Below are 144,179 nucleotides of genomic sequence, written 5' to 3'. Positions count from 1 at the left end.
GTGTGTGTGTACACACATGTCTGTATAAACTCACATATTTTGGACCAGATTGTACTGATGTACAGTATGTTCTTACAGAAAGCCATAACGAATATATTTGAAAAATAAAGAAGTTAGACGGATGACTCCATCGTGATTTAAAAGATGAAATAGAGAAGATTAAAGAAATCCAAATTCAAGAGTTTTGTCAGTAGTGTTTCCTCAGGAGCTCACATTCAATTACTGGTCAGTTTCTGCCCATTCTCCATTCTGAATGTCTTTTAAATTAGGTCCCTTTATTTGTGCCCTACTGCTTTTCCCTACTCCTAGCCACCTCCTATTCTAAGCCACATAATAGTTTGAAATGAACTATCATGATATCTACCTCATTGGTCGTCTTCTATTCTTGCATCTTCCAATTCATTCTCCAACTAGCTTTAAAAATATAAATATGATAAAGTCTCTCTCTCTTTCTCTCTCTCTCTCTCTCTCTCTCTCACACACACACACGCACTCTAACACCTTGACCAACTTCTCATCACCTTTAGAATAAAGTTCCAAATACATAACCCAACATAAAAATCCCTGGCTTCTGCCCCCTACTTGGGTTCGTTTATCTCCAGCTCCTCCCTACTCTTTCAACTTTATCAATACAGTGCATGATCCAATTCATCAAATGTTCCATGATTTGCCCTCCTCTAAGCTTTTTTGTTTCTTTTAACTCTGTCGATCTTTGTCTTTTAACTTGTGTATTTAGATCTTTTCATTTTTAGGCCAATATTAGTATGCAGGATTTGAGTCTGCCATTTTGCTATTTGTTTTTGGTTAATTGTCTCTGTTTCTCATTTGTCTGTTTTTGCTTTCTGGCCTTTCTGTGGGTTACTCAAACAATTTTTTAGGATTATGTCTTGACTTATTTATAGAATTTTTGAATGTATCACTTTGTATAGGTTTATTAATGTGTTTTCTAGTTATTATAATATGGGTAATTATCACAGTCTGCCAATAGGCTGATATTTCACCACCGTGAGTCTCCTTTAGGATGTTTTACTCTCTCAATCTTTAAAATATTATCCTGCTAAGTATATCCTCTAGATAGATTGAGCACCACATCCAATGGTGGTGTAATTTTTGCTTCAACCATCAAATATGATTTAAGAAATTTATAAGAGGAAGGATGGTCAATTCTATTTATATGTATTTTTACTCATCCTGAGGCCTTTCCTTTCTTGAGTTCCAACCTTCTTCTCTTAACATTTCCTTTCTGTTTGGAGACTTTCCTTTCACCATTCTTTAAGAATATGCTTGTTAGCAAATAATTCTCTTAGTTTACCTTCATTTGAGAAATTTTTTATTTCCTTTTTTATTCCTGAATAATTTTAGCACTTGGAAAACATTGTGTCACTTCCTACTGGTCTCCATGGTTTCATACAGGAAATCTGCTGTCATTTGAATTGGTGTTCCCCTGGACATAACGCATAATTTCTCTCTGGCTGCTTTGAAAATGTTTCTTTGATTTTAGTTTTCAGAAGTTTAATTATGATATATGTTGGAATGGATTTTTTTGTGTTTAGCCTATTTTGGGTTTTTTCAGATTCTTGAATCTGTAGGTTTCTTTTGCCAGATTTGGGAAAGGTGCAGCCATTATTTATTTGAATCATTTTTTAGTCCTTTTCTCTCTCTCCTCTTCTAATGACACTCTAATAATATGAATGTTAAGCTCATTTGTTGTTGTCCCACAGGTCCCTGGAACTCTCTTTACTTGTTTTTCCAGTTTATTTTCTCTCTGTTTTTCAGATTGTTTGAATTCTATTGATCTGTCCTTAAATTCAATGATTCTATCCTTGATCACCTCTATTCTACTATATAGCCCATTCAGGAAATTTTTAGTTTCTTTCATTGTATTTTTTCCATTCTATCATTTCCATCTTGTTCTTTTTCTTAATTTCAGCATCTTATTCAATATACTGAAAGACATTGGACTATACACTTTAAATTTTTGAACGGTATGGTTTGTGAATTATACTTAATAACACTGTTAAAAAGTAATATGCGTTCCACTGTTCTTGGATAGAACATTGTATTCTCTATTTTTCATTTATTTCAAGAGATTTTGTAAGTACATTTTGAAACATTTTTCTGATGTCTACTTTGAAATATTTGTCAGATAATTCCAACATCAGATCCATGTTGATATTTGCCTCTGTTGATGATTTTTTTCTCATTCAAACTGTAATTACCCTGGTTCTTGGTATAAGTCCTTGACATGTTGGATAACATATTATGAGACTCTGGATGCTATTTAATCTTTTTTATCAGGCATCCCTCCCGTCAGTTTGTGACACGAGGGCCAGGTGGATGTTTATGTTCAACTTCCCACTGGCATGCACCCGTCGAGAGTGGAGTGTTGACCCACACTTGTTCATATTAGACTGGTGGGTGGAAGTTTAGCTTTCCCTCTTCTCCACTCATACCTCCAGTTCACACCATTCACACTGCCTCGTTGCCTCTAAGTGAGAGTGTATGCTTAGATCTCCACTGGGCTGACAACAGGGAGAAGGAAAGCAGAGCGCTGATCATCACTTTGTGGCTGCAGGGTTGGGGAAGTGGTGCAGCTCCCTTCTGGGTCCAGATGATGCCAAGGGAGGAGAGGGAATGTGACCGGCCTCCCCTTCCAGCACTTCAGTCTGCCTTATTAACGATGGGTAGGGGTGGAGGCTCAGCTCCCCATTGAACCCCACTGAGACTTGAGGGGGTAGTTTAAGTGGATTGATGATCAGCCCTGCCTCACATCACCTCTTTAAGTCTTGGTGCTGCTAAGTGAAGGTCGAGGCAGTTTGCTACTGAACTACAACAATACAGACTACCCTGGCAGGGGACTCAGAGCACTGTCAACTTCCACTAGGCGGGGAACGGAAGATCAGCTCCTACTCACCCTCACCCACTGAGTATTGGCAAAGATATTGAGAAATTGGAATCCTCCTACATTGCTGGTGTCAATGTAAATGGTGCATTCACTTAGGAAAACAGGCTGGAAGTTTCTAAAAATGTAAAAAACAGAGTTACCATATGATCCCTCAATTCTACTCCTAGGTATATGCTCAATAGAAATTATATGTCCATACAAAACTTGTACATACACGTTTATAGCTACATTATTTGCAATAGGCAAAAACTGAGCACAAGTCAAATGTCCTTTGACAGATGAACAGGTAAATAAAATGTACTACATTCATATAATAGAATGCTAGCTAACAATAAAAAATAATAAAGTTCAAGTACATGATACAACATGGATGAGCTTGCAAACGTTATCTTAAGTGAAAGAATGTAGTAACAAAAGACTGTATATTGTTTTATTCCATTTATGCGAAACGTTCAGAATTGGCAAAACTAAAGTTTCTTGGGTCTGGGGTTGGTGTGAAGAGAGATAGGAGTGACTACGCACTGGATCAGTGCTGTTATTGTTGTTGTTTTATTTTTCGGATTGACAAAAATATTCTAAAATTAGAAGATGGTGGTGGTTGCACAATGCTGTGAATATACTAAAAACCATTAGAATATACATTTTAAATTGGTGAACTGTATGGTTTGTGAATTATACTTACCAGTATAATTCACAGTAATGTGTGTTCAACTGCTCTTGGTTAGAACATTTTAATTATTTTAGTTAGATTCAATCAGCTATTGGTTTTGTTTAGTTTTTCTATAGCCTTGATATTTTTCTGTCTACTACATTTTTTATTACTAAAATAAGAGGGTTTAAATCTCCAACCCTAATTTTAGATTCTTCTTTTTCCCTTTTCAATTCTGTCTGTTATTGTTTCATGTATTTGAAGCTCTTTCCTTAGGTATATACGCATTTGGGATTATTATGTCTTCATTGTGTCTTGACCATTAGATCATTATGTAATGTCCTTTATTGTCCCCAGTAATCTTTTTTGCTCTAAAGTCTACTTTATCTGAAATTAGTATAGCCACTATAGATTTCTTTTTTAAGTGTTTACATGGCATGTGTTTTTCCATATTTTAAATTTTAACCTATTATGATATAACAGTGAATTTCTGGAAGATATCATGTAAATGTCATGCTTTTTTTTAATTCACGTTACCAATCTTTACCTGCAATTGGTTTGTTTAACCATTTATATTTAATGTAAACACTGATGTGTTAGGATTTAAACTTGCCGTTTTATTGTTTTCTGTTTCTTTCCTCTGCTTTTTTTTCCATCCTCTTTCCTGCCTTTCTCTGGTGAATTTCACATTTTTTAGTATTCTGTTTTAGTTTGTTTAAAGTGTTTTTGAATCTCTCTCTCTCTCTCTCTCTCTATATATATATATATATGTGTGTGTGTGTGTGTGTTTGTGTGTGTGTGTGTGTGTGTCTATATATCTATATATCCATCCATCATCTATCTATTAGCTGTTGCTCTAAGGATTAGTAGACTGACTAGTATCACAGTCTACTAGTATCAACGTTTTACCACTTTGAATGATGTATAGATACCTTACCACCATTTAGATCCTTTTACTTAGCCATCTTTATGATACAGTTATCTTAAATACCACCTTTATTACATATTACATTTAAGTAATATTTGGTGCTTATTGTGTGCAGATAATTTTTACCCAAATATTCTTAGATCTACTCCATGAAATAGTTATTAACACTGCTGTGATATTTTTATAGATGATTATTAATACTATTTTCATGATTTCTATAGATGCAGAAACTCAGGTTTAGAGATTAAATGTTTTACCTATAGTTACACAGTTGAGTGGCTTAGTCAAGATGTCATTCAGGTTTTATAAGGGCTTCAAGTATAGAATCTTAGTTATGAATTATTGCCCCTTTCAATATGAAACGATGCAAAGATGCTACCAAATCTGGGAAGTTAGGTAGAAGAAATGCTACTGGGGCAGGAGGCAGGAGGCTTGGGTTCCAGCTTGAGTCGGCTGCAGATAGCTCTGAATTTGGACAAGCCTTTGCAACAATCTGGAGCTCATTCCTTACCTGCAAAAGCAAATGTTTACATTCAACAATCTCTAAGATATTTAGCAGCTCAGGTTCTATGAACAAAATATTAGACAATACATTTGGTTATGACTACTTTAGTTTTAATATTAGATAGAGACATTTGTGTCACTGACAAAATCTAGTTCTTTATCTTAGTTCAGGTCTGAGTGTCAGCAGTGGGTTCCAGGAAATGTTAGCCCAAAAAGATGCTGTAAACAGGTTTGGAAGTCCTGTAATTGGTGTGGTTGGGAAGGCAACACCTTTCATCCCCCTTTAGAGAGTCAAAATGTGCCTTAACCCACAGCATCTTGGAAATAATAATTCACTTTAATTTACATCAATCCAGCATTTTCCAAACAGGAGTCCATTCTCACAATATACCCTTTTAACTTACTTTGGGAAAACTTGGGTTAGATTTCTCCAGCTTGAATTCAGTGGCCTAAATCTATGACTTCACAAACTGCTCACCTTGTAAGATTCTGTGAAGATAGACATAAAAGGAACTATTGTAAGATGGCTATTTTATTCTACTTTATTCACTTAAGAGTAAAGAGGCCATAATTTGTATAATGGATGATCATCAATTAGGGACTTTTTCTGAGCTCTTCATCAGAACATGCTTCATTTTGTTTTGAGTAATGAGAACCTACTCTGTGCTCCTACTGTGTGCAGGGCCATATGCTAATAAAAGAGTGAGAGAAAAAAACAATACACACATAAATTAATTAAATAATTACAGCCAAATTGGCCTTCTTTCCATCTCAAGACCAGAGCTTTAGTCAGCTATGTTCCAGGAACTAATTAGGAGCTTTCACATTTACAAAGGATGATGTATTCATTCAAACTATTGTCTGCAGCTCTGAGTCATTGATGTGGTTCATAAGGACACTAATATCCAGGACAATGCTCATCTCTTCAAGTTTCTGCTCATTTGTAAAAAAAAAAAAAAGTCTCATTTCTAGTGACCTCAATTTCACATTTTAAAATACTTGGAAATGATATATAAAGTATAAAGAAGCAGTTTTAAGAATTTCTTCAATTTCCTATGAATAGAGCTATGTGTATGATGTGGCTGACACAGAGAGACTCTTCATTCTGTCAGTATCAGTGGCAATGTGCCTCTGTGTGCCTTTGAGCTTGCCACTGTCTGAGGCAGTATTTGAAGGATTCTGATACCAGGGAAACATCTGTGCTTAACGGCAAAGTCCATGTCAGAGGACTTGCTCAGCCTGTTACGATGCATGGTACCACCAACATAGCATGTCTTTCTGGTTGGAACATTTAAATTATTTTAGTTAGATTTAAATATTTAAATCCTGTCTATTGTTCTAAGCCTTGTTCAGATATCTCCTCCTCTCTAATGCATCCCAGATCACTTCAGATGGTGTGACTCATATTCCTTATCCCTCATGTCTGCATCACTTTCTTTCCACATTGTGGTCTGCTTTTTTTGAGCATATCTTCTCTCCCCTCCAAGACTGTGAGGCCACCATGACTTGGCCCCACAGTGAAGACACATGAGGCCGCTCAACATGGCCCCATATGCAGTGGGCAGTGCTAGAACTCTGCATATAATTGTGGCACCTTGGACAGTGCTGGCACCTTGGACAGAGGTTATGGCTCTCCTCCGGGGCATTTCCAGGGGAGAGACCCTTGATCTGAATCATGGCTGGGAATGTGCCAGATTGCTAGTGATGGCAAAGGCGCTGTAGGGAGACAGAGAGGGACAAAGGACAGGTGGTGATAAACAAGGTGGAGAATTTCGCAGAAGTCAAACCATACAGAAAGTTCCTGTAGCCCATGGCCAAGTGCATGACAAATATTTATTAAGCAGTTAATATGGACCATTCTAAGCTTTGTGGATATAACAGGGAAGAGTCAAGTCCCTGCTCTTGTGAACTTATATTCTTGTTGTTAACATAAACAATTAAAATAAACAATACAAAAGCATTTTCAGAAATGAGTGCTATAAAGTACAGAAAACAGGGTAAGGTGATAGAGAGTGAAGGGAGATTAGAGGCTGCTTTAGATTAAATAGTGAGGGGAAGTCTTACAGAACTGAAATCTGAACACCAAGCCAAACACTAAGACAAAGATCTCTGGGGAGAGCATTCTGAAGAGAGAGGACAGTGAGGGCAAAGGCCAAAGAGAGGATGGGACTGGCAGATGAGTCAACAACTGCAGGGTGGCTGGAGCAGAGTAAGCAGAGGGAAGGAGAGAGAGGAGAGCAGGAGACACAGATAGGAAACTGCTGGGAGATTTTAAGTAGGGGAAGGCAATTCTGCACTCACAACTTCACCGTGGCTGTGGAAGGAGACAGGGTTATACACAGGAGAGGCAGAAAGATTGAAGGACACATTAGGAGGAGAGAGATAATAGTGGCTTTGAATAAGGTGGTGATGGAAACATAGAGAATGAATTTGACAACTTCTTACCAACTTCAGCCAGATAACCTAGTCCCAGCCCCCACTGCCTCTCACTAGGATAGTTGAGTTAGTCTCTTAACTGGTCTCTTGTCTCATCTCTTTGCCATCTCTTACCCATACACGATCCACAGGAATATTTCCTTTTTAAGCTTTTATTAGCATATAATACAAATACAGAAAAGTGCACATACAACAAGCACAGAGCTTGAATATTTACAAATGGAACGCTCCTTATAACCAGCATCCAGATGAAGAATTAGTCCTGCCCAGCCATCCTTAAGCTGCCTCCTGCTCCCCACCAGTCCCCATCTGCTCTCAAAGTCAACCTCTGTCCTGACTTCCAACAGCATAGAAGGGTTTTGCCCACGTTTCCCCTTTGTATACATGGCATACAGTGCACGTCCTTTTATGCCTTACCTTTTTCCTTCTGCAATGTATTTGTGAGATTCATGCATGTTGTTGTCTGTGAAATCCTTTTGAAAACATAAATCATACCATGTCACTCTTCTGTCCCAAACCCTCTGACACTTTTCTATCGTGTTAACAATAAAACTCTTGCATTGGTGCACCAGTGCCTGCCTGTTCTGGCTCCCGTTCCGCTCCCGCCTCACACTGCTTCTTCTTCTACCACTTGTCCCTTGCTGCTGTCCCCCGAACTCTCCAAGATGTCCCCAAATCAGAAAGCCATTGTCTGAGGTTGGCATTATGATGCCCAGTTTGTAAGCGTGACTGATCTTAGGTCACAGAACTCAGTAAGTGAAGACCCGATATGCAATCCTGAATCTACTCCTTGGTATCCAGCGCTCTTCCCCTCTCTGTATAGTCTGATGTTCAACACTCTGCTAAGCATACCTCCTGCTCTCCCCACTGTGTCTCCCTCCATGGGACCTAGGGGCACAACCACCCTTTCTCTACTGTCACCCTTTCTCTCAATCACTCTTTACCTCTACAGCCGTACTTTGCTTATATTACTTCCTCCCTCTGGAATGTTCACTCACTCTGAACCCAGCCATACTACCTCACTCGTCTCAAACCACTATAATTTAGTTTTTAAAAATTCTGTCCATTGGCCATGGCTCAGCTGAATGAAGGTAGTTTCCTTCATACGGAATCAACAAATTTGGATTTTACCCCATCTCAGCTACTTTCTGTCTACTATTTGAGATGAAAATCATCATGCAACTAGTAATAACTAACATTTATTGCTGAGTGGTTAAGAATTTGAATTCCAGAGTCAGATCACCTGAATTTGAAGACCAGCTTTTGCGATATGCTCACAGTGTTTTTGTGAAGATTAAATGAGTTAGCACTAAATTAGAGCATGTAAAAGAATGCCACAGGCCGGCCCCGTGGCCTAATGGTTAAGTTTGGCATGCTCCGCTTTGGCTGCCCAGGTTTGGTTCCTGGGTATGGACCTATAATATTCATCACCAGCCATGCTGTGACGGTGACCCACATACAAAATAGAGGAACATTAGCAGGGATTTAGCTCAGGGTGAATCTTCCTCAACAAAAAGAGGAAGATTGGCAACAGATGTTGGCTCAGGGTGAATCTTCCTCAGGGGGAAAAAAAAAGAAAGAATGCTAGGCCCAGCAGTGCTCAGTGCATATCATCTGTTATTATTGTGATCTGCCACCTCCTCCAGGAAGCCTCCAGACACTCCCCAAGGCACATTTTCCCTGGGGCTCTGGAAACACTTGAAAGCTCACCTGACAGGCTAAATGAGCTTCTCCTTCTCTTTCAGTTAGCTGTGGACATGTTCACCTCTCCATGAGAGATTTTACTTCTTGAAGTCGGGGAGAGGGGATGTTGGTCTTTATATCCTCTGTGTCTAGCAGAGATGAAGTGTTTAGTTTGTTGGATTTTCTAGTCTGGAAAAAGAAAAGGAAAGTCCACAGATGTCCACGAGATGGAGCTGTGAGTCCACAATCACACTGAACAGGGATTCTTAGGAAAGGAAGGACTAACCCCACACAAACCGGCATTGAGTCCATCTCTTTCGGGGCTGGGGCAACTGATCCTTGGAATTCACCCAGAACATATACAAGCCATTTCTCATGCAACATGTGTTTTATCAAACTTTCTTTTCAGATATTAGAAGAAAATTCATAAAGGGCCAGGTGAGAAACACTATTTAATTGAACACCGGCTGTATGATGTTCCGTGCATTTATGTAATTTCATTTCACGGTTTACTGAATGAATAAATCCTTACAATCACTTTGCAAAGTATGCACTATTATCTCTGTTTTATAATGAGTAGACTGAGGATTCCAGAGGTTGTGTTCCTGGCTAAGGCTCGCTTGCAACACTCTCTTATGTTGCCAACTCAAGATCCAAATGTTGCTCCTTCCAAATTTCAAGCCTGTGTTCTTTTTAATTCCAGTGCCCTACCTTTTCATAGAATGATGGCGTGACCTTAGACAAGTAACTCATCCATACATGGGCGGGATTGCCCTCTCCATAGAAAGGGGCTCTGTTCCTATGAGTGGTGGGAAATGGAACGGCACATCATGGATTGGCCACCCATGAATCCGTCTATAGCTTCTGCAAATGGTCATCACATACAACTTTTATTGTGTAGATTGCTGTGTTTAAATTATTAGCTTCTGCTATTAATAATCTCCTGTGCTATGTATGGGAGTGTGCCTGCCTTCTGCCTCTGTAATGGATTTTCCAGTTTTTACTGCAGGCTGGTAACTTACAGATAGGAAAGGTTCAGGAGATTGTGTCCCTAGTCTCTTTTCTCCCTAATTTACTAGAAGACTCCAAGCAAATCACTCACCTTCTCAGAGTTTCAGTTTGTTGACTTCTGAGATGAGTTAGGTTAGTGAGAAAGCCTCTCGTTTTCTGGATGTGGCCATGCTTTGATTTTTCTTAAAATCAAAATCGACCAAAATTTCAGGACATCATATGGCAAAGATCAGTGTAAGAGTTTCATGCTCCCCTTATTACAGGTCGCCCGAAGTGTCCAAACAGCTTTCATTCATTGAAAAACATTTCTCTGTTCCCACTGGCACTAAACTCGGCAGTGGAGGTAGAGAGGTGGGAGTAGGGTCTCAGCTCCATGCTGCTTAACCAGATAGCCCCACTCTGTTTTCAACTTTCTGCCCAAAGATGAGTATCTTAACACAGTGAAATGGTTCTTAGCCCAAGCTTGGTGATCAGAGGTGGATGAGGACCACGGACTTGCTCTTGCTTAATAGCCCAGATACTGCGCATTCAATCAAGCTACCCTATTATTCCAGCACTGAGAAGGGTCTTTGACTCTTTTCATTACCCTTGTATTAGTTTTCTATTTTCTGCTGTAACAAATGACTACAAACTTAATATTTTAAAATGACACAAATATCTTATCCAATAGCAGTTTACGTTAGACGTCTGACATGGGTCTCACTGTGACATGTGTCAGCAGGACTGTACTCCTTCCTGGAGGCTCTGGGGGAGGACACATTTCTTCACCTTTGAGGGGTTCTAGAGGCCACCTGCATTCCTTCACTCATGTCCCCTTTCTCCATCTTCAAAGCCATAAACGTTGCATCTCTATGATCATTACTTTGTGCTCACATCTCCCTCTGACCACATCCAGGAAATGTTCTCAGCTTTTAAGAAGCATTGTGACTCTATCAGGCCCATCTGGAGAATCCAGGATAATCTCTCCATCTCAAGGTCCTTAGCTTTAATCATATCTGCAAAGTCCCTATTGTCATGTAAGGTGACATAGTCACAGGTTCCGGGGATTAGGAAGTGAACATCTCTGGGGTTCCATAATTCTACCTACCATATCATCCCAGGGTGGAAATTGTGTGTTCATGGAAAAGTTCGTCTTCTACTTCCTTTTGCCTCGTTTGGAATCAAAGGAACAAATTTCTTCCTAAACTATATAAATATATGTACTTCAAACAAATGAACTAACTAAAGAATTAGAGTAATACTTATTTTTCTTAGTCCAGATATGCAGATATTTTATGGGAAATGTCGTTGTGAATTTTTGCTTAAGAATAGCAATCTTCATCTATTAATATCCTCTCTTCCCATAAAAAGGAGAAAAAAAAATCACATGACAGAAGTCAGGACCTTTGGACACATTTGGAGAAAAGTTATCAAAATGGTTAGATATTTTCTCAGATGGCTTCTGCTTTCCAAATAGTACCTCTCTGCTCCTAGGTCCTCAGGGAAACTGTATATAGATAATGGTAATAAAGGTCCTAGTTAAAAATAAGGTTCTAACTGAGACATTTGGACAGTCCCTGGATGCACAGACTCTCATACATTTTTCTAGGTGAGGATTTATTGGGAAATTTGTGTCTTCTATTAAAAAAGAGAGAGAGAGAGAGAACAAAAACTTTGTGTATTATTTCTGCATCCATTCAACAAATAGTTGTGGATTGTCTTCTTGAGACAGACAATGTGTTAGGAATTAGCAGTATAGAGGAGAAGACTAATATATTTTCTATTTTTTAAGGGCTTACAGTCTGGCATGGAAGAAAAAAAATGGAGAGTAATATGCACCCCAAAAGAGAGGTTCAATTAGGTTGTTGATAAGGGAAGTGCAGGGAGCCATGGAGAAACATGGTTATAAGAGGCATGGGCAGGTAGCACGGTGTGGCCGAAAGGGCACTGGGGTGTACGGTGGGCTGAGATCCGGTTCAGAATCCACCATAATTCTGCTGAGCTGATTAATCATTTTAAATAACTTTAGTTCAAAATAAGTGCAGTTTGGTCCCCTCCCCCTTCTGGAGCACCTCATCTGTTCATGAGGGGTTTAGACAATGTGACTTTGAAGTCTCCTTACAGCCCTAAAAGTGGTGGTTCTCAAGTATGGACAAAAGAAGGCTCTGTGATATGGTTGATGGCCCCAGGGAGTGGCCTCAGCTCTCTCTTTGGGACAAACATCTTTTATGCCTATGATGGCAAGCTCTGCTTCAGTCTACCTATTGGAGATGACGAAGTCAGTTCCTGTGAAAAGTATGTGATTCATTTTCTCTTCTGTACCTCACAGAGTCGTACCATAATTCTTTCTGAGTTTTATGACTAAAGAAAAAAAAAAAAAAGGAAAGAAAGAAAGAGCAACTGTGTTCCCTCCTCCTCATTCACCATCCTTAACCTGGAAATGGAGCCTCTGAAGCAGCAGTCTAAAAATAAGTTTTCGAGGAAACGGATATCACAGAAAAATAGACTTGGATAAATAAAGTACTCTTGAGAGAATTGCTGGTGATATATTTTATCTAGAAAAAAATTATCATTCTTTCCATGAAAACCTATAAAAAGACCATAAACCAGACTATCAGCATCCAGCAACGTTCCTCAAGGAGGTATTGAAGGTATTGAGACCATACGACAGAAATTGTTCCAGAGGTTAGACTTGTTGAAATGGATGAGGCGTGGTGTCTGCCCTCACAGAGTCTACAATCGGGCTAGAAAAGTAGACAGAGATATAAAAAGGGCAGGCATATAACTACTATGATGCAATAATAAAGGAATATGACAAGTGCCCTTTGAACCAAAGAATTCAGTGATGGTCTTACTGCAGGGATGAGGGGAGGTTTTGCTAATGTTTGAAATGAGTTTTGAAGGACAAGTAGGAGGACTTCACGTGGAGTGGAAGGAGAAGGGCGATCCAGACACTAAGAACAGCACAGGAAGGTGGGAGAAATGTGAGAAAGCAAGGCATGTTTGGGTTTGGGCAATGGCGAGCTCTGTGTGGCCAGACTGTAGGATTGGGTGGAGTTTTGGAACTGTGTGATGTACTCAGGGTACAAGTAAGTACAAAGCATTACCACAGTCCTAAATCTCAAGCTGCAGACATGGAACTTGAGACACAAACACATTTAACTACTGATTCAAAGAGGCAGAGTGAGGTATTTCAGAGACAGGAGGGCTGAAGTAGTCAAAGAAAGTTATTCTCATTTCTTTAATCTAAAACTATTTGTGCGGCGCCCTGTTCCAGGAGCTCAGGATATGTGAGCAAATGGGGGAGACAACATCCTTGCTGTGATGGAGCTTACATTCAGTAGAGAAATAAAGATATTAAATAAGCTAAAATAAATAAATAAAAAGAAAAAATAGATATAAAATAATGAATGTTGGCCAGAAAATTAAAATAGGGTAATGAGATAGACAGTAGCTGGTGGCTATTTTAGACAAGAGGCCAGGGAGCCCTCACGGAGAAGGTAACCTTTCAGCTCACCTCTGGTTAACAACTAGGAGCTGGATACACAAAGATCAGAGTAGGAGTCCCCAGAAGAGAAATGGTTACTACAAATAATTGACATAGGTCCAGTGAGAGTTTTAGGTGTCTAAGCTCACACAATAAACCCAGTGTGTCTGGGGCATAGCAGAGGGCGAGTGATTTGAGATGAGGTCTAAGATGTAGAATAGGGGAGCTTGGTCAGTTAGTACCTCTAACTACAACGGAAAGGCTCTGAAGGGTTGTAAGGAAGAAGATTGGGTAAACACATGTACTTGTTGAAATCACTCTGGCTGCTACATGGAAATTGGATTGTCAACAAGTAGAAGTGGAAACAGGGAGGGGGCTATCAAGATAGTCAAGAAAAGAGAATGATGATGTGAACTAGACTGTACAAGTGACAACAAAGAGAAACCAATAGATATAGGACAAGCTATGGGCAAGTAATGAAACACTATGGACTTGCTGGTAGAACTAACATGAAGAATATGAGGAAAAACGAAGACTCAAGGATAACCCTTAGAGCAGTTGTCTTGAGCAGTAAGATGGATGGCAAAGTTTGCCAAGATGGGGAAGACTGCAAGAGGAGCATGTCTTCAAGAAGAAAAGAATTCGAGTTTTGTCTTGTCCATATTTTGTGTGCTCAGCATCTTTGATATTTAGGAGGATTTTTATGTAAAAGTCTATAATTCTGGATGTTTATGACTATAGATATAAAACTGTGAGTCTGTATCAATTACAAATTGCCATTGGCTGCTAGTAACAAAGATGAAAATAACAACTTAAACAAAAGGGAAGCTTATTGTTTTCTCACATTAAAAAATACCCAAGGGTAGAAGGTCTGGAGCCAGTTTAGTGATTCAATGTCATCAAGGACTCAAGTTCTTTCTTTCTTCTCCACAAATCTTATTAAGTAGTTTCAACCACTAAACTGGCTTCATGTTCAAAGATGCTTTCTGGAGATCCAGCCCTCTGACCTGTGTTTCAGAAATGAAGTATGCTGGGGAACAAGCGCACAAAGCGATAAAGGGGATTTTACCGGAAGCTCAACATGATGACTTCTACTTTTTTTTTTTCCTATAGGCCATGCCCATCTGCAAAGTAGGCTCAAAAACAGTTTAAAATTTGTGTATGCTGAGGGCCCCTGATTACAATGGTCCGACTTACGATTTTCCAACTTTACGATAGTGTGAAAGCGATACACATTCAGTACAAACCGCACTTCGAACTTTGAATTGTGATCTTCTCCCAGACTAGCGATGTGTGGTACGATACTCTGTCATGATTCTGGGCAGCAGCAGCAGCAGCCGCAGCTGCCGGTCAGCCAGCGATCACCAGGGTGAACAACTGATACGTGTACAACCATTCTGTAGCCCTCCAACCAATCTGTTGTTCCCTTTCAGTCCAGTATTCAATAAATTACATGACATATTTAACACTTTCTTATAAAATAGGCTTTGTGCTATGTTTTGCCCAACTGTAGGCTAATGTAAGTGTTCTAAGCAGGTTTAAGGTAGGCTAGGCTAAACTCTGATGTTCAGTATGTTAGGTGTATTAAATGCATTTTCTATTACGATATTTTCAATTTATGATTGGTTTATCAGGACATAACCCCAGAGTAAATCAAGGAAGATCCATATTGCCACTTTGAATAAAGTCAAATTTTGTTGTAAATAAAAGGGGGGATTGGCTACTTAGCAGATAATCAGTCATTTCTACACACAGACACCGGCCAATGGATGACACCTAAAGCCAAAGGAGTAGATGAAATAACCTCAAGACAGTTAGTAGGTGAAGAGCACCAGGGGAGCTAGGCTGAGCCTTGTGCCCACCACCATGTTGGTGTTGAAAGGAGGGGATGGCACTGATGGTGGAATGCAAGTTGAATGTGACAGGATCCCTGGTCACATGGAGATTATCATCTGAACATGGAGAAATAAACTATCTGCATACAGTGCAGGGATGCACTGACAGTTGACACCATGACAGGGAAAATATATTTAAGGAGGATATGAGGATTTGGAGGAATCCTACCTCAGCTTCACTGTAGACTTCCTGAGCCAGAACAGTTTTTAGAGATAAAGACACAGCCATGGAAACTAGAAGTTAATGATACTTTTTAAGGACCTGCCTTATTAACCATTTATGGATTTTAAATATTAGGAGAAGAAAGGAGGCATTTAATAAATATCTATTATACATCCAGCAATTTTATATACATAATTTCATGTAGTATTTGTAACAATGACAGTATCTTCATTTTCCCACATATAGAAACTGAGGCTCTGGGAAGGGAAATCACATCCTCAAGGTCACACAACAATTCAGTGGTAGATCTGAGATCTAATCCAGGTATGCCTTGCCCAGAATTGGCATTCTTTCAGTGGTCTCATTTTAATTGCAGAACAAGGTTTCTCAACGTCAGCACTGTTGATATTTGGGGCTGGATGATTCTTTGTTGTGCAATGTAGGATGTTTTGTGGCATCTTTGGCCTCTTCCGACCAGATCCTTCAAAGAAAGTGTCTCCAGACATCATCAAATGTCCCCTGCAGGACAAAATTGCTCCTGGTTGAAAGATGAGAACACTATTCTAGTGTGAACTTCAATCTCTCTCTCTCATTTTGTATACACACACGCACACACACGCACTTTCTGGCAGAACAAATCTTTCGGTCTGATAGTTCCCCAGACACTCATTATCTTCCCCCTATACCTTCTTCTCTTGCATAATAGATTTTGTACAATACTATTATCCACCCATCACCAAAACAGAAACTTGGGAGTCATCATAGACTCCCCCTTCTGTTTTTCTCTCCACAATAGATCACTCTTCTGCTTCTGAAACATCTCTTCGATTGGTCCTCTTCTCTAAAGTCCCGTTATCACCACTCCAATCCAGGCCTCATTCGTATCTTCCCTGTACCTTGACAGCAGCTCAATCCCTAACAAGGTCTCCTTGTTCCTATTATCTCTTCCCTTCTGTCCATCCTCCACACTGCCAACTTGTCAAACTTTTTAAAATGCAAATATAATGCCAGGAACCTGACCTTTTTACCCAAACCTTCTAGCATAGCAGAGGCTCTTCAAACCTAATCCCAGGTTGCATTTCCAGCCTCACCATGTACAGTTTCCATGCCCGGGCCTTAATAGACCCTGGCCATTTCCTGACCAAACCTCCCTTTTCAGGGCATTAGAAATTTATTCAGGGTGATTTTTCTACTTTTAATACCATTTATTTCAACTTTGCATGTCAAAATTCTAAGAAATCTACAAGGTTCAGCTTAAATCATAACTTGTCTTTGAAAATTGTCTCAATACCTTCTCGAAACCTTCTACTTCTCTGGAGAATTCTGTTCACATTTCATTGAACATCCATTTATGATTATATTTATGCCATATTAAATGCTCAGTAATTATTTAATTGATTCAAATAGTTTAATAGTTACGATTTAAATGGGATATCTCATAGACATGCACTAGTTGCTTAAATGGCATTCCTGGTGGCAAAATAAAACTAATGTACTACCAATAAGGTTTAATTGATAGAAACAAATATAGGAATTGCTAAATGAGAATAGTGTTAACAGTGATATCTTTGAACAGTCTGATGCTGTGGTAAGATCATGGGTCCCAGCATCAAACACATTTGGGTTTCACTTCCAACACTCAGTGCTTATGTGATCTTGGGCAAGTCACCTCATCTCTAATAAGTGAAATAGGAAATATAATGCCCACCTACAAATGTCAAATCAGGGTATATGTATATATATATATATATATACACACACACATATATGTGTATTCATACATGTATGTATATATACACATGAATCTATTTATATGTAACCTTTCTATCCATCTATGAAAATTTATCTATATGAAATATCTATATCTGCCTCTATCTCTCTCTCTCTCTCTCTCTCTCTCCATCCATCCATCCATCCACCTGTGGAGCTATATGTCTGTCTACAAAAGTGTCTCATACACAATAAGTAATTAATAATGGTTAGTTCCCACATCTCTTCCTCTTTTATAAGTAATGTCCCCTCCTGAACTTGAGGACTGCCCAGAGGTCTGGGGTTAGGGCTGTGTTTGTGTCTGTGTGTGTTCGTGTGCATATGTATTTAATGAAGTACAGATATTTTTATGCAGATAAAATATAAATTTCTCTTCCAGTTGGCTTTTGTGCTGCACCCACCCCCTACCTGCTCTACTGAATGCTGTCTCCAGCACATGTGCAGATGGGTGTCTTCCTATATTCTCTGCCTCTTCTTCCACACCTACTTCAGTCTCACCTGGGTTTGTCAGGTCTTCTTGTGGGGTACTTGAGGATTATTTACAAGATGTGAGAGGGAATAAGGACAACCAACAAGAGATGGTGAGGCAACCTGGAGTAAACAGAAATAGGGAGGTTTTACCACTGTAATTCTGAAGAAGCTCAGAAAAGGACAGCAATTGGAGTCTAGAAAGAACTGGAGGAAATGGTCACAGGCAGGAGCTGTAACTTTGTTAGACGAATGCAGCCTCTGCCATCCTACAGTCTGCTAGAGTGGGCGAGGAGAGGTCATGCAACTTCTGCTCTCTGATTTCTCGCCTGTGCCTCCTATTGGCCTCAACCAACTGGAAAACAGAGGGCAAAGGAGCCTATTTAGGCTCTTGATAAAGACCAGCTTCCTAGGGAACAGAGCAGGGTGGAGAAAGAGTGAAACTGGAGGGACAAAGAGAGAATGTACAACACACACCCAACACACTTCTTACCCTGTAATCATTGAAGCTTCTGATAGCCCTTCAAACACTTCATTTCCTTTCAAACCAAAAGACTTCCATGTGCTGTCCCATTGCCTGCGCCATCTCCCTGACTGCATTTCATCCCCTTTTCTTTTTCTACTTCAAAAGTTCCTAAGCACAGTTCCAGGGACTAATGACCATCTGTGATAGGGTTCCCACTAGTCCACAGTGAAATGAGGAATACAGGGACAAATAGAGATAACTGTCCTTTTGAAAATTATTACTTCTTCGACTGACATTGTATGATTCTCATCTTATTATTAATTATTATTATTATTGTGCATTCAGAGGGGTGAAAATTTTTATTTTCTTTTAAGAAATGCTTTTATTCATTGACGGTATTTTCCTGTTCTTTAAATGTCCTCACATGGCCAATTTGAAAAAAAAAATGCAATAAAAAAGTCACATGTTGCTACTGCTTGAAAATGTATTCACCCATGAAATTACATATTTAGCAATTATTATTTTTATATCTGCAGTTGGGGTTCCTTAGAAGCAGACCCTGAGACAAGTGTTTGAGTGTGTGTAGTGTATTTGGAAGGTGATCCCAGAAGCACTTTTATAAGAGTTGGGGAGTGATGCAGGCATGGGAAGGCAGTCAATAAACAGCGTGTGAAGGGAGGAGTTGCCACTCAGGGTAAAAGGGCCTAACTTCATGGGAGAATTCTGAGAACAAGTGTAGGGCACATACTTTAGGATTATCCACCTGAGTGGCAAGAAAAGAGAGGTGATTATATCCCAACTCCTGCATGATTAATTTCATGTAGTCACTCAGGGAATCCTCTTAACCAGATCCCCCTTCCAAGCTCTGATTTAATTGTTCGTCTTTGTTCCTCCTAATAATATCCAAGCTCTTTGAGGACACAGATATGATATTCTTCATTTTTCATCCTCAATATTTATCCTAAAACCCTGTAAATAAAAAAAACTCATCAAAAGTTAACTGAGTTCCTGTGTATAGTGATATAGGAGGAAAAGGGAAGAACTAGCTACTTTTTAATGTTTGTTTAATGAAAAACATGATGATAGATTTGAGATTCTTGGTGAGATGCCTTGAGAATAAGCCCATGCTCTGTCATGGCAACTTGTTCCAGAATATGAATCAGTTAAGATTGATTTGAGTCAGTGTATATCACTGTCACTCTGGATTAAAGGTGCCAAGATGCCTATCTCACATTCTGTTTCCCAGAAACAGACCTGAGTTAGTGTGTGTTATTAGCCATCATGAATCAAGCTGACTCTGTGATTAAATATAGAAGCATAGTCTAGAGTTGCACAGTCCAAGATGGTAGCCACTAGCTATATGTAGCTATTTAAGCTTAAATTTTAATTAGTTAAAATAAAATAGGAATTTCCATTTCTCAGTCTCGCCAGTCACATTTCAAGGGCTCAATAGCCATGAAGAGCTAGTGGTTACCTATTGGGCTGTTCAGATATAGAGCATTTCCATCATCACACTGTTCCATTGGACAGAGCTGGTCTAGAGGATTGGTCATGAGGGATGTGTTTGTGTGTGTGTGTGTGCATGCACCCCATTCAAGGAATCAGCATATAGAATTGTGGAGGAGTGCAAGGGATCCACTGTGTTATAGGAATGCCCTGTAGTTTTATGTGGCTTGTATGTAGGCAAGAGGATGGTGGTGAGGTTGAGAAGGAAGGCTGAGCCCTGGTTATGGGGGATCTATAAGTCATGAGACTGACCATCTTGTTGACAATGGGAAGCCACTGACCTGTTTTTAAGCATTGGGATTTGAGTATAGAGTGAGGGAGTAGAATGCGTGAGAAATAGGAACAGTTTATAGTAAATATCAGCCAAGAGTGAACCAATGTAGGGTAAAGGAGAAGGGGTATTGATTTTGGTGAACAGATGTCAGGTTAAGTCTTAAACGTGTTGAGAAAGACATGTCCATAGCATATCCACATGGAGATGTCCAGATCTTAAATCATATTCAGGCTTTAATGGAACAAAGTCAATGATGACCGTAAACTCAGGACCTGACTGATCCAGAGCTCAGAGTGTGGATGACAGCTCTCCTCTGTTTCACATCCCTTCACTTGCACTGGATGAATAAAGCTATTCAGTTGCTGAAGTCACAGGGGGAAAATTCACCATTCTCAAACTGGCACTCGGGTCCCTGGATATATGCCCCCAAGTTCACCATGTAGAGACTGTGTTTTTAATTCTAAAATCACACTCGGAGAGAGGCTGTCCTTCAATTTAATTTGACTCAATCAATATTTACCAAAAGTCAGCCAGGTTAATGCAGTTAATATAGTAGGTTCCACGGAGAAGAATACTGAAAATGAAAGGTTGTGCTTTTTGGCTTTCAACAGATTATAATCTAATTGGAGCGAAAAGCTGGAGATAAAGCAGAGAATATATCTTTCAGTAGAAGACATTGACTGTCTATGAAACAAAGGTAAAAGAACACCATCTTTTATTTCACGGATTTAAAGGGTCCTAGCGAATTTCTATAAAGTGGTTCTGAGTTTACTATGGGTTTCCATTATAAAATGACAGCTATGTACCATCTGGGGAGCAGATTCTTGCTGGACTGAGTCAAAAACTTTCAGGAAGATGGAAATTGAGAGACTGTTGTCTCTTTGTCCTTCTGAGGACAGCTGTCTTCTCTAACATTTCCTCCCAATGCCTCTTCCAGGGTATCCCTCGGACTCTGATGTATTTCACCATGTGCTGTGTTCATCTGCGGGCTGCAGAAGTTTGTGATGTAGTCACTGAGAGGCAGGACCTGAGCAGAGCTCTGAAAAATGAATATTTTTCATGGACATGGAGCCAACTTAGCATCCCTTTTTTCAGAGAGCTAGTGATTTCAAGTCAAAGCTGACTGATTTCCACGTCCAAGGTCCTATGATGATTTGTTTGCTTGTTTTCTTTATGTTTTACCTGAAGAGGGAAGGAGCTCTGAAATTTCCCTCTGAGTGTGCATTCTCATCTAGAACACCAAAAGTCAAGTTATGAATGCTACACCAAGTGAGATAGGCAGATCCTGTATTAGAGGTTACCCGTATCTGAATTAGGTGTGGACAAAGCTGAGATTTCAGGGGCATGAGGGATGGAGACCCCCATGTCCCAAAAGGTCAGATTTGCCCCTCCTTCTACTGATGAGGAATAATCTTCCACAACAAGTGAAGCATAGGACAATTCTATTTATTTCTGCTGTAAGTCATTCCCCAAGGGAGAACAGTGGTGTGGTGGAAGGCAGCCCCTCTACCCACATCAAGATAAAGAAGGTAGAACTGTCAGGGAAAGAACAGCTTTGTAGCAGAGGGTAGAATTCTTCCACATCAAATGTCAGAACTACATGTTTCTGATGATGACCTGTGATAGTCCACAGACACCATAAATGGGGTAGTTCTATGCGTTGACCAGGATGACTGTGCTTTTGTTTTTGTTTTGTTTTTTGAACCAACTGTAAATAGAGATTACTTCTTTGAATTGAGAAAGCACTCATTGAGTCCTTGGGCCTGAGGAGGAAACCTGCAGAGAACCTGTACCTCCTAACCATCGATAGGATTGAGACTTGGATCTTTTTAAAAAAATAAAAATTAAAGGAAATATGATATTATTATAACTACATCAGAAGCTGGTGAAGATAACCAAACTGGTTACAATTATAATTTTGTTTGATTCAAACCATGTTAAAGGTGTAAGATCCATTGATTCTAAGAATAAAATGAAGGTGTATCTCTCCCAGGGTCAGCATAACACGATGGTTGCAGGTCATCATAGAGCCCCCTCACCAACAAGAAGGACAACTGACAGTGATAGAGTCAGAGCTGCCTTTCTCCCCTCACTTTCAGATCCTAGTTTTATTCTTAGCTTGTGTTCTCGTTGATTCGTTTAACACATTCTGGACTCTAACTGATATTGCCTGCAAAGCAAAGAAAACCTATAGGAAGGATAAGGTGTTCAAGAACAGCATGCTTAACCCCTCTTCATCTTACCAACATTATCCTAGAAAAATCAGAATCACATTGTACTTGGAAAATTCAGATGAACTATTCAGTTAGGTCAGATGTTGGTGCTCAGTGGAATGCTAAACTGAAAAGGACATGTCAATCACCACTTTATGTTTGGAGAAGAAAACTCTCAAGTGTAGAAAAGTAGATTTATTACTTCCCCCAAGAGTGATCAGTTAAAATCACTCTCAGAATGGGATTAGAGCGAACTGATCATGATGCTATGTGAAATAATTTATAAAATGTGTTCTTTTTAAAATTGTATTAAATCACAAGCATTTGAGAATCTTTTAAAAGTGTTTCTTAATGGAAAAGGGGATTTTATTGGCAACACGCTAAAATATTTGACATTTGCAAACACACTTACTTGGATTCACTTGGGCAAACAGGTTCATTTGTACTGAGGTATCTCCAGGTATCCAGTTTTGCAGTCCAAGTTTCTATTTTCTAATTTGTCTGACTCCAAATTATGTTATGGTATTTTTGCTTTTTTCTAAATTAAGCACACATTCAGGTTGAAAAAATAATAATTATTTTTTGGAGGCAGAGAATGACATGAAATACAGACAAATAAAACCACCAGATAGCGATTGTTTTAGGTGCCTCTTATGCTCATTGGTGGGAGAGGATTCCCACCCATGCCAGGGTTATGGAGATGGCTAAACACAGGATACCTGACACTGGACAGATGAGATGGACAGCAGTTCATTAATCACATCTACTCACAGCTCAGGGGAAGAGGACATCTTATGCCATGCAGGGCACAGCACATGCCACAAAGATTACATTTGAGAACAGAGCAAGCAACCAGGGGCTATGCGAGGCAGGCTTTGTAGTATCAAGAGGGTGAGGTGTCCCCTTCTTCCCACGGGAGGATGTGGTTGAATTGTTTGAATAATTCCATGGGCTGGCAGGGAACTTAAACCTGCTACTCAAATGTAAGCAGGAGCTGTGCCTGATCCCTTTGATATGGAGGGTGATTTGGCTAGGAGACTTTATCCACGAGAGCAGAGTGGGAAGCAGAATTTGCAATTAGGCCATTTGAGTCTCTCCCAGTTTCACAGATGTCAAGGCAGTACATAATATTGAGCCTTACACAACAACAGTAGAGATTTTGGATATTTATGCTCTCTCTACTGTTGACATTTTTCTCCCATTGACACGTGGCAGCTACTTTTTCAAAACATTCAAAACCTATTTCTTTGTATCTATTTCTGATCCCAATTTTATTTCTCATAAGACCTTCCACAAAGTAGCTTTCATTAAATATTTTGAAGGATCATCCACCTTATCTCTCACAAAATCAGCGAGTCTATAGCTATGGTCTCCTGTCTGGTTCTGTGCAAGCACATGGTGGGTAAACTGCGTGTGGACTGGTCATCCCATCTACCTCCTGTAGAAAGCTCTCAAATCCTACAAGACAGTGGCATTATTATTGACATTATTAATGATATCTATTGTCTCTAACCCTACCATGAAAGGGAAATATTGTATCAATTTATCAGGTGATGAAACGGAATCCCAAAGAGGTTAATTAACCCGCCCAAGGCCACATTGCTGGTGGGAGTCGAATGTAGGACATTTCACATTACACTCATAATTGTTAATATAGACTGTAGTTTATTAATTGTTTACACCCTATTTCCCTCACTTGTAGCAGGTTTCCTGGTGACAGAGACCATATCATAATTCTCTTTGTATCTATTACAATGGCTTCATCATTAGGACAAAATAAATATCTGATGAAAAAAATTACATTTGTTATAGTAAGAACTAAAAGGGAGGTGTTTAAGGAGAAATGAAGAAAAACTGAGTGACTGAATTATAGAATGGTGAAACAGAGGGGACTCTGAGGATCTGAGTGGGTTCCTTTGGGCTGGTTAGACATCTTACCTGTCCTATACTTCTTCTTCTTTTTTTTTTTTTTTTTTGTGAGGAGATCAGCCCTGTGCTAACATCTGCCAATCCTCCTCTTTTTTTGCTGAAGAAGACTGACCCTGGGCTAACATCCGTGCCCATCTTCCTCCACTTTATATGGGATGCTTCCACAGCATGGCCTGCCAAGCAGTGCATCGGTGCATGCCCGGATCCAAACCAGTGAACCCCGGGCCGCGGCAGCAGAGTGCGTGCACTTACCTGCTTGCACCACCGGGCCGGCACCTGTCCTATACTTCTTCTATATAAGTTGGAGGTTCAGTGATGTCCAATAATTCAGTCTCTCTCCATCCCATAAGTCTTGACTAGTTGTGTACTGACTCAATGAGTCAGAGCAAAACAGAAAGAGAGTCAAATTTATTAATGATAAGTCTGTATTGGAGCTTGCAATGAAACCTCCTACAACCTTCAGCGAGCCTAGATCTTGGAACACACCTGTGGAGATACTTGGGACCATAGACACTCAGCCACTGCAAGGCAGGCTGCCACCTGCTTCACACCTCAGCCACCAGAAGAATAGAGAGCAATAGAAGCAAAATGCAGGACTGTACTGTCTTTCCAAGGCAGGGGAACTGTGGAGCAGGGACCACTTCAGAGGCCTGATGCCAACGATCTGACTAACTCCTCACAGCTGCTCTCTAAGGAAATGACTATTCTTATCTGCATTTTACATTCCACTGGTCACATGTGAATTTAGTGCCCAAACTAAGGGAGGGTTGGAGCCCTTGCCTTACTGCAACATCTTAAATAAGGAGCCTGCTGAGAACATTGGGCATCGCCTGTGATGACATAAAGAATACAGCACTTAGCTGATAATGCTCCTGTTTAGACTATAGAATCTGATATCAGGGTCGAGCATCTTCTCCCACCTTCCCTTACTCCCACTTCCCAAGGCCATGGGCACGTGGAGATGCCAAATGTTAGGTTGTCAAAGGATCAGCCACTGGAAGACATTTGTCAGATACATCTCCCTTCTGACAATTTAATTGGGGCAAATTCTGGAAATTTCAGAAAGACTATTGAAGAGGTTTTAAATGTCTCGTAGAAGAGCATATAATAGCTTTCCCAAATGGCAAGGAAATGAGCAAAAAGGTGGTCTTTCTACAGATGACATATTGGGAACTCCTTCCTCCCCACCCCACCCTTTGTATTTTAGCATAAATGACAGACTTAAGCTTCAAAATTAGACATTAAAACACAGCGTGCTCTAGAGATGATGAGTCCCAAATTCTCTCACTAGCAGAAACTTTCCACACTAGTTTTTAACTGCTTACACTGTTTCATATTTGAGGCCCACAGTTTATTCCATTGTTGAAAGTTGCATTATGTCCACAGTAACAGACTTTCTTGGTTGTGTCAAGGAAGAAAAGTGATACATGGAGTTTCCCTTTTAGACCAGAGAGCAGAGGAATACGTATGAGCTGGAGTTATGAAATATCTTTCTGCATCTGGAACTTCCCCAAGGAAAAGACAAATCAATTTCCCCTACCCATGCCCAGGAAAAAAAGCAAGAGTCATTTTAAGCTCTCCCCAATTAAGAATGTCATTCTTCTGGAGGATAAAACATTTTCTGATTCTTCTGCTTAGAATGAAATGTAAATTTCAGAACTTCTAGGGATAGAAATTGATCAAAGTGTTTCATTCTCTGGAAAATGCAATGTCCATCAGAGAGAATGCTTACCTACCCCCCCCCCACCTTGCCAACACCCGTCCTAAGTGACAGCCCTCTGCCAAAACTTGGACTCTGCAGTCATATAAACAGCCCTGAGTTCCAGACACTGTCGGCTTCCTCAGAGACTGGTGTGTGAGAGCGAGTTGTACCCCAGGTTTGATGTCAAGTTTCCACAGGTTCCAGTAGGTGCACATTTCAACAAGCAAGAGGGCAGTTCTGACTCCTTTAATTCCTTTCATGAGACAGAAATCGTGATCTGTGCAAATTTTCCACTTAGATCTATCTTGTGTCATATTTGTCAACGATCTGCATCTCATCTACCTGTGGGACACGCATGTCCAAAAGTGCAAACAGGAAAATTTCATTATTTACAAAAAAATGTGCATGGTTTTTGGGCGGAGTCGACTGATAGCTTTAGCAGGGCATTTAGAGATGATGTGCACTCTATATTTATGCAAGGGACATAGGGGCTGTGCCCACCTAACTGAGGCACAATGGGTCCATCATTACGTCCCATCTATTTTGATGAAAAATGAAAAATGTCATCATCTGACTCTACCAAGTTGCATTGAGGGATTTTCCAACGGTGCTCATAATAATAGGGGATTGTTTTTAAAATGAATATTGCCATGTAACGACTTAAATTATTTACCTCTCTTCTGAGAGATGGACACATTATCTACAAATTTCAGTAGATTCTCGTTTCTAAGATAGTGATTATCCTCATCTGTTCCACACTGGGCTGGGGGCCAGTACAAAGACCAAGGGAAATTCAATTCCTCCACTGAATACAAAATCTTTTGCCAGTTGTTATCATCATTTATCAGTTTCTATTTTGCAATATGCTCAGGAACCTCTGAGGACACCTATATATTAAAGAGTTGTTTTTAAAAAGTCTTCAGTTCTTGTTCCCATTTTAAGCATGAAATTAGGATTGATTGATACAGCCAGGAGGTAGGCAGGGGATTATGAAGGGAGCCAATGTGTTGTTGGAGGACAGGAAATAGTCTGCAAAAGCAGCTTGTTGTCATTTTGAGCATTTGGTTCTTGATTCCCATTTTTCCAGCATAGAACTTTAAGCTCTGTGAGTTGGTGGGCTCTTGAGGACAGATGGAAAGAGAAGAGCTAGGTGAATACTAGGGACCCTGACTCCAGGCACAGTATCTGGCCAGTATAGACCAGAGATGCAATAGAGAAGTATCGGTTTCTTGAGGGATTTACTCACAAGATTCTCAATTGCAGGGACTGACTTCTTTCCTTGAAATCTACATTCTAGGTGGTAAAGACAGGGCTGCAGAAGGAGTTGTAACTAACTCTAGTGAAAAGTGACCATGTCCAGGTGCCATCTAGAAATTTTACAGTTTCCATTGCTGTTGAGTCTCTAATAGCGGTTGAATGAGCAACCCTCCCTCCTTTTCTCCAGGAAGGTGCACCTGGTCTCTTCAGTGCTCATTTCTTCAGTGGATAGCATGCTCTCTATCTTATTCATGAAGAAACTGAGGGCATAAAAGTTGGGCATCTTGATCACAACGGTGCAGCAGGTATTGGAGAGGCCAGAATGGAAGACTGATATCTGAGTCCAAAGCCTGTGCTCTTTTACCACATCCACCATTCTGATCTTGTTAAATGGATTCTGGCCTTTGTTTTTAACATGGATCAAACGGTCTGACAAGATGTATGCATATGAGTTGGGGTAATGATGCCATGACTGTACCCACATACACATACATGTGACAGAAGCGAGGCTCTCAGTGGTGTGAACACCTAGTTATCACCTTGCCACATGCGAGGATGCGTTTGTTCCCATAGTGAGAGAGATTGTGTCAGAGTTACATGGACTGCACACTGGGCCTTTCTTCACAGGTACTACAGACACCTTGAACTCTCAGAAGTGTGGATTGTTTTTTTCTTTTTTTAAATGTGAGATGACATTACACCTGTTACAAAAGGGAAAGTAATGTACAAATGACTATGTTTCCCCCAGAGGCTGTGTTTTAGCCAAGGGGTTTATCCAGTAGGAAGCTTAGAGATCAACTTGTTGGGTGACATTTGTGAAAGTCATCTAACCACTCTTGCCTGGGGTCTTGGATCTGTAAAGATGGACTTGCTGCACGTGGTGACTAGCATTGCAGGCTGCCTTCTGTAATTTTAAATACTGAGAGGTGTGTTTGCAGAAGAGTTTTTAGAGTAGAAGCTAATTGCTTTGCTAGCCCCTCTCTGGAACGATTCATAAGAAAGTAGCCACATTGATTGTGTCAAAAGGAAGAAACTTGTATACTCAGTGGGAAAGATTTACTTTCCACTCTGTCATTCTTTTTCCAGTATTGAAGTTGGTTTCTGTGTGTATGTATCACTATCTATTGTAAATGAATAATATATATAAATATTAAACTCATATACTGTAAGTTGTTTTGAGAAAAGTCGGCAAATGTGCGTGAAAGTGGCTACTAAAGTGCTTGGTACACAGTAAGTGCTCAAAATATGTTAATGACGTTTTTCTAAGGCAGCCTGTGGAATTCCCACATATAAGGTCAGCCTACACACTTAGAGATCTAGACTTAAACGAGGAGGCTAACTGCTGGGATTTTGTTTTTTATTTTATTTTTATTTTTTTATTTTTTTATTTTTTTTCCTCTGATTACTAATGATTGAAATCTTTTTAATATATTTATTGGCTATTTGCATTTCCATAGCAGATTTCTCATTTGTATTCTTTTTTTTTACTTTTTTAATATAACAGAGTTTATTTTATTTTATTTCTTTTATTTTTCTTTGAATTTATATTTATTTATTTATTTTTTAATTTTTTGTTTATTGCAGTAACATTGGTTTTTAACACTGTATAAATTTCAGGTGTACATCATTATACTTCTATTTCTGTATAGATTACATCATGTTCACCACCAAAATACTAATTACAACCCATCACCACACACATGTACCGAATTATCCCTTTCATCCTCCTCCCTCCCCCCTTCCCCTCTGGTAACCACCAATCCAATCTCTGTCTCTATGTGTTTGTTTATTGTTGTTATTATCTACCACTTAATGAAGGAAATCATATGGTATTTGACCTTCTCCCTCTGACTTATTTCACTTTGCATAATACCCTCAATATCCATCCATGTTGTCACAAATGCCTGGATTTCATCGTTTCTTATGGCTGAGTAGTATTCCATTGTGTATATATACCATATCTTCTTTATACATTCGTCCCTTGATGGGCACTTACGTTGCTTCCAAGTCTTGGCTATTGTGAATAACGCTGCAATGAACACAGGGGTGCATGTACCTTTGCAAATTGGTGTTTTCAAGTTCTTTGGATAAATACCCAGCAGTGGAATAGCTGCATCACATGGTAGTTCTATCCTTGATTTTTTGAGGAATCTCCATACTGTTTTCCATAGTGGCTGCACCAGTTTGCACTCCCACCAGCAGTGTATGAGAGTTCCCTTCTCTCCACATCCTCTCCAACACATGTTGTTTCCTGTCTTGTTAATTATAGCCATTCTGACGGGTGTGAGGTGATATCTCATTGTAGTTTTGATTTGCATTTCCCTGATTGTTAGGGATTTTGAACATCTTTTCATGTGTCTGTTGGCCATCTGTATATCTTCTTTGGAGAAATGTCTGTTCAGTTCTTTTGCCCGTTTTTTAATTGGGTTGACAGTTTTTTTCTTGTTGAGATGCATGTGTTCTTTATATATTTTGGAGATTAAGCTCTTATCAGATGTATGGTTTGCAAATATCTTCTCCCAATTGTTAGGTTGCCTTTTCGTTTTGTTGATGGTTTCCTTTGCTGTGCAGAAGCTTTTTAGTTTGATGTAGTCCCATTTGTTTATTTTTTCTATTGTTTCTCTTGCCCAGTCAACATGGTGCTTGAAAATATATTGCTAAGACTGATGTCTAAGAGCGTACTGCCTATGTTTTCTTCTAGAAATTTCATAGTTTCAGGTCTTACATTCAAGTCTTTAATCCATTTGGAGTTAATTTTTGTGTATGGTGTAAGGTAAGGGTCTACTTTCACTTTTTTGCATGTGGTTATCCAGTTTTCCCAACACGATTTGTTGAAGAGACTTTCTTTTCCCCATTGTATGTTCTTGGCTCCTTTGTCAAAGATTAGCTGTCCATAGATGTGTGGGTTTATTTCTGGGATTTTGATTCTATTCCATTGATCTGTGTGTCTGTTTTTGTGCCAGTACCATGCTATTTGGTTACTATAGCTTTGTAGTATATTTTTAAATCAGGGAGTGTGATACCTCCAGCTTTGTTCTTTTTTCTCAGGATTCCTTTTGCTATTCGGGGTCTTTTGTTGTTCCATATAAATTTTAGGATTCTTTGCTCTATTTCTGTGAAAAATGTTGTTGGAACTTTGATAGGGATTGCATTGGATCTATAGATTGCTTTAGGAAGTATGGACATCTTAACTATGTTAATTCTTCCAATCCAAGAGCATGGAATATCTTTCCATTTCTTTGTGTCTTCTTCAATTTCTTTCAGCAATGCTTTATAGTTTTTGTTGTACAGATATTTCACCTCTTTGGTTAAGTTTATTCCTAGGTATTTTATTTTTTTTGTTGCAATTGTAAATGGGATTGTATTCTTAATTTCTCTTTCTGCTACTTCGTTGTTAGTGTATAGAAATGCAACTGATTTTTGTATGTATTTTTGATTTTGTATCCTGCAACTTTACCATAGTCATTTATTACTTCTAAAAGTTTTCTGGTGGATTCTTTAGGGTTTTCTGTATATAAAATCATGTCATCTGCAAATAGTGACAGTTTCACTTCTTCCTTTCCCGTTTGGATCCCTTTTATATCTTTCTCTTGCCTGATTGCTTTGGCTAGGTCTTCTAGTACTATGTTAAATAGGAGTGGTGACAGTGGGCATCCTTGTCTGGTTCCTGTTCTTAGAGGGATAGCTTTCAGTTTTTCACCATTGAGGATGATATTAGCTGTGAGTTTCTCATATATGGTCTTTATTATGTTGAGGTACTTTCCTTCTATACCCATTTTATTCAGAGTTTTTATCATAAATGGATGCTGTATCTTGTCAAATGCTTTCTCTGCATCTATTGAGATGATCATGTGATTTTTATTCTTCATTTTATTAACGTGGTGTATTATGTTGATTGATTTGCGAATGTTAAACTATCCCTGCATACCTGGAATAAATCCCACTTGAGCATGGTGTATAATCTTTTTAATGTATTGTTGTATGCGATTTGCTAGTATTTTGTTGAGGATTTTTGCATCGATGTTCATCAGTGATATTGGCCTGTAATTTTCTTTTTTTTGTGTTGTCCTTGTCTGGTTTTGGTATCAGGGTAATGTCAGCTTCATAGAATGAGTTAGGGAGCTTCCCCACCCTCCTCAATTTTTTGGAAGAGTTTGAGAATGATAGGTGTTAAGTCTTCTTTGAATGTTTGGTAGAATTCACCAGGGAAGCCGTCTGGTCCTGGACTTTTATTTTTGGGGAAGTTTTTGATTACTGTTTCGATCTCCTTGCTAGTGATTGGTCTATTCAAATCCTCTACTTCTACTTGATCCAGTTTTGGAAGGTTGTATGATTCTAAGAATTTATCCATTTCTTCCAGATTGTCGAATTGGTTGGCATATAGCTTTTCATAGTATTCTCTTATAATCTTTTGTATTACTGAGGTGTCTGTTGTAATTTCTCCTCTTTCATTTCTGATTTTACTTATTTGTGCCTTCTCTCTTTTTTTCTTGGTGAGTCTAGCTAAAGGTTTGTCAATTTTGTTGATCTTTTCGAAGAACCAGCTCTTGGTTTTATTAATTTTTTCTATTTTTTTTTTTTGGTCTCTATTTCATTTATTTCTGCTCTGATTTTTATTATTTCCCTTCTTCTACTTATTTTGGCCTTTGTTTGTTCTTTTTTTTCCAGTTCCTTTAGGTGCATTGTTAGATTGTTTATTTGAGATTTTTCTTGTTTGTTGAGATAGGCCTGTATTGCTGTAAACTTCCCTCTTAGAACCACTTTTGCTGTAGCCCATAAATTCTGGCATGTCGTATTTTCATTTTCATTTGTCTCCAGGTATTTTTTGATTTGTTCTCTGATTTCTTCATTGACCCAGTCATTGTTCAGTAGCATTTTGTTTAATCTCCACGTATTTGTGGCTTTTCTGATTTTCTTCCTACAGTTTATTTCTAGTTTCATACCTTTGTGTCAGAAAAGATGCTTGGGATTATTTCAATCTTCTTAAATTTATGGAGACTTGTTTTGTGGCCTAATATGTGATCAATCCTGGAGAATGTTCCATGTGCATTTGAAAAGAACATGTATTCTTCGGTTTTTGGATAGAATGCTCTGTATATATCTACAAGGTCCATCTGTTCTAGTGTGTCCTTTAAGGCCAGTGTTTCTTATTGATCTTCCGTTTGGATGATCTATCCATTGGTGTAAGTGGAGTGTTAAAGTCCCCTACTATTACTGTGTTACTGTCTATTTCTGTTTTCATGTCTGTTAATAATTGCTTTATATATTTAGGTGCACCTACATTGGGTGCGTAGATATTTACAAGTGTTATATCTTCTTGTTGGATTGTTCTCTTGATCATTATGTAATGTCCTTCTTTGTCTCTTTTTACAGTTTCTGTTTTAAAGTCTATTTTGTCTGATATGAGTACTGCTACCCCAGCTTTCTTTCCATTGCCATTTGCGTGGAGTATCTTTTTCCATCTCTTCATTTTCAGTTTGTGAGTGTCTTTAGGTCTGAAGTGTGTCTCTTGTATGCAGCATATATATAGGTCTTGTTTTTTTATCCAATCAGCCACCCTATGCCTTTTAATTGGAGCATTTAGTCCATTGATGTTTAAAGTAGCTATTGATAAGTATGTACTTACTGCCATTTTTTAACTTTTTTTTTTTTCTCAGTGTTTTAGTAGTCCTTCTCTGTTCCTTTCTTCTTCTACACAGAATTGATGGTCACTTTAGTTTGACCTCTGTCTGAAAGCTGTACTCTTAACTCCCCTCCTCTCTCCTTTTATGTTTTTGATATAATATCTAACCTCTTTTTTGTGCGTTTGTATCCATTACATTCTCATCATGGAAATAGATATTTTTTCCTATTTGTGGTCTTCTCTTTTCCCCTTAAATCAGTCCCTTTAACATTTCTTGTAGCACTGGTTTCTTGTTAACAAACTCCTTTAATTATTGCTTGTCTGAGAAATTTTTTATCTCTCCTTCCATTTTGAATGATAACCTTGCTGGGTAGAGTATTCTTGTCTGTAAGTTTTCTCCTTTTAGCACTTTAAATATATTGTGCCACTCTCTTCTAGCCTGTAAGGTTTCTGCTGAGAAGTCAGCTGATAGCCTTATGGGGTTTCCTTTGTATGTAACTTGACATTCTCTTGCGGCTTTTAGGATTCTCTCTTTATCTTTAAATCTGGACATTTTGATTATGATGTGTCTTGTTGTGGGCCTCTTTGGGTTTATCTTGTTTGGGGCTCTCTCTGCTTCCTGTACCTGGATGTCTGTTTCCTTCCTTAGGTTAGGGAAGTTTTCATCTATTATTTCTTGAAATAGATTCTCTGCCCCCTTGTCTTGCTCTTCTCCTTCCGGGACACCTATAACACGGATGTTAGTGCACTTGATGTTGTCCCAGAGGTCCCTTAGACTGTCCTCACTCTTTTTAATTCTTTTCTCTTTTACCTGTTCACCTTGGGTAATTTCTTCTAGTCTTTCGTCCAGCTCACAAATCCGTTCTTCTGTATCCTCTACTCTGCTTTTGAGTCCCTCTAATTAATTTTTCATTTCCAGTATTGTATTCTTCATTTCTGATTGGTTCTTTTTTATATCTTCCATTTCTTTGTTGACATTCTCACTGAGTTCATCTATTCTTCTTCCCAGATCAATGAGCATCCTTAACACTCTTAGTTTGAACTCTCTGTCGGATAGGTTGCTCATTTCTGTTTCACTTAGTTCCTTTTCTGGGGTTTTGTCCTCTTCCCTTACTTGGAATGTATTCTTTTGCCTCCTCATTTTGCCTCTTTCCCTGTGCTTGTGTCTACGTATTAGGTAGGTCAGCTATGTCTCCTGCCCTTGGATAGGTGACCTTATGTAAGTGATGGCTTAGGAGGCCTGCAGTGTGCTCCCCTCAGTTCTCAATGTTCCAGGGGTGAGCTACATGTGTCCTTCTGTTGTGGGGTGTTTGCTCTCCCTGTAGGCACCCAGGGAGGCTGAGTTATGCTGCTGGCCAGCTGTTGTAATGCTCAGCTGCTTGTAGTTGTTGTGGGCCCTTCAGTCTCTTTATCAGGTGTGGGGAGCCCCAGCACAGTTGTCTGTACGTTCTAATACCATATTTGTGTTGCAGTATTTCTTTTAAGTGAGTAGGCCCCCAGTGTGGCAGGTTGTTAGGCTCAGGGCCTTACAATTCCTATAAGCCTCTAGCGTATTAGGTCTATTGTCAGCTCTCTGAGGATTGCAGCTGGGTGGGGCTGGCCTCAGGCACAGGAGCACCTAATTGTTTCAGGCTTTGGAAGGTGGGGCAAACTCCCTATGTGGGTCTTTGAGAAGCACAAGTCTTCTGCAGCTGACAAGCCCTGCCGCCCACAGATCCATACACACAGTCAACACACTCCTGCCCCGTGTGCGCGCCCCAACCTCCCAAAGTGGACCCAGTCTTTTAACGGCATGAGCCCCACACACTCCTCTACCGCCCCACACTCTCCACCGGCTCCTTGTGCACGCCCTGCCCCCCTCAAGTCGGCTCTGTTGTCAGGCTGCAGAGAATCCAGTCACCAATCTATGCAGGCCCACAGGTTGCCTGAGGGCTTGTTGTTCGGTGGGGCCAGTCTCTAGGGTGGTATGCCTGCCCTGGCTGAGCTGGATTAAATTGGTGCTCTAGTGGGTGGGACAGACCCTGGGCTAGCAGGCCTCAGGGAGATCTCCAATGGCGTCTGTGTCAGCACGCCCACACCAGGCCACAACAATGGCTGCCGCCTATGTCCCAGTCCCTGGAGAGGTCTCACCTCTCACTGAGATGCACTCAGGGTCTATTAGGTGAGTCTCTTTTCACCACAACACTGTTCACCTTTCTTTCTGGTGATTTTAGGATGCTTTCTGAAATGGGTGAGTTTGTGCGTGGGCCCTTTAAGAGCCGGTTTTAGTTTCTTTGTGAACCAGCTTTTCTGAGGGTACTCCCCAATGCTTTAGTAGCAGGCAAAGTCAGATATTCTGCCACTCGTCTCGATTGTGCTTGGTCCACAAAATCCCCACAGTGGGAGCGCTCCCCGGCTCAGGGCCCCGCGCCCCCAGGGAGGCTCCGTACCTGTGGGCTGCTCCCGGGCGGCCGTGAGGTGCTGTGGCTTGTGGAGGTGGCATTTTTCCTCACCCGAAGGGAGTCTCTGCCTCTTCTACCTCAATTAGGGTTGTCTGTTGTTGCAGTAGTTCCTCTTATCCAGTTTTCAGTTCTGTCTCAGGGGTTATTTTCCACGAGTAGTTGTGAATTGGCTGTGTCTACGGGAGGAGGTGAGTTCAGAGTCTGCTTACGCCGCCATCTTGACTTCCCTCTGGGATTTTGTTAATACGGCATTTTATAAACTACTCTGCCCATATTGATGCAATTCTTTGGTTGCCAACCACACTTGGATACATCCCCCTACACTCTAGTTGGCTGGTGCAGACTTCCTCTGTGTATGTTATCTATTGCCATAGTAATGCTGTACAACAAACAGCTTCAGATCCTCAGGGCATACAACAATAAGCATTTCTTGCTCATGTGTCTAGGATCAGCTGGGTTTGGCTAGGTGGCTCTGCTGATTTTGACTGGGCTTACATACAGGAGCAGGGTTGGTTGGCTGTCCTCCTAGCTCAGCTGCCCTTGGCTGAGGCAACTGACCTGACTCACCTCTGCCCCTCTTATCACTCATCGTCCATCAGGTTACTCTCAGCGTGTCCTCATGACAATGACGGTGGCCCCAAAATGGCCAAGCCCAGTTGTTCAGGCATCTTTCATGACTCTACCTATATCACATCTACTAAAATCCCTTTGGCCGAAGGTAACCACATGGTTAAACCCAGGGGCCAGGAATTATACTCTGCAAAGATTTGCCCAGATCAGATATTTCAAAGGATGCGCCAGATTCCACGGGGCATACTCGCATGAGGCCTTTATTTAAAGGCAAAGGATATGGTGCAGTGAGAGAAAGAGAATGCCGTCAAGCATCAAGAGTTGAGTCAGAGAGTCATCTCTGCACATTCAATGGGTTTAGGGTGACACCTCCATTCTGCAAGCCCCTAGGTTATGCCAGTGGTGCTGGGAAAAGGAGCTGTGAGCTGCAGGCTAATTGATGGATCACTGGAATAGAATTGTCAGTTCCAAAGGTACCTGAGGCACATGCTAAGAACCCAAATCAGGGCAATGTGAAAAGATCATGAAAATCACTAGTGCCTCATTACTGTATGGATGACAATTTTCTTCACTATTTGGGAACACAGGCTTCTTTAAGAAATGTGTGAAAGCTTTGAACTTCTTTCCCCCATAAAAATGTATGTATTCACACAAGCACATAATTTTGAATACAATTTTTTAAATTTCTGATGTCTCTATGCCAATCTATAGACTCCCTGCAGGATCCGCATATCTCAGATTAAGCAGTGCTAATGGGGACTGTAGTTTAGAAAACTGAGAGATGGAGGCGTCATTGACTGGGATAGGCAATATGGAAGTCAATTTCAGGCAATTTTCTTCAGGTTATAACCAAAACACATGGCTTACTCCCTTTTTCTTCAGATGCTGCTAGCCACACTGGAAGACCTTGGAAAAATCATTTATAACATCAGATGGTTCAAACCATAGGTTTATTTATTTTTTCTCACCAAGCAGCAGAATTTCTTTTATCCATGCACAAATTTACCCCTTCTTTTCTCTCCTTCTGTATCTCTTACAAGAGAAAGAATGGGCTTTGTTCTCATTTTCCATCTGATTTTTAAGAAAAAAAAAAATTCCTTTCTCACCTCACAGTGAGAGCTCCAAATTAATTATTATTACCAGCCCAACCCTTGAGCATCTGTGCTGAATTACAACTTCCATTGTACCAGCCTTGCACCTCTCCTGCCATGCTCACATCTTATTAAAATCACTCAATTTCCCTTTGTTCATCCCACACACTGTCATGAAGTGCGTTCCATCCTTGGTGGTCTGCAGCAGTCCACAGAAATAGAGCAAGAACTTTAGTGTCTGGCTAAGGCACAAAGAGTTCTGTTGCTCCTTGTCATGGCCAATAAGACAGTGACTATTTTCAGTAAAGAAAGACAGTCAGCAAACTTAATGATGAGATACAGGAAATTAGTTAAATTGCTTATAAAATGGACTTTATTCTATAATGTCTGAAGATAAAGCTACTGGCTTTATTTGCCTTATAATGTCTAAATCATCCTTGGTGACAATGCTCCACCCTAATGCTCTGCCTCTCAACTAGCCTGCTATAGCTATTGGCTTTTTATCCACTAAGGCAGTCAGCTATTAGCAGACATTTGGTCCTGTCCAAAACATCTGGAAGACATTTAGTCCACCCCAAAAGGTCTTTGACATTTAGTCCTGTCCAAAACATCCATGCCAAAAGGTCCTTCATATCTGGTCATCTTTGGTCCTGTCCAAAACATCCATGGAAGCATTTGGTCCATGCCAAAAAGTCTTTGATATTTGGTCCTGTCCAAAACCACTTGGCATGGACCAAATATGCTTATGGATATTTTGGACGGGACAAAATGTCCTGCAAGGCAGTCACTACCCCAATGATGTCCTTGATATTTGTCCCAGAGGTCCCTGTTCCCAATTCTTCTCTTCTAAGCCTTTTTGGTTCCTTTCTGATTTTTGACTTTTTGTCCCAGTCATGACCCTGCTCCTGCTTTTAGGTCTTACTGTTCACGTGCATTATATAGCCCCTGCTTAAACATTGATGTCCTCATTGAGGAATTAGATAAATTGAGTCAGACTCATCTTAGATGACCACAATATATGGGAAGTTGAACCCAGGTCATGCCAAATTTTACTAACTTTCTACAGAGAATGTGCATTTGATTCAAACAGATATGGGCTGAATCTCAGCTTAGCCACCTGTTTACCATTTGCATTTAGACAAGTCACTTAACCTCTCTGGGCTCAGTTTTCTCATTTATAAATGGCACTTGTTAGCTCTCTGACCTTGAGCAAATTATTTAACTTCTGCAAGCATCAGTTTCTTCATGTGTAAAATGGAGATACTAACAGTATCAGATGTGCCCATTTTATAGATTTGATGTGAAGATTAAATAAATTATTACCTGCAGAGCACTTAGCATTCTGGCCAGAACAATAAATGCTCAATTCAAGTAGCTATGATTACTGTTAAGCACAGCCTTGAGGTACTTTCATTTATTCCTCAATGCTGACTGGAGTTCAGGAGGTAACTAACATTTAAACAGAGCTTTAAGAAATGGCTCAAGGATTTCAAAAAGGAGACAAATGAATGTAGAGTGTTCCAAGGACCTAGAAAATTTACTCTGTGGAGGGTAATTTGATCTGTGATCAAGTTGCCAATTCGGGCTTGTGAGGCTCTGGGATGTGGAGGCTCTGGGTGTGTCCCAGCGCTCATTCACATTCTACATCATCTTAAGTCTCACTTGCAGCAAAACATCCATTCCTAGATACATAGATCCCCAGAAATCAAGATCTGAGAAAGGAGCTGAAGCCTCCCTTTTGCTTTCCAGAATTAACTTGCTCGATTTGATAGTTAATTGGATTTGGGGAGTGCAGGGAAAGGGGTGGATGCAAGAAGGATCTGTAAGATTCTGGTTTGAGCTACTTAGATATCCGGTGGTTACATTTAGTGAGAAGAAAGCACCAGAGGAGAAAAATTCAAGGAGGAGAGATAAAACCTGGGCCCAGGGAGAAGGGCTGCCCATGGGGATGGCCAGAGATAAACTGTTCCTTCTCAAAAAGATAGAAAGAGGGAACAGATCAGATTCAAGTTGGTTTGTTGGGTTTATGTCAGGAACTTAATGCAGTATCTATATGAGGCCTTCTATTAATCTTATGAAGATAAAGATAAGGGAATATGCCTATGGTGAAGAGTGTGTGTATTAGTGGAGGGTGGGTGAAGAAAGATGATAAAATGTTTGAGAATAGAAAACGTTTGTCCTGATTAGTGAGTTTGGAGGCTAGATCAGGGTGTGATCATGGAGCCAGCTGAAGCACAGTGCAGGGGTCAGTGGAACTCAAGACCTGAAAAAGCAGTGCTCCACCTGGATGACGAAACTACCTGAGATGATGGGAAAGTCAGGACCAGCAAGTCTGATCCGGGTACCGCATCTCCAGTGGATCAGAGGGAGAGTCCCAGACTGCTGTGCTCTCCTCCTCTGGAGGGCACACCACCCTGTCTTAGAGTGGCAGCCCTCTTTGGTGGTGCCTGCTGGATAAAGCCGGCCCATGTCCACCCTGTTCCCAGGAGAGGCATTCCCTGCTGCTGTCTGCCCGCCAGGCTGCCTGGCCATCCCTAACTCTGCTGTCCTGTTTGAAGTGTCGTTAAAGTATGTCCTCGCAGTTTGTCTCTTGATGTTCTTGCTTCAAGTTGCTTCATTTAAATTGACCCTTTCAAAAGAAGGTGGGGACAGGACTTCAGAGCAGTGGCTTTGGTGGCATCTGGGTTCCAGAGATCAAAGAGAGGAACTGGCAGCCTGAGCGTTGGGATGAGCTTGCAAGAGTGTGCAGGTTGGCTCCAATGGAGAGACTCGCCCTCCACAGTGAGGGAAGCACGGGGGCAGTGGCAGTAGCCCTGAAGGAGGCCTCAGAAGAGATTTGGGTTCTCATCCTGGCTTTATGTCTAGGTGACCTTGGGGTGAAAATAACATCATTTCACAGCTTTAAACTTCAGTTTCACCACAGTAAGCCACATTGCTTCTAGGATCCCTTCGGTTTTAGAGTTCCTCCTTTTGAGGCATGTGCTATAATGAAAAGAACATCCATGTTAGAATCTGGGTCCACATTTCATCACCACCATTAATAGCTTTGCGATTTTTAGCAAGTTCCTCAACATTGATACAATGTCTCTTCACCTGTAAAATGAGGATAATATGTACTTCACAGTTATTCTGATGATTAAATGAGTCAACGTGGGGAGATCAAGTAATTCTAAGATCCACAGAAATTGCTAGATCAGCATTAATTGCCTTCTTGCGTGCTGCTTATGGCTCTAGGTGATGGATTAAGCAGGATTATGAACATTTCATTACATGAGTCTTCTTATTTATTCATGACCTAACCGCATGTGTACATAGAGAAGGGGGTTATTAACAAGATATAAATTAATAAAACTACCAGAAAGCTTCAGTCACTCTATCCTCAAATATTTCCATCAACTCTCTACACAAATGATTGAAATTCCACCATTAGAATCGGAGTTCTCAGGTCTGCAGGAATCCTCTTAAATGAAAATGTCCTAGAGTAAGGAACCTATTGAACTAGACTGCCATTCACTACTTCTGGAGATGATTTAGTAAAGGAAATAGAAATGACAAACATGGGTCCTCATCTCAGGGGTGATGTGGATGTTGAGTGGAACCAGCCCTTGACCAAAAGAGCCTCAGGTAGGTTCCTGATTCTAGAGCTGATGAGTTGGGTGACTGGGTATTCTGTACATCTTGGAGTTGGATTATAAAACATGAAAAGGCCTCTTCAATTCAGACTTTCTATGCCATAATGGATTCTGTATCTCTTCAGGGAAACTGTCAGTCAACACTAAGAGAAGAAGGAGGAAGAGGACTGTAGAATGAGAGGGTGTAAGCAGGGTATGGAAAAGAGCAGGCCCCAAACAGCATCATAGAATATCTCAGAGACAGTCAGACATGCAAGCTGACTCTCTCACACAAGAGAGAAAGTCAGACTATTATCATCAAATAAAGTAGAGGGCTTTATAGCAGAAGAAGAGAGGAGGGAAGGACAGTGCAGGCAGTCTGGGAACAGAGAGTTAGTTTTCTTTCCTTGAATACACTGATTCACTGGAAATGAATGAGAGGACAGTGTCTACACTCTGCCAGGGTATATGTTGAGAAGGTCATCAGGAACACTACTTGTGGATGACCGTGGATCCTCTGAGAGCCTTGGGAGTTGATCCGTGTGAAATCACACAGGGGAGGCTGACTCTGTGCAATGCCTAAAGGCGTTTGTCCGCCGGCCCTCCCATCTTAGTTAATCCAGGATTTAATCTGCATTTCTGCATCACTATTTCTCAAGAATAATGTGATCTATCAGAAGGAATCACGAACACACCCTCTGGAACATAAGTTTTCATGCAGAATGAGAAGAAAAGAAAAGAAGGGGCAAAGGGACCCCATCCCCTGACCATGACTGGTGACCTCCCTTCCCCGGGCCTCAGTCTTAGATGTCCTTCATTCTTCCTGGGCAGCAAGAAGGCTACGTTTCAGTTTGGTTCAAACTTGGCACCATGGATATCTAAACAGTGATGGATTTGCTGAGAGGAGAAGAAGTTAAAAAATTCCAGATATACGTGCTTTGGCTGGGCCCATTCCATGCAAAAGATAAGGGAAACATCAGTGTATAAGAAGTTTCTATAAGCAAATTAATTGTAGCCAAAATAATCTTGGATTACCTAGACCTCCATTTTCTATAGCTAATAATGACAGCTGACCCAAAGGGACAATAGTAAAGACAAAAAACTGGATACTACACATACATTTCAGGTCCCTCCTGATAATCAGGAATATCTGTCTTCAAATCCTTTCCCCACTGTTGGCCATGAATACTTGTCAAATAACCTTTATCTTTTGGTCCCTCGGGTAACCCATTTAGGAAATGGAAATAATACTAACTCAGAAGGATATCATAATCAAAAATTAAACAATCTATTTGAACAACTGGCAGCACCATTTGCTTTGGGTTCCACTTTTTTCCTTCTCTTTCTGGTAAATAATCATAGTGATGGTCATAAACATAATCATTATTTACTTTACTAATTAATCTTGTGCTGGCCAAAAGTTACTAACTATTCATTCAAAAAAGCTGGAAAAGAGCGTCATGGCAGAGTGAGCTTTCCCGTAAACTCTTCCCCTGATAAGATACAACAAAAGGAACAATCACAGACGAAGAATGTGATTTCCTAGACAGCGAAAAGCAAGAACGGAAAGATCCACACTGCCGCACATATGAGAAAGGAATGTGCTGGGCCCCTGGAAGAAGTGGGGAGAGGTAAGGAGAACTCCTCTGCCTCCCCATCAGGTCAGCGATCCCGGTTCTGGTGGCTCCCAGAGAGGGGTGGGGCGGCCCTCTGCAGGGAAACCATAGCTCTTCAGGATCTCTCAGCCAGTGGGAAACTCCCACATAGAGGACTCAGAACTGCTACAGGGGTACTATCAACATCTGAGCACCCTAGGAAAGTGGATAATGAGATGTGAGTGAGAAGCCCCCACGCCAGGGACCCAATGGGCAAAAGAGAGAGTTCCTCCCCCCTCCACATGCCAGACACTGCAGCTCAGCTGACCAGACCAGACCAAGCGACCGGCGGATCACAGCGAACAGCAGCAGCAGAGTGCAGGGGGCTCAGGTTACACAGCCTTTAACCCCCACACGGTGGCGGCGGGTGGAAATTGCAACCAGATATTCCCAAGACGAGGAAAAATAAAGCCAATACAGGAACCACAATGAAAATATACATGAAATTACCAGACCAGAAGGAAAATGACAAGCACCCAGAAACCAACCCTGAAGACAGAAATCCATAACCTAAATAACAGAGATTTCAAAATAGCTATCATAAAAAAACTCAATGAAATACGATATTACACAGACAAACAATTCAATGAGATTAGGAGTTTCTTCACAAAAGAGATTGAAATCATAAAGGAAAACCAATCAGTGCTGTTGGAGATGAAGAACACAACAGAGGAGATAAAGGAGAATCAGGAATTTTTAAAAAACAGAGCTGACAATATGGAGGAAAGAATTAGAATTGTAGAGGATAGGAATACAGATATGCTCCAGATGGAAGAGGAGAGAGAAGTAAGACTAAAAAGAAATGAAGAAAGTCTCCGAGAAATATCTGACGCTATAGGGAAATGTAAAATAAGAAATACAGGTGTTCCTGAGGGAGAAGAGAGGGAAAGAGGAACAGAAAGCCTATTCAAGCAAATAATAGCTGAGAACTTCCCAAATCTGGGGAAGGAGCAGGAAATACCAGTAAGTGAAGCCAATAGGTCACCTAAATACGTCAACAGGCAAAGGCCCACTCCACAACATGTACAGGTAAGGCTGGCCAAAGTCAATGACAAAGAAACAATAATAAGGGCAGCTAGACATAAACAAAAAATAATGTGCAAAGGAACTCCCAACAGGTTCTCAGCGGATTTCTCAACAGAAACTTTACAGGCTAGGAGAGACTGGAATGATATATTCAAAATACTGAGAGACAAAAACTTTCATCCAAGAATACTCTATCCAGCAAAAATATCCTTCATATATGACAGAGAAATAGTAACTTTCCCAGATAAACAAAAGCTAAAGGAGTTCATGGCCACTAGACCCCCCAGTACAAGAAATACTCAAGAAGGCCCTCAGGGCTGAACAAAAGAAAAGAAAGGGAATACAAAGTTTGGAGGAAGGAGAAAAATAGGTAGACAAAATCAGAAAAATAATAGATCTTTACAGGAATAGGTTAGCAACCACTTAAATACCAAAATTAAACATCAAAGGAAGGAATTCACCAAAAATAAATATAACCTCATCACTGTAAACACACACTCACAACACAAGATAGAATAAGGTATAACAAGAACGACTTAGAAGGGGAAGAGAAAAGTGATTGAATTGACTTAGTATAAGGAAATAAGAGGCCATCAGATAACAGACTATCTCATACACCAGATTTTTTATATAAACCTCAAGGTAACCACTAAACAAATAATCAAAACAAAATCTCATATGACAAACAAAGAGAAAACTAGAAGTGTCATAAGACAGAACAAACAAACTGAATTGGCAGTCTGAAACAAATGGGACAAGAAACAAAGGAAATGCAAAAGAACCGGAAAATAAGTGACAAAACAGCAACATTAAGCCCTCATATATCAATAATTACCATAAATGTAAATGGATTGAACTCTCCAATCAAAAGATACAGAGTGCCAGGAGGGATTAAAAAGCAAGACCCAACAATATGCTGCCTCCAGGAAACACTTCTCAGTTCTAAAGACAAGCACAGGCTCAGAGTGAAAGGATGGAAGACAATACTCCAAGCTAATGGCAAACAAAAGAAAGCAGGTGTTGCCATACTCATATCAGAAAAAGTAGACTTCAAGATAAAACAGGTTAAGAGAGACAAAGAAGGGAAATATATAATGATAAAAGGGACACTCCACCAAGAAGACTTATCACTTATAAATATATATGCACCCAAGATAGGAGCACCAAAGTACATAAAGCAACTATTAACAAACCTAAAAGGAGACATTAACAACAATACAATAATAGTAGGGGATCTTAATACCACTCTTACATCAATGGATAGATCATCCAGACAAAAAAATCAATAAAGAAATAGTGGACTTAAATGAAAAACTGGACAAGATGGGCCTAGTAGACATATACAGAGCACTCCATCCAAAAACACCTGACTACACATTCTTCTCAAGCGCACATGGAACATTCTCAAGGATAGACCATATGTTGGGAAACAAAGCAAGCCTCATAAATTTAAGAAGATTGAAATGATAACAAGCATCTTTTCCGACCATAATTCTATGAGACTAGAAATCAACCATGAATAAAAACTGGGAAAGTGACAAAAATGTGGAGATTAAACAACATGCTACTGAACAACCAATGGATTATTGATTAAATTAAAGGAGAAATAAAAAACTATCTGGAAACAAACGAAAATGAAAATATGCCATACCAAATCATATGGGATGCACCAAAAGTGGTGCAGAAGGAGAGAAATAATAAAAATCAGAGCAGAAATAAATGAAATTGAGACCAAAAAAACAACAGTAGAAAGGATTAATGAAACAAAGAGTTTGTTCTTTGAAAAGATAAACAAAATTGACAAACCCTTAGCCAGACTTCCTAAGAAAAAAAGAGAAAAGGCTCAAGTAAATAAAATTAGAAATGAAAGAGGAGAAATTACAACGGACACCATGGAAATACAAAGAATTATAAGAGAATACTATGAGAAATTATATGCCAACAAATTTGACAATCTAGAAGAAATGGATAAATTCTTAGACTCATACAACCTCCCAAAACTGAACCAAGAAGAAATGGAGAATCTGAATAGATCAATCACAAGTAAAGAGATTGAAATAGTAATCAAAAACATCCCAAAAAATAAAAGTCCGGGACCAGATGGCTTCTCCAGTGAATTTTACCAAACATTCAAAGAAGATTTAATACCTATCCTTCTCAAACTATTCCAAAAAAATAGAGGAAGATGGAACACTTCCTAAATCATTCTATGAGGCCAACATCACCCTCATACTAAAGCCAGATAAAGACAATACAAAGAAGGAAAATTATAGGCCAATATCACTGATGAACATAGATGCAAAAATCCTCAACAAAATATTGGCAAACCGAATACAGCAATACATTAAAAAGATCCTACACCAAGATCAAGTAAGATTTATACCAGGGACGCAGGGATGGTTCAACATCTGCAAATCAGTCAACGTGAAACACCACATCAACAAAACAAAGAATAAAAACCACATGGTCATCTCAATAGATGCAGAGAAGGCATTTGACAAGATACAACATCCATTTATGATAAAAACTCTCAACAAAATGGGTATAGAAGGACAGTACATCAACATAATAAAGGCTATTTATGACAAACCCACAGCCAGCATCATACTCAACGGGGAAAGACTGAAAGCCATTCCTCTGAGAACAGGAATGAGGCAGGACTGCCCACTCTCACAACTCCTATTCAACATAGTACTGTAGGTTTTGGCCAGAGCAATTAGGCAAGAAAAAGGGGGAATAAAAGGAATCCAAATAGGCAATGAAGAAATGAAACTCTCACTATTTGCAGATGACATGATTTTATATGTAGAAAACCCTCAAGAATCCATTGGAAAACTGTTAGAAACAATCAACAACTACAGCAAAGTTGAAGGGTACAAAATCAATCTACAAAAATCAGTTGCATTTCTGTATGCTAATAATGAACTAACAGAAAGAGAGCTCAAATAGATAATACCATTTACAATTGCATCAAAAAGAATAAAATATCTAGGAATAAATCTTACCAAGGAGGTGAAAAACCTATACAATGAAAACTACAAGACATTATTGAAAGAAATAGATGATAACACAAAGAAATGGAAAGACATCACATACACATGGATTGGAAGAATAAACATAGTTAAAATGTCTATATTACCTAAAACAATCTACAGATTCAATGCAATCCCAATCAGAATCCCAATGACATTCTTCACGGCAATAGAAAAAGAATACTAAAATTCATATGGGGCAACAAAAGACTCCAAATAGCTAAAGCAATCCTAAGAAAAAAGAACAAAGCTGGAGGCATCACAATCCCTGACTTCAAAACATACTACAAAGCAATAGTAATCAAAACAACATGGTACTGGTACAAAAACAGACACACAGATCAATGGAACAGAATTGAAAGCCCAGAAATAAAACCACACATATATGGACAGCTAATCTTCGACAAAGGAGCTGAGAACGTACAATGGAGAAAGGAAAGTCTCTTCAATAAATGGTGTTGGGAAAACTGGACAGCCACATGCAAAAGAACGAAAGTGGACCCTCTGCTATGGCCATTTACAAAAATTAACTCAAAATGGATCAAAAACCTGAAGGTGAGACCTGAAACTATAAAACTCATAGAAGAAAATATAGGCAACACACTATTTGACATTGGTCATAAAGTAATCTCTTTGGATGACATGCCTACCCAGACTAGGGAAACTAAAGAAAAATTAAGCAACTTTATCAGACTTTAGCAGATTAAAGAGCTTCTACAAGACAAACAAAACCAGAATCAAGATGAACAGACAACCCCCCAGCTGAGAGAAAATATTTGCAAAACAGACATCTGACAAGGGGTTAATCTCCATAGTGTATAAAGAACTCACAGAACTGAACAACAAAACAACAAACAACCCGATCAAAAAATGGGCAGAGGAAATGAACAGACACTTCTCCAAAGAAGATATACAGATGGCCAATAGGCACTTGAAAAGATGTTCAACATCACTAATCATCAGGGAAATGCAAATCAAATCAACACTAAGATATCACCTCAGGCCCGTTAGAATGGCTATAATCACCAAGATGAAAAACAACAAATGTTGGAGAGGATGTGGAGAAACAGGAACCCTCATACTCAGCTGGTGGGATTGCAAACTGGTGCAGCCTCTATGGAAAATGATATGGAGATTCTTCAAAGAATTAAAAATAGAAATACCCTATGATCCAGCTATCCCATTACTGGGAATCTATCCAACGAACCTGAAATCAACAATCCAAAGAGCCTTATGCACCCCTATGTTCATTGCAGCATTGTTCAGTATAGCCAAGAAGTGGAAGCAACCTAAATGTCCCTCGACTGATGGTTGGATCAAGAAGATGTAGTATATATATAAAATGGAATACTACTCAGCCATAAAAAAAGACAAAATCGTCCCATTTGCAACAACATGGATGGCCCTGGAGGGTATTATGTTAAGAGCAATAAGCCAGAAAGAGAAAGACAAACACTGTACGATCTCACTCATATGTGGAATATAAACCAACACATAGACATAGAAAGTGCATTGTGGTTACCAGGGGCAATGGGGGTAGGGGGTGGGCACAAGGGGAGAAGGGAGACATATATGGTGATGGACAAACAAAAATGTACAACCCCAAATTTCACAATGTTCTAAACTGTTAAAACATCAATTAAAAAAAAGCTGGAAAAAAATTTTAATCAAAGCTTACCTGAGTCATAGCTCCTGGGAGCCATTTACCTAGGGAGGAATGAGGAAAATGACAGAGGCTTAGGGCCAATTATTGAGCTAGACAGGCAGCAGGCTCTGGGACCAGAGCTAAGATAGTCCAAGGATTATCTCTGGAAAGCCACTCCACACCACCACCATACAGCCTCACACCTGGCTAGCTGCCTTAAACAAGTGATGGAAACAATTGTAAAACCAAATTACAATGCGGGAGGAACATCAAGGGATGGAGGGAGAGAGGGGGAAGATAAAAGCAAAACTGAAAAAAAAAATCTTCCATTAAAAACAAGCTTGTAAAACAAGATTCCAAAACAGAAAATCCAATGTTAAATTAGGCTGAAATAATCAGCAATCAGATTACAAATGTACTCTAGTCTGACAAAGTGTGTTTAAGATGTTCAGAGACAAAAAAGGCATAACTTCCATTAAAAAGAGGAAAAAACACAAAATCAGGCAAAAATGAAATATGAGAGCATAGTTGTAAAAACATAATTCTAGAAGTAAAAGAAAGGAAATAAAATGTCATAAGCAGGTAAACTGTAGACTTCCAAGACAAAGTTAAAGAGAAAAACAGTGAATTGATAGCACTGATAAAGTTATTCATAACCCAACAGAGAGACAATAAAGGATAGAAATTTAAAATATCAGTTAAATGAATGGAAAGATAGTTTCAGAGGCTGAAATAGGCATCAAATATTTTCGGAAAAGAATGGTAGAGAAGCAACAGTTGAAGAGATAATGGCTGAAACATTTCCAAGATCTAACACAGAAGGGAAGTTGTTGGACACAAGAAGTGGTGCCCACAGACATTGATAAATGATCAGGAAAACAAATCCAGTAGTGCACTAAGTATGCAGGAACACACAAGCGTACACATCATGACCAAATAGAATATATCCCTGCAATGGAAGAATAGTTTAACATTATAAAAATGCATAAAAATAATCCACCAAGGGGCCGGCCCAGTGGCACAAGCGGTTAAGTGCACATGCTCCGCTGTGGCGGCCCGGGGTTCGCCGGTTTGAAAACCCGGGGGTGCACTGATGCACTGCTTGGCAAGCCATACTGTGGCGGCATCCCATATAAAGTGGAGGAATATGGGCACGAATGTTAGCCCAGGGCCAGTCTTCCTCAGCAAAAAAAGAGGAGGATTGCCAGATGTTAGTACAGGGCTGATCTCCTCACACACACAAAAAAAAATAATTAAAAAAAAATAATAATCCACCATACCAAATTTAAAATTATATATTCATCTCAACAGATATGGAGAAATAATTTGAGAAAATTCTATTCCCATCCGTGACTTAAATGATAAATGTTGAACATTTAAAATAACTTTATTTGTAGTCAGAAACAAGAATGACCAATCTCACCATTTTTACTCAACACTGTTGAGCAGTCTAAGCCAATGAAATAAGAAAAATAAATACTTTTTTAAAGAATTTGAAAAGAAAGAGATTAAAGTTTATCTTTACAGGGGGCCAGCCCGGTGGTGCAGTAGTTAATTTTGCATGCTCTGCTTCAGCGTCCCGGGGTCCACAGGTTCCTATCCCGGGCACCCACTGATGCACCACTTGTTAAGCCATGCTGTGGTGGCATCCCATATAAAGTAGAGGAAGATGGGCACAGATGTTAGGCCAGGGCCAATCTTCCTCAGCAAAAAAAAAAAAAAAAAAGGAAAGTTGGCATCAAGTGTTAGCTCAGGGCTGATTTTCCTCACAAAAAAAAAATTATCTTTACTTAATGAAGAGCAATTGTTCCTAGGAAAAATAAAAAATATTCTAGAAACAATTAGAATTAACAGAATTTAATAAGATTTCTGAATACATAATTTACATACCAAAAAATAAACAGATAAGTAAAATCTAATTAGAAAATGCAAAGGAATGGAAATAAAAAGAAAAGAAAACCTCCTAGTCATGAAAGCAACAAGCATTATAAGATGCATTCAAATAAACCTAAAAGGAGATACCAAGAGTAGGGGAGGGGAGTAACTGCTTAACAGGGTAATGGTTTTCTTTTGAAGTAAATGTTTTGGAACTTGAGAGAGGTGGTAGTTGCACAATGCGGTGAATTTACTAAACGTCACAGCATTGTACACTTCAAAATGGTTAACTTTATGTCATGTGAATTTCATGTGCTGTGATGGAGACCAAACAAGTGGTGACATAGGCCAGTCAAGGAAGACATCTCTGAAGAGATGGCATTTAAACTGAGATGAGAATGATTACAAGGGTGAAATCACTTAAGATCTGGGGAAAGAACTTTCTAGCAGAGGAAGTGGTCTGTGCACGGTCATTAGAGAGGAATAGTGAGAAGCCAGTGAGGCTGAAGCCAATTCAGTGATGGGGAGGGTGATGAGTCTGGAGGTGTGACCGGGAAATCATTGGGGGTGTGTTAAAATGTACTCAGGATTTGTATTTATCAGGTGTAGTAAGACACGCAGGCATGGAAATGATTGTCAGGAAGGAAGTTTATACTCACAGATCCTTAGAAACAGGAGGCATGGGACACCATGCAGGCCACATGGCGAAGCACCCAGGTCAGCCATGAGGCAGCAGAGGGACAGGGATGAGCACGGCCCAGAGTCTTTGTTGGGGTTTTCGTGGGAAGGAATGGGCAAAGCAGAGTAGGCACCCTGAGTAAGCTTAGGATTGGATAGTTTGAATAATTTTGACAGGCTCTGGGCTATAGAGGTGATCCCTAGTTGTCTGGTACCTGGTCTTGGTGTGATTTAGGGCAGGGAAAATATTGGATTGGTGTATGAGAGTTTAATAAAGGAGGTGGCTAGGGGTGTGGGCTCTGGATTGGTTGGTTTGTGTATCAAAGGCCCACTCTGAGAGGAGTCCTTTGCTATCTCTAGGAATTTGCTAGCCTTGGGAGGGGCAGTTTCTCCAGGATCAAGACCCCAAATGCCAGAGCATCAAGAATACAGAAAATAAGAAAGCAGTGTCAATTTAGGGGACCAGGTATAAAGTTTGGCTTTTATTCTTAATGAAATAGAGTTTTAAGCAGACAAGTATTAAAACATAATATAATTGACTGAATTTCATCTACTCCATGGTTACATCAATTTATAGTCTTCCATAATTTTATGTATTGTGAAGAAAGAATAAAACTCTGCCAATTAAATTCTGTATATCTTTGACTGTAAGACACCTCTCGTTTTAGAGATGCTACAACATGAAAAAAAAATGTGTTTCTTGGAATTTTGAATGCAACACATTTTTAAGAGAATATTCTGTACTTTGTGGAGGAAAAGATGGGGAGATTGTGCAAAACTAAAATCAAGGAGGAGACTTAGCATATACTCCAGTAGTGAACCAAGTAGAAGTGCTATTGTTGGTCTAGAATGTGGTTAGTGGGGAAGAAGGGTAGACTTTGACCCTTCTCATGGGGAGGAGCTGTCTTTGTCCCTCTATACTCATAATGGCCTGCAAATTGACTGGTAGACAGAGGAGTTAATAGCACAGCTGTAAATTTTAGTATGATATCAGTTGAGCAGAATAAACACAATGATAAGATTGTCAGAATGGACTCAGAACAACCTATAATGAACTTGAAATGAGCTAAGGCAGGAGTAACCTGTAGATAAAACCATAAATGCTCTCAAAGTCTAACAAACGATGGTTCCCATTGGGGGCTTTCTCACTCCTTTATGTCTCATATCTTTGTCTTTCACTTTAACCTGACCTAAGTCTCAGGGCCCCCTTTAACCCAAACACCATCCTACATATCTTTTCCTGTACTGTTTATAGATTGGTCTTTCAAACCATTCATCCAAGGTTAAGTTTAAGGTTACATTTATTGACTATTTCAACTGTTTTTTTTCTTTAAAATTAGTGATAACTTGGTCTTTACTATGAGAATTTTAGTCGATTTCATGGACATGGAAATGAACAAACAACTATGCAACTAGAACACAAGATAGAAGTCTATACCGTGTCGAAATTAGTGCATCTGCTCTTTGTTACCTGTTACTCACAAAAAATATCTAGGTGATGTGTTATGAATAACACACCTAACATCTCGGGTTGTAATGAACTTAATTGTCCCTGCATGTTTCCAAAGAGTAAAAGTTCCTCCACTGTGCTTAAAAGTTTATTTTTTTAAAGAAGATTTTAGTGACAGACTATGTGCTCAGCTTTCTCAATTGTGACTAAGAACCTCAACTCTTCTTTTTGTAGTTTAAGAATAAAATCAAGAGATGTAATGTGAAAATGATGTGTAAAATATAAACAAATGACATAGAAATGGTAATTTTAAAAGGTGGCTGTGCTCTTTAGAGATGTGCTTCAGAAGAGAATTAGTGATTAAGCACTTACTATTTGGAAAATAATTTATGTGTGCTATATCATTTAATTTTGACAAGAAAATTATGAAATAGCTATAATAATGCCAGTTTTACAACTGTGAAACTGTAGAAATGGTAATTTTCTCCATGTGCACAGACAGATAGAGATCTCTGGTGTGTGTAAGACTAGAGGCTAAGAGGAGCTAACTGATTTTTCAAGTCTCACTGAGAATAAATCACAGTAGCGGGAATGAGATCTTGGTCTGTGCAAATCCCAAGTCTCTGAGTTCTTTCTAAGACACCTTGCCACTCTCTCCTTATGATATATATTGTTATGGACTGAATTGTGCCCCCCTCAAATTTGTATGTTGAAGTCATAACCTTCAATGTGACTGTATTTGGAGATAAGGTCTTTAAGGAGGTAATTAAGGTTAAATAAGGTCATAGAGGTGGGGTCCTAATCCAATAAGACTAGTGACCTTAGATGAAGAGGAAGACACACCAGAGATCTCTATCTGTCTGTGCACATGGAGAAAAGTTCATGTGAGGACACAGCAAGAAGGTGGCCATCTCCAAGCCAGAACAAGAGGCTTCACAGAAGCCAGCTCTGCTGAAACCTTGATCTTAGACTTCCAGTCCTCAGAATTGTGAGAAAATACATGTTTGCTGTGTAAGCACCCCAGTCTATGGTATTTTGCTATGAAAGCCCTGCAGACTAGTATACATATACAACCCTCTTTCTTACCCCAGACATCAAAAAGCAAGACTTGCTCAAAGATTCCTTGACTTACTCCTTCAGAGTCTGGGGAATACTTAACTTGTATTCATTAAATCAGTGAATGTATTGTCACTTATGCTAAATAAATGTGATATTTTCAGTAGACTTTCCATTCTGTGTTCAAGCCAAAAGGAAAAATGAATTTACTGAGAACCTCCACAAAGCACTGTAATTTGACATTGTCATTTGATTCTCACCATAGCCCTGAACGTTAGCTAAAATTTATCTCCGTTCCACAAGTTTGGTAACTGAGGTTTAGAGAAGTTAAATCACTTGCCCAGCAGCCCCTGACTCCAAGTCCAGACAGTGTTCCACCCCACAGCTTCCTGCACATACCTTCTCAGGGGAGCTGGGATCACACTCAGTGGCCCATAAAGAGGACAAGTGAAGAGGGATCAATTTCTTAAATGGTTCGATAACTTTCTGCTACAGCAGCTCTTATCTATTTTTCAGCTATGGGTATTCGATGGTGGCACCGTGAATCTTTTTTCTACCACTCCCTTTCTCGCTTTTGTTCTCCAAAAATTAATGTTTTGCTCATGGAAAATTTTCAGGTAACATTAAATTATTAACACTGAACTTCTGAAATATTTTTTTAAATTTCCTCGTTGTAAATCCAATAACGCATAGATACAGCTTTGTTAAAGATAACTCCACTCCGTTCTAGAATAGCAAACAAATACAAAGCAAATCATATGGATTAAACCGCGCACAGTGGTCTATGATGCTTAGTTATTAAGACATGAATAGTTATACATATTTATAAATATGCATGAGTTACTGGTATGATGTGTGTTAAAAAATAATTACAGTCAGGATATTCAGAGTTTAGTCCTGAATGCTATTAATTACTATATTTACATAAATATATTGATTCATCTTTATATCCCTGTGTCTAATATAATTCCTGACATATAGTTCACAACTGGTAATGTCCGTTTGGAACTCAGTTTTTAACCTGTAAAATGGGACTAGTGAGAGCTACTTCGTCAGGTTGAAATAAGACAATACATGCAAAGTGTAAACTACTTCAACTCTAAGGGATGTTTATTATTACTCTCCTTAAAATAGGTTATGTGATTAAAATTAAACAGGATGAAGTGAAACTCTCATTGAAAACAAAGAGGAAGATTTTTCCCTACCTGCTATTGGAATACACGGCACCAGGATACTACATAATGAACAAGAGCTGTTGTAAAGTGAACCTCAATTAACGTTGGATGACTGGTTTGTAGACACTAAAATTAGGAACAATATTACAAACCATTAATATACAGGATACATGATTTATTTTTTTGTAAAACTTTACAGGTGACTTTTGTGGTTAGTGTCAATTAGTTTCTGGGAAGACTGTTGGGAGAGCAGACTGATGAGGATGGTTGAGGTCAGGCAGTGGAAGACCTCAAGTGCCGTGCTAAGGAGTTTGGACTGATGTTGTAGGTAAAGGGGAATTAATGGAAGACTTCAAGCAGAGGCATGAGAGCCTGGCTTGGTATGTAAAAGAAAGGAGACAGGTTTTATTTAGTACATAAAAACATCCGTAGTGTTTTTCCCCATATCAGACTCCATTTAAAGAAATGCAAATGGTGTAAGCAGAGAAAGTGTAAAATATAAGGTGTTATGATGGGGACCTGGAGCAGAGAGAAGGCACGTAAGGCCTGGGGCAGAGAGAATGGACTCCAGAGTCAGGGAGGCACTGAAAGGAGATTGAAAAGACAGCATTCCTACTCTCTCCTGGAAGATAGAGTCTAAGAAGAGATGTGAACACAATATGAGTCCCTCAGTGGAACTGTGACCACAGGTCTCCTAAAGACATTAGAGATATTTAAGTCATCTTTGGATCAAAACTTTTGCGGGTTGTTTGGAATTAAGTAAGGAATGATTATAGGATTGTGAAAGGCTCTTCCAACATGGAGAATACAATTTCTTATTTCTGAGGCAATGTAGGATGTTGCATATTAGTGATTTGGAAACATTTTACTTCAAGGTCACTCTCCATACCCATCTGTCTTGCAGGATCCCAGGTGGCCCTCATGGTAGGATGGGTATGCCCAGCAGTACAGAGCTATGTTGGATGATGAGGTTAATGTTATGTGACCATGTTGAGGGGAACCAATGGGATGTATCCAGATGGATAGCAGGGACAGCTCCACCTTTGCTCCTGGGGCTGATACACTGTGAAGCTGCAAATGGACCAGGTGCTCCCAGCTCACTGAGAAAATCCCTTTCAATTATTAAAGGACACGAGGCACAGAAGAACTCTTTCTAAATGAGTTCCACTGCCCATATGTGAGCATTGAGTGATAGTTCTTCACAAACAATTGCTTGCTTTAAAAGAATATTTCGCAACATGGGAAAATGCTCACACACAATATGAAAAAAGTAGCATCCATATATTTTTGTTATTATAAAGCATTTTGATGTCCATCTCTTTGAAAGTGAATGAACATTCTATAAAAGGTTCTACCAAACTGTTTGTTCTTCTAAACACAAGAGATGTCTCTGTACCATGAGCTGTGATGAGCTATGTGTTATCAACCTGATTATATCACATAGTTTCTGAGAGTTTAGGATGACATTTTATTCATTTTTGTGTCTTAAAATATTTTTGTCATAGTAAGAACTCAATTTCGTTGAATAATTAGGATTCCGTCGATCAACAAATGTTTCTCTGTTTTTCTAGTCAATTAGTTCTCCTGCTGTTTTAAACCTTCTTAGCTCACTTCAAACTTCTGAACTCCCTCTACATTTTCCCCACACTTTAAGCAAATAATCTCATCTCCAATTTTGCAAAAAAAAAAAAAAAAAATGTTAAGTACACATCCCTAAACCTATTCTCCCCATCCCTACGTATGCTTCCAAAGGATTCTTTGTTAAATAGCTGTATTGAGTTATAATTGGCATATGATAAACCATATATATTTAAAGTGTAGAATTTGATGTGCTTTGGTGTGTATATACACCTACAAAACCATTACCACAATCAAGAATGTAAATATATTCCTTGCTCCTAGAAGTTTCCGTGTGCTCCTTTATAATTCATATCTTCGATTCGTACCCCCAGCTTTTGTCACCAGCTCCCCAGACAATGGTTGATCTGCTTTCTGTGACTAAACATTAGTTTGCTCTTCTTAAAATTTTATATAAATGGAATCATACAGAACGCACTCTTTTGGGAGGAAAGTCTGGCTTTATTGACTCAGCATAATTATTTGGAGATTCATATACTTTGTAGCATGTATCAATAATCCATTTTTTTTTATTCATGAGTAATATTCCATTGTATAAATATACTGCAGTTTGTTTAACCATTCAGCTAGTGATGGACATTTGGGTTTTTTCCAGTTTTGACTATTACAAATAAATTCACTATGAACATTCATATATAAGTCTTTGTAGGGATATATACTTTAATTTCTCCTGGGTAATATCTAGGCATTGAATGGTTGGATCATATTGTAAGTATATGTTTAGCTGTAAGGAAAAAACAAAAACTGCCAACTGTTTGCCAAAGTAGTTGTACCAAATTAACCTCCCACCAGAAGTGAATGCAAGAGCCAGCTTCTCCTCATCAACACTTAATATAGTTGGTCTTTTCAAATTTAGTCACTCTAATAGGTGGGAAGTTGCATCTCATTTTGGTTTAAGTTTGCCTTCCCCTAAGGATTAATGAGGTTCAGCATTTTTAATGCGGTTTATCTCTTTTTTAGTGAAGTGTTTATTCAAATCTTCCGCCTATTGTTTTTGAGAACAGTTGTTTTCTTATTATTGAGTTTGAGAGAGTTCATTATATATTATGGATAAAAGTCCTCCATCAGATTTACGATTTATAAGTATTTACTCATAGGTTATGGATTTTTTTTTCACTTTCTTAACTGAATTTTAAAGAGAATAATTTTTAAAATTTTAATGAAGTTCAAGTTACTCTTTTATTTTCTTTTATGGACTATGTTTTTAGTGTCATATTGGGGATATCTTTGACCAATATAAGATCAGAAAGATTGTCTCCCATATTTTCTTGTAGAGGTTTTATAATTTTAAGTTTTATATTTAGGTCTATGATCCATCTTCAGTTAATTTTTGTATATTATGTGAGATATATAATATTTTTTTTGCATATGATTGTCCATTTATTCTAGCACTGTATGTTGAAAAAACTGTCCTCTCTCTACTAAATTACCTTGAATCGTTCTTGAAAATTAGTTGTGTATAGATGTGTGGGTCTTTTTCTGGAATATGTATATTCTGTTCCATTGTTCTATATGTCTATCTTTATACCAATACTATGTTGTTTTGATTAATGTAGCTTTATAGGAAGTCTTGATATCAGGCAATGCTCGCTCTTAAAAATTGTTATTTTTTTCAGAGTTGTTTTGGCTATTCTATACATTTTCCTTTTCCAAATGCATTTTAGAATCGTGTATTTTGATTGTGATTGCATTTAATCTATAGATCAATTTGGGAAGATTGGATATTTTAATAAAATTGAAACTTCTGGTTTTTAATGCAGTGAAGAGAGTGCATCTCTTCATTTATTTAAGTTTTCTTTGACTTCTCTCCTCAATGCTTTGTTGTTGTCAGCGTACAAGTTTTTCACATCTTGGTCAGATTTATTCTTAAGTATTTCATATTTTTGATGCAATTGTAAATATTTTGATATCAATTTCCAATTATTCATTGATAGCATATAGAAATGCAATTAATTTTCTTATATAATATCCTTCTATGCTGCAAAATTGATAAATTTACTACTTATTATTTGTAATAGTTTTATTGTACATTCCGTCAGATTTTGTGCACAATCATGTCTTCTATAAAAGATTTTTATATTTTTCTTTCCTGGCTAGATGCCTTTTACTTCTTTTTATTGCTTTATTGTCATGCCAGAACTTCCAGTACAATGTTGAATAGAAGTGGTAAGAGTGAACATCCTTGTCTTGTTTCTAAACTTTGGGGAAAAGCATTTAGTCCTTCACCGTTAAACATGATGTTAACTGTAGGATTTTGTTAGATGCCTTTATCAAAAAGAAGTCCCCTTCTACTCATAGTTTGTTGAGTGTACTTATCCTAAAAGGATGTTGGATTTTGTCAGATGTGTTCCTCCATATATTGAAATGATTATTTGTATTCCCTCTTTTAGTTTATTAATATGGCAAGTTACATTGAATGGTTTTCAAATGTTAAATCAATCTTAACATTCCCTGGATAAAACCTACTTGGCTACAACATATTACCTATTTTATATATTATTGAATTTGAGTGGCTGAAATTTTGGTTAGAATTTTGGTATCTATGTTAACAAGCAATGTTGGTCTATGGATTGCATTTCTTTTAGTATCTGATTTGGTGTCAGAGAATACTGACCTCATAAAATTACTTGAGAATTTCTTCCTCCTCTTTAATTATCTGGAACAGTTTGTGTAGAATTGGTATTATTTATTTCTTAATTTTTTGGTAGATGTGAAATCAAGGGGACTAGAGTGTTCTCTGTGGGGAAGTTTTTAAACTATAAATTCAATTTCTTTAATGGATATAGGACCATTCAGATTATGTATTTCTTCCTGCATAAGTTTTTGTAGTTTGTGTGTTTCAAGGAATGTGTCTATTTTACCTAAGCTATCAAATATTTTGGCATAAGTTTTTAAAATATTCTATTATTATTCTTTTAATATTTATAGACTCTCTAGTTATGTTTCTTCTTTCATTCCTGATATTGGTGTCTTTTCTTTTTTCCTTATCAAGATGGCTAAGGCTTATTGATTATATTGATATTTTCAAAGAACCAGCTTTTGGTTCCAATGATTATTTTTAAATTTTGTTTTCTGTTTTCTATTTTGTTGATCTTCAGGCTTTAACATTTCCTTTCTTCTACTTGCTTTCAGTTTACTTTGCATTTTGTTTCTGGTTTCTTGAGGTAGAAGCTGAAGTCATTAATTTGATATTTTTCCTTTTATTTCTAATATAGGCTCTTTAGTTTCACAAATTGCTCCCCCACCACCACACGAGTTGCTTTAGTGGCACCTCACACATTTTAATATATAGTGTTTTCATTTTTATGTAATTAAAAATACTTTCTGATTTTCTTTTTGATTTCTTCTTTGACCTAGGGGTTATTTAGATATGTGTTATGTATTTACAAATATGTGGGGATTTTCCAGAGACCTTCTGTGATTGATTTCTAATTGAATTACATTAGGTTCAGAAAATGAGCTTATATCATTTGAATCCTTTTGAATTCATTGAGGATTATTTTATGTCTCTGAATATGGTCTATCTTCATAAATGTTCCATGTGTAATGGAAAATGTATATTTTGCTGTTTTTGTGCATAGTTTTCCATAAGTGTCATATAGATCAAACATTCTATTTTGTATATTTTTGTACATTTTCTATATACTTGCTCTAACAATTGTTGAGAGGGATACTGAAGTTTCTTACTATAATTGTGGATTTGTCTGTTTCTCCTAGCAGTCCCATCCATTTTTGCTTCATGTATTTTGCAGCTATAACTTCCATAAATGTTTAGGAATTTTGTATCCTCTTGATGATTTGACCCCCTTTTCATTATAAAATGACCTTCTTTATTTGTGGTTTCTTTCATTGCTTGATAACCAACATCAACATTGTTTCATATGTTTTACCTGTATTTCACTTGTTCACGTGGGAGGATGGACCCTGTACCTGTTACTCTATCTTGACTGGAAGCAGAAGTCCTTCTCTTCTCCCTTATTATTTTTGCTCCTTTTAGTTACAAGGATGTGTTTTGCCTTCTCTAGCACTGTAGTTTCCATCTCCTCTTGCCTTCTCAAGATTAATAAAACATTGTTTCCTCTTTTTATTTCTTTTCTTTGTTGTTTTTCCAACTTCTCTCTCAACTGTGTCATTTATCTAGCACTTAAATATGCTCAGGTCTCTCTGCTCTTAAAGGGGTGGTAGGGACCCCCCTCACTCATTCCAAACTCCAGTTACCGTCCTCCCCCACAAACAGTTGTTTATACTTATTATCTCAACTTACTTGTTACCTTCCACCTCCTCTTCAACACACTCCCATTAGGCTTCGGAAGAAGCAGTACTTCTCTCATTCAAGTCACCAATGACCTTTCCATTATTAAATCCAAACAACACTTTCTAATTTTCCTCTTTCTTAACTTATCTCAGTCGATTACTCTCTCTATGTAGAATATTTTTTTCCCTTGGTTCTCATGACACAGCCTTCTTAATGTTTTCTTCTATATCAGATCATTCCAGTCTCTATTGCAGATTCATTCTCTTAAAAGTTGACCCAGGCCTACCTCTCCTCCTTTTATCTAAACTGCCTCCTAACAAATCCCATTTCCACCCATTGCTTCAGCTCTGCCTGTGTCAAACGACTCATTAATTTCTCTCTCAAATATAGTTCTCTCCCAGTCTCACTCTGGAACCTCACATTCAATTGTCTTCCTACGTTTCTACTTTGATGTTTCAAAGACACCTTCAGTTAACCATATAAAATTAGAAATATCCAGCTTTCCTACCTTCCTACCCCAATCTGGGCTGCTTTCTGGACTTTGTGCCTGGTCACCAAAAACATATTTACTAAGTGACCACCTTACCAAATTTACTATACTTCATTGAACTCTTTATAAAATGTGCAATAACTTCTATCGGATGGGCTAGCTGTAGAACTTTAGGATTTCGGCAGATTTTATTTTTCTTCATAGTAGTATTTTAAAAATAGACAAAGACAAAGACCTTTTTATGGTAAGTACAGAAATCAGAAGTTTGATCAAAGTATTCAGAGATATAGAAAATTCAACCAGGCAACTGAAAGAAATGTGAGGGTTTTTTTTTGGTCATTCACTAGCTGGAGGACCTTTTTCTTTCATTGCACACACGGGACAATTATCTGTACCTCCCACTGTGCTGGTACTTGACAAAAACTAGCATTTTAATTATCTGCATTTTTTTTTTCCTAACAAAGCCACTGTGCAGAAATGCACACATTAAGTGGATTTAAAGAAAGAATTTCAATAGGTAGATTCTCCTGAGGATTTAGGATAACTTGAGCTTTCCCCACAATATTTTAACAATCAAAAGTCTGATTTGTCTTTTAAAAATCCTGAAGGGACCATGAAGATTTTGAGCTAATTTTTTTGTATTGTATTCATATTCAAATTCAATGGCATTAGAATTTATAGATAACGATTTTAAAAATATATATATATATATATGTCTTCATGAACAATCATAAGATAACTAATTCAAATCTGATGTACATTTACCATCTATCAGTACCCTATGGCCACTGTAACAAATTACCACAAACAGGTAACTTAAAACAACAGAAATTTATCATCTCACTGTTTGGAGGCTAGAAGTTTGAAATCAATGTAACTGGGCAAATCAAGGTGTTGGCAGGGCTGTGCTCCCTCTGGAGACTCTAGAGGAGAATCTATTCCTTGTCTCTTCCAGCTTTTGGCACTGCTGGCGTTCCCTGATTCATGGCTGCATCACTCCAATCTCTGTCTCTGTGGTCACATTGCCTCCTATTCTTCTGTGTGGGTCAAATCCCCCTCTGCCTTCCTCTTATAAAGACACATGTGATTGCATTCAGGAGCCACCCAGAAAATCCAGGGTAATCCATATCAAAGTCTTTAACTTAATTACATCTGCAAAGTCCTTTCCTCCTCCCCACCCCTTTTATTTTTTTAATATAAAGTAACATTCACAGGTTCCAGGAATTAGGCCATTGATATATTTTGGAGGTGAATATTCAACTTTCTACAATGCTGAAAGTAAAAAATGTAACAAACAAAAATACCTGCATGGGTGTAGCTGGAGGTAGCAGTGCAAGGAATCAATTCACATCATAACAAAACACCAACTTTTTGATTATTTAATTAGAAATGCAAAATTGAGTTTCACATGCCAATTGAGCAGCTGATTAAAAATAAGAGAAATACTAAAAGTACTTAAATTTGGAAAAAAATATAAAATAACATTTGAAAGAAATCAGAAATATCTAAACAATCCATTAATGGATGAAATGCTTAAGTTTGGTTCTAACAAGGAGATTGGGATTAGAATAATTTGATAGCTGATTGCAGAATAAATTATACTGTAAAGGAAAACGGTTCAAAGGGATAGAAAGGGAGTGAGCAGGCCTATAAAGGATTACATTCCTATAATGGGCCATGTGTTTAGTAAATCAAATTTTAAAAAAGTTACTCATACATAAGATTTGCAATAGCTCAAAAGTAAATTTACATAAAAATTCATAAAAATCCAAAAACATGGGAAAATTTAATATGAACAATAAAGTATCACAGTAACCATATAATATATTAAAATTTGGCTACTAATTGCCAGAAAGAATTTAATATTGATATGCTCTTTAAGAAATCAAAGAATCCTAAACGTTAAATTACTAATAAAAAATAGAAAATAGCATAACATAGGGTTAAAAAATTAATATAAATTAAACAATTCTCATGTTCAAAAGTAGAAATATTGATTACTGATGAAGTATAAGTTTTTGAATAATAAATATATTTATAAAAAGACCAAGCTGCCCATCACTCTTAGGTTTTGGCAAAGAGAATGCTCCTAGAAATGCCATGATGACAAAATGAAAACCAATTATCAAAAGATTTGAAGAAATTTTCAGAAGCTGTTAAAGCCACCCATTCAGTAAAAATTCTATAAAAATTTATAAGTGATTACTAAAAAAAAAAACAAGTGTTTGGTAAATTAGCAAATTGGGCCAATTGAGGTACTTCTCTCTTCTAGTCTTTCTCATTTCAATAAGTGACAAAGTTGGGAAGTCATGATTGGCAAGGCATTTTCCTGTCCCCACTCTATGTGTACCAATCCATCACCAAGTCCTGTAGGCTTTACCTTCTAAACATATCTGTTAAATTCATACACTTCTCTTAACCCGCCAACGACCCAATCTAAGTTACCACTTTCTGTTGCCTCCTGGTGAACTCTAACAGACTCTTGTGTATTTCTCTGCTACTTTCAATACGTTTTCCACCTTGCAGTGGAAGTGTGAGTTTATGTAAGGAAGGCATAAAAAACTAATAAATTAAAAAGCTTAGAAGAGATCAGGTGACTTCTCCATCGAAGAACACTCTCTGGTTTCTCAGTGGTCTTAGGTTAAGACTAGAAACACTATCAGCCTATAGAGACTACATAACCAGGACCTGGTGTGATTCTCCTTTTTTCCCTAGAATCCTTAGCTTGGGATATTCTTCTTTTCTTTCAACCTCGCTGACTTCTACATATCTTTCAGATCTCACCTGAAAATTTGAAGAAACTTTCCTTTTTTAGCTTTATAAAACGTTAAAAAATAGTGGATCATGCTTTAAATTTTCCTTTCTTTTTCCATTTCACAAATATATGTGAGGATGACTTTACTGCTAACATTGCCTTGGTTATATCTCCCAGGTTCTGGTGCTCATTAGTTGTTCATTTCTAACGGGTGATTTCTTCTGGTTTCTTCTTCAATCCAAGCTATATAAGGGGGTTTAAAATTTTCCATGGATAACTATATGTTCTTACTGTTAATTTCTGATTTTATTGCTTTTGTGGCCATTGACATGTCTATCCTCATCACTTTCTAAATGGCTCTTGCCAATTTACATTGCTATAGCAACACATGGCAGAGAGTGCCCCTTTCTCCGTTTATGGTCAGGCAAAATAGGAGTAGATAGGTGATGCCTTTATTTATACAGTAGAAATGCCTATCAACATAGTTTTAAGTTTTCCACTTTCAAGGCATGAAAAACATTTCTCATTATATTAGGTGTATTGATTTGGTTATTATTAAAGTTGAATATTTCAAAATGTTGGATAAGTACATATCATTTCACTTGTGTAAACTTTCTATTCATTTCCTTGTCCATTTATCCACTGGAGACTTGGTATTATTTTGTTCATTAATGCTTCTGCTTTTTATATAATAAAGCTCATAACCCTTGGGAAATTATTTACTGAAATTATCAGGACATGTTTGCCTTTTTAATTTGGGTTACTTTTTTTGTAGAAGGCATTTTAACTTCTATACATTCAAATCTGTCCATTTTTCCTTTGTAATTTTTTTTTATCTCTTCTAGACTTTAAAAAGCCAAACCTTTCCTCAGAGATGTGGTAATTTTCAATTCTATTGTCTTTGTTTTTCTGTAAGTATTGTTTAAAATTTTACCTCTGATTGTTGAGGGATTTATTCGGATGCATGTGGTGAGATGAGGACCAGAATAATTATATTTCATCTAAACAGCTAATTATTTTTCCCAATACCTTCCTTGGAATTATCTGTCTTTTGCTTTGTCATATTAAATTATTCTCTATGGCAGAGGCGTTACCTATTTTATTTCATAATTCTCTCTTTTACTCTAAAGGGATCACCTTCTCCTTTACAATTTTATTTTTTAAAAGATCTCAGAACTCACCAGAAAATGCCTAACTTTAATCAATTTCCTGGGAAACCCTCCAAAGTTAACTGTTTATAAAATGCACTCTCGTAAAATGTCTTACCAGACTACAATTAGTAAGCTTTAGACACTGATTACTAGATCACCAGTGCATGATCTTTCCCTCTATAAGCGTAGCAATTTCACAATTGAGGCAGAGCATCATAGTGTTTCAAGGTGCTTCAAGACAGGTCTGGACTGAACCAGACTCGTTTCCCGGTTTTGATTCTCAGGTCTTTTCCTTATCACTGTGTGACTTTGACAAATGACTGTAACCTCCCTGTGCTTCAGTTTCCCTCATCTGTAAAATGAGAATAATAAAAGTAGCTATCTCACAGGATTCGGTTAAGGACTAAATGACTTGATAAATTAAAACGTAAAGACTTGGACATCTCTGAGAAAGCAACATTTAAGCTCAAACCTAATTGTCAGGTTTTAATATCAAACCAAATATCGTAGCTATAGGTGATCTGATAAAATCAGATTGGTCGAATGCAAATAGGTCAAAAGGAGATGGTTTAAGACACCAATTTGGTCAAAATGGAAAACTATCAAGTATTCTCCAACACTGTTGAGAAACATAGGTGACTCTGGTGCACCGTAGGGTAGGTGTGAACATTTGATGGGTGTTTCTATGTCTCCTAATGATTTAGAGCCCCCACCCTCCACCTTTCCAGAGTTATAGCCGTTGCATTTTCTTTTAATTTTCTACTCGTACACATTTCACTACCCCGGTTCAGGTGATTTTCGCCCTTTCGTGGGAAACCGAATATTCTGAGTTATCCTTTCCCCCACTCACAACCCTTTTCCACACAGTAGCCACAGTTACCTATGGAAGAAAGATAAAATCTGAGCACCCAAATCTTTGCGGAAGAGGCGAGGACGGGCGTCTACTAGAGTGTGACCAGCTTATCTGGACTTGCCCCAATCTTCCTTGTTTCATCACTTAACAGTCCCCTGTCTGGGTAATTCTCCCTCCATCCCAAACAATCCAGGATAGATAGTCAGCTAGCACCCGGGTTCTTTTCCTTTCATCCACACATGCTCATTTAAGGCAGCTCCTGGCATAAACCTTGTAAAGATGGGACACCTGGAGCACCCCAGGAATGTACATATCAGAATCAAGGCTCAAACCTGTGTTCCTTTATGCAATATATTGCATTTATGGCAGGGAAACCAGGACCTTCCTTTAGGGAATGGCTGCCAGGCTCTTCCATCCCACATTAGGCTTTTACAAAGGTCACTCCGTCACCTGCACTCCAGCCCCAGGTGAGAGCTAGAACTAAAGACTGCCCTCACCAACTGCTCTCCTCATGCAAAGATGGCTGCCCTTACATCCCGAGGGACTATATGAGCTCAGCTTCCTACTTGCCCCCAAAGTGGTTTCCTGAGGTCCAAGTCCCAAAACCACATGTGCTGCCATCTTCTCCCAAGTCAAGGAGTTGCCCAGAGAGAGCTTTGAAGCTTCAGTGCCCTCCACCAAGGAGCATGCACACTCCTAACCCTCCAGCCAGGAAACAACCAGAAACTCCCTCATGCAGGTTCTCCATGTGTCACCAAGTTGAAGGCACAAGCTTCATCCAGCTGGCGATACGTGACTGGCAGAAGCTCAAATTGCCCTGCTGGAATTTTTTTTTAAAAACAGATTTATTGAGGTATAATTACATACAAAAAATTCACCCATTGTAATTGTACAGTTAGAAGAGTTCTGGTAAACGTAACCACCACCACAATCAAATTTTAGAACAGTGTCTAAATCTATTACCCCAAAAGGTCCTCTCATGCACCCTTTGCACTCAGCAAAGGTTCCCATCTGCTTTCTTTCATTCTGGATTTTCCTCTGGGCCCTTTTTGAACCCAAGTTGCTAAAGAAACTTTCTGATTGGCTGATTTTTCCCTCCCTCCCTTTCCTTTCCCTTTCCCTCCTCTTCCATTTTTCTTTACTTCCTTTCTCTTTTCCTTCTTTTGCTCCAATCTGAGGAGAAATCTGACCGGTCTGGTCCCAGCTTTGTTGAAGAGAGTCAGGCAGGAAAGCTTTGGAAGGATTTCTAGCTGGTAAATAGGATTGCAATCCATGGTGCGTATTGGATGATGTAGTTACTGTAGGATGAAGGCAGCTATCTATCTATCTATCTATCTATCTATCTATCTATCTATCTATCTATCTATCTATCTATCTACCTACCTACCTATCTACCTGTCTGTCTGTCTATCTATCTATCTATCTATCTATCTATCTATCTATCTATCTATCTACCTACCTACCTACTTACCTCTCTCTCTATCTATCTATCTATCTTCCTACCCATCAACCTACCTACCTATCTATTGATTTGTGGGGGATTTTTGCAGCATACTGTATTGGTATTGTCAATACCAATTCCAGCTTATCATGGGGAAGAGTGGTACTTAGAAACCAGAAGTGGGTGGGCCCCAGGCTTTGTGTGTTCCCTTGGTTTGTACTTTAAATTCTATCAAGGCTTTCAGATCTTGCAAGTTTTTCACTAGAATTATTGCTTGCTTGGGTATAGAGAGTGGGAAGTAGGCTGGAAGCTGAAAATGAGTTAAAGGAAAGTTCCTGGGAAGTTTTACCTTTCCTTTGGAATTGGAAGGTTGTTTCCTTAAGATATGGAACATTCAAATACCTCCCTCCCACTAATGTAGCCAAGGCAGTTATTTTGGTTAATGCACACCTATATATTGAATCAGGTCCAGTGCCAAATGTCATCAATAATGTCTACTTAATTGTTCCTCATATTAGCATTTTATGGTATTAGCCCAATTTATGACTGAGGATTCTCATTGGTAAATAGACTTGTCCAAGTTCACACACTAACAAGTCCTGGGGCTGAGACTTGAACTCAGGCATTTCTGAGCTCAAAGCACAACTTTCTGCTACTTTCTACTGCCTCTGAGCAGACGGGGCCTGGAACCCCAGCTCCATACCAGGAGCTTGGGTTTTCTGATTCCTGCATATGTGTCTGTTTGCTTATTTCCTTTTTGGTTTCGTATGATATTTATTACCTTTTTTTTCTTTTTATTCCAATCCCTCTTAACAGGGTTCCAAGGGGAACCAAAGGAAGGAAATTTCTTTTCAGCCAGAGTACCAAGTGGGTTCTCTTACAAATAAAAAGCCCCTGTAACTCTATTTTGGATATGAGGCAAAGGCTAACTAATGTTATGACATATGTGTAGGAAAATCTGTCCTCTGCCAGAGAGATATAAAAGAACTTCATCTCTTTTATAACAGAAGCCAGAGAGCCAGCATTTCTGAAGACCGATTTTAACTCTCAGACATTTTGCAAGTCGACAAAATTCGTGTTGAGAAAAGCTCGTGGCAGAAGGAATTAAATTTTTTTCTGGAGGTGGAGAAAGTGTACAAAATCAAGCAACTGTCGTGTTGGATTTTAAAGGATGAGTAGGGATTTTAAGATGGGTTAGGGAAGGATTTTTGAGGTAGTGAAAAATGTGAGTACAAAACATAAAATGAGCTTGGGTGTGGAATGTTTACAGAATATTCAGGAATCTAGTGTGGTTGCAGCTCATGACACTGAGGATCTCAAAGCACCAAGACTGGAGTTTAGCCGCTAAATTACAGGAAACTAACAAAGGCTTTTACATCAGGCTTTAGAGTCAATCTCTTTATTAAATGTTCACTCTGCACCAAGTACTGTTTTAAGCAATGTATGTAAATTAATCCATTCAGTCCTCACAACAATCCTATAGGATAGATGCTATTATTATCCTCATTTCTTTATAGTTGAAGAAACTGATGTACAGAGTAATTAAATAATCCACCTCATCCAAAGTTTCACAGTGTTAAGTGGCAGAGAGATGAGGTGGACCCTGAGAGTCTGGCTCCAGAGCGTATATACCCTTAATGTCTGTATCTTTCTTCCTTGCTGGTGTCAACTTCCGTCTTGCTTTACCTGATTGGGGAACTGGAGTGTGTGTGGGGCAAAGACGAGGGCGACGTTGCAGCAGCCACTGTGGCTCTAAATTGATTAGAATTGCAGTGATGGAGAGTGTGGTCTTTGTACACTCAGATTCCAAAGCACATCAGTCATGCAGCCCAGAAGAGGTGCAATTGGCCAAATGCTAATTTCTTACAGAGTTCATTTACCTTTCATGTCTTTCCTGTAAGTCCTCCTGGTGTTCTTTGAAAATCATTCACACAATGGTAAATAGTATTTTGTCTATGAGGATTTGGGTATTTCCTTTCTGTCATCTCAGATTTCCGTCACATCCAGTGTTACCTTGATCCATATAGACAGATCAAATTTGAAAATGTTAACTCTAGGAAAATGATGATCTCCAACCTGCTGTTTTGACCAATTTATGGAAAATAGCCAGACAGAGAGTCTCTAGAGGGACTATGGGGAGTAACACATGGTTCTGCCCAGACAGGAACACCTGCTCTGCAGACCCCTGCGCTGAAGCTGAGAACTGGTGACGTCCTTACGCTTCCCTCTCCAGGTCTAGATCAGCAGTTTCTAAGTTATTGCAGTTTCTCATATCCTACTTCTTTCATGTTTTCTAGGTTCCTGATCTTGTACAGAACTTTTTGCATATTTTTCCAAAATCATATTCATATTTTCTACCTCTAACTAGACATTGTTGTGCCCATGTCTTGTTAGCTGCAGGTTTTCATGTTTTGTGAATGCAGAGCCTGAGTTGGAACCCCGAGTTGGCAAACTACCCTCCCCCACCAGGAAAATCCTTCCGGCTGCCTGCTGTGGATCACCGTGAAGTAAGAACAGTTTTCACATTTTGAAATGGTTGAAAAATAAAATAAAAGAAGCATGCTATTTTATGACAAGTGAAAGTTATATAAAATTCAAATTTCAGTGTCAACAAATAAAGTTTCTTTGGAATGCAGCCACATACTTTTATTCATATATTGTCTATGGCTTCTTTACTGCTGCAACAGTGGAGGTGAGTGGTTGTGACAGAGACCATGTAACTCACAATGCCTAAAGTATTTACTATCTGATGCTTTACAGAAAAAAAAAAAAAGGTCCATCCTTGGTCCAAATCACTGTTTTGCCTTTCAAGATGCCCAGTTCCATATTACACACAAAGGTGTGCTGCTCAGTAAATTTCTGTTGAACCCTTACTTTTTTGGAAGCAAAGATGCTCCTTTCCCAGTCTCAACTCCCACCAGAATTCTCCTTTATTCCTTACAGAATAGCCCCTGGCTCACTACCCTCATTTCAAGAGGATTTCCTATCCACGTAGATGGTCCCTCCATCTCCCTGCCCACTTATCTGTCTCTGGTCCTCCACCTTATCCGAGCCACCCCCTCCCACCATTCACCTCTATGGAGACTGGAAAGAAGGCTACAGAAGGGAAAAGGGACACTTTCCTTCTTATTTGTTCTCTGTTCCTGCCTTTGCTTCCCATTCCCAGCACAACACTTGTTCATCCAGGCAGTGGCGGTTCCCTCCCATAGCAGCATCTGATTCCAAATTGCACCCACAGACCCAGTGGCCAGCTTTACCGTGTCTCTTCAGAGACAGCAGCACCAGTTGGCCACTGTCACTTCTTTGAAAGTCGGGGACCCAGCTCCTTATAGCCCCTCCTCTGAGTTTAGAGATACCAGTATCAGCTCAGCAGTGCCCCATCCTGGAACGCCTGAGTTTCAGCTCCCTGGGGCTCCTCCAAGCATCTAAATTGATCAGTCTCAATCCTTTCCTTTGTTCCCCCAGCCCTGGGATGGTAGCAGCTTCCTGAAGTTCTGACCTCCGTGACACCTTAGCATTATTTGTTTTTCTTTTTCAGTTCTGAAATGTCTAGTTAGTGATTTTTTATATCAAATTTTCTCTGTTTAATATTTGGTGGGCTTGCTGTCTCCTTCCTGGATGCTGAATGAGATAAGCATTGGACAAGGTAATCAGTCCTTGCACATCAAAGTCTATCAGCTTGGTGTCCAGGGCATAGGTCTACTCTATTATCCACTTTGTCTTAGGCATTTTTGCTGGATCCTCCTTGTCCTCCCAAACACTAAGTTTTGGTGTGTCTCAGAACTTGTATCTTCATTTATTTCTTTTCCATCGATCTTCACTCCATTGGTGACTTCATCCAATGTCATGGCTTTAAATACCAACTCGAAGCTGATAACTCAAAAATTACTGTCTCCTGTAAGGACCTCACCCATTAATTCCAGACTCGCATATCCAGCTGCCTAGTTAGACATGTAGATATCCAACAGAAATATCAAACTTAACATGTCCAACTAATCTCCTGAGACTCTCTTCCAAACCTGTCTTCCCTGTGCCTTCATGTCAGTAATTGGCTGCTACCCTCTCCTTTAGATGACCTCGTGTGGTACCATCAACTAGGCAGAGGGTGTGTACATCCTGGGAAGACTTCTTTCTGTGCAAGTTACACAGGGTTTGCTCAGACTTGAGAAAATATCACTCTTTTCTTTGTTCTCCTCATTCTATGCCTCTTTTTGCAATTGGAGTGGTCAACACTAGAGGGCTCCTATTAGAGTGAAGGCTGGGGACAGAGGCCAGGGAGAGTAACCAGAGTAAGCCAGAGACTCAAGGGGGCCTGCGCGGTGTTTACTTTAAAAGGCTCACAGTAGTAATCTGAGTGATTTACATTTTTTTCCCCCAATCCTAGACAGGGTAGCTAATTGTTACAGTTACTGCCACTGTGTTAACTCAGTATTTCACTTTGCTTATTTAATCTTTTAACACTTATTTAACAAATTCTTTATATAAAACTATTTCTATTTGAATTGCTAATATGATTTCTGTTTATTTGCCTGGCCCCTGATGACTCAGTTGGGTGTAGGACTCTGGTCCCCTGAATCTCAGTTCTCTACTTTCTCACTAATTGTTGGGAAATGTTCTCCATGTGTATATTTTCTTCACCTGCTACCACGCAATTTCCCTGAAGGCAGACACCAAATTTACATTTCTCTTCCATGTCTCATAGCATTGCTAAATATTATTGGATTGATTTAACAGAAAGAAAAAGTGACATGGCTCCCAAAAATGTATTACATTAATTAACTGCTCTGACCAAGTGCCAGGCTCTCCTGTTGTGCGTGTGTATGCATGTGTATGTGCATATTTGTGCATAGTGAGCATGTGTGACGTGTATGTGATGTGTATATGTTGCATGTATGTGGGTATGTGTGACTGTACCTGCACTAAGGCATGTATCAAAGACCAGAGGACAGAAGCCACTTTAATTTTGTGTCCTGATATTTCTGCTTTCATAATTCACTCTACTCCAGGTTCACAGCAAAATATTGGCCACAATGGGCAGTAGGAATTGAGAATACGAATTCTAAATGTATAATTGAAGTTAAGCATATTGTTTAGTGAAACTAATGGGATACTGAGGTGACTCAGAACAGGGTATGATTGCGGTGTGTGCAGGGGGAGGGTAAGCTTGCAAGTAGAAAATGAAGGAGAGCAGAGTTAGTGGCAGGTGCGGCCAATGTAGGGTGAATAATGAAACAACGGACCATATAATTGGATGATGCACTGTCCTTGCTGCTGTGGATTATTGCTGCAGGCCCAACAATGCACCAAGCTGAACCTGCCTACTGTGTAGGGAGAACGGGCAGCTGGCAACATGGTGAAATGTTAGGGATACCGAAAAGGCCTTTCCCTTCTCCCAAAATGTATCTGATACCATCTTACTGCTGTTGCATGAAATGTTTTCTTATAATCTTTCTATTTTGCATTTTGGAAAAGATTATAAATGGGAGAGGCATTCTGGATTTGGAATAACTCTAAGGGGTAAGTGAATATATTTGTCAAAACTTTTATTTTATGGCATAGGACACAGCATGAACCAACCTAAGCCAAAAAGAGAATCATTTGAACAGTATTCAGGGTTGGCATAGGACTCAAGAATGGGAATGCAGATGGGTTTCAGGAATCAGCTGGGTGTGAGACTTGAACCTATTCAAATGCTTTCTCTTTCTTCCTCCATCTTCTTTTTCTGTCTTTGAACATTCTTTGTTGTTTTTCTCCTGAATATCTTCCTCTGAGTTTCAAGTCAATTTTGGATAATCATGGTTGTAAACAGTACCGGAGTTTTACACATTACAACTTCAGGCCCCCAAACAACAAATCCCGTTCTGCTTTATTTTCAAAATGATGGAGAAAAGAAAATAAAGGACCTCATTGCGTTACATACACATCCCTGGGTAAATGAAGAGCGGCCAGTGTTGCGTCACGTTGCACTAACAGCTGCTTAGATAGCAACCACGTGACTGGTGGTTTGGGGGCAGTTCCAAAGAAGGTCATGGGAAGATAAAACATTAGCCTCCCACTAAAGTGACACATAGAGCCCTTTTATACATTATACTGTGAATGGCAATTTGGAAATGTGTCAGTGGGTTATCGTGCCCTGATAATTGTGGAATGCTTTCAAGGTTGAACATTGCTGGCTACAGAGGGTATGAAGACTTCTAAGGTGGAAGCTCTACCCTCAAGAAGCCTGTAATTTGGTGGGGAGACTGTTCTAAGCCTAATATTCTTAAACAAGACCCATCTTTATGAGTTTGAGTTTTCTCATCTATCTCATAGCTATGGTGGTAATGCTATCCCCTGTCTGTCTCGTAGAGCTTTTCTTCTTTAATATCTTAATATTCCTTATTTTAAAGTATATTTTATCAGCTATCAATATGTTACTTAAGACCTATACTTTCTCTGTGCATGGTGTATATATTCCATCCATTTACTGAGAACATACCTGTATCTTTACATACAAAGTCTTTGAAGAAGATGGTGATATTCTAGAGGAACCTCCAGATTTGGAGCTAGTAGACCTGCCTATGTTGTGACGGGCATTGCTAGGAGGGTAGCAGTAGAGTTGGCACAGTTGGACCTGTGGCAGGTAACAGCTCACATATGGGCATTTCTGGAAGGGAAAAGTAAGTAAAAATTGACTGAGATTAGGGAGACAGGGTTTGGGGGCTACACAGGGTCAGGGACCAGGTGGTCAAAGGGAATCAAGGCAGGAAAGAGTGAATCAGGACTCACGGAAAATCCAGAAATGTGCACCTGCTAGGCAGAATGGAATCAGTGGAGGGTGAGAGGGGATGGAATCATGAGGGCATGCAAATATCCTGACCCAGAAGAAAATCTGCAGGGAAGTAGGGTGCTCCTTCAACTATCTTTTTTTTCTGCCTATTTCATGTTTGAATAACTGCAGACTTTCTGGCCTGAGGGATTTGTCCAGGCAGTGGTGCTTAAAGAAGATGTCTAAGGAAGTAAAAAAACAGAGTTACTGGCATGGGATATAACCATTGGTGTTTTATTCATTCTTAAGCCAACACCTATAGAACATAGAAGGAAAATATTTCATAGTCTATGGCTCATATCAAGGATTGAGCACACCGATATATTTTCTCCATCAATTAAATAATTCATTCATTTGAGACATAATGTTGAGTACCTAGCATATGTTAAACACTTGCTAGGTACCATGGATATACTGCTAAACAGAACAGACATGAACTGTGCCCTGTAAGGACCTATGGACTACTAGGTGGGTATTGAGCAAAGGACCTCAAATACTTAAAAGACATGGTGTGCAGCAACACCAGGTTTAATAATGCTGTGATTGGGGAAAACAAAGCAATTTGTTTGAGTTAAAGTTTTATTAAACAAATTGTATGATGGATGGACATTGAAGAGACCCCTATGCTGCCGCTTCCTGATATTCTCTCCTTTGTGTAATCCCCTCCCAATAAGTGAGACTTGTGATTGCTTCTAACCAATAGAATATGTGAGGATGATGAGAGGCCACTCTTGTGATTATGTTATGTTATAAAAGACTCTGACTTGTTAGCGGACTCTGGAGTCTTGTTCTCCTTGCCAGCGTTGAGGAAGAAAGCTGTCGTGTGTCCTACAGCTACAAGGAAATGAATTCTGCCAACAACCTGCGGCAGCTTAGAAGCAGGTCTTTCCCCAGTTTAGCCTCTGATTAGAACCCAGCCCTAGATGATACCTTGGGAGACCCAAAGCAGAGGACACACCTAGCCATGCCTGGACCCTTGACGAACAGAAACTGTGAGTTAATGTGTGTTATTTTAAGCTGCAAAGTTTGTGGTAACCCTTTATGCAGCAGTAGAAAACAAATATGCAAAAATATGCTGAATGTCTAACTCTGTGCTAGGCACTGCACTAGGGACCAGGAACCAGTGGTAAAGAATTCAGGCATCCCCACCCACCATGCCCAGCCCTGCTTGTTACTCACAGCCCAGTAGGGGCTATGCGCTTATAAATGCAATGATAAAAACATGTGGGAACATGTACATGGTCTTATGGTAACTCAGACAAGGGAGATTTCAACTCTGCTTTGAGGCGTTCAGGCAGCCTCATGCTGTAGAAAACATGTGAGCTGAGTCTTGGAGGGTGAGAGGACGTTGTTTACCAGAAACTCCAGGACAAGGAGGGCATCCAGCAGATGGCACAGCATTTGCCAAAGCTCAGAGTTGTCAAAGACCAAACTGACCATCAGAACTTCTCTACCATTTTAGGGTGAGAAGAAACCCTGGAGATCTCTGAGAAGGTGGAGACAACACACAGCCTCTATTTATTGAAGGGCTGTGTGCATTAAAAACAAATAGAACTACTTTATTATTCTTCATTCTAGTCTCTCCCCTCCTTAAGTTACACACCTTTTGCCAATTTATGACAGCATCGACAGAGTTATTATCTAGCTAAAATTACTAGCACCCACAATGGGAATCTCTGCTGTTATAAAACAAAAGTAAATGCCATAGGAGGGGGAGAAAGAGCCTGTGTGAGAGAAGGCCTATGCATCTCTTTTCTGGCAATGTTCTTTTTATGCTAATATCTCATAGTTTCCTACCTTAATGGCCCCATTAAATGCCATGAGAGTATTTGCAAGAGAAAAGTGGTACCTGGAGATGAAGATGTAAAGTTACTAAGTGCATTTTGAGGAACAGAGAAGATTTCTCAGTAAAGGAGTTAATGTTCCAAAGAAAGCTTTGTTTATCTGACAGACTTTATGACTGTGCTGTTTTCTTCACTCAGCACCTTAATTCTCAACCACCATAAGGCTGTCCAGATGTTTAAAATAAAAAGCCCATTTGAGTATTATCAGAGATTACTGGGAAGAGATAGACAGACATGATGTTTAGCTATGCAACATAAATTCCCCAAGTATGTGCCATCCAACACACTCTATATTCTCACCCTGCTGAAAGACTGGATTAATAAATCATAAAAACGAGACAAAGGGCCCCAAACACAATTTACCTCTAGCCAGCTGCCATCGCCAGCAGCAAGGAGTGGAGGTGGAAATGAAGAATGTGAACAGTGCTCTGTTTCTCTCCCAGAAGTCCTGGTAGACGGGCTTTTCCCTCTATCTCTCCCTTTGAGAATCTCTGTTCTGTGCCTGACCTTCCTATTCACACTTAGCACCAACCTTATCAGATGCATATTCTATTGGACTCAGCCTTGTCAATTTGTTAATACCTTGCCAGCTGCCTTTTCTCATTCCTATGCCAAGATTTATTTCCTTCCTGTTGCCTGCCCTGTCTGTCCTCCTTACCTCTGCCAATTAACATTCCACTTATCCTTCAAGGTCTTACTTGAGAATTCGCACTTCTTGAAGCCCTCTAGAATCATACCAAGAAAAAACAAATCTCTTACATGTCCTAATGCTCTTTAGTCTGAGTCACCTATAAGACACTTGCCATGCCATTCCTTGTGTATATGAGCATCATTATTTACCTCCTCTCTAAGATTACATTTCTTGGGAACAAGAAGCTTGTGTTTTGTTTTGAGTAGCTCCCATAATGATAGCACCCATCTTTTAAACATTTGCCTGTCATGGTGACTGCCTTGGAGTCCATTCAAATATTTGCCTTATCAATGAATTTACAGATTGTTTGTGATATTGTAATCATCATTGTGATTCTAAGAGGTAAGTGCTGTTGGTTGTGTTTTTCAGTTAAGGAGAATGAAACATGTACACAGTAAGTGTGTTACTGAAAGTCGTACAAGTAGGGAAGAGCAGAGCAGGGACGTGAGTCCAAGGTGCAGCTCCATAAACACTGTACTATAGGACCTCCCCAAACTTATCACAACATCTTGTACATGGTGGGTGATAAAAAAAAAAAAAAAACTGTAAAATTATGAGAGTATATGGCAGGCATTAATGAATACACACATGAAAATTTTATTTACTCACCTTTTGGGTAGTACAGCTCATCATCAGTTATTCTGCCATTCAATGTCCTTATTACTGCTTACATTCCTTGTTTTTGTTGACAAGTGATTGACCCTGCTGACCATACCCCTTGGTTGGGTTCTGGATCTATTATTACCTTGGGCAAGCCACTTGATTCCTTTGAGTCTCCATTTTGCCAATCAGTAAAATAGGACAATGACCCATATTCTTACCTGATGCCCAATGCACATTGATGCCAATGATAATGTCATGCCAGTGATACGAAAATTTCTAGAAAAATCTCAAGAAAGGAAAATATGAGGAGAGAAAAATATTCTTGATGTTCATCGAAGAGGAGCGATGTTTCTTCAGAGAGGAGAACAGAGGGACTGAGTGTCAATTATAGTAATGCTTCTCTTTGGAAGCACTGGGCGATGAGTCTGCTCTGCTCAACCCTTGGTTGACTTGCTCATGAAGTTGCTGCTCACTGACCTGTCAGTCATTTACTGAACATGCCCACTGCACAGAGATCTTTTTAGGCATGGGGGAAGAAAAGATTCCAGAAAGGAAAATAAATTTCAAGTAAGCTGGCCGAAAAAATGGGGTTATAGCCCAGATCTACTACTAGCTAGCTCTGTGACATCTGTTTTTTGTTTTTTTCTTTTTTTTCTGTAGGGTCATCCCTTCTTTCTTTCTTTTTTTTTTTTTTTTGTGAGGAAGATCAGCCTGAGCTAACATCCATGCCAATCCTCCTCTTTTTGCTGAGGGAGCGGCCCTGAGCTAACGTCTATTGCCAATCCTCCTTTTTTTTTTTTCCCTTTTTCTCCCCAAAGGCCTAGTAGATGGTTGTACATCATAGCTGCACGTCCTTCTAGTTGCTGTATGTGGGAGGCCGCCTCAGCATGGCCGGAGAAGCGGTGTGTCGGTGCGTGCCCAGGATCTGAAGCCAGGCTGCCAGTGGCAGAGCGCATGCACTTAACCTCTAAGCCATGAGACCAGCCCCACTGTGACTTTTTAATCTCTGAGCTACCATCTCTTCTTCCAAGCAATAAGGAGCTGTCCTTTCAGCACTAATCTTCCGTGCGTGAGTACATTCACCACGAGCATTCCTGGGAATTTTGCTATTTTTACTTCTTTACAAACAGATGGCCAATAATGAGAATGTTCCTGTCCCTTACCTGTAATTCCTAATTATATGGCATAAATACAAATTTAGCTTTAATTCAATTAAGTGGTAATGAGGTGAGGAAATAATACCTGAACATATTACTGCAGTTTGGGTTGGTAAGCAACGGGCGATAATATTTGTGTTCCATTAGATTCTATGTGGTGTTTTCAAAATCTTTTAAAATGCTCTCAAAATACTCTGGCTGTAATAGCCTATTCAAAGCAGAGAAAAGTACTCAGAGAAAAACAAATACATGCATCTTAGAGGGACCTAAATTTAAGTCACTTTAACAATTACTATTTGAGCCTCTATTAAGAGCATGCACCAAAGAATATTATACATATATATGTAATAAATCATAAAATTGTGACCCAGAGCCCCAAATATAATTTATATATTATATTATATATAATACAAAATTCTTTGGTGCTTGCTCTTAATAGGGGCTTGAAAAGTGACATATGTATATAGCTGTGGAGAGCTTGGATAGTCTACTTTGCTTTTCTGAGGCTCATTTTCTTCATCTGTAAAGCAAATAATGTAGAATTAGATATACCTTCTTTTAAGATATTTTCCTCCTTCATATCATGAACAAGTGTCCAACTCCAATTTTCTGTGACAGCCTTTGGGTCCCATATAAAATCCTAGGATACAGCTTTGATTGACACAGCATTGGGTGAGTATCCACCTTTGGTCTAGTGACCATGGTCAGAATAGATCCATGTGGAATGGAGGGCTGCCCTTTCCAGGGCGTTTGTGTTGCCAATTGAGTTAAAATGAAAGTTGGATCTTTCTGGAAAACTTACCTGGCATAGCCATTACAACATCCATTAAATACTTATTGTTTTCATGGATGGTGTAATCACGTCTTACTCATCTTTTAGTGAGTGTCCAGCCAAGCTCCATGCCCAGTGCCTTGTACAAATTAGATGTTCACTTAATCATTTTTTCCTATTAGATTGAATCAGTAAATAGACGAGTCAAAGAATCCCAGTCAAAGTCAACAGCCTGGGTATTACGGACTGATTTCTGTCCCTCTTCCTTCCCCAATTCACATATTAAAGCCTAATCATCAATATGACTATATTTGGAGATAGGGCCTTTAAATAGGTAATTAAGGTTAAATGGGGTCATAAGGGTGGGGTTCTAATCCAAAAGGACTAGTGCCCTTATAAGAAGAGAAAGAGACACTGAGGGTGCATGTGCACACAGAAAAGGCCATGTGAAGACACAGCAAGAAGGCAGCCATCTACAACCCAAGGAGAGAGCCCTCAGGAGAAACCAAACCTGCAGACACCTTGACCTTGGACTTCCAGCCTCCAGAACTGTGAGAAAATAAATTTCTATTGTCGAAGCCACAATCTATGGTATTTTGTTATGGCAGCCCTAGCAAACTAAGACACTGGGCAAAGAGCAGGGTTAAACATCTTAGATGAACAGAATCTGACCAGGTTAAAAGAGAAGAAAAAAATATATGTATATATCAGGTGAACATCCAAAAACCTACTTAATGACTCTATTTAAATATAGAAGCAAAAAACATGTCTGAGAGATGATAAATTTATACATTCCTTTACCCAAGAAATTGTATGTATAGGCATGTATATGTAAAGTGCTAGGTGAATAAACACTCAAGAAATAGCGTATACCACAGGCACAACTGACAGATTTGTGACTGTGTTCCTCCCGCTGACCTTCTAGGGTCATATCCATTCAAGTCCATATCCCATGTGACATCAATGTTCTTATGGATCGCGCAGCCCACATCTTCACCTCTAGGTCTCCAACTTCTTCAGCCCCAAAGATTTGCTATTCCATTTGTGTTTACGTTACACTCTCCTCATCACACCTTAAAATCTGTTGTCATCCAGCATTACTGATTACTAAAATGTTAAACAGATCTATCCCACCAGAAGCATAATCTTCTGCCCTTCCAGTCATCTCCCTCCTTTACCCACAACACCAGCAATGAGACATTTACTCCCATTATTTCTTATTTTTCTCCCTCCTTATTTTGCCTCCTCCTAGACTCTTGTTCTTTCCTCCCCAGTCTGAAGCCCAGAGTTGTTCATCTGTACTGTGTCCTTTCCCATTAGCTCTTTCCACTTTCTCAGCATCAATCTCTTTCTGTCTTAGCTGCCCAGCAAGATTCCAAACACAGATCAGTATAACAAATCATCATTTTGGTGTTGGCACCTCAATGGCTACTGGAGAAATTAATGAAATTCTGGATATTGATGCCAATCAAATGCATGTCCTAAATCTTAGCTGAGTCCTCAAGGGTACATGTTTGAACAGGCTCCTGTTTGCCATGAGGATTCCTAACAAAACTTTGGTACACTTCTCTTTTTTTTTTTTTTTTTTTTGGCTGAGGAAGATTGGCCCTGGGCTAACATTCATGCTCATCTTCTTCTACTTTATATGGGACACCGCCACAGCATGGCTTGATAAGCGGTGCATCGGTGCGTGACCAGGATCCAAACCTGCAAACCCCAGGCCGCCAAAGCGGAGCATGTGCACTTAACCACTGCGTCATCGGGCCAGGCCCAGTACACTTCTCTTGAGATGAGCAGAGATCATTTGGTCACAGTGATTAAAGTACCATTCCTAGTTCTACTTTTTCTCTCACCTCCTCATCCAAACTATCAGCAAACTCTTGAATCCTTCCATTTGTCTCTCTCTAACATTATCACCTTTTCTAAACTACTATTATCTCCTGCTGGAAGATGGTGGTATCCTCCTAACTAATCTTCCTGCTTTCACTCTTGCCCACGTAGGATCCATTACACCCAGCAGCTGTAAGAGTGACCCAAGAATGCAAGCCATGTATGGCCACTCTTCTGCATCCTCTACATTCCAATGGCTTCCTATTACAATTTTTTCTTAAAGATGCTTTTTCTCTGGCCTAAGAAACTATACCTTTCTACATGAGTGGCTCCCAGTCTATCCCTTAAAGAACATTTGCTCCATTACCTCCTTTGTTCTTTTGCTCTAGACTGTTTATTTTAATTTAACTCAATATTATTATCTTTCCCATGTTACGGAAATTATCATTGCCATCTCTCTGCCTATAAATCTCATTTCCTTACTCTTTATATCATCTTTTTCTTTCCCGTATTGTAGTCTCACCTCATGTGTTACATCCAGAGAGAGGTCTTCCTAGACTGCCTTATGTAAAGTGCCTCTCACACGGACACTCTCTATGTAAACTGCTTTTTGTGTTTTCTTCTTATATTCATTCTATACTATTTATCTATTTACCTGTTTTAATTTCTTAACCTATTAGAATGCAAGCTTCTGAAACAGGAAAATAGTGTTTCTTATTTACTGTTATATTCCCTTTGCATAGGACAATGCCTGGCACATGGTAGAATTTTGATGTACATTTGTTGAATGAATAAGAGAGTAAGAGAGGAGGAGGAGAGGAAGAAAGAGAGAAAGAGAGAGAAGAAGAAGGAGAAGGAGGAAGGAGAAGGGGTGGAAGTGATATCGAGCAATGGGTTCATTCTGCTCACCATGATCAGAACCAATTAATCACAACGAGATAGGGATTAAGAAATGAAGTTGTAATTTGATTAGCCAGCATAACTGGGAAGATGGTAGACTAATGTCTCAAAAAACCATCTTCAAAGATTACAGAATCTTGAGACAGTTATATAGGGAAAATTGGCAGTAAGGAGGGGGTTACAGGGATGTTGGTCTCCAGATATGACAGGCTCCAGGAATCACATTGTCCCATTCTTCTGTCAGCTGTGATGGATACCTTGTAGGTGTGTTTCCCACCTGTGGTCAGCCTGTTCCTGGAGAAAAACTCATAGAGCAAAGTTTTTAATTTATCGACCTATCAGGGAGTACATACATAAGTGGAAGCCATAAATCAAGAGAGCATGTGAATTTTTTGGAGTATGTGCAGAGCAGCGCATCGTCACACAGAGGAGGGGCTGGGGCCATTTAGTGTAACAGGATGGACTCACTTATGCTCACTTACAGAAGGAAGAACGGAGGGAGGAACAAAGACTCTATTTTGTAGCTGAATATACTTGGGAAAAGAGAGACAGAATGACCTATTTCCAGGCCAGATAACAGATTAATGATTTTACTCCATTAATGTTTCAGATAGAGTTCTTGGATATTTGAGACAGGAAATCATATAGCTTGTATTTACCTACTTTGCTCATGTAAGAGGATGAGAGCATCTCTGCTTGAAATGGGGTTATTTTCTCCTTGCCCATGATCATTCCAGGCCATAACACACAATAAGGTGGGAGAACTCAAGCCTAGCTCTGAAAGGGCAGGTTTCTCATTGCATCTGTCTTTCTCCCACAATTGGTTAACGAGGCCAATGCCAAAGTCTGGATGCACTTTGTCTCAGAATCCCTGCTCTGCTAAGATCATACTGGTGAGACATCTTGCTTCTGTTCTGCTGTCCACCTTTCCTCACGTGAATTATCTAAGTGCCAACTTTTTTGTTTTTCTATTTTTTGCCAACATGAGGCAACACCATGATGAAAGCCTGGGCTGAACATGTTCATGCATTTAGCATATAAACCCAGTAGTGTTCTAGATGCTGAGACATGGATTCGTCAGGGCAGCAGGATCTCTAACCTCATGTTGCTCCCACTTTCTGTCTTCTTCACCCAGGTGGAGGGCCTTGGGAACGTCTTCTTTTTATATATCGTTGGGCTTCTAAAAAGGGATACAAGAAGGCGGCTTACTGCCTTATAAAGTTAGCTTCTTTAGCTATTAGTCTTTCCATATGTCAAGACAGAAGGATTGTTGGTACAGGATTGCTACTGAGTTTGCTGTCACTGGAATAAATCACTATTGACCTTTCTACTTTTAAGAGTTTAATGAACTTAAGAATGGAAATTACTCACAGAAGTAACAACTGTAACCTTGGCTTCTATAATTAAAACACATTGTCGTTAATGTTCACTCTTTGACACGGCAGGGGTCACTGCTATTAACACTAATGAATCAGACCAAGGCAGAAAAACTGGTGGCAGAAAATCCAAGTGGCTCCAATTCAAAGTAAAACAAGGAATTCTAAATGGAAATTATATACAGATTGGAAAGACAGAAAGACAGAATGACATGGGATTATAATAGACTTGCAGGCAGTGAACTAACATGTATTATACAACCACTGTTTTTAAGCACTATATATACTGTATATAATCTACTTTAATCATTATATACATGTGGGTTAGCATTCATTATCTCTACATTAAAGATGAGGATAGTCAAGTTCAGAAGGAAAAATCAATGTGCCTAAAATAATTTCATCCTTCAACAGTACTTTCTCATTTACTGAAGGCCTAAAATATTCTAGGAGCTGAAGATACGGCAATACCTGAGACAGATTTCCTGCCTTGTCATTCTAGAAGAATAACACATGACTTGTCCATGGTAAAGCTTGGACTTTGTCTAATTTGCATTCAGCTAATAAAGTCTTTATCCTTGAAACTGGAAAACTGGAGTTTCCAGATTCCGCCAATTAGTATCTGTGACCTCGAAAAGGATCTTAGTAGCTCTTCTTTGCTCTAAGCCCCTCAAGTCATCTGCAGGAAAAAAAAGCTTGATTACATAATTTCTGAGGGGTCTTCTAGTGAATCACCAAACCGCCTGACAAGGTGGGGAGGTTCTGATGGAAAAAGTATTAGTGTGCAGCATGGTGAGCTCTTTTCGTTTCAAATGACACCTAACTGGCTTAAGGCAGACTGGGGAATCATTATAAGTTTGAACAAGTCATGCCAGTAAGCTGAAACAATCAAAGTGAAACATAGGCTGTATGTGTTCAATGCATGGGCTGTTTTCTATTCCCTGTTGGAAAAAACTAAGGAACCACATATTTCTGAGGGCTACTACTTTAAAGCTGGCTTCCTTCATGGTCCCCGAAAGCTGCTGATATCTTCCATCTTCCCAGAAAAAAACCCCAAGATCAACTCTTATTGAATCAATTTGGTCACCCTAAATCAATCAATGTGTCCAAGGATGAAAGCACTGACTGGTTAACCTATGTCACATGTTCTATCCCTGGAGCCAGAGATAGTCAATTTACCCAGAATAATGTGGATCCCCAAATGGAAGTCAGTGGCATTTGGGAATTGCGGAAGTCAGAATTGATTCTGAAGAGACAACCAATTCATGTCTACTCAAATACGAATGTTCTTTGTAATTTATAAATATTAGCAATAATGTTCATTGCCAGTTTTTGCTATTATCTCTATTGTTAATATTAACATGATTCAGTTGTAATTTTTTATCTTACAAGTTACTAAATAGATACCCAGCGAAGTTCAGTGACTTGCCTCTGCCCACATAACCAATTTGTTTATATTTTTAACATTTTTTCTAATCTGTTAACACGATTTTTTTGTGTATCTACCACATGCCAGGCATTGTGCTAGGCATTGATGATGCACAGTTAATTGGACTCCTTTATTCTTTTTGAACTGAAATTCAGCAATTATATTATTTACTTTTAAATATCAAAGGAAGGGTGGAATCTAGATTCACAAGGTCCCCTACCCAGCCTACAAGGGCAATTATTAGATACTATCTAGTCTTTCCTAAAAGTAAAACACAAGCAAACAAATAAAAGTATTTAATTTGTAGGATGGTAACAGATTGCGTTTTTTAAAGTGGTTTCATTTTCTCGTATCTTGCCTACTCTTTTGCTTTGTGGTGTTGCCATCTCCCTCAAAAGTTGGGGTCTCTATATCTACCACTTTGAATCTAGGCAGGGCCTATAGCTGCTCTGACCAGTAGAATATTATGAAAGTGTGCTGTGTCAGTTCTAGGTATAGTTCTTGACTGGCCTGGTGAATTCCACTTCTTGATTCTTGGAAGCCGGCCACAATGTAAAAAGTATCACTAAGACCAAAATGTTGTGAGAAGCTCAAGCCTTGTTGATAGCTCCTGGAGGATGAGGGGTGATGTGGATTGAGAGAACAAGGCTAAGAATTGGTAAGACCTTGGCTACGTGAGTGAAAAAGCCATCTCGTGTTCTTACCCACGGGGAACCTCTTGATAACTTCAAGCGGCTACCATGTAACTAAAACTGCATAAAGGATCTCAAGCTAGAACAGGAGAAAACCACCAAGCTGAGCCCAGTCAATCAGAAGATTGGGAGAGGTGGTAATCTATTGCTGTTTTAAGCCAGTAAATTTCAGGGTGGTATGGTATGCAACGGTAGATAAGCTAAAAAAAGGCTCAATTATTTGAGAACTCTTGCCAAGAGTTTCATGATAGCAAGCTGAGCTTTTGTTTTTTGGTAAACCAAAAGGTGATACGTATGGCTGCTCATTTGTATTTTGAATGGAAAAGTATAGGTTTCAAATTGGAGAAAATATTTCTTCCTCAAATAAGTCTTTTTCCCATTCATAAGAAATAAAATAGAGCCTCTTCTCCTTATTGAAACATAACTCTGAAAGACCACCCTGACCTGTTCACATGGTTATTGGGTAATTTGGGATTGGATTCCAGGTATGTCTGGCCCTGAAGCTATTATTGTGTCCATTACAATATTTCCTTTCTTCAGACACATGGCATTTAATGTGTGTTTGGGAGACAGATAGCTCCCAACCAAATCCAAGTGGCCAATGACTAGTTGTAGAACCACGAGTAACTTATTCATTCTCTATGGGCCTTCACTATTTATTTTAAACTGAGGATAATACACTTATCTTTCAGAATTGAAGAAAGGATTAAAGATTAACTAATTATTATTAAATTATTAAATAAGGATTAATTAATTGTTAAATTAAATAATTGATTTAGTAAATAATTAAATTAAACATCTTTGGTTTTATGACTGAATAAAATAAGCGGTCCATAAAAAGATGGTGGCTATTATTGTTGTTTTGTTATGAAGGAATATGACATATTCCTTTCTTTTATTCACCATAGTTTCACTGATAAACCTCTTCCTCCAAATTCACTGTTGGAAACGTGAGGGAGGCATGTTTACTTTTAGGAGGAAGGTGTCATTCAACACATTTACATAAACATGGAATATGAGTTTTGGAAGTGTTCGTGGTGGTCAACTAGTTGTACTCCTACATCCCAATCCAGGTTTCTGGTCTAATCTCCTCGGAACCTACCCCCAACTGATGTGTATTTTCTCTTTCTTTGATAATAAAATCATAGTTTATTGGGAAACTTTGCTACCAAGAGAACCTTTCCCATTTAGACAAATAAAGGCATGTGATTAAGTTCTGACGACTGAGATGAGATTGCAGAAGCATGTAGGACTTACTGAAAGTTTACCTATAAGGGCCAGGGAGTTGCTTTTCTTTTCTCCTTTCTCCTGATGCCCACTTGGAACGTGGATATGATAAATTGACCTGCAGTTGCCCTCTTAGATGACAGACTAGTGGGCTGGGAGGAGCCTAAGTCCTTGTTTACCTAGAGGAGCTGCTATATCTGCCTTGGACTGCCTACCTCCAGGCCTTTTTTAGAGGAGAAAGAAACAAACATATCTCTTGTTTTCTCTTCTATATTTTTCTCATATGTGGCATAACCTTATCTCGCATGATATACTTCCCAGCAGGCAGGCAGCCTCTGCTTGATCCTCTTGAGATATGGAGAGCTCACTCTGTCTCTATCCATTAGGGATAATTTGGACTATTGAGAACTCCTTTATTACATTTGATTGAATTCAGCTGTTCTATAACTACATATTTCTTCCAGCATCTTTTGTGCTACACAAAATAATGCCAACATAGTGTTCATGTCCAACCTTTTATCTTTTGAAAACAGGTATGGCAACAATACATATATATTGTACTCAAAATGACCCTAACTTCACCCTATAATTGTGTTCTTGAATTGAATGAACACAAAAACATTCAATAGTGTAAAAATAGGATTTTTAGAAGTTTTGTTACCCAAGTACATATTACTTTTATACCATGTCCATATATGAAATGAATCAGAAAAATTCTGAACATTTATATTAACTTTATCAATATAAAAGTCATGTAATAACTTAAATTCCTATAAATAACAAACACCCATAGTGTTTTTTGAATTATTCTACTTGCATAATAATATATGTTTTAGTGTTTTAGTTATCAAACAAACCATCCCAAATTGTATTGTCTTAAAATAATAGCCTTTTAATTTGCTCAAAATCAGTTTAGCAATTTGGGCTGGGTGCATCTGGGCAGATTGTTTACTGGCCTAGCCTGAGATCACTCATTTGCCTTTAGTCATCTGATGACTAAACTGGGGTTGTATGATCCAAGATGGCCTCATGCCCGTGTCAGGCGGTTGGTGCATGCTGTTGGCTGGGACATCTCTGTTCTCTTCCACACGACCTCTCTAGCAGGTTAGCTCAGACTGGTTCACATGACAGTCTCAGGGCAACAAATGAGCAAGCAGAGGGCTATCAAGCCTATGAGGCCTAGATTTAGAACTCCCACCATGGCATTTCTGTTGCAATTCTATTACAGCAAATCACAAGGCCAGAATAGACTCAAGTGAATGAAGAAACAGAACCTATCTCTTGATAGGAGGAGCCACAATGTCACATTTCAAACCAGAGGGCATATCATAATGGGAGGAATTTGTGGTCATTTTTTGCAGTCTACCAGAGTCTGCCTTAAGCTTACAAAACATTCACATTTTCCCCATGATCAATGTAAGCTTATCTTAGTCTCAGGACCCTCAAAACTCTCATCCTATTTAGATCAGATCCAGGCTTGAAATCCAGTATCTCATGATATGCATCAGATCTGGACGATGATGGGGCTCCTCTCATTTGGAATATAGTTGAATGACACCTTCCTCCTGAAAATGAACATGTCCTCCTCATCTTCTCCAACAGATCCATCCTCTGGTGAGTTTTCTTGTGATCCAGACACCTGTTAAGTAAAATACAAAATATATACCCACCCACAACATATAATAGTGAGAAAGGATAAAATATAAACACTCCTATTAAATCAGGGAGGAACAGGAGGTACACAGCAATCACAGGTCCATAGTAATACTGAAGTCCAGATGAGCCCAAGCTGTCATATCTCCACACTCTGAGGCCAGGGAAATATTCCTGATTAGGGCCTCTGTTTCCTCCCATAGAGTTATGGAGTGGTACTTTAGTCCATTGTTATTCTTGATTTTGGCTCCACTCTCTGGGCTCTGAGCTCTACCTTCTGGACAGTTGACCCTTTCCTCTGATATCTCTTTCCTTTCCATAAGAACTACCCCATTTTGCAGCTTAGAAGCTTTCTCAGCCTGTTTCCTGCCCATAAACAATTGGCAATCCAGAAGCCTCTTTTCATTTTGAACTGTATCTGTCCCTTTATTATAAGCTGCCAGTGTTTTCACCTATTAAACTCTCTTTAAAACCTTTGTGGATTTCCTATGGACTATATCAAATTATTCTCACCCTACTGGGTTTTAGATTTGTTTTGGATCAGTGACGCCTTTATTTCTTCCATTTTCTCCATTTTGGTACTGGAATTCTATCCTATGTCTGTTCTACCATTGTATTTTGGAAGCTAATAACTTGTTTCCTAATTTCACAGGTCTACAGATGGAGAGAAATTTTGCCCATGATGGATTACTCTGCAGCGTGTTATGTCTCTAGCCAACTCTGGTATGGACAGGGATTAACCTGAGGGAATTATTGGTGGGAACACCACAGTAAGTGCCTTACTAGAGGTAAGTTAGGTTGCCAGAGTCTCATCTATAGCTTATTTAGGTGATTTAGATGATGAGATTTGGAACCTGTTGAGTTGATGTGATTTTGGATTCAGCGCTAACAGTTTTGGTGATGTTGGGACATCTGTATTTTGCACGTGGGATGAACATGAATTTTAGGGGGCCAGATGGTAAACTACAGTAGGTTGATTAGTGTCCTTGAAAAATTCATATTCCACCAGAACCTCAGAATGTGGAAATAGGAAATAGGATCTTTGCAGATGCACTTAGTTAAGTTAACATGAAGTCATCCTAGATTTGAGTGTGCCCTAAACTAAATGACTAGTGTTTTTATAAGAAAATGAATGACACAGAGAGGTATACACACAGGGAAGAAGCCCATTTGAAGATGGAGGCAGACGCTGGAGTGATAGGTCTATAAACCAAGGAACATCAAGGATTGCTGGGAGAGGGGAAGGGGGAAGGGAGGAGGGCGAAAGGGATAATTCGGCACATGTGTGTGGTGATGAGTTGTAATTAGTATTTGGGTGGTGAACATGATGTAATCTATGCAGAAATAGAAGTATAATGATGTACACTTGAAATTTATACAATGTTATAAACCAATGTTACTGCAATAAACAAAAAATTAAAAAAAAATAATCAAAATGTTTTTACATTAAAAAAAAAAAAAAAAAGGATTGCTGGGAGCCGCCAGGAGCTAGGAAGAGGCATGTAAGGATTCTCTTCTAGGACTTTTGGAGGGAGCAAGGTCCTGCTGAAATTTTGATTTTGGACTTCTAGCCTCTAGATCTGTAAGAGAATAAATTTATGTTGTTTTAAGCTACAAAGTTTGTGGTAATTTATTATTGCAGCCCTAGGAGACTAATACAAATGTAACTGCCATTATGGCTCTAATTATCATGCAGGACCTCTGATTACAATGGCAGTGACTTTCTCCTTGTCATTTATTTAACCCAACTCTAGGTTCATTTGGTCTTAGCTGCCAATCATACCTAGGAAGGATGGCTTCCATCTTGCCTGCTCACCTCTGTTCCCACTATTTATCTCAGGTTGAAAAAGACACCCCCTTCTGTTTCCTAAAACTAACTCTCTGAACTTACTTACCTCTAGCAAGGCACTTATCACTGCGTTCCCATTAATGATTCCCTCAAGCTAATCCTGCCCACATCAGAGTTGGCTAGAGACATAGCATCCTGCAGAGGGATCAAGGACGTGGTCTCTGTAGCCAGACTGGCTGGATGTAAGTCAAGGCATTTGGTTTATTTGTCATGTGACTTGGACAAATTCTTATCCTCTCAGTGTACCAGGCCCCCTCCATTCATTTTTTTTAATAGACTTAATTTTTATAGGAGTTTTAGGTTCACAGAAAAATTGAGTAGAGGGTACAGAGATTTCCCATATATGTCCTGCTCCTGCACATGTATAGCCAGCCTCCCCTATTATCAAAATCCCACACCAGAGGGGTACAGTAGTTACAATCAATGAAGGTACCGTGACACATTATTATCACCCAAAATCCGTAGTTTGCACAGGGTTAACTCCTGATGTTGTAATTTTCTATGAGTCTGTATGAATGTATAATAACCTGTATCCACTATTATAGTATCACACAGAGTAGTTTCATTGCCCTAAAAGTTCTCTCTGTTCAACCTAGTTATCTCTTCCTACCCAGACAACTACTGATCCTTTTACTCCATCGTTTTGCCTTTTCCAGAATGTCATATAGGTAGAATTGTAGCCTTTGCAGATTGGCTTCTTTCACTTAGTAATATGCATTTAAGATTCCTCCATGTCTTTTTATGGTTTGATAGCTCATTTCTTTTTTAACACTGGATAATATTCCATTGACTGGATGTATCACAGTTTATCCATTCACCTACTAAAGGACATCTTGGTGCTTCCATGTTTTTGCAATTCTGAATAAAGCTGCTATAAACATTTGTGTATAGGTTTTTGTGTGAACATAATTTTTCAACTCATTCGGGTTGAAACCAAGGAGCTCAATTGCTAGATCACGTGGTAAGAGCATGTTTAGTTTTGTAGGAAATTGACACACCGTCTTCCAAAGTGGCTGTACCATTTTGCATTGCCACCAGCGGTGAATGAGAGTTCCTGTTGCTCCACTGTCTGATCAGCATTTAGTGCTGTTAGTGTTTTGGATTTTGGCCATTTTAGTAGGTGTGTAGTGGTATCTCATTGGTGCTTTAACAGTCCCCCAATCTTAAACTGGTGGTAATAATAGTTCTTGTCTCAACGTGTTGATGAAAGGATTAAATGAGATAAATCACACAGACCACTTCAAAGAGTATCTTACACTTATTAACTGTTTCATGACTGTTAGCATGAATGATGTATTATTAAATAGAAACCTTTTAACTCCCTTTATTCCTACAAGTGCAAATCCTTCATGATTTGGCTCTGACCCCTTTCCAGCTTCATCTCTTGGCAATGTTTGCACCTAATGTTGCTATCATTCCCCTCCGCCTTTGCTAATGCTCTCCCCTGTGCCTGAAATGCCCCTCCTTCTATCTGTTTTGTTAACTGCTGCCCTTTGTTTGTGGTTCAGCAAAGCATATCCTCCTCAAAGAAGTCTTCACTGACTCCTGCTCTCTGGGATGTGTTAGGAGCCCACTTCTGCACTCCAAGACAGTCTTCTTACTGTCATTATCACTATGAAACTGAATTATAGATTCTCACTTGTCTTTTTTCTCTTTATAGCGTGAGAACATCTAGGGGGACAGAAAATTCTTCCTGTCCACCTTCCTATCACCAGCATTTGCTAAAGAGTCTGGTACGTTGTAGGTGCTAAGTAATATTTAAAATATTCGAGCATGTGTTCTGGAAGGATGAGAGGAAAAGAGGGAAAGAAGGAAGAATGTAAGAGTAAGAGAAAAATGTGTAAGAGAGAAAAAAAGGATGAAGAAAAACAATGTAAAAGAAATAAAGTTAAAAATAAAGAAATGAGAAGAAGCAAAGAAGGAAAAATGTCCCTGTAGAAATGTGGATTGTCTGACACAGAAGTAGGAGAAGATCCATAAGTGGGGAAGATTCATATTGTCAGAGCGTATTAAATGATAAAGAGAAATGGAGGAGGCAGTTTGCTAAGTGCCTACAGAATGTGAGGCATTATTATAGATCTGGGGGTTTTAGAGACAAGAGATATTTTCTCCTCCTTTATCAAGAGCTACATGAAACAAATAAGAAAAGTTGTGTCTCTTATTTTATTTAGTTTGGGCTGCCATAACAGAATATCATAGACTGGGTGGCTTATAAACAGTAGATTTTTTTTTTCACAACTTTGGAGGCTGATAAGTCCAAGATTCAGTGTCTGATGAGAGCCCTCTTCCTGCTTGGCCATTGTCTCACTGCATCTTCACATGGCAGAAGGGACAAGGGAGCACTCTAGGGTCTCTTTTATAAGGGCACCAATCCCATTCCTAAGGGCTCCACCCTCATGACCTGGTCACCTCCCAAAGACCCCACCTCCAAATACCATCACACTGGGGCTTAGGTTTCAACATATGAATTTAGAGGGGACATAAGCATTCAGTCTATAGCAGCTTTGATAGAGAATTTTATGTAATATGAGAAATGCTGTATGAGAAATATCAGCATTGCAGAAGTGTGGAGGAGGAAGCATGAAGAGGGGGTATTTTACTCAACCCAAGGTGGTAGGGGGATGCTTTTAGATTAAGATGAACAACTTGTTAAGGCTTAAATGATGAGTAGGAGTTAATTAAGTCAAGAACAGGGTGTAGAGACATACAGGAGAAGAGAAGAAGTGCAGAGTATATGAAATAAAATAAAATGACTTTTAATTGGAAAGTAAGTCTGTATGATTGAAGGAAGATTTTAGCTGGACCCCGACCATACCTTCCTGAGGAAGTCTTGTCCTGAAGGAAAAGGGAGCCACTGGAAGATTTGGTGATAGAAGGTGGTATTGTTGGGTTTATGTTTTAGGAAAAGCACTTAGACAATATTTGGAGGGATAGAATCTAAGAGGATAGAAAATGGAAACCAATTAAGAGGCTTGAAATAATCGCATGAGGAATAGTGAGGGCCTAAGACAGCGAGTTGGGGTGAATGAGGCCAATATCTGATACATAGAGAAGTAATTTTTTTGTTGTTTTTTTTCTTAAACAACATCCAAACATTTACATTCTGAAATAAATTTCGCCTGAATATTGCTACTGTGATCAACAGTTCTCGTACAAGGTTATTAGTCTATAATACCTCACATAAGACAGGTCAGGTAGGAAAGACAATGCTAACAATGACGACACCTAGCAGAGAGGCTTGTACATTGTAGATTCCCAGAAATATTTACTGACTAGTATAGTGTTTAAGAGTATGGATTCTGGGATCAGACATACTTGGTTCTAATCCTCACACATGGACCTCCTAACACCATAACCTCAGGAAAGATCATGAACTTCTTTTGCAACAGTTTTGTCATCGTAGACTGAAAATAATAATAGTATCTACCTTATAGCACTCTTGTGAGGATTAAATAATTTATCATATGTAAGGCATTTAGCACAATGCCTAGCAGATGGTAAATACTCCATAAGTGCTAGCTATTTTTATAATAAATGGATTAATTGATGAATTAATAATTCTGGCAGGGGCTGGGAACATGTAACAAAGTGTCCATGTTGTAGACTACTTTGAGACAGATTTGAAGAGTTGAGGCGAGTGAAACGAGGTAGGTCCACCTACCTCTGGGCGTAAATTGCCCAGAATGGATGCGTAGCATCTGAGCAGTGATTATTCAGGGGGTCTCAGTGATACTGGAAATGAACATTGATACACACCTGCACCTGGAGGCTAGCCCTGTTCCAAACAGGGTTCTACAAATCACTGGTTTTTGAAGCTGAGACACTAAAGGTAACTTATCTGTACATTTTGTTGACCTCTAGGCCCTTCCCTCAGAAAGGAGGAGATTTGAGTATAATATATGACGAAGCAGGCTGCAGGTGTTCAATGAGCTGGCATAAGGTGGCAGCTCAGTTAGAGTACTGTTCTCCAGAAAGAGTCTGTCTCAAACTCTGGAGCTTGGAGCAGGGGAACTAGGTTAGGCCCAGCATCACATCACTGCAAACACACACACCCCACCTCAGTAAAAAGAGCTGAATTCTCCAGAGATAGTTTGCTGATGGTTCCCTTTCACTACTGGCAAAGTTTGGATTTATTCAGCAAGCATTTCTGAGCATCTACTAACGTAACAGCTAGTGCACTAGGTGCTATGATTTCAAAATAAATGAATTGCATGATTTTGGCCGTTAAAGAACTCCCAAGCTAGCAGTGGAGGTGAATCAAATCCAACCGGCTTCAATGAATTGGGACAAATGCCTTAAAGAAGTATAAATACACATTAGTGCAGAGTAAAGGAAGGAATCTGTTATCAATTTGACAAAAGGAGTATACAAGTTTTAAAACTCGATTGCTAAGGGTCTGGGCTATGATTAATCTTATACCTGCTGGTAGGAATGGAAATGGGCAGACCTTAGAGAGGTAAGATTTGGTAACACGGATCATGAGATTCAACTGTACTCTTTGACCCTAGCAATTCTTTTTTTAAGTATCTGTACTGCATGCATGTGCACACACACGTGCACAGAGATATGCACAACAATTAACAAAGAACTTTATTTTAGTGCTTTTTATAATAAAAACTGGGAGACAAATACTCAACAATAAGTGTTTATTACTGAATTACAGTACAAATTAAGATGATATATTATTATGCAGCTAACAAAAATGATGTAATAGAATAAATGATGCCATCAGAAAATGTTCATCTCATGTTGTTAAGTGATAAAAGGAATATTATGAAACAGTAAATAGAATGGGATGCCAATATTGCAGAAGTATATAGATGTATATCTTCTAGAGGTAAATACATCAAAATGTTCTTTAGGACAGAAGGAAGGACACTGGGGAAGGAACTTGGGTTTGGAAGGGTAGGCAGGACCAAGTAAGCTGAAGAATTGGCAAAGCTCAAAGGGTGAGACAAATGCTCCTGATTTTCAATACTGCATTCCAAAATGTTCAGTTGCATTACGGTGATGGCTTGGGAATCAGGCACAAGTAAGGTCAAGTCCTAGCCGTGGCCTTTAATTGTTCTGTCACTTGGACAAATCATTTAAACTCTCTGATCTTTAAAATTGGACGTGTGATATTTACGTCATATATTTGGTACAGTGATTAGATGTCAGAGTATATAAAGTACCTCACACAGTTCCTGCACAGAGTAGCTGGTTAATGAGTCATAATAGTTATTACCATAGCACAGTGGGTAGGAATACAGACTCTGGGGCCTGAATGCCTGGTTCAGTTCCTGACTTCTCCATTTACTAGCTCTGTGACCTTGGGTCAGTCACCTAACCTCAGTTTCTTTGTCTATAAAATAGGTATAATAAATGATATCCACCTCATTTAGTTGTTCAAGAATAAACTGAGAGGATTCATGTAAATACCCAGAACCTGCCACCAGTGACCACTTGATCAATGTTGGCTGTGACTATTGTTATCACAAGTTTCTTTTCACTGAGCCCTGACAAGTACATTAATAAATGGTTTTATAGGAACTACAAGGAACCACAGTTAGGAAAGTGCTTGACAGGCTCCAGGAGAATTTGTAATTTCATGGGGTGCACTCTATGTTCGCCCCATTTGCCAGGCTCCTCCATTCATTCAAAAGCATCCATTCAGCAAACATTTACCAAGAACCTACCAATTACTGTTAGGCACAGTGCTTGGTGTCCTCAGGAGTGCTCCAGGCTCCCGAGGTGCTTACAGCTTTCCTGGAGACAAACAGATAATGGTAAACTCCCAATTTGAGAGTAACAGGGATACATGCAAATTCTCTGGGATTCCTGGCAAAGGGAGGCTTTGTTCTGCCTGTAGAACTGGTGATGGCTAAACCAGGGCAGTCTTTACACAGTCATCCTCTGGGGACCGCAGGGTCCATGGATGTTGGAATGAGATGCATGAGACATTCGAGGTCCTCTGTTCAACCTCTGCCCAGCGAGTGAACGCACTCTGCAGGAGCCCTGACAAAGCTTTCTTCCAGAATGGGGTGACATTCCAGTAGCATGGAATCTGACACCTCTCAGATGATTCCTTGCTTTGACAGACAGTTCTGACTTGCAGAAGATTTTCTTTATTTTGAACAAAAAGCTGCAACCCAAGAGCTAAATGGGTCTGTTTTATTCCTCTGGAGTTTATCAGAACAAGACTTACCTCTTCTCTACAAAATCACCTTTCAAATGCAATTCCCTCTAGCCACACCCCCACTGGGAAATATTTTTCTTTTAGACTAAAATTATGCACCTGCTTTAATTCACTGAGTAAATGTTTCTTGAGCTTGGTAGAAATCAATGATAAAGAGAGTGGACTGGAGCCAGAATGCCTGGTCTCCAACCCTGGCTTTGGTCCTTCGGAGAGGTACCTGTTCCACCATCTGTAAAGTGGGGATAGTAACAGCACCCGGTTTGAAGGGAGAAGTGGAGGATAAATTAACACACTTAAAGCTCCTGGAGTGGCTCATGACATGTGGTGCTAGGTATATGTAGCTATTGTTTTTACTAAGTGTCTACCTCTGTTGGGCGTGGGGCATATTTAGGCAAACAAGACCCAGTGGTTTCTAATATTCCAGCACTCATAGGTCTGAAGAGCAGAAGGTAAATGAGGAGACTTGTAGGAAGTGAAATGCAAGACAAGCACAAGATGCTGAGTGTCTTAGAGCAGGGACAGCCCACCCAGAAGGCATAGGGGGAGGCTCATTTTTTTCCTCTAAAGAATAAGGTGGCTGAACCAATTTTTTAAGATAGAACTTTTTTTTGATTACATGGTCACTTTTTCATCCTATACATCCCATGTCATGCTGGAACTGATAATTTCTCCCACTAAATCTCTCCTCTAATACCACACTTCAAATTAAGCAAGATGTGACAGATAAAAGGGGAGAAAAATGGGCTGGTGGAAGATGATGGTAAATAAGATAATTATACATATACATGGTGAAATGCTCTCGAATGACACATTGTTATCTAGCATTTGAAAAAAAATCTTCCATTTCCCACGAAACAGATGTAGGATTACTGGGGAGGGGGGACGGGGGAGGATAACATCAGTCACATTTTTGTGCCATGGGTACCTGCATTCATTTTAAAGTAAGGTGTTGTTAGGCGGTGATGTGCTGGCATTGAGCTGCCCTTCCCTCCACATCCCATTCATGGTGAGATGTGCAAAGACGCTGGACCCTTCAGATGGAGGTGGCTCTTCACAGCTAGGGCGTGCCAGCAAAGGTGGTACTGGGGGTGGAGAAAGGACAGGGATGCCAAGTAAAGACATGGGTCCCGCTAATGAAGTGTTAGTACCGGAAACACCTACCTGCTGCCAGCTCTGGCAGCTTCCTCTGGAATTTTGAGTGAAGTCCAGCTGAAAGAAAACATGCTTACCAGAAGACCATTGGGTTAGGTGTTTTTCAGGGACTGTGCGAAGATGTTTACTACACATGAGCCCTCTCTCAGCTCCTGTACAGTCCGTGAGGGAGTGATAGATAGAGTGTAGACGTTTTCGGATGCTGAGTTCTTTTACTCTAAGACACTTGCTGATTGGAAGTAAGTGGAGTTTCTCAGACTCACAAACACGCTGGATCCTGACTCCACCTCTTCCTGCCTGTGCACTTTGGTCAAGTTTCTGAGTGTTTTTGTCCTTCAGTTTCTTCATATATAAACAACAGAGGATAACTGTTGTGGAATAAAATCAGTCAGTCCCTGCCTAGTGTCTGGAACAGTGGCTGACACACAGCATCTCTGGGATGTGCGTTATCACCAGCCTATTCACCTCCTCCCAGCTCAGCCTGTTCTGGGCTCCACACTGTCTGTGAAGACACCATACACCTTCGCATCTTCACGCCCTTCTCTGTGCTACGGTGACTTTGCTTGCAAGTCCTTTCCCTGATTTTTGCAAGTCATTCTGTGTAATCTAGCTCGAAGATTATTTTTCCAGAAGCCAAAGGAAAATTATGTAGCAAGTTCAAAGAGAACTTCATATGTACACCTTCTTTTTAAGACACTCGTCACATTGCCTTGTACTCTTGGCCTTTCTCTGCACTGCAATTTTAACTCTTTGATGCTAGAGACTTGTTTGTTTCTCTCTCTCCAGCACTTTGCATTGTATCTAACAGATAGTACACACTTACCGCATTCCTTTCCTTTGATTTGATTTGACTGATATGAAATAGATGCTATGTTGCTTGTATACGAATGAAAAAAAATAATCAAACAAAATAAGTATTCTGTTCTCTGCTCTAGAGAATTGAAAAGATAAGGTAAATAAAGGAGCACCATCCCAGAACACTGCCTGGCACACAGTAGGTGCCAATGAACACTTGTTGAATGACTGAGTAAATGAATTAATGATGGATGTCTCCTCTTTTAACCCTCAAATCCAGCAGGGTGAAATGGCATGTCTGATGTCTGATTAATGGTAGAGCTGGATGAGAGTCCATGCCTCCTAAGAATATTCTCTTTTTTCTTTCCACACCATAATACTGCTTCCTCATTCAAATATAAGCAAGTAGAGACACTATAAATATTATTTACCAGAGGGATGAAACAATGGGAGGTCTTTTGTAGCAGATGGGCTTCCTAGTGCAGATATTTCAAACAGATCTCTGGTGAGATTAGAGTCGATGATGCTGAGAGAAGCACAGTGAAAATGAATATATGACATCAATCAAGAATGCAGCATTCACATACCATATACAGGACATCCTTGCAAAGAGAGGACATGAGTTTTCCAAAAGTCCCTGGCAGGAGTGGCTTCAAATGACAGCAAGAGGCGTCTTGGGCAGCATCTGGGCAGAGCACTGACTTGGGGCCAGATTTGCCTAGGTTCAAATCTCAGATCTACTACTTACTAATAATTAAAGCTTGGGCAATTTTGTTACCCTTTAGGAATCTCAAAAGTTTTTTTTACAGAAAATCTTTTTTTGGCAAATTTAGAGATACTCTTTCTTTGAGTTCAAGAATCTTCTTGGATACAATTAACTCAGCATATGATTATGGACTGGGAGGCCAAGTAGGAATTTGAAGCGTGGACAGCTCTGGCCTCAGTGTGGTTATATTCTGAGGAATCAGTTGTTACTGGTGTATTCTCTCTCATAACGGCTTTTCTTTCAGTTTTTGTAAGCCTCTTTTCCACAGCATTGCCGTTTCCTTGAAGGTAGGGATGATGTCTCTTTTGCTTACCTCCATATCCTCAGAGCTGGGCATCCTGCTTAGCTCATAATAGATGTTCAGTAAATATCTGTTCAGTGAACACTAAGACATTTATCCCCACCTCAATCCCTACTTCCAAGGTTATACAGAATTGGAGAAAGGATGGAATTTGGAGCCAGAAATCTAGGTGTCCTTCCTGTCTCACTTACTGGCGTAATTGTACAAATGTTACTTATGACTTGAAGGTCATGAGGCCATTGTCTGTGATGGAAGAATATAACTCTGCCCAGTAGACAGCAATTCCACATAAATGCACCCTGTGAAAGGCAAGTGAGGGGCTCCTGTCAGGATGCTGATGTGAGAACTTTGTCATTAGTTCCCTACACCATTCTTTGTCCTTTGCACTGTGACAAGTGAAGTTATGTTGGCGGTAAAAAATTCCAGGCAGAGGACATAGCATGAATAAAGGCCCAAGGGACTAAACATGGTTAAATGGTCAACTCAAAGCAATTGATGCTGGTGCTTCTGGAGCCTGAAATATCAGGGAAGTGATTAGACAAGCTAGATGAGGTCATATTATAGAGAGTTTCTTAAGTAAAGGAGCTTGAGTTTGTCCTTCAGGAAACAGGGCCTCTGAAGCTGGTCCATCTCAAGAATAAGCCGAGAGGAGGGTCCATTTCAGAGCACATAGATCACCATCTGGTGATCACTGCTAGTACCAGTTTAGTTCTGGGTGCTTGGTACTCACAACTCTCCTAACATCTGACATTTGCAACACCCTTTGCAGGTTATAAAGTAATTTCACATTTGACGTTTGTGAAGCAGGTGTTTCCTTTTAGGACTTGTTGAAACTTGGACTCAAAGAGATGAAAGGAATTGCTCAAGGTTAATAGGTCTTTAACTCAGCACCGTTCAAGACCTTTCTCTATTGTGTTCCCAGCATCATCTCTCTATGTGCCACGCTAAACACCCTCTGCTCTATCTGCAGTGAGACTTCCTTAGTCTTTAAATATGCTGGCTCTGTCATGCCTCTGTGCACACAACACTCTTGCCCACAGCGTGATGGCATCCTTGACTGCTGTGACCAGGGATGACTCCTCTCACTTGTTGCTGTAGGTGCATAAACAGTATGTCAGAAATCAGAGCTCATGGCTAAACAAAAGGCAATTTTTTTTCATCTCTTTTTGTCTCTTTCCACTTTCTTAACTGGAAATATTCTACCTTCATCCTACATGAAAATTTGGGATGGTCCCATGGCTTTTTTGTGACATCCTAATTTATACTTTTACAAATGTGTTAAACCATTACCACAGTTTTAGTTCAGTAATTACAATGGCCAGCCCCATGTGATAGCTAATGTTCCCAACTTAATGAGGCCTTAAGTGTTTTCGGCCTGCTACTCAGATGGGGCCTAGGTTGTCACCTTCTCCTCCCTCTCTCTTCTCCATTCCTCTACCTTCCAGCTCCTGTTCAAAGAGGTAGGGGGGAAAGGAAGGTGACAGACAGATTTGACTTGCCTGACAGCCTTGTGTCTGTTCTCTGGGCCTAGGAGATGCCAAAGAAAATACTGACTCTTTCTCTAGCAGGTTCTTTCCTAGACCTTTTGGAGTCCTCTACTGGGTACTCTGTCCTGCAGGTCCCTAGACCCAGGAAGATGCCTCCCTGTTCCAGCCCTTCTCAAGGCCTAGGGCACTAGGCCATATTCCTGCAGATTCTTTCTGCTCAAGTTCCTCCTTCTCCTCCAGGAGGACCTATGGGAGTGAAACCCATGCTACTCTCTGTCCCACGCAGCCCACACTGACACTATGTGTTTCTTGCCCTTCAAACCCTGCTGTTCATGCCCACCCCAGCCCAGCAGCACCCACCTGGCCCCACCATCAAAGCCCTTTTGTGACCTCTAGATTTATCAGGCAGGTGTCAGACTTATCCCACACTTAGCTTTAGACTCCCCTGGAGTGAGTCAAGCAGGGATCATCTCTGCTTCCTAAGTGCAGGGGTCATGCTTTGAAGATTCTGAGTGGTTCCCTACGAGTATGGGCCTTCCCTTGGTTGAGGCACAGGATCAAGAGTTAGCACCATTTGCGAGGAAGGGACAAGGTCACCTCACCAGTACAGATGCCCTGTTACAGGTCGAATTATGTTCCTCAAAATTCATATGTCGAAGTCCTAACCCCTAGAACTCATAATGTGACCTTATTTGAGATAGGGTCTTTACAGAGGTGATTAAGCTAAAATGAGGTCACTGGAGTGGGCCCTGATCCAATATGACTGGTGTCCTACAAAAAGCGGAGATTGAAAGACAGGCATACAGGGAGCATATGAACGTGCAGATAGCCATCTACAAGCCAAGAGGAGATGCCTGGAACAGATCCTTCCCTCACAGCTCTCAGAAGGAACCAACCCTGCTGACACCTTGATTTTGGACTTTCAGCCTCCAGAACTGCAAGACAATACGTTTCTGTTATTTAAGCCACCCAGTCTGTGTTATTTCACTACGGCAGACCTAGGAAACTATTACAGCCCCTAATTTCCTGACCAATTCCCTTCCAGATTAAATCTCATTTTTTATTCTCCAAGTGATTAAGTGGGTTTAAGAATCATGAAACAGGGTCATGACCATTTCCTTTGATAATGTTCTTATTCAGTTTTTTCTCACACTGAAAACCTAACTTTGATAATTGCTCATTAGAGTCCCATTCTAACCCCCGATACATAAACTTACTAAGGGTCCATTATGTTCCAACAAAAGCTTATGACGTAATTTGATTATGATGTAAATGAATGAAAATGAATATGCAAATTGAGGGTACTAATGTTCCTATGAGAGGTTAGTTGAATGCTTTAAGATTTTATTACATAAATCGCATACACATGCACCAAAAAACACCCATAATTTTATCGAATTAGATGTGGTTATAAAATATTGAGGGAAAATGATCAAAATCTAAAACAGATTCCACCCTCAAGTTAATTCCAGGTGTCTTTAAGTTTCTACTTCCCTTTAATGAAAGTGGATTGTCAATTACAGCTGGTTCATTGTGTGCAGTTTACGTGGGAAGACCACTCTGAATGCAATTGGCAGAGCCATTCTCAAAGAAAAGACCTTGACACTTTCTAAAAGATTGATAAATTGATTTGCACTTTTATGTTTTAAATTAAAATAAAATGAGAATATATGATTTGTCTCTTTAATTTTTTTTTTTTTTTTTTGGTTAACTGATGATCAAACACAGGTTTCTATTGAGCTGGTGAAGAGAGCTTGTGCTGAATACTCAGCTCTGGGGAGCCATTCAAGAGGTCTGTAGAATGAATTCCTAAAGCAGAATCTCTGGGTCAAGGGGTATAGGCTTCTTAATTTGGTCACATGCTGCTATAGTTCATTGCTTATTTAAATACTATAATCCCCACCAGACTGAAAAGTCTTCAAGGGACTTGCCTCCCTTCTTCTCACTCTTTTGGAGCGTAGGAAAATGACAATAATCAATAAATTGATACTAATCAATAAACTGGTAGGCACTGATGATGGAAGAAAGCCAATGGGGTGTGGCTAGTGGAAGGGACATAATGACTCTGCCACATGGCTTAGAGCCCAAGTGCCCTGGAGCCATCCTCTGAACTCCCTTCTACCTAGAGTCACGTTGTCTCCTTGTCTCAGTTTAGGCAACTCCACAAATACCCCTGTTGAGTGGTCAGAAACTTTAAATGGCAGAGATGGACTCTGGCCCATGGATGGAAATGTATACTAGTTGCTGTGGCACCTCCTGTTTTGAGCTATGCCTTCCCTATTGTAACATGGGGTTTCCTTTTTACCTTCATCCATTCTAAATTAACTTAGCAAACTTGTAAATAAAATAGCTCATTACAAGTGTCAGGAACTCAACTCTACGCGTTTGTCTAAAATAGGAATTTAAAGGAAGTCTTATGGAATAATTCAGAGGGACATATGTGGGGTCTCCCATGGGGCTTCTTCCACAGAGCTAGAAGCATGACTTATGGCAGCTCCTGCAACTCACAACTCACAATTCTACCACCAAGGAGAGATCAGATGTACTGTCTCAGCTTCATTTACCAAACTTCTGGGGAAGGACTCAGAGTGACCTGCTTGAATTTACATGTGCCTCCTACTCTTCACCCCCTATTTTCTCTTTCCTTCTAGCTTCCTGGAACAATCATCTCAGTCACTGGTGGGGGGAATCTTGAAGGACCATCAAAGAACTCCTAACTAGACTTTGTGGTTTAAATGAGAAGCAACATTACTTGCCAATAAGGGGAATGCTGTTCACAGAATAATGGAGAAGAGCAGAACTGACAAACCAATAAGTGTCCACAGCAGTACTTCTTTCCTAAATAAATTAACTAATTAATTAAATTAATTATTAACATAGTCCAATACCAACAATCTGCTTTCTTTCAAACTTGGGTGGTGATTATCGCTTATATGTGACTCTGAACAAATAATATATCTCCTTTGGGCACTATTTTCCTTGTCTATAAAATGACAAGGGAAATAACTTCTTAATTTTATTCTGACAATTCTGTTAGGTAATGTGTGTCAGTGATGAGCTTAGGGTCAGACATTAGGATAGATGCTCAACACGTGTTGGATCCTCTTTCTCTTTCTAGCTATTCTCTCACCAACTCTCCCCTCCCCCCAAGAAAATGATTATCATTTATTCATTATAACAACGCTGTGAGATACAGAAAGCATTATTATTACCATTTAACAGATTAATGGCGCTCAGATGTGGAAAGTGGCTCATTGATTTATTCATTCAGTCATTCATATAGTCATGAAATATTAATTGAAAGCTGCTGGATGTTCGAAGATCGATAAGACAGGGTTCTTCCCACTGAGACACTAGTACAGGCAAAGTCCAGACTTGAAGACACCACAAGTCTACCTCCTAATCTCATGGTCTTTTGGTGCTACCACATTCCCTCCTAGATGCTTGGCTTGGTGATAAACATAAGCGTTTTTTTTCCCTCTTGTGGGTTGGCCAATCAGTTCAAAGAAGTCAATGAAAGTAATCTTAAAAGTGTAAACAATAAATACAACATTTTTTTAAAAAGTTATCATAACAGTACGGAATTCTATCTCATTAATTAAGGGTACTCTAGGTTTTTAAAGATTTTTAAAAATAGCAAAAACATATCATTTAGAACGATGAGGCTTATGGATGCAGAAGGAAAAGTAGTATAATTAAAGAATGTTGAAGACCTGAAGTTTATTACACATAGTTTCCAGTGATTTAGTGTCTGTGTACCTTAAACTGCAGACATCATTGTACAATTCCATGTTCATTTACAAGGGGCAATATCTTTAGCTCAAAACTGGTCGAATCCCATTCATTTCCTTAGAGTAAGTAAGATGACTTTTATGCCTCGGATTCTTGAGAAAGAAGTGAAGTCTCTCTCTTTTAATACCTGCTTCCTTCCCATAAATTATCTGCCCTGCTCTCAGACCCAGTGTTATCAGGTAACCAGCTGTGGTGCTCTGCAGTAATTCATTACTGCTAAAGTGTTTCTGGAGGTGGTGGGATTTACATGTTGATGAAGTTTGCTGTAAGACAGGGGAGAACTCGCTTGATTGATGATGGTTTCTATTCCAGTTCCCGGGGGCGGAGGACATTGAGAGTATCTAGCATGTCTAATCCACAAGATAGGAGTGCCTGGGAAATGCATGACACTAACACATTTTGAGTCACAATAAAATGCCAGTCACTATACAAAACATATTTTATCTGGGAGTCTCACTTACTCCTCACTATGGCCTTGTGAGTAGGTGAGAGAGTTATCCTAGTCTTTTTAACCAATAATGATGGATACATTCTTGAAAGGTTGCAAAGGTTAACACAAGTAATGTTTCACCTCAAATCCAAAAACAATCAAGCATCTGGATCCCACAGTGGACTACTCTGGACCCTTTTACATCAGTCCCATTCATTGCTTTTTAATTATCTTTGCAGAGAGGGTTAAGACTTGGGTTGCAGATGGCAGCTCTTGTCTCCAGGTCTTATATCAGTATCTTGCAGAATCTCTTTTGGTCCAAGGTCATAGGTATGTTTCATGAAACTTTTGTTTTCCTCTCACGTGATAGAGAGCAATCAAGGTCTCAGCTTCTTTGAAAGATGCTGTAATGGGAAGAGTACTGAGGGCCTGGACTTCTGGAGTCCAGGAACCTTGATTATGGTCATGGTTTCACCAGTGTACACATATATCCAAACTCATTAAATTGTATACATTAAATATGTGGAGTTTTTGTATATAAGCTATACCTCATCAAATTAAAAAAAAAAATTAGCAGTGAGTTTGATGTCCTTTATTCAAGGGAAAATGATCCATGAATTGGGGGGTACAGTGCATCACAAGCAGTGGAGCACTGTCCCTGTGGGATTTGGGGGAAGAGCAAGTTTTATAGAATATTAGAAGAGACAACTCGGAAATAGGGCATCATTGGCTAGGAGATTGGACATTTCCTTATAAGGCTTGCAGGTCCTGTTTTCTAGGGTCAGGTAAGCTACCTAAAGCTGAGTTGGAGGATTGGGATTGGTTTATGTTAGGTTTCCTTGACAGATCTTCCAATAAGTGCAGGCTGACTTAGGTTTAGATTTGTGTTGTGGACCGGGCCACTGGGGAACCCTCAATTTTGTGGATTCTGATATCTAAATTAATTTTATCAACCTCAACAAAGCTGTTTTTTTCCTTTTGGATGTGTGTGCATTTTCCTGGAGAGTGAAAGGATTTGTACCTTTCGTCATATTTTTGAAGGGGTCTGTGATCCAAAATGGCAGATACTACCAATGCTTCTCCATTCCAAGGAAGGGAAATAGAGTTATTTATAAATGTATGTGATGGAACCAATCAAGTTACTCAGACGGGCTGCCTCTTGGGAACAGATTCTTCTATTCCTGCCTTCTCTGAGCTTTGTGGCTCCTACACACTCTGGTTACACATTATAATGCATCTTCATTTGGCAATTAGGATTTTTCTATTTTCTTTAGAAATTATACTCAAACACTTTCATCATTGACTCATTTGAACAAAGAGGGTGTAAGAATAACTGAGGGGAATTGACAAGTAAGAGGTGAATCATGTTCCCTCTTCTCAGGCCATGGCCTCTGTTTTTCAGACTACTTGTAAGGCAAGGATTTCTCCCTCGGGAACATGCCTCTACCTTCTTTAGAGAGAGAGTCCTCACTCAGAAAATAATGATGGAAAGTGTGGTGAACAGCTAACCCCTAAACTTAACAACTCTTGGACTCACTTTCAATGACTCTCAGAGAATTCAGAGCTTATTTATGAAACTCAAAATATCTGGCATTATCCTTACAGCATCAATCGCCCATCGCACATCATCTATAGCAAGATTAGGTTGTAGGGATCCCAATAAATCAATATCATTTTGAGTAATTCTTTTTAGACACAAAATGTTTTTGACAGTTACTGTCATTTCTTAACACTGTTTCAATTTTTTAGATTCTTCGTGGTGAAAAAATCTCTTTTGGTTGCTGATATTTTCTAGGGCCTTTATCTGTTAATTCACTTTTCTCCTTACTCATTCATTCAATATTTATTGGCTTCTGTATGAGGCACTCTATCTCTTAACTCTCTTGTACTGAAGAGGCTGAAGTCTGACTCTGGGCATCATACGACACAAGAAACACAAATGACAGGACAAGAGCTGGGCCAATGAACAGTAGAGAGCAAAAGTCACAGCAGGTGGCCAGGCTACATGCGACACATTCAAAGTCAAAAATCATGATTCTTTGGGTTTTCTTAAAGCTTCCTCTATGTAGAGAAATGATGTGATTTTGATTCATGACGAATGAGAAATCACATTTACAATCACATTATTTTCCTTTCTTCCACTCGACCAGCTGTCTTATCTTTAAATATTTTGGGTCTCATTTTTGGGAAAAGGAAGAAATCCAATGCAATGGATAGAAGACATGAGTTTTTTTTCTACGCCATTTCTATTTATTTTAGTCAGTGAAACCCACCCAAGAAGTCAGAAACCCCAAGAAATAACCTGTGGGCACTCCGGCCCATTCTCTGCATTTGTTCAGGAGCACCCTAGGTGAAGAAGAATAGTGCGTCATCATTAGGCAAATAGGATTTTTCTTTTCTCCTTTATAAACTAGGCTTTCCACACACTTTCATCATGGGCCCATGAAAACAAAGAGCATGTAAGCTTGAGGAGGGCAGGGGCTTTGTTTGTTTTGTTCAGCGCTGAATTCCCCATGCCTGCAACACTGCCTGGCACACATAAGTGTTCATTTCTTGTTTATGGACTGACTGAACAATAGAATCTTCTTCCTCCCCTTCTACACTTGCTCTGTGTTCCCATTCTATTCCATTCACTACACAGCTTCAACCTCCCAGAGTTCTTCCTTGTTTCTGAAACTTTAGGTAAGCTCCCAACTAGTCCCAGCTGAGCCAAACGTAACTCACCCAGGCTCGCTTTCCTTATTAACACCAGGGTCTAATGCTTAGATGATCATGTAACCTCTATCACTTAAATAATCATGTAACCTCTTAGGTATTCATATTTCTCATCTCTCAGGTTGATTGCTCTGAATATCTGGTGAATAATATGTCAGTATTTCACTTGAGAGATATTCATTATGTGCATAACAGTCAAAACCCAAGCTGGATATAGGAGATATAGGGCTGAATAAGACACAAGTCTTTCTATCACAAGGGGCTCAGAATCTGGTTGACCACTGTCATTATCAGAAAACAAAGTAGTGTCACAATCAAACTGTTTCTAAAAGACCCTGAATCATAACTTCTTTGTATTTCCAGTACTTCTGGTTAAGTTTCAGAAGAGTGATTCATAATAAAGTTCCAGGAAACAGCAGGGCTATTTGCCATAAACGACTGCATGTGTGAAACAGAGAATGGATATTCCCTGATATTTTTCAAATGTCGAGGTGAGAAATGAAGATGGCAGTTATGAATGTGGGGGCCGATTCTGAGAAAAAAAAAAACTGAAATGAGGAGTAAAACCAAAACACCTTTTTCCCAAGATAGAATAGACTGTGCCACTGAGTTTTGCAGCAAGAAGAGAACAATAATGAGGAAATGAGGGTTGTTTCTTTTGCAAATTTTCATTGTGTAATCCACAAATGTATAAGATAGAACTTTCCCCAATTTTTTAGAATTTCAACTTTGTAATAATTGCCACTATTTTGAGTGCCTCCTCTATACATATGTATGTATGTACATGTCTGTTATTTCTGGGTATTTTTTTCTTGTTTAATAATCATTTAAAATAAGGAAACTGAAGCTCAGAGACTAAAAATGGAGAGTGTTTGCCTCTCCTTAATTTAACACATCTTATAATTTCTGAGCTGATCAGAATAATACATTAGAAGGGACGCCTAAGAACCAAGTGCAGATGATAAATCTGAGCCATCTTTAGAAAGAAAATAAGAACTGTGCAACAGATGCCATTTTTGTTAATCCACAGGGTGTGGGCTCCATGGAGGTTGTGGAGAATGAGTGTGACAAAAGAGCTAGAATAAAATTCTTGTCTATAATTATTGTAAGTTCACATTTTGTGTGCACTGGACAATTGATTTACTGGAGTAGATCAGAAGGAAATATTGATGTCTGTTCCTCTTTCCCTCCTCATTTCTCCATTAAGACTGTAATCTCCTTGACAGCTAGGGATCTAAGATATTGAAGGGAAACTTCAGACAAAACTCTGAAATTTAATACAGTATTCAAGGCTTCCGCCCATGTGCTCAGCCTCCTTGCTTGACTCTCTCTGCCACGTATGTTGCTTTGCAATGTTGTGAATCTGCTGTGGTTCTCCCCATGTGCCATGTTGTTTCTTACTGCAATGGCTTTGTTCACACTGTGCCCTCCTCCTGGAAAGTCTTTTGGACCATGTTCATCTGATCAAAACCTAATCACCCTCTCAGACTCAGACAGGGTCAGATCATCCTCTCACTACTATTGCTGTGCCCCTTCAGACCTGAGCCACTGAGTTTTCACATTACCTTATAACTGTCAGCTGATGCCTCTGTCTCCCCTGCTAGACTATGAATCCTTGGAGGCAGGGATTTTGCTCATTCATCTCTTTATCCCCCGCATCGGGCGTAGAGAACACATTCAGCAAAGCTGTCCTGAATTCAGAATCTGATTCTCTGATTCCTTTAAAAATATCCCTGCCAATTGCTCTCCAGCCTCTCATAGATGCCACACACGGAGGGAAAACTTGCCATCAGCAGAAGCAGTCCACTCCTACTTCCTCTTTGCTGTGGTTTATTGTCTCTCCTTGTCACTGGCAGGCCTTGGAAGATAGGGCGTGCTCATGACGAGTGTATATGACTTCGAATCAGACAATATAACTTCCGGTTCTATGGACCCTCAACGTAATTCTCTGGGCTTGATATGACTAAACTTTAGTTCCGTGATGTTAGATAAAGTGACATCCTCCACTTTGCAGTGTGCTTGTGAGGACCAAGTAAGAAAACAGATTTGAAAGAGTTCCCTAAGTTGTAAAGTTATCTTGCAGTTATTAACTATAATTTTCATGATGTAATTTTGTTCCCTGAAGTCAGGCAGGATGAAGAGGTACCATTCTCAGTTGATCCAATATCTTTTCTTTCAATTGTCCTAAATATGGTGCCAGAAAAGGTGAGGTGCATAGTTGATGCTCTCAATACTTTTCGATTTATGAATTGAAAACTGTCTAATTGGCCAATAGAATAATACTTCTAAGATGTAATTAATTTTACTTGTGCCTTGATAGTAACGATAATGAGAGTTAATGTTTGTGAGTGTCTGGTCAGTGTACAAAGTATTTCTGAATTAATTATGAAAACTGCTACCACTTTTGGGGACTTACAAGTTCTGTGCATTGTGCTAGGCACCGAATCTCATGTCTTCACAACTAGGCTATGAAATATTCATTACAAGTCTCCTCTTACACATAAAGAGACTGAGCTTCAAAAAGGCCTGATGCTTGGGCAAATATTTTGCAGGAAGTTGGTGACAGGGGTAGAATTTGAAGACAGCGTCCAATGGAACTGCCTTTCTGGTCTGGAGCATTTGTACCCACAATTAACAACATCTCATCTAATCCTGAGAACAACTCTAGGAATGAGGCTTTATCAGGCTGCCCACATACAGGGAAACTGAGATCTAGAAAGATTAAGATACGTGTTTAAGAGCTAGGCAGATGAAGAAAAAAAATGGCATTAATCTCTGTTTCTAAGCATCCTTCAGCTGGAACCGGTGGGGTGTCAAAATTCAGCTGGAATGGTGACTGTGGAGAGACACACATTCTTTGGAACAGGACCACTGACATGGGATGATCTTATTTTCACTCTGTATCTGATGGCATCCTTTAATCCCTCATGAGTTTAAACCATAGAATTCATTATATTCTTGCCATGAAACAGGGCAAAAGCAGCCGCATGCTCTTCAAGTATCAGTCGCACTCTGCTCTCCTCTCTGTAGTCCCAATCATGCTTAATTTCCAAAAGAGCATCACATCAGGGCCCTGGAATTTTTGTATGGCAAAAATCAACTCTTTCCAAATGCTTTTACAAATGGTAGATGATGTGATGTTCCCTACCCTAAGGCAATGATGCCAATCAGAGAACTACATGATATTTTGTAAAATATGACGGGAGTCAGGTAGATCTGATTTTCAGGTTCAGTTTCTTCCTTTGACAGTAGTGACCTCTCCAAACCCCAGATGCATGGAGTGGTGATGTGGAAATGTCAATTTTACCTATCTCCCAGGGCTGCTGAGAGGTATATGTTAAAGTATGTCAAACCCCATGCGTGTAAATGTGAGTCCTCATTTCCTTCAGTTTTATTCAAACTTACTTTCTAGAATGTTGTTGTCGTTATTGTTTTTATTTGTTTGCTTTTGTTTTTGAGAGATCCTTGAGTGCTCCGAATTTAATTCTCATATTTTTTGAACATTGTTTCCGATCAGGCTGACCAAAAGGTCACCAACGAGTACGCATAAGAGAAAGTCCAAACCTTTGAGTAGTGTCTACCTACACTCCTGATCCAGTCTGATCCTCTCAACTCTCTAAGTAGCCACCATCCTCAACACAGTCACTCCCACCTCTGTGCTGTGCCCCACATGTGCATTCTGCTCTATGACCAGATGTGTCAGATGAAGGGAAAGAAGGCATCCAACTTGACACTCAGGTTTCTGACTCAGCTCAAGTTGGGAATATGGAAAAGGAACACATTTGAGGAAACAGTTTTAGGGGCCTGTGGCATATCTGACTTTGCTAAACAGTACTGACTCTTCAAGACTCAGCTCTCCAGGAAGGCTCCTCTGATCTCTTACACACCCTTCAACTGCAGGCTACACTACGCACCCTCCATTCTGCTTCTGCATCATTCTGACCTACCTAAACTGTTATACCTCCCATGATATATTCCAATGGTGTTTTAAAATGTGTTTCCCAGGAGACTCTGAATTTCTTTTTTCATATCATGGATCTAGCCATGTTAATTTATACATTCTCAGCATCTGTGACAATGCCTTACACCTAGAAAGTGCTCAATAAAGGTTTGTTGAATGCATAAAAACATAATTAATCCATTGCTTATGTCCTCAAGGCCATTGCACTTTTAATTGTACCACCATCTCTAAATGTTTTCTTATTTTCTGCCAGGCTCCACCTACCAATTACATAATCAAAAATCCTATGCTCAGTCACAGAGATGTGGAGATGGCAATGCATGTTAGGTGAATCAGAGTAAAGGGCACTAACTTAGCTGTAAGCTTCTCTCACTTCCAACTTTGGCAGCTGCAACCCATTCATTTTCTCCTCCTCCATCTCCCCCATCTTCTCAGCACAGTCCAGACACCCAGCATCCTTTCCCCGCTTCATTTCTAAAGCCAAATCGACAGCCTGAGAATCCCTGAGCTCTTGGCTGTATTTTTCCAGTTGTGTTATTCTGTCTGTATCTTCATTTTATGATTTCTTGCCTTGAGAGAAAAACAAAAAGAGCTATTTTTTTCCCTCTGCCCTGCAGGGGGTAGAGCAGATTCTGAACAGCATGAAATAATCTTGCCAGGGGCTAAAGTCATTCTCAGGTTCTAACCATCTATCTGTGTATTCAGAGGAGTAGAGGGGTTAAGCATTTTTTTTCCTGTCAGCAGAACATCACCTTATTTAGGTTTAGTAAGAGAAGGAAAAAAAAAAAAAAAAGAATAGAAAATGTCAGAAATGGGGAAGGTTTACATCCGTGGATCACTTCTGCATCAATTCAAAACTCTGACACGTACTTTCTTGACCAGAGATATGCAGAGTTGAGGAAGAATTCCGTTGACCTCACTCCAATTTTTCTCTGATAATAGCCCCTCATATTTGCATAATCCTTTTCATTTTGAACAGTGGTGCTGCATCCATTATCTCATCTTATTCTTTAAAGAACCCAGTAGAATTCCTAGGATAAGAATTGTTTCTGAAGTTAACATGTGAAGAAACTGAGGCTGAGAGTGCACATTTAAGGACTGACCATGCACTCGTTGCCAATGGACTGCCATCTGGACAATGACCCTCATTTAGCCCAAACCCTCTTCTCTGGCCCTTCTCCCCATACCACATGACTTTTGAAAAGCAAAGCCAACACAAACTTTATATATTTGAGTCATTTAATTGATTATAATTAAGAGAAAAAAAGTAGAATTAACCAAGTCATATTTTTGTTTCCTGATTTTAAAGTTTATTGTTTTTTAGCATCTAAGTTTTCTTTCCTAAATGACCGTAAGGTGGAATATTTCATTCTTGATAGGAATTATGAGGATAAACATTCAGGATTAAGACCTTTCAACTGTTCCTCACTATCTTCAATGCGTCATGCATGTTGCTGTCCCTGTAGCTTGAGTTTTACTGAGAGCTGTCTCACTATTCCAGTCCAGACACACCTTCCAAAAACACTAATGGCACACCTACCATATGTTAGGGTTACATATACAAGTCTACAAGAATATGATGCACTATAGTTATGCTAGAGATGATAATAGCAGCAACACTTAGCACTTCTTTTATGCACTGTGCACATATAAACTAATAGTCTTACAAATATCTTATGAAATAGGTACTATAATTCCTCCCATTTTACAGATGGGAAATCTGAGGCACAGAGAGGTAAAGTAACTTGTCCAAGGTCACACAGCAAGGAAATGGTAGAGTTAGCGTTCACAGGCATGTGGTCTTGCTTGAAGTCTATGCTTATCCTCTGTGATATACTGCCTCTCAAAGAATGCCATGAAAACCCTAAACATAATACGGCCTTGAAGACTTAGGAAAAGTGGGTTTCTTGGAGTTAGAAAATATCTAAGTCCTGAATGATGGATAGAAATTATAGAGACAAATACTAGGTGGGGCATTGCAAGCAGAGGGGACCCTAGGGTAGGGGTAAAGGAGTGTGACCCATCCAGGGAACTTCAACCAGATGATTGCCGTTACATACAGAGCATTAGAAAGGGGTGGTGGTGGGAAATGAGCCCAGAAAGTGTGTCTGGGCCACAGTACAAAGGCTCAAATGTCATGCTAGTGATTTGGGACTTTTCTTGAAAACATTAGACAGTCAAGGAAAGATTTTAAATAAAGAAGAAAGAGGATTGGCTTTGGTTTGTCTCTATTGGATTAGGGAGTCGATCTCAGGGCAGAGAAACTAGTTATAATTCAATACTAGTCCTCCAGGTGAAAATGGTATACACCTGCACTGACGTAATGGACAATGGGGATGGAGGAGGGAATACACTCGAGAAGGTTGGGAATATTCTGTGGATTTTAAGCATGGAATAATTGTAGACAAATTTTTTGTTTTGTTTTATTTGGGAAAACATGAGTCAGAGAGGAAATTAGATTAGTGTTAGGAGGCAGTTATGGTAATCCAGGAGAACAATGTTTGCATGAACTAAGCTAGTAGGTGGTTGGAAGGAAGTAGATAGTTTGAGGAGTAATGAAATAGAATGGGCAAAATGTGTATCTTGCTGCCTGTAGAAGTTGATTGATTTCCAGCTTAGAGGGAGCTAGGTGAATGGTGAGGTCATTTGCACGAGCTCTCTTTCCTAGCAAGAAGACTAGGATGAGGTAGAGATGGGGTAAGCTTGGTATTATAGAGCCAATTTGATGGGGAAGTTTTCCCTGGGGTTTTGGGTGCCACTGTAATGTGGAGACACACCAATTGCAGGATGAACAAGATTTGTAATCCGTAGAAAATCATCCAAATTCATCACCAAATCATGGTCAATGTCTTGAGATCTGAGTAGGAAGTTTGGATACTTCTTTGGAGAGAGTAAGTAGGTTACGAAGTGGTGGTGGTCAATAAATAGAATGATAGAAAGTGTCTTTTTTCATTCTTTTTTATGCTCTGGAGTGGAGGCTATGAGGTTGTTGGATGAAGAGGTGAGCAGTGTTTAAATGTTTCAAGATGAGACTGGCATCACCCTGTTCCCATCCACCATCTTCATGAAGCCTCTTACGATGTTCTCCAATGAACATCCCTCTTACCTCTCCTTTCCCCAAATTTCCAAAGTGGTTATTTTCTGCCTTACTCATCTTCATTCACTCATTCAATCATTGATTCTACTCTATTTATTGAACATCCATTGTATGCTAGGCACTGTTCTAGATGCCAGGAAGGTAGAAATGAACAAAACAGAAAACATCTGTCCTCTTGGAGCTGCAATTACGAGGGGAATAATCAAATAAACAAGCACAAGATATAGCATGCAGGTGTTGTTGGTTGCTAAGGAGGACAATAAAGCAAGACAAGGAGGAGAGGGAATGCAGGGGTCAGGAAAGTGCTGCTTCACTGCCCAAAGAGCCTTATGGAGATTAGAGTCCAGGGAATAAAGAATGACCCAGGACCCCCAGGATTCTTTGGAGACTGAGGTAAATGTGGTAAAGGGCACTTGAACTTAACCTTGATGGTCTCATGGCAGACAGCAGTGGTGAGGCTCTGGATACTGGTGGAGAAGGGGGAGGATGGGAGTCTTACCAGGTACTGGGGCTCATGCAATCACTCTTGACCCCTGCTCAGGTAAGTGCAAGAAGCTGTGTTCACTAGAGCAAAATGAGCCTGTGGTTTCTCTGAACTCATCTGAAACAATGATTTTTTTTTTAATTTATCATCATCGTTATTAGCATCAACATCAGCATCCTCATCATTTTCATTAGCACCATTAGTTAAAAATGCACACTGCACTTGACCCAGTCACCTCATACTTCAGAATCCCTTCTTCAGAAATCAAAGTGTGAGTACACCAGGACAGGTACATTACTTGCTCATTGTTGAATTTTTGGAAGAGCAAAGATCTTCACCTCACAGTGTGTCTTTCAAAATTAGACTAAATAAACTAGAAAACTAGCACCATGAAGGTAATTGTAATCAGAAAAGCTGCTTCTTAATCAGTGGTATTTTATCAGAAAATATAAGAGAAGAGGAGTGGGGAGTTCACAGACTCTTGAAAAATGGGGAAATGCCAAAGAAAAAGAATTGGTCATCTTGGCTTCAGCACCATACAGGGGCTTGCTACTCTAACCAAGTAACCTGGGCAATCTCCTGGCCATGAAGATAACTATCAGGATGATTCAACTCACTGTCCCTGCTGTGAACCCAGGCTCCTCGCCACGCCTTATATAAAAATGTAGTTTCTTGTGTAGACTATTTGACAAGGGAGAATGCACTGATCAGCCTGCATGAGCATTCCAGTGGGCCAGCTGCCATTTTTATTTTTCAGTTTAACCACTAAATTTACATCTGATTTCTCCATCTGCCCCAACAAGTTTGTTCACTGTGGGTCAATCCCCTTCAGACTGATCACCTTTTCATGCTTCTTAAAATTGAGATTCAATACCCAAAGAGCCATGATCTAGCTGAACTGGTTTTGAAAGTGAGGCTTCCCAGTAAACATTTGGCAATGTCTATAAACGTTTTGAGTTGTCACAACTGAGGAGGTGCTACTGACGGCTAGTGGATGTGGAGGCCAGGAGTGATGCTAAACATCCTGCAATGCACAGGACAGACCCACCTCTAACAAAGAATCGTCTGGTCTGAAATGTCAGTAGTGCCAAGGTTGAGAAATCCTGAGCTAAGACAATGTCATCCTTGAGTCCTGGTATGAGCCACACTGGGCCATTTTCTCTGAATTATCTTTGAAACTTTAATAAAAACAAGAGCTCTTGCATATTCCCATTCATCAATTTATTTTATCCTCACTGGCATCTTGTGTATAGAAAAGGCTTGCCAACTCCATTTTTCAGATGTATCAAGAATAAAGAGACGGCATGGTACTTGTTAAAACTTCTTGTAAAAATTAAGAATTGCATTGTGGACTAGAACCCAATTTTCAGCTCCCCTAGTCTGGTATTTTTTCTCCAGTCTGGCACCTTCAGATAATAAGTCTTGACTTTTTGCTCCAGAGTTATGTTGGAATGAGCTATCTATTTTTGGTGACTGCACTGATTAAACAGATTATTATTTGTAAAACATGTCAAATGTTTACTGTCAACGCCATACATTGCAAAGAACAACAATAAGAGAAGGAAACAATTCACTTTATGTCTCAGCATCTACTGTGGTTTATGTGCTCTGAAGTCCCATTTGCATATAATTTGATACTTATCTTGTGGTGCAAAAATGTTAGTCTCCTAGATCAGCAATGATATGGCTGAGGAATCTGAGCCATCTGCCGACAAATTCTTTTGTTTTCTTCTTTTACCTCTGATTTATTTAATGTGAAAGAAGCAATGCTACCATTTGGGTGGAGGGTGAGGGAACACCACTAGAAATGTCAGATATACAAATCACAGGCAAACTGTGGAATGTTCTTTTGTAATGTGAAATGCAGATAGCTTATCAGCCCATAGATCTGAAGTACAGAGGAGAGATTCTTAGTCTCAGCAGCAATTCTTCCTGAATACATGCAATTCACAGAGTTGAACTTTTGGAATCAGTCTTACAACTAATACTTGTCAGAGTCAGGAACAAAACAGGAGCTCTGTCTACCAGATTCATGTAACTACAGAGCATTAGAAATGGAATGTTCTTTAAGGATTATCTCAGATATGGAAGCACCTGTAAACATGATCCAAATTATTTGTGGAATGAACGAATGAATAAACGGGGCACATCATAAGAGCTTCATGAAATCAATGCCTGAGTCCAAGAAAGAATTATAATCCTAAAGTAATTCTCAGATCAGGAAACAGGGATGTGACCTCAGAGCTGGTGTGGGGGAGTCCTGGAATTTGGTTAAGCAGGAGGAGTGGTACCCTGAGGGTCAAGGTCTAGTTAGAGAGTTTTGTGTAACATATATAAAGGATGCAGAAAGGGTGTAAAGAGGCAAATATGTCAGAGTATTGGAAACCAGAAGAGTTGAGAGAGATGGGCTAAAGCCTGGAATGGTGCATGTGTGCTATTGTGCATACTCTCTATGGCGCCCAGTAGGAGCGCCTGAAGACAGGGGAGGGATTTCTGAATAGTAGTTTCAAAGAGCTATAATGAGCCAAACAGGTGGGAAAATTTCTCATTTAACTATTATGAGTATGCTTCAATTCCTTGGCAAAGGGAATAAGAACAGATATTTAAGTTAGTTTTTTTAATAGTTTTTGTCTTGGGAGGGAAAGATTGCTGGCTGGATATCAATGAGCCTTCTCAACTCTATGTAATTTTAGTAATGGCAAGTAAATACATGCATTGGCAGGAAGGAGAGGTTTGATTTTTAAGAAAATTATTGGATTTTACCAGAAAAATTGCAGCTAGACTGATGTCCTTGGTATGCATACTGGCCCTGTTTACGTCTCTGACCTCGTCACCAGGTTTTGTCCACATGTGGTCTGCCCTGGCCATCTGCCCTGGTGACTCACACTTCCTCTATTTTGTCCTGTCTACCTGGAATGCCCTCCCTCTACTTTGTCCTGTTGAATCTCTCTTGCCTGATTTTCTGGATTAAACTTAAATATTATCTTTCTTGATAAAAGTTTAGGTGTCTGATTATAGCACAGGTCTCGCTGTGTTTGACAAAACCTCAATGTCTCACTCCTTGAAAATAGAATGCCCCTCCTTTTACAATTCTTTGTGTTTTAGAGGAGTCCTCCTTCTGTTAATTCCCGTGGTATTCAATTCAAGTTAAGCGGGACAGAGTTTACTAAATTCATTTTCCAGACAACTGAGGTCATAGCGCAATTTGGTGGCTTGTATAGGACTTAAACACAGGTTTCCTGAATGCTATTTAAGGCAACAAATTGTAGACCAATGGTCCTCATCTACAACCTTGAGTATGCCTCAGAACCACCTGGAAAGCTTATTGTCACTCAGGTGTCTGGTTCTCACCTTCAGGGCTTCTGATTCAGTAAGTCTGAGGTTGGGATCAATAATTTGCATTTGTAATAATTCCTCAAGTGACACTGATTCAGTGGTCTTGGAACCACACCTTGAGAACTGCTGGTCTAGCACATAAATGCCTGAACTCTATAAGTAGATTGCGTGGGTCTGAAGTCAAACTCCGCCAATTAGAGCTGTGTGACTCTAGAAAGTTACTTAACAAATCTTGGCCTCAATTTGCTCATCTATAAAATTGAGAACATAACAGTACCTATCTAATAGGGTTGTTATGGAGATAAATGACATATTCTTTGTATAATGCTTAGAACAGTGACTAGTCCCTAGTAAGCACTATATATGTTTTTGTTAAATATGTAACTACTAAAATACTCTAACAAATATAAAGTATTTTATTCTTATCCCAAAACATATTGTGATCATAGGTCCTAGTATTCTCATATAATGTGGCAGTGTAACTCTAACCTCTGCCTCTGTCTTCACATGACCTTACTCTCTGTGTTTGTGTCTGCTTTTCTGTATAAGGACGTTCATCATTGGATTTAGACCTTGCCCTGATGCAGGATAATCTCATCTTGAGATCCTTACCTTAATTATATCATCAAAGACTTTTATTCCAAATAAATTCACATTCTTAGGTTCTGGATGAATATATCTTTTGGGGAGCACAATTCAACTTTCTATAACACTCCAAAGGTGTAAAGAATAAACCAACGTTGAAAACAAAAGCAACCAGAAATCCAGCAGGTAGTACCTGGGTAGTTTGTCTGAACATGTCCAGGCACCACGAACCCAGGGTCCAAGTTGGAATTCAGGGATGCGACTGAATTCTTTATGAAAGATTTCAGAAGAGCATGTCTGAACCACAGTCCTAGGCTAGAAACTAGGATTCAAGTGCAAATAGTTTATTGGACAGGTGATGCTACAAAATACCTACAGGTGAGTGAGAATTTAAAGCAGAGACGGAAAGGAAGCTAATACAGAGTGAGTTATTGGACTACTAACATTGTGTGTAACTAGAGCTTAACTTCCAAGGCAGAATCTTGGATCCAGTGTACAGACTATGTCTCAAGTTTCGCCTTGCTGAGAGGTGAGAGAGATGAGTTTTTTATACACTATCTCCAATCAGTCTGGTTGAAAGCTGTTAGTTGAGAAGGAAGTACGTTAATTCTCTGGCACCACTGGCTTGTCACTCAGGGAGGCAAACTAGGCTCTGACAACTAAAGAAATCCCTTAGGCAAAGAAATGCGGATGTCGTCAGTTGGAAGTTGGGTCATGCTACACTGAGTGGTAATGATGAGAAGGTGTGGGCAGGCCACCAATAGCATCTGCTGTACTAATCCATGATGCATTTGCAATAATGATTGGTTATCATTTTTTTCTGCTGTTAATGATGTACAGGGGATAAGGTAAGGCAGGAAATATTAGGAAGAAAATACATTTGCAAATTGCATTAAACGTAGTAGGAGCTCAATAAATTGTTTTTATCTTTCTATTGTTCCCCTTTACAATTTACATTATAACTATTTTTCTACATGCCAGTTTTTCCCAATTGCTTAGGAATTCTTGGAGGATCATATGCAGAAGTCCTCAGAATATGTCCATTACATAGAGGTGCCCAGGATGCTTAGTGTCTTTTCTTCCACTCTCTCTCCCTGCTTAAAGCAAAAACAATATGTGCAAAATGGGGGCCAAAGAAGACCAGGGAATTACAATGATGGTAATCAAAAGACTTTCTTGTTAAATGTTCATTATTCAAGCCCATGGGCATCTTCTTGAGAGGCTCTGGATAATTTCTATTTGAGACTCTCCTGGATGAAGATTCCCAGGGTGAAGTCCAGCCAGCAATGGTCTCATTAACATATCCAGCACCACATGCAAATATCTATAGCCTCCATGTGTTGGACTCCAATGGGAATTTCTATTACTGGGATGAGCTACATTTAGGCAGCAATCTTTTTAGTGTCATTAGGGTAAATGTGGTGGTAATGGAAGTGCAGATTATAGCAACTTCAATAATTTATTTCACACTTTCCCATCAGGGCAGCTTTTACAAACAGCCAGTGTCCTTAATTGAAATGTAAATGAATGATAAATTATGAAAAATGTATTATGAAAAGTAAAACATGGCCCAAATAAAAGATCAGAAATGAAAGGTTTTATGAAGTTGAGAAAATGAGTCTGAAATGTTAATTGCTTGGCAAGGAATAGCTCACACCACCAGGGCACGGGGGTGAGATTAAAGGGAGGAAAGTCATTTTCCCCACAGTCCGTGGAATTTGTCCAGGCCCTTTAGTTCTCTACTCTGGAAGAAGTGGTGTGAGCAGACAGACCTGCCAACTTCCCCTCCTGGAAACAGAATTCCAGAGAAAGAAAAAGAAGAATTAAAGAAAAAGAATGATACTGGGAGAGCTGGTGAGGAAACTCTTAGGGCTACCAGGACCTGGTGTCCCCTTTTTTAATGAGTTTTTTGGATGAAATAAAGTAATTTAAAAGTAGAAAGGAACAATAGCCAGTAGCACACTTGAAAATTTTACTGACTCATGTTGTTCCCTTCATCACAGAAAATAGGCATTGTCTTTGTCCAAACCTGAGTTAGAGAGAAAGGAATTCACAATATTCAAATGAGCGCATCACATCATATCATAGGATTCCTCCCAATCCCATCTCATTCCTCCAGACCAGGAGGGTGTCCATATAAGGGAAGGGAACTGGGTGGTTCTGTGTTATGAAGGGAGTTGTTGCCTTTTCTGTGGAATCCCATGATTTACAACTCCTTCATTAGGGGCAACAGTATGCTTTGAAAAGGAAATGTATTGGTTTATTATTGTCACTATAAAATTACTACAAACTTAGTGGCTGAAAACAACAAAAATGTATTATTTTAAAAATCTGAAATCATCCATTCAAAGTCAGTCTGAGTGAGCTAAAGTCAAGGTGTCGACAGGGCTGATACCTTTGGAGACTTTAAGGGAGAATCTGTTTCCTTGCCTTTTTCAGCTGCCAGAGGCTCCCTGCTTTGTGGACCCTTCTAAGAATCATTCCACTCTGATCTACTTCCACCATCACATCTCCTACTCTCTGATCCTCCTGCTCCTCTCCCATAAGATCCTTCTGATTACATTGTGATCACCAGGGTTGTCCAGGATAGTTTGTGATCTCAAAATCCTTAATCACATCTGCAAAGTCCCTTTTACCAAATAAACTAAATATTGACAGTTTCCAAGGATTAGGATATGAACATCATTGTGTGTCTTTATTCAGCCTAACACAGGAAAGTATTTCAATATTATTCATCAGAGGGACTGATTTCTAGGGAGATGCTGACTTACCAGTGTTCATTTCAAACAATGGCTGAGGCACAGTCAAAGGAAAGGGAAGGTAATTAGGAAAATGCACAACCATTCCTGACTTCTCTATCTGGGGGGCTTCTACTATGATCCTGGATGAGCTGCAGATTCTAAAGTTCTTGCTGATCTGAGTCATTTAAACTCCTGAACATCAATAGCAGACATCTGCAAAGTTATTGATAATATACACGAAGAAATACAAAGATGAGTCAGAATGGTCCCTACCTTCAAGAAGCTTGATGTCAAGTGAAGTTAGAGATTAAATAGATGGCTTCAGTGTTACATGACAAATGCCAATAAAAGAAAGATCTATGTAAAGGAAAGTAGGGTCAAAAAAAGGGCCCAATCAACTGTGCCTCCCCACGGAAGGGCTGGTGGGGAGCACAGGAGGATTCATAGAGAAATGGATATTTTACCTTAGTGAGAATGTAAGAGTTTGCCAGCCAGCAATAAAGGGAAAGAATGTCAAATTCTGTCCACTCCACAACCTTCTTTGTAAACTTTTCAAAGGGTACGCATTGCATTCGGTCTCAATTGTGTACCCCTATAAATGAAGATATTCATTAAATAGTGTCCAAGGAAATAATCATGGTCTGGTCTGGGTTCTTTGGGGAGTTTGTTGTTTTTTATCCCAGACGATCTACACAGAGATGCCCACTCTTGCTTCACAGCTCTTTATCACTAAATGCAAAAACAAATGCTTAAGTTCCAATCCTCGTGTTGTGAGGCTAGATCACCTAATATCTACTGAGGTTAATGCCAGCAGACAGGGTGCTCTGGGATAATAAAAATATGATAATCTGGGAGGCAGATGATTTTTGTCTGAGTGTGGAATTTGGTACTTACTGACCGTATGATATTGCCTAAATTGTCTCTGTGCATGAACGATTTCCCAATTGTGAAACAGAATTATTTTGAGGAGAACACAGTACTGTCAGTGGAAATACTGATTTTCACAAACAGTAAACCACAGAGCATCCAGCTAATGTTAGTTTATTGTTGACGTTGTTGTTACAGTAAGTGTGTACTTTTGAGAACAAAGAAAAACAAATGAAACGATGACTATGAGCAACATTAGAGGTTGCCATATTTCTGCCAAGATCAAAGTACAACAATCCTAGTAATGAGCTTGGAGATATCTGTTCCTAGAAAGATGGAAGTAGGGCCAAGGATCAGAGGCCAAAATCATGTGGTTCATCTAGAGCCTGGGGCTTTTGGGGCACTTGGGAGTCCTAGCAAAGATCATTTTTCTTGAGTAAATGGATTATGGTTGTGGTGCTTGTGTGTGTGTGTGTATGTGCGTGAAGGGTGGAGGGAGAAGTGAAGGGTTAGGTAGGAACCCCTTACTCCCACAAAACATAGGAAGACCTTAGGACCTCTGAACCAGTACTAGTTTAGCACTGTGGGATGCTATATGACTGTTGGGCCATTGATTGTTGGCTACGGATATAAATAGTCTTAAACAGAATCCTCTGAAAATGGATGAAACCAAATGGTTTCATCAGAAACCAAGTGGATTGTCAAACCATGGAGGTGAAGATCACGTTGAAATTTAGCATAGTGATGGATAATGCAGACAGGAGAGGACAAAACGTGGCTTTTCTCCAAGAATGTCTGTCCTATCAGGATAGGGCCACAGCCACAGGAGAGGAGCAAGTTGGAGAGGAGGTCAGGCAACTTTCCACCTGAGTTTCACTGTCATGTATCAGTTTTCTCCAACAGCCAGCTGCAAACATCCATTTCATGTCAGTTTCCATGCAAAAGTATAACAGCTGGCATCTAGCCAGACAGCAATAATTAGTCGTTACAATTCCTCCCTGCACCTACTAAATTTTCATCATAGAGTCTATTTCCAAAACGGATGTGGTTTTCTTATTGTTTTCTTCTCAGGTGATCTGCAGATAGGAGATAACTGACATTCCTTGACCCTAGTGAAATCAACCCTCTTGCATGACTCAGGTTACAATTTTTTCCCTTTCCCAGACTCTCTTTAATTCCTTTTATCTTAGATTTTTCTGTACATATTATTTACTTCCCAGACTCTATCACTAAGTGTTTACAGTGTCAACACTTATACAGCAACCCATGGTTACTGAGCATCTACGCTATGCCAGGTTCTGTACTCAACGCTGGGGCTGTAGAGACAAATAAAATAGCCTCTTTCATCCATTTATGTCATATCAATGAACAGTACTTCCAACAAGAGAAGAAGAGAGTCATTCCTTCACAGTAAAGAAGTTGACAAAGTCGCAAATTTTCATTCATAGCAATTCATTACTTATTTCTCTCAGTGAATGTGTATCATCATCACATATTTCTCCAACAGTTAATCCATCATGTAGTTTCCTTAAGAAGCTGAGAGGAAACAGACCTGCATCAGATTGACTTGGTGACGTTCTACTTCTACTTGGTGACATTCCACTGGCCTACTGAGTTTTCTAGTCATGGAAGGAGGAAACCTACAACCAATGTCAGAATAGATTCCCTTACTGGCTTCAGTTTATGCAGAAAAAATACCTCTTTATCAACAGGTTACTTGATGGTAGAAAGAGAAGGACACAAAGCTAGAAAAAAAAAGGAGAACTGATCTTGTTTCTGTTCCTTTAGCTAAGACCTAGAAAAGCTGACTGTCTTACCTCAGTCACACACCATTTCTCATCTGTAGAAGACAATGATGCAAGTCGCTCAGCTCCATCCATTCAAACACTATGATTAAGGGATATGTTTACAATGGAATTCTCACAAACAATTCCAAATCTACACAACTGTCAGATTGTCCACCAATATTGGTCGAGTCAGTCAAACAGCTTGGCCACTCAGGATTTTTTTAAAGACAAGTTGAATCACTTGTTTGATTAAATTTTCCGGTCAAAACAGTCAATCTGTTGAAGCAATCTAAACCACACAGAGAAGAAAGAATAAAACATCCTCTTTAGATAATTGTTAAGTGGAATTGCAAATGCTTCATCAGCTACATTTTTTGAAGCATGTTTCCTTGCTTTGGTTGGCTGAGAGACTTCTTTTTTCATTTTAACTTCATTGAGCTTCTATGTTCCCCACCTCTACCCCACGTCTTTGCATATGACCTTTGCCTTGTCATTTTGGTGTATCAGTAAAAGGAGGTACTCACGATGTGCTAGATAAGTCTCAGAGAAAACAAATCAAGAGAAAAATGTATAAACAAACAAGCTTATTCTTGCTCTTGGAAGTATCATTATGATAATTGGTCATCATGTCTATTTGAATGGGCTCCTTCCACCCAGAGCTTTAGACACTGGACCCAAATTCTTAGCATGGCATAAATGGAGCTTCATACGCTGTGGCCAGTTGGTATTTCCTTTTGCTTTATATGTTCTTCTCTACATACCACCTGCCATCCAGACATGCTGTTCTTCCATGCTATGTCTGGATGGTCCACGAGTACATTGCTTGGGAAATTACTGCTCATTCTTTGGAATATGAAAGAAAGCTCCATTAGACGCCATTTAAAAATATGTTTTGTTTATTAAGATATAAATCACACACCATAAAATTCACCATTTTAAAGTATACAATTCAGTAGGTTTTAATATAGTTTCAGAGTTGTGCAAGCACCACCAGTATCTAATTTCAGAACGTTTTTATCACCCCTAAAAGAAACCACTTATTCATTAGCAATCACTTCCCATTCCCCCTTCCTTCTAACCTTCAGCAGTTACTAATCTATTTTCTATCTCTATGGATTTTTCTATTCTGTACATTTCATAGAAATGGAATCATATAAATGTGGCCATTGTGTCTGACTTCTTTCACTTAGCAAAATGTTTTCAAGGTTCATTCATGCTGAAGCAGGCATCAATACTTCATTCATATTTATGGCTAAAGAATATTCCGTTGTATGAATATACCATATATTGCTATTCATTTTCTTAACTGATGGATATTTGGATTGTTTCCAGTTTTGGGCTCTTGTGAACAATGCTGCCATGAACATTCATGTATAAGTTTTGTGTAGACATATGTTTTATGTAGCTAGAAGTGAAATTACTGGGTCATATGATAACTCTTATGTTTAACTTTTTGAAGAATAGAGACCTTTACGAATGGCCAGTCAAGTTCAGCTGATAGAAGGCTGATAAAAATTTCTGTTGAGGCATAATGTTTGAGAAACTAGAATCTGAACACAAGTCATCAATATAGAGATTGTTTATGGTTCTCCTTGCTAGCTTTATCCCCGGCCGTAAGGACTAGAATCTTTGGATGTATTCATAGCAGTGAGGACAACAAATCCAATGGAATAAATGCTGATGCCCTTAGCAGAGATGAAATGTAAGGCAATGTTCTTCAACCTTAGGTCATCAGACTCTTGGCATTTTTAGAAGTATCTTCATGGATCCCTAAATTCTATGTAAAGATTTTCAATTTTTTATTCTAATTGATAATCTTAATATAAAGACCTTCTGGACCATCAAGATAACCACTTTTGATCCAAAGACTGCCTTGTGATTTCAGAATCCATTGTGTTTACGATAGTGATGTAACTAAAGAGAATTGTCTTAATTGTCATTGGGTAATGAAATTAAATACATAGGCAGCTTAATGAGATTATGACACAATGTATGAAGACAGGTTTTGAAAGTGGTGGAAAACTTATTCACCCCACAGAATATAGGCAGGACAGACTCAAAAGAGCTTCTGCAGGGGCCGGTCCAGTGGCACAGTGGTTGACTTTGGTGCACTCTACTTTGGCGGCCCAGGTTCATGGGTTCAGATCCCGGGCACAGACATACACCCCTCATCAAGCCATGCTGTAGTGGCATCCCACATACAAAATAGAGGAAGATGGGCACAGATGTTAGCTTGGGGACCATTTTCTTCAAGCAAAAAGAGGAAGATTGGCAATGGGTGTTAGCTCAGGGCCAATCTTCCTCACCAAAACAAACAAAAAAAAAGAGCTTTTGCCTCAAACATCTAGTTTGTATTCACAAAGTAAAGAGTAGTTTTGCTTCAACAAAAAAATCATCTGTCTCATTGCTTTTGTGTTGTTTCTTTGAGTTGTATTCATTTATACTTTTGTTTATATGTCATTGGTAAGTCTGCTTTGTCTGTAGGGCCACAAAATAACCAAAAGCATAAAGAATATACTTAAACGTTTTATTTGAAAATAACTAACATTTAAAAATTGTGAATGTAAAAGAATAATATTTTTCCCTTTAAAGGGGGTCTGTAATTTCTTAAGTTAGAGAAACTATTACAAAGATTGTTACTGACATGTAGTACCTGTTTCTGTTAAAATCAATAAAATATTTTAAAGAAAAAAAAGAAATTGAGATTGTTATTTACTTATTCATCAATTATTAGGGAGGAATAAACACCCATGGTGTGGAAAGTGATCATGCACCTATTGAATATATCAGGGATTTCCAATGTGTGTCATGAAGGGGTCTGGTGGGTCACATAAGTGAATGAAGTCAGGTGAATATATTTCTTTGGTATTAAAAAAAAATAACTGTAAGTTGATGATAAGTGTACCTGATATCCAGTTTCAGTGCCAGAGAGACAACAGAGAGTGGAATGGATTGTGGTGAACAAGGAGATGCAGAGCCCATCTTAAGAAGACAGCTGAGGGCCGGCCCCGTGGCTTAGCGGTTAAGTGCGTGCGCTCCGCTTCTGGCGGCCCGGGTTCAGATCTTGGGCCCGCACCGAGGCACTGCTTCTCCGGCCATGCTGAGGCCACGTCCCACATACAGCAACTGGGAGGATGTGCAACTATGACATACAACTATCTAGTGGGGCTTTGGGGGAAACAAAGGAGGAGGATTGGCAATAGATGTTAGCTCAGGGCCGGTCTTCCTCAGCAAAAAATAAAAAAGGCAGCTGAGGGACAAATGCTGGCAGATATTTTTAAACAGGAATGCTGGTTCAGTGTTCCCAAATTTTGTGCAATGTTTTCAATGGAAGCCAGACAAATCGAGATTTTTTTCTATAAAATATTTTGATTTTTAAAACATTTTGACCCCAGTACACATTTTTTTGAGCATTGAGGGCCTCTCTGTGGGACACGTGCAGAATCCGATGCTGCAACCTCCAGCTGAATATTCATCTTCTCACAAAATCTGAGCTACCCACACCACCACCATTTAAATGTACCAAAGCTGACTTGTTAAGAAACAAAAGTGGGTGAAGGAGGCAGGAGTACATGACAACTATCATATCATCTTCCTGAATCCTTTAGAATAGGGTAGATATTTTCAAATGCTTCATACTTTTCTGCTCTGATTTTAGCACCTGTTAATACAATTTTGAGGGGATCGAGTTTCTTTATCTATTACATGGGGGCTGACTAATACCTTTATTGTAGGATTTTTTAAATTAGTAAATGTGATAATGTGTCAAAAAGGCTCAGTCCAGTACATGCCATCGCATGCCATATTATGGATGCACAATCTATCAGTTACCTATTCCTGGGTATCAGACCATCCCAGAACTTAGTAGCTTTAAACAACAACTGTTTTCTTTGCATGTGACTGTGTGTCAGCAACTTGGGCTGGAATATGCTGGGTGATTCTTCTACTTATCCTCCTGAGGTCACTTCTCTGGCTGCAGTCCTCTTGTTGTTCAACTGGATGGTTTAAGATGGCCACACTCATACCTCTGGCCTTTGGCACTGGATGTTAACTAACATTTCTCTCACCATTACGTTGACCGCCCAAGCTAAATGATTGAGTTAAGGAAGAAAGAGAGCGTGAGTAGAATCTGAAAGCCCTATTGAGGCCTAGGCTTAGGGAATCCTTCAATGTCACTTCTTCCACTTTGGCCAACAGACCATTACCATATGGTTTGGAGGAGCCAATGGCAACTTTCCCCAGGAGGTGATACTGGAATTGACCTGCATAGATGAGGAAGAAATTAAAAATTGTTAACATATATTGATCACTTACTATACGCCAGACACAGTTCTAGGATGTACGTGCATTATCTCAGTTAATTCTCAGAATAACCCTAGGAAATAGGTTTTATAATTTGTTCTAATTTAACAGATGAAGAAACTAAAGCACAAAGAAATTAAAGTGTCTCTCCCAAAGTCACATGTCCTGTAAATGAAAAAGCTAAGGTTTGATCTCAAGTAATCTGAATTCAGAGTCATTTCTTGATCATTTTTAAAGGATTAAAAAGATCCAGTAGAGAGCTGAAGAGGCAGCAAAAGGTCATGCATTCCAGTAAGTGGGGACAGCCACTGTACTGTTGAAGGTTAAGGGGCAAGGCATGGAGAGGAGGCACTCAAGGAAGATGGAGATAAGAGGAAATGGATGGAGAGAGATGTGGAAAGACAGATATGGATCTGGTTTGAACTGGAAGACTGTTGATACCACATTGAGAAGTTTGGCTTTATGCCTCAGCTGTCAAAAGAAAAAATTAAGCAGAGAAAGGAGAAGGTTCATGTTTAAGCACAGCGGCGATTTTCCAGTGTCTGGGCAATTGCCATTTGGTCTCATGCTTTGGACACTGTAGTTACAGCATTCTTTTGCATTGGAGCTGGATTGGACTAGGCAATGCTGGTATTATTTTTATGCCTTTTGAGTTCTCATTGTGTTCTACATTGATAAAGTAAGATTCCTTTAAAGTTACTTTTTTTGCAGCAATAAAAATCTTACTGAAAGCCTGTTCATTCCTTGCTTACTTTATCTCATTTACCAATAGCTTTTCTTTGAGTAAATTTTTCAAAATCAGAAATTTAACATTTAGAAAATTGAACATTTAGAAAAATGTCATACTTCATGAGTTGGAAATAGTATTGAAACACGTTAGGCATCAGAACACACTACTTTCTCAGGCAAAAAAAAAAAAAAAAAATTCAAGAAACAAATCAAAAAGTGATGATGACTCTGAGTAGATGGGAGCCCAGCCAGGATACACGTATTTAAGCATTTGAAAGTCAATGGAAGAATAGCCTCCTTAAGCAAAAGTGTTTAATTTCCCAGGGAGAGAAAAGACATACAAGGGTAAAAAATACCCACCAAGTATCTGTTTGTGTGAAGCTGTCCTAGTTTGGAAATATTGAATACCAACATAATTTTAAGCACATTTGTAGCCATGCCTTTTGGAACAATAGCATGGTCACTGGAATGCTCCTTTTCTGAAATTTCCAAGCTACAAGAACCCTGCTTCAATTTTCATCTCTTTTCCCAAAGTGTGGCTCTAAATTCAAAGATGGGTATGTAAAGAATTAGAGGAAGTTCCTTACCCAATGGTGCTAAAAGTTTGCTCTGTTTGATGAAGACCTAGGTCAGAAAAACTGTTTTGGATAAACTTTATATGTTATACAAGCTCCTTCTTTGAGTAAGAATCTTATGAAGCAACAATTGTCCCTGGCAAAGGAAAAACAGAGGGCAGAGAAAGAAAGGACAAGTATCCATTAAGCTGGTGGGTCATTTATCAAACCAGCAGACAGAGCACGTTATCAGGGAAGCTTCAAGCTTTGGAGCTAGCAAAGGTCTAGAAAATGAAGCTCTGTCCAGCTTGACACCTGAATGTGTGATCTGGACACGCTGTCAAGATTATACTCAGTGGTTGGAGAAGATTCAGCTGCATCTGCTCAGCTCCGGGTGGGAGACATAGCCACGCACTGAAAAATGAGGCCAGGAAGGATGAAGGTAGGGTGGTTGAGTAACGAGCATGAATGACATCTACAAGCCAAAATTCATGCTGGAGGAAAGACGTAAGGGGAAACATGTACCAGGTGGACTGAAACTGTGTTTCATGGGCACTCGCCGCCACAAATTCCTCAGTTCTGAACATTTTCCAGCCATTGTCTCTTTGAATAATTTTTTCCCACATCTTCACTGTTCTCGCCCTTTATAATGTCATGTGTATTAGACGTATATTGACGCTTATGCTGCTTTCCTTGTGTTTTTATTTATCTTTCATATTGTCTATCGTGTATATCTGTATATCTCCCCATACATTCTATTTTGTATATAGATACATCTACATATATAATCTATATTTATAGATATATCTATAGATCTTTCTCATATATAAGCTATATATTTAATACTATATATACTAATACTATAATAATATATTAATAACATATACCAATACCACATATACTAATATGTATATATACAATACTATAATACTGTATCTAGTATATATAGTATTTTGTATATATTATATATAGACTATAGTCTATTATATATATAGTATCATATATATATGCTATTGGGATTTCTCCAATTTTAAATTTCAATTCACTAACTCTGTCTTAAACAAAGTCTAATACGTTGTTTATGCTTACTATGGATATTATTATGCTTATTTCAGTGGCTTTACTTTTCAATTCTGACATTTTCATTTGTTTCTTATTTATTTGCTTATGTATCTGCCATTATTTTTCTTATTTCATTAACTTTTCTTATTTACATAACATTTTTTTTTCTTTTCGCAAAATTGCTCTTCCCTCCTACCTGTTTCAGAATTCTAAATGTACTTACTTTAAAGTCCTTTTAGATTCACTTCACAAGTTCTGTTGCAAATGAATCAGTTGTTTCCATGTGTGTTTTGTATGGTAGTTCATATGCTTTGATTTACTTTGTTTGGCAACCTGAATGGGAGTCCTTTTTTTCCACCACGCTTTCTCTCTGTCTAGTGGTTTTGCAGTTCCACAGTTTGACCTGCTGCATGACTTAGTCCTACGTTTTACATTAGAGGGTTTGTGTCTCTGGTGTGCCTTGGGGGTTGCTATTCTGTTCAGGCACAATTAGAATGAAGGTCTTGTTTGTAGAACTTTACTCCTTAAGACACAAAAAAGTGGCATTCAAGCTATTGGATAAGATTATTTCAGGTCCAGTTCAGTGATATGAACACGGTCCAAGATCCTCACTTCGGGCAGAGTTGATCCAGGTCTTTCCCCACTTGGGTTGTGGCTCTTAAGGCTTCACCCCACTGTCAGCATCCAGTCTCTCATTTCTGAGGGCTACAGGGCTTCACTGTCTGCCTCCACCACCACTCTCCCCCAGGGGTTCCTCTAAACTGTTAACCTATTCAGATTTTCTTTTTGTGTCTGACAAGTGCTAAGTATTTTTAATTAGTTATTAAATGTGATTGTTAACTGTGTGCATATAAGAGTTAAATAAGACCCATTGTTCATGGTCGTCTATGTGCTCTGCAATTAGTACGCCAGGATGCCATTCCTAGCTCCACCACTACCTGTCAGGAATGTTGTTCAAGTTATCTCACACCTCAGTTTCCTCATATCTAAAATAGGGATGGATCTTGCCTACCTCAGAGAGTTATTTTGAGGTTCAAATGAGATATTTCCTGTAAAGCGCATGGCCTCTTGAGTAAGCACTGAAAAAAAAAAGATTATAATTTTAGTTCCAACTTTTTCATTTACTAGTAACACATTGACTAAACCACCTGTAAAATGGAGAGACTCATACATGCCCCATAGGGATGTTGCAAGGATGAAATGAGATTTTATAAGAAACGAAGAGCTTTGCAAGCTGGAACATCCAATTCCCAGGGAAGGTTTTAGGGGTTGAATTGTGTCCTCTAGAAAGATATATTGATGATCATTACCTCAGAATGTGACTTTATTTGGGAATAGAGTCTTTACAGAGATAATCAAGTTAAAATGAGGTTATGAGGGTCGACTTTAATCAATATGACTGGTGTCCTTATGAAAAAGGAAACTTTGGACACAGAGACCGACGTGCGCAGAGGGAAGATGATGTGAAGACACATGGGCAGAAGATGGCCATGTGATGATGGAGTTAGGATGGAAGTGATGCATCTACAAGCCAAGGAACACCTGAGGCCACTAGAAGCTAGGAGAGAGGCCAGGAACAGATTCTTCGCTAGCACCTTCACAAGGGAGTATGGCCCCACCGACACCTTGATTTTAGACTTCTGGACTCCAGAACTGCGAAATAATACATTTCTGTTGTTCTAAGTCATCCAGTCTGTGGTACTTTGTTATGGCAGCCCTAAGAAACTAATACAGAAGGTTATGATCATAGTTATCATTATTAAAAATAAATAGCTCTTTCCATTTTTCACCATGTTTTCATATTCCACATGCTCCAGTCATGATACACTTCTAGGATGCTTGCTCAGGCCCCTTTTTTATAATCTTGGAATGCCCTTCTCTCTCTCTATCTATCAATAATCTATCTTTTAGGCTTAGCATGATGTTACATACTGATTCCAGAACGCTCTTCCTGGACCAATCCTCTTCTCACAGATGAGGTTGGTGCTTTCCCCACCATGCTGTCTCTTAGTTCTGACCACGCCGCACTGTGGATTTTGACATTTGTGGTCCCTCTAAGGCATCATGTTGTGAGCTCATTGAGGGTAGCGCTGTCTTCTCAATCTGTTTTTCCTCTTGGGTGAGTGAAGAGGAGGCATGAGTAAACGTTTCTTGGATTTAAATCCCTGTTACCACCTCTACCCTGAGTATGCCAAATGAAAGCTTGCTATTCTCAGAATGGAAACACAAAATAATCAAGCCATGCGTTCAATGCCATAGCTTATCTGGAGCCAGAGGAGAAGAGAATCTTTGGAATATATATTTTTTTTTTGGAGGAAATAAGTATTTGGACTTTAGCTTGATATGTAGGGTGGGTATCCAGACAATGTTCACTGATACTTCATGTTTTGTTAAAATATGGAAATACTTCTCTGTTCCTTGGGAAATAATCACTGCCTCCAGACCCTCAAATGACCCCTATTCCACCTCCCTAAGCCCTGTCTACCTGATTCCTCCCAGCATCCATCAACCAAGCATTAACCCAGCCCAGGGGAGGGCTTTCTTCTGGTCTAAGGCTGGAGTCTCTGTGGTTTGCTTTGGGCTCATACTTAACCGATTGTGAACTATGTGAACATAAGCCCTGCCCTTATGTTAATAGATATTAAGTGACGAGAAACAGCCTTTTCTTTATTTGGAGGTGGAGACTCTGTTTCAGGTGTTAGTTGCACAAAGTACCACCACACATGTACACACTTAGGCTTTAGGTGTCATTATTCCATGTCAATAGACTGGTCCACGGCTGGATCCCCAGTTGCTACTGAATAAGATAAGGATGATAATGTCCTTCTTCCAAGAAATTCTCTCCTTCTTATAAAATCTATGCTTTGCCTTTCCACTGGCTGTTTCCTCCACATGTATCTAGTCACACTGTGTTCAGATAAGTTCCTCTATCATGTCATGTTTGTCCCCACCTCGTAGCCTTGTATTTACAGTTTCCTCTGAGTGGCTTGCTCTTCTCTTTCCTTGCTACGTTCACATTTCTGCTCAAAGATTGCCACATTCAAAAAGCCTTTCTTTGTTATTCTAACGGAAGTAGCTCTCTCCTCCCACTCCTCACCACTTTGTATATCCTTAAGTGGAAAAATATTATTTGCTTACTCTCCATCTCCTCCACTTCACAAGGAAAAACGTTTGCACTCATCAATATTTCCCAGCACTTGGAAGAGTGCCTGGAACACAGTAGGTTCTCAGAGGTATTTACTGAACGAATGGTGTTGATTTCTCACGCAGAGTAACTCTTGCAACAATAGAAAGAGAACATTTATTACTCAAGTGGTTATTTGGCACCTAAAAACTGTCATATTTCTTTACTAGGCACACAAAACACTTAATTAGTTCCTTTCCATTTCTATCAAAGGCTTTATACCAGCTCTTTCTAAAATTCTTCTGGAAAGACTCCCACCATATCGAGTCTCTACCCATGCATCTATTCCTCACACTTCAAGGTTAAATTTCAGTGTCACCTCTTACAGGAGGGCTTCTCCTCACTTCATCCACCCAGTGGGCAACTTTGGGGATATACATCTAGCCCATGGACCAAAACACCTCCTCCTCTATTGTTTGTCTTGGACTTGCCCCAATCTACAGATGGGTCCCCGGCTGTCATAGATAATGGGCCAAATTTGGTTACCTGGTCTGAGAAGTGTCCTTCAAGTTCTTTTTCTGAAGAATTCATTTGTGAGAACCAGAGAGAGTCAAGTCAATCTTGGAAGGTAGCTGGAATTAAAACATATAAAATCCAGGGGACTGGGGTCACTGTGGCTTCCCACCGAGACTGAGAATCAGTGATCTCCAGCTACTGTTCTGAGAGATAAGAATAAAGCAGAAGTGAAGAGAGAAATCAAGACCAAAGAAGGAGAGAGAAGGCTGTGGGCTGACCAGCCAGGCTGTTGTTTTCCCTAAGGAAACCCTTATCTTTAACTAACTGGATGTCAAAATGAAATGTGTCCTGTGTCACTCTGAGCCCAAGGCGTGAGGACACCGCATATTGGATACCAAAGGAAATGGTAGCAGCCCATCCTTGATGATTCATAAAGTGATATTCAGTCTCAAATTGATTATGAAATGATTATGATATGATCATGAATCTTGAACATTGCAACCAACATCATGGATAATGGGGGTGAGGGATTCAGGTAGGAAGAACATTTTTAGAGGATTGCCTAGAAAGGAGTTCCCTCTACCTTTCCTTCTCCTCGGGAGAAAGAGCGTTTGGACCTACCTCTTACCTCAGGCTGACTGACAGAGGTTTCATCAGCACTAATGAAGAACCTAAAATATACCCTCTAGTTGGAGTGATGGAATAGATCACTGTTTGACTTTTGCCTGGTAAGTATAAAGGGAAAGCACAGTCTGGTTTGCTATGTTGGTGAAGATGCAAAGGGGAGTCGCTGCTGTATTAGGATCAGATTTTGCTTTACGAGTTTGGTCAGGCAAAAATGCTGTAGGTCACCAATAGGAGAGAGCCACAAGGTGGATTTCTCAGATCTTGTGCAAGAGGATTGAGATGAAGGGTCAGCAGAGGAGAAGCTAGAGTGTGACTACAAGGTTTCTAAAGTTTGGGGAGAGGGTGAGCATTACCACCAAGATGGAATGCATTTTCCCAGGGGTGAAGAATTTCAGCTGAGAGACTGTAAGTGATGGGGTTGGGGGAGGATCCCAAATCACCCACGACAGCACATATGAGAGAAAGAGCCATGTTAGAGAGCTGCCAGACCTAAGGTGTGAGCAGCCAGCCGATGATGGTGCCAAGTCAAGTAAGAGATATCCTGCTCTCCTTAGCTCTCCTCCTGACCTCTTGCCAATGCATGAGCGGGTTTAGAAACAGAAGGAGGAGGTGGAAGAGGTGGTGAGTGAGAGAGAAGGAGAATTCCAACTGTAGCCTCAATCCCTAGAGTGCAGGCAGCCTCCTTGTCACAGGTCCTCACTGTGGGAGGGAAACCCTGAGTCTTGCCTATTGAATTATCCAGCTACACTTATAATAAACTCTCCCCTTTTGCATTAAAAAAACTCAAAGTGGTTTCTGTCTCCTGTAACCAAAGGGTTTTGACTAATATATCCCGCATGCCCTCCTAAAGAACTTGTGGATCTATTAAAAATGCTTGATATCGTCTTTTTCCTTTTACAAGCCAGATGTCAGGAATGATGTAGTCCCAGACATTAGAACTCATGAAATATCTACTCACAGGGTCTGTCTCAAAGCCTGTGTGGGTTACAGGAGAAAGAGATATTGTTTATTATCCATCTCCTATGATCAGTCAGAGCACATGCAATGTCTAACTCTTCCTGAATGATGCTACCTACCAGACAAGTAGAATGTGGAGCCCTTTACAACGTTTTGTCTACGACAGTGACAGAATGAAAGGTGGGTACTAGTATTATTTGCTATTTAAATGAAGAAGAATAGATAATGACTAGTATATATTAACAGTGCCTGGCACAGGGTAGATCTTAAATAATTTGTTTTAATTTTAGCTATTATTATTATTATTATTTTTTGGTGAGGAAGATTGGCCCTGAGCTAACATCTGTTGCCAATCCTCCTCTTTTTGCTTGAGGAAGATTGTTCCAGAGCTAACATCTGTGCCCATCTTCCTCTATTGTGTCTGTGGGACACTGCCACAGCATGGCTTGATGAGCAGTGTGTAGGTCCACGCCCAGGATTTGAACCCACGAACTCTGGGCCGCTGAAGTGGAGTATACGAATTTAACCACTATGCCACTGGGCTGGCCCAATTATTATTATTTTTAACTGCTCTAAGTTAACACAGCTCGAAAGTGTCAGAGATCTAATTCAAATCAAGGTAGTTTGATTCCAGAGCCTATTTTTAAAAAAATCCTGATTGTTTATTGTGTGTATATTATACCAACAGATCTTCAAAACTACTCTGAAAACATTGGTAGTATTATTCCCAGAAAACAAGTGGTAAACTGCTGCTCCAAATCACATTGTTAGGAAGTACTTGGCGATCCAAGGATTCCTCCTTGGATATTCCTGACTGCAAAGCCTGTATTCTTTCCACTTTCCCGGGGAGAGCCTGCGTTAACCTGTCGCCAAAACATAGAGGTTGCAAATGAGAAGAGAGGAACACGGAGGCTAAATTTGTCTACTTCCTGTTTGTTCTATAGATGATACTAATAGGTGGACCAAACTAAAGCAGCAGAACTTTTATCTTCCTTTTCACATAGCCAACCATCAATCAGTCTCTGGATCAATTCTGCCTTTTTGCATGAATATCGTTTATCTTTGTCGTTTTCTCTGGAGTCATTATTATGATTTGTCTTCTCAAAAAAAGCTATTAATGTCAGTCTGTAGCAAAAAAAAATAATTAAATAGAAACATTTCAAAAAATGTCACAACTGATTATAGTTCTAATTGTTCTTGTTCTCAAGTTTAGTACGACACTGCGCATTACTGGGTAGAAACAAACCATAAATTATTGTATTTATGACATGCATTGCAGTATAGAATTGCATGCCAAATTCTTATGACAGGCATAAAAGAATTATTCAGAAATACTGCTCTGTTTGGTGCCAAATTTAGTGATAATTTATAGCTGTCTGAATTTCCACACCTGCTGCAAATTCCTCCAGGTATTCAAGTTTTACTGATTCCCCAGTGGTGGAATTTGAAGAGCACCGTTTACCTGTGGGGTAACTGTGACTCCTTCACTGTTATCCTCCATTACAATAATCTAGAAATCTATAAATTCAGCCCTTGCCAAGACTTGACTATGGCTGTACGAAAACATATCCCATTATCCCATGTCCTGGAAGGTGGTTGAGATATCTGGTATGATGGCCAGCTTCCTCAATGTATTATGGTAAAGTGCAATTTAAGGAAGAAGACTAATGTGCAATGAGAAAGTGGGGATTCCATCTGTGTCTTGTTCACTTATAATCAACATTCTTATAGCCACAGACTTAGTGAAAAAAAACAATAAAGCCATTCTTCCATGAGCTCATGGAAGACGTGGATCTTTGTTTCTTCATTTATAATGTGGCAATAATTATGGTGATGATAATTCATTTTTTCCTATAACTTACTAAACATCTATTTCGTTACAAACTTTTTCTTTCTAGTACATCTAACACTATCATTGTAATTCTGCAGAGCTGGTAGCATTGATTACTTCTTAGGGAGGGGAAAACTTAGGCTCAGTAAGAGTATGAAATTTCTCAAGGTCCCATGGCTAATGAGAAAACGCTAACATCGACTGAGTACCTACAATGTGTTAGGCCTGCTCTGAGCATCCATTGTTTTAGGGATCCTCTTCTAAACCTCTGAGAGGATTACTGTTGTTCCTCTATTTTACGAACGAGAATCCTGAGGACAGGGAAGTAATCTGATTCATCATAAATCTCGTAGCTCTGTCTGCCCCCATCTTTGGGAGTCGTCTCCCAAACCCTAATATTAAACCTTAATGTTTTTACATGAATTAGATGACACGTCATGTGAAGAACACCATTTGCGGCTGCCCAGCCTCCAGCTTCACTATGTTTGATGCCAACATTCTCATTTTCCTTTGAGAAGCCAGCTCTATCACCTCATCATGCAGTATCGGTAGAACTGCCGATCAAGGTGCCCCAACACATCACGCCAGGGGAAAGGATTATGACCCAATCTGGGACACTCAGACTGTCCTTGGAATTTGTATCCTGATTCAAGTAACTCAAAAACACAAGATGATCACAGTGAATTCATCCCTATTACGGTGACATGAATAAAAAGTTCCATAACCTCCACTATGCCAAACCCCAGAGCTGCCCTGGTTCCAGTTCTTTATTTTATTCTTTTCTCTGTGAGGTAAACCAACACTTCCATAGCTCTTACCATACCGAAGAGTATTTGAAATGCCTTACATAGGCTAACCTATTTAATGCTTTCTTCCTGTATTGCTTTTTAAGGCCTGCCTTCAATTTTTGAACTAACCCTTCTCCTCTCAGTAACATCCATATAAACTTTTTTCCTTACATTTGCCAGAGCTGGTCTCTATTGCTGGCACCTAAAGAATCTTGTTTCAAAGCTAAATAAACAAACTGGCACAGAGATATTGATTCATAAATGTTAGTGCCCCTTTCCTTGTTCCTACAATTCAAACAACCATGAAACATAGACACAAAGAATAGAAAGGAGATGAGATACCAAAATAGGAGAATCATACATTTGCAGAGCTGGCTGAGGATTTAAAGACCACCTAAGCCCACTCCACATTTTATATCAAGGTCCAGGTAAGGGAAGTGAGCTCACCATGGTCACTATTCTGCTCCAGTGGGCACAGTGAGTCTGCACGGAGTGTGGAGTTTAGAGGAGAATTACAGTTGGTGCTTCATTAACTGGCTTAGGTTTGAACTAGTTTGGTTAATTCTGCTTAAATGGAGTCGAGGGAAGAATGTAAATGAAATAGATGAATACTGAAATAAATTAATGAAACTAAATTTTCACTTGAAGTTGCACATTATAGTGGAAAGAGGGTTGGGCTAAGCCTGGGTCCTGGCTCTGGCTCTGGGACTAACTCTGAGTTGATTTTAGGTAACTCACTTCATCTCCCTGAACTTTAGTCCCTTCATCTGCAGAGTGAAAGGATTTGGTGTGATTATCTCCGAGGCCTCAACTTCTAATCTCTAATATTATGTTTTTATGATTTTTCTTTCAGGAAATAGAAGGTACATTAGAGAAGTACAAATCAATGTGATTTACTATGGATCTAGTAATTTATATGCATCTTGCATTTTACAAATATCTCCTACATAAACTGAATTATTAGATCTTTATGACCCTTCTGAGTATTATCCTTTCCCTTTTAAAGGGACGAGGAGTGAATTTAATAAGAGCCCACCATGTGCTAATTACTGGGCCATCCAATCAATGCAGGGTTTGAGTCAGATGTACTGAGGTTTCCATCTTAGCTCAACCAGTTAACAGCTATGCTGTTACTTTCCCTTTGAGAGCTGCAATAAACAGGATAATCATATATGTGTCAAAGAGCTATTGAGAGGATACCTAAGATATATGAGTCCATCTAGCACAGAATCTGGCTAATTTATTCACTCTGTCAATAAATAATTATTATTCTAGTCCCTAAACAATTGAACAAAGTGATTGCATCTATGAAATAATAGAGCTTTGTAAGTTTTCAGGGCTTGTTTGTCTTCTTTTAAACACATAGCATCTAAGAAAAAAGAGATAAGGAAGTCTGGAGAAGAAGAGCGTGGAAGGGCATATGGGAGTGGGCACAAAGTGTGTGGATCTCTGTGTTTGACATTGATACCCACCAGGGAGCATATGCCACAGAAGAGGCACTGAAACACCTAGTGGGTAGGAGATCTTGGCCACCTGCGCCCTTAGCAACCCCAGTACTTATGTAGGGGACCATAAACAGAGTAGCCATGGTGTCAGGAAGGAACACTATGCATGGACCCACCAGCATGGGTGTCCTCTTGCTATGGCTGATCTAGCTAGCTGCTGGTAAATTCTTGATTAGACTAATGCTGAGCCCAAGACATGATACAATTACTACAGGAGCCCAATGAGCCACTTGGAAGCAAGTTGATTATATTGATCTTAAAGACCATTGCAAAAAGTTTTATTGTACATTGAGTGAGATAGAAAGCCTTTGGAAGGTTTGAGCAGAGAAGTGTAATAATCTGACATTGTTTCACAAGGATGACTTGTTGATTTGTTGAACATAGACTATAGAGAATAAGTTTGAATAAAGGAAAACAGTAAAGAGGCTATTGAAACAATTTTGTTAGAGATTTGCACTAGGATAGTAGTAGTGGAAATAGTAAGAAATGCTCACATTCTGGGTAAATTTTTAAGGTAAAGAGGATTTTTTATTGGGCTAGATTTGTGGTTTGAGATTAAGATATAAATTTAGGATGATCTAATATTTTTTGGTTTGATGTCACAGAATAATGGAATTTCTATAAACTCAGATAGGGGTCTAAAGAAGAGGCAGCTTTGGGAGATAAATAGAGGAGTTCAATTTTGAGCATATTAAATGTGTGATGCCTGCTAGACACTATTGAAGATGGTGAGTGGTCAGTTGGTTATATAGTCTGGAGTTCAGGGCAAGTTCTTAGCTGAGAATATAATCATGGAGGATATCAGCATATAAAAGGTATTGAAATGTATGATATTGAGGATGTCATTGAGAGTGATAGTATAATTTTTAAAATACAAAGGGACAAGACCAAAGCCTGAGATTTGTGGCACTCCAATATTTTAAGGTTATGAGCTAAGAGGAAACTAGGAAAGAAAAAATAGAAAGAATAGCTAGTGAAGTAGAAGGTAAGCCATGTGAGTTTGATGTTGGAGAAACCAAACACAGAAAGTGTTTTAAAAAGGAAAGGTCAACTGTATCAGACGTTGCTGACAGATTGATTAACATGAGATCTGAACCATTAACCACTGTGTTGAGCCAAGTTACATTTTTGATGATATTGACAGAAGAAGGCTGGTAGAGAGAAGGCAAAAACCTCTCTTAAACCCACATCAGAGTGGGTTTAAGAAAGAATGAGAGGAGACAGTCTTGATATAAAAAGGAGTAGAGATGGGGAGTTGTTTAAAGGTTGATATGGAGTTGAGAGCTGTTGCTTTAAGATAGAGAAGATTACAGCATGCTTTTAGGTGACAGAAATGATTATTAGAAATGAAAAAAGATAGTAATGAAAGATAGAAGTTAATTGCCTGAGCAATGCCGTGGAGTAGAGGAGATAATGCAAAAATTTTTCTGTTTCTTTTTTTTTAACGTATAAAATCAGATGACAGTGACTCTACAGCATATTAAATTTTCCAAAGTTGGCCATAACAATTTCTCTCATCCCACAAAATTTTCTGCAAGGTAATCTTGTAACAACACATCATGAGATGAAGGCCATCATTGTGGGTTCTGTGTCTGCTTTGACCGACAATATGCAGTAGAAGTGACACTGTGCAAGTTGCAGGCATAGCCCTTAATTGGACTGGCAGTGTCCATGTCCTGCCTCTTGGAACACTTGTTATTGGGAAGTTTCAGCTCAGAACCCAGACTCTAAGCACACCATTCAACAGCCCTAGCTTAGCGGCCAGCCAACAGCCAGCATCAACTGCCGGCAGGTAGGTGACTCATGTCAAAGGTCAAGCCACCTGAGCTTTCGGAAGATTCCAGCCATTCTCTGAGTGGAATAGCAAGTGAACAAAATTCACCAGAGCCCAGACAGCTCACAGAAACATGCGAAAGACAAAAATAAATTACGATTTTAGTCCACTATATTTTGGGGTGTTTTGTTATACGGCAATAGATGACCAGAACAGAAATTGGCACCAGAAGTGAAAATGGATGCTGCTGCAACAAAAAATGAAAACAGGTGGCGCTGGATCTAGGGTTGGGCTGCAGATCCTTAAAGAGACTACTAGTGAGATCTGAAAGGACAGTGAGCAAATCATTGTAGGAGACAAACATGATATACGCTAATGGAAAGTTGAGAAAAAAACTGTTACTAACATTAACGTGAAAAATACAATGTACGAATAGTAATCTGATGGATTTGGCTAAAAAGATTATTGGGCATAATGGTGGAAGTCCCAAAATCTTTCCTTTAGCTACATATGTTAATGTACAAATCGAAAGATATGTGCTAAAAATGTAACTCTTTAGTTTTCCAGGAGAATTTAGAAGAAATAGATAGACCCGAGGACATTTTGCATTCAAAAATAAAATTATTTCTCCTAACCAGCCTTTTTTCCGATGGCAAAAGGCTACAAAAGAAAGAACTGTCTACAGGATAGAGATCATCTCAAGGTGTGGTTGTAAAATTCTTTGTTAAGATTTCAGAAAAATAAATAGTGAGGGCCGGCCCCGTGGCTTAGCGGTTAAGTGCGCATGCTCCTCTGCTGGCGGCCTGGGTTCGGATCCCGGGCGCACGATCGCACCGCTTCTCCGGCCATGCTGAGGCCGTGTCCCACATACAGCAACTAGAAGGATGTGCAGCTATGACATACAACTATCTACTGGGGCTTAGGGGGAAAAAAATAAATAAATAAAAATTATAAAAAAAAATAAATAGTGAAATTTTTCATAGTCCCGCTGAACCACACAAAAAAGGCTTCTAAGAAAGTTAAAGGTATTTCATTTAGCTGTCAGGATTCTTCAGCCTCCTTTATTTGGAATATTTCCACAGCTTATGTATTTACTGAAGTTGATAACAGTACTGTGGTTTTTCAAGTAAATACTCCTATTCTTGGGACATACACACTGAGGCATTTGGAGATACAGCAGTAAAAGGCCATGATATATGTATTTTACCCTCACATGTGTCATGAAAAATCTATTATGAAGAGAGACAGCAAATGATAAAGTAAACGGGGTAAATATTAACAATAGATGCAACTGGGTATTCACATATTCTTGATACTAGTCTTAATTTTGCAAGTTTTCTGTAAATTTGAAATTATTTCCAAATAAAAAGTTAAATTAAAAAAAAAAAAAGTTAAGGGTATTTTTCCATAGTACTTTGATTCTGAGTTCAAGCCAGGGAGAGGGCTATCTCAAAGAGAGTTGTTCATGTGACATTTTTCTAATAGACTAAACCCCAGTAAGATTCATGACAAACTTATGATGTTCATAAGATGTTTATTCAATTAGTTGTTATTGTTACTATTATTATATCATCAGAAACACTGTCTACTTGAACAAAAATGGATAGAAATAGTCCAAAGTGGAAAAGATCTTCTCAAACTGGATCGCAGGCATCATATGGGCAAGGAGCAGGCTGAGGAAGTTACTCAGCTGCACACAGGCTCCTTCTTGTGGAAAATGGATGCGTGACTCAGACAGGGGAGCCAAGGGCCACCGAGAACAACCCAGGGAGGGGAGCAGGACTGGACTCTAATCAAAACACTGGATTTCAGAATCTCTAAGGACCAGTACTTAACTGTGTACCTCCTATTGATGTAATTCTCCACCCTATTTTATGTTTGACAGGTAGAGTGGATGATTTGTATCTTTAGTTCACAGTTCTTCAGACTGAGATAAATTGTACTCAAGGCACTAATTCAAAGAATCACCATAGGAGGATCACTACATCTGGATCTGACGTAGCTGATGAGCCCATGGACTTTGAGCTGTTGCTGTAATGGGATGAGTTGAGATTCTGGATTCCTTGGGGGAGTGGTAAGCACAATTTGCATGTGGGAGATATGTGAATTGTAGAAGATTGTATTTTATAACTATAGCCCTAGCAATATCTCCCATCTTACATACTTCTCTGCTATATGGCTTTGCCAGCCCCCTGCAAGGTTCCACTCTGTTGGATCTGGACTAGCCCTATGAGTGCTTTGGCTAATAGAATTCTGTGGAAATGATATTATGCTCATTTTAGTCATCACCTTTAATTGGCCCAGGAGCTTCTACTTTCTTCCTCATGGAATGCTCACTTTCGGGACACGGTCTCTTCAGACTCAGACAT

The sequence above is a fragment of the Diceros bicornis genome, chromosome 21 (assembly GCF_020826845.1).
Source record: "Diceros bicornis minor isolate mBicDic1 chromosome 21, mDicBic1.mat.cur, whole genome shotgun sequence".
Taxonomy (NCBI): Eukaryota; Metazoa; Chordata; class Mammalia; order Perissodactyla; family Rhinocerotidae; genus Diceros; species Diceros bicornis.
This window is presented reverse-complemented; position numbering follows the sequence as displayed.